The sequence below is a fragment of the Salvelinus fontinalis genome, chromosome 30 (genome assembly GCF_029448725.1).
Source record: "Salvelinus fontinalis isolate EN_2023a chromosome 30, ASM2944872v1, whole genome shotgun sequence".
NCBI lineage: Eukaryota > Metazoa > Chordata > Actinopteri > Salmoniformes > Salmonidae > Salvelinus > Salvelinus fontinalis.
Window position 1 is genome coordinate 39662606 of NC_074694.1, and position 144179 is coordinate 39806784.

Here is a 144179-nt window from a genome sequence, read left to right on the forward strand (position 1 = left end):
CCTTATAATCCCTCCAGCCCCTCCAATGCATCCTTCCTTCCTTCCTTTGCTAGAGGAACTCAATAATTTGATAATGTTGTGTAGGTTTCCACCATATTGCTTTCAGCTGATCCAGTCATGCCAGATCAGTGATCATATTGCAGAAAGATGTGCTTTTAAACAAGCCTGTTCTAAGCGAGTCAATATAGGCTACAGGTTCATTATATAGTCCTTATCTCTGTCATGCAGTAGGTCTATGTGAAATAACTGTTTGTCAACACAGTATTTTGACAACTGGGCAGAAGACAGACTCAAAACAAGTATATTATGCCATTTAAAAAAAAAAACATTGTGTTACTATAGCTATATATTATGTTTTTCTGGAAAAAACATTTTATGATTTATTAAATATCACTTTTATGATTATTAAATAAAACATAGCTTTCCCATGATTTTGGAGCCCCAGTGGACTACTCTCACACACACACACACACACGAGTGGTCTTTCTGGAGCAGCCAAGTGAGAGGTGAGGGTCAGCTATAGCCTATTCATTAAACTGCTTATATTTTCACAATGCTTTTTCATAGGCTACCACCGACAGCTTGTTTGGGGGGTCATCAAAATAGGAACCCTAGGCTTAAGTAGAGATATACAATTGAATAATTCAATTTCAGAATTAAGAGAAGCCTAAATAAAGAAAATAGTGCAGAAGATCAAATCCAAAGCAGTCGTTTGGTTTCTCCCCTTCATTTATTCAAACACTTGATCGCATTAATGATATTCATCTGCTGTTTGATGTCCGCGTGACCCTGATTGGAATAGAATTTGTGGCGCGAAACCCAAAGAGGTTGATAGATTAATGCCATGTTTTGAGTTCCAGAGGTTGCTGTTTTTGAACAACATTTGAGAGATGAAGGTGTGAAAACAAGCAGCGATAAAGATGGAGTACTGCAGTCACATATTCAGGTAGGCTATTATATATTCAATTGAATTTAAGTCCAAAGAAGACTACGATAGGCAATTCCTACACTACACCATAGTAAACTGCTGTCAACTGACTGTGACCTGGTATGGGCCTAGCGCTATCAAGTAGTTAAGCAGACTAATCATTTGACAGGCTACATCATTTGTTTTTACACAAACAGTAGATTTTTATCGTGGCATTCATTAAATTGTTGTACTAAAAATGTCTAGCCAAACTTATAATTAAAACCACTGGATGACCATTATAAATAAACCTGCTCCATAATGTAATGAAAGATTTCTTTCGAGTGCCGTTAAGAATTTGCACCAATGACACAAATGAGCTGTACAGTTTTTTGGTGGCATTTTTTTTTTACTGTGCTTTGGAAATCTGTCAGATGGAGAAAAGAAGATAGCACAAATTTACCAAGCCCCTGTCTGTTCTTTTATAACGAATAGGCTACAGGTTAGTCCTAAATCTCCGGCCTCATTAGACCCTCTGCCTGTAGTCTTCCCAACGGTGTGCAGACTGTTAGAGCACGTCTGTACCTTCATCGTCACGTCCTTTATATTTCACACTCTATGCAAATATAGGCCTATTTTAGGTAGAACAAAAAAAAATATGAAAATGCATAGGCTATGAATGCAACCTAATTGAGGATATAGTCTAGAATAGAAGATTATGCAATATGATAGACAAAATGTCTAATATAATTTAAATATATTATAGCTTGCTTTAAAAGGGCTAAAGAAAAAAAGAAGGAAAGGCTTCAAGCTGTCATAGTGATCAAAATGGTATTCATACTGCTTCATAGCCTACCCGAAGCAAATGTTGATGGGATATAGGCTTATTCAAGTTCATTCTGGAAAGCATGCGCGGTAAACTTTTGGCCCCTATGTCGTGACTTTTCAAAATTGCTACATTGAAACTGGAGAAAATAAGGAAGTGCTCTATTCTCATTTTCAGCGGGAGACCGCCCATATATTTAATCCGTATTTACAAGTAACTCCAGTCTTTCGCTTATTTTGCTATAACAGCACAAAGGCAAACAGGGGCGCTTCACTGTCCCGCGCTCCTCACCAAAACTGCCTTTTCCTCACTCGCTTTTCTAACTGCACACTCGTCCGTCGTCTTCCTCCAGCCTTTTTTTCTCTCCCTATTTATGAAAACGTCACTTCAAGTCCCTCCCTTTTTGAATCTCATTAGTTTCTTGTGTGTTTCTCCCTGTCAATAATCCTGAATCCAGACTCTCTCTATTTCCATCCCTCTCTATCTGTCAATCAGCGCCGCCTTTGAACTGAAAACCACTCCGACCAACTTCAACTCACTCAATCCGAGCGGCTCAGCTCCATCTCCGGCTTCTTTTTCTGCCAAGGTTCCCCTCTTTTTAGTTTGTATAAACCGCCAGTGCTTGGAAAACGCCAATACAGACTCTAAACTTTAACTCGGATTCTAGATCACCAAGATCAAGGGTTTAAAACTTTGTGTTTTTGCCCCCCAAAATTGCTCGGGAAAATGCCGCAGCTCAACGGCGGTGGAGGGGACGATTTGGGTGCGAACGATGAAATGATTTCCTTCAAAGACGAAGGGGAGCAGGAGGAAAAAATTTCGGAGAACTTATCGGCAGAAAGGGATTTAGCAGATGTCAAATCTTCTCTTGTAAATGAATCAGAAACAAATCAAAACAGCTCGTCAGATTCGGAGGTAAGTGAAATAATCGGAATCGATTGGGCATTCGGTAGTTTACAAACATTTACTTATTGTGCGCGAAATGTGCAACCACGGTATATAAAAGTAATGATTTCCCTATGTTTTCCTTTAATGCAACCCCTGTGTTTCGTTGTTTTTCAAGGCGGAAAGACGGCCTCCGCCTAGGTCTGAAACTTTCAGAGACAAAACAAGAGAAAGTTTAGAGGAGGGTGAGTTTCTCCTTGTCTGTCTCTTAGATTTTTACACAATGGCATATGAGCGTACCGAGTGGGTTTCTTCTAGAATCTCAGATGTATAAAAGTTGTCAAGGCACTTATAAAAGTTTTTCTTCTTTCCCCCCGCCATGTTAGCTGCGAAAAGGCAAGATGGAGGGCTGTTCAAGAGCCCACCGTACCCGGGCTATCCATTTATAATGATTCCCGATCTTACAAGCCCGTACCTTCCGAATGGATCACTTTCTCCAACAGCTCGCACAGTAAGTTCATTTATTTACACCGATGTGCGTACATTAATGGACACACGATCCACGTAGCCTTGAACAAACGCGCATTGACACCCAGCTAGGTGTGTTTAGCTGTTAAATGTAGACAGAAGTTTCGCAACTTTTCATGAACTGTACAATGGCATGCATGTCGCTTGCAACAGTGTGCATGCGTGTTTCTCTGTAGCCTACAGTAAGTAGCATTCTAGGAATAGGGATAATCAATTCATTTCCATCGCCTCAAATAAAAAAAAATGGTATGCAAGGTCATGCGCACATGATGAATATTCTATTTTTTGTACACCTGTGATCAAATTATAGTACAAAACATGAACATTAATTTCAATAATAACAGCAGTTTATAGTGGACAATTGAAAATTATTATTATTATGCTGCTTCTTGATTATATTATTATTATTATTGTTATCATTGCTATTGTTATTATTATTATTACTGTATTATTATGCGAGTGTTTGTTAGGCTACCTCTGGCTTTGATTTCATACCGCCCCCTAATATAATGTTGTACTGAGACTTCGCTACGTTGTTTTCACAACCTCACTGAAAACGTTTTTTTCTTTAACGCTTAAAACACATGACCCATTTCAACTTTTTTTTAATCCTAGGGCAGTATAATAACACCAAACACAAGTTTCTATAAATATATCAACATACAGGAAACTCAGAAAAGCATTGAGAAAGGACCTTATAAAAACAAAGCCAATGTGTTAATTCGTTTATTTATGTAATTTGCATTTGTCAAACTGCATTGACATTAGCTGAAAGAGCCATGTCATTGACAGTTACTTTGAATATGCAGACGTTAATATTTTTACCTCAAACATTTAAATACATTTTTGAAATCATTTATTTATAGGCTGGAAATTGTTTGATTTTTACATGTTGTAGCCCATGTATACCACTCCAGCCTGTAATGGGTAAACCATGCTCTTAAAAGCATGTGCCATGTAAAATGTTATTTATAAATAAATTCATGTTATTTATTAGAGGCAATCAGCTCAGCTATAATTATGCATACTTACTCATTTACTCGCCACCTCCTAGTCCCACTGGGCAATAGCAATGCTTAGGCGGGATAATTTTCTAAACCTTTTATTTTATTTATTTATTTTATTTTTTAATGGTTGCAATTACAAGTCATTGCTTTAGGACCTGTCATCTCATTTTACAAGGTTAAGGCAAAGACCAGGCATTAGGAAATATGATCTTACCCCCACATATACCTCTGGGTAATGAAACTGATATTTGTTTCCTCAATTTAGTGCACCACACACACCTTGAAAATGAACACACATGTGATAGACAATGTAATGCACCCTTTTGTGTCTGACACATGTTCACGTTTTAACTATTTTAAGCATGTCTTATAACATGTCTACAAAATAATTGCACATACATGACACTTTATTTACATCTTACCGAATTATCTTGCTATTTGTATACTTTATGATTTGGTGTTTTTATTAAATGTGTGTCTTGTGCATATTTGAGACCGTTTGACATTCTTTACCATTATTACGCAGTAGTGTGTCCCTCATGTTCACAATACTGGTGCATTTGCAGGACTAGTCATCCTTTATTCCCATCAGTGCACACACCCACACTGGGTTTAAGCTGGCTATTTGTTTCAATGGGTTAGTTTCTTTTTGCACATGTTCTCTATAGTGCCAGGTCCAGTGCTTGCACACCTAACATCCACATTAGAATGTGCTTATATACCAAACTGATATGAGCAAAGTCATGGAATGCCCTTGCAGTGTAAGAAGATGCTGCTGTACATGTCTCAAATCTGATATCAGGTCTGTGTACAGTCTACCTCCTTGTGCCCATTAGTTCAGTGGTTGTCAGGGGTAATTCAAACCTGGAAGGTTTTCATAGTAGCCTATTTGATCAGTTTTGTTACACACTGTCATTCTGTCTACTCCACCACCTCCCTGTATGTAAGATAAGATCATCTGCAAAAATAACATTTTAGAAAAACCCAGTGATCCGTGTTTAATTGGTTTACAATACAAGGAGGCGTTGCAAACGTGATCAAATGTATTGCACAATTAAAACTGCACTATAAATGTTCAGTACAGCTTTATTCAAGATCACGTCATACCTTTTTGGCTTATGATGGTTTACCTAGTGCAGTAACCCAACCCTCCTCTCAGGTCGGTTACATTTAGCACCGTTTGTGTCCACCCATTAGTGTTTTTTTTTGTGGCTGTTGTATTCATAAATGTATAGCATCAATAATTCACCTGGGCATTGATTATCTGTCTTCCTCCCTAACTAGTAAGGAAGGCTACAGAATATAACTGGTACTGTGTCTGTGATTAGAAATGGCTAGCTCACTCCATTGTTGTGTGGTTCTTTGATATAGCAGGCTTTGTCGGTTGCTTTTTCTCCCCAATCCAATTTTCTCAGTTGATCAATTTTGGGTCTCATTGGTGCAGACGGTTCAGTGCTATTATTTTGGAATTCATGATTTGGCATGTGTGTGCAATCTTTTTTTGTTGTTTCCATACTTTTAGACATATAATGGCCCATTGTGATATGATTGTGATGTTAGTGATGTTACAGCCTTGCCACTTGATTTCTCTTTTTTTTGTCAACTGGCCATGATCTTGACATTTTGGGCATGCCTTTCTATGCTTCCTGTGATTCCGTTACTGCATGTCTTTTTTTGTGTGTGAGTCTGTGTGTGTGTGTGTTTGAATGTGTGGAGGTTACTATAATCTGTCTGACCTCAGACTGCTATAACGAGTGAGAGTTTGTTTTTTCCAACCACCTAAATCTAAAAAGCTGTACAATTTGGGATAATTTAGCAATTTGACATGACATTATGCCCAGGGTGTTAGGCCTCCTGCCCTCTTCTCCCCCTCTTCCCCTCGTCCCTCCATTCCTTCTTCTCCCTCCTTTCTCAACCTCACACAAAGGCCTGCTGGTTCAGTGGGAACAGGTTGAATTGGTGAAGTGGCCTGGCCAGCTAACTCCGGGTGCCATGCTGTTCCTTGCACCTCTCTCTCTCTCTGCGATTGTGCAGATGCTCATGCTAACATGGGGCTTTCTGAAAAGGCGACGGGTTAACTCCAGTGCTGCTGGCTAACATCACACCTCAACAGGTATGGAGAGAGGAAAGAGAGGGAGCGGGGGCTGGGCGGCCAGCACTCTGGCATAGGGCAGCAGGGCCGTAAATCCGCCGGGTTTATTTACTGCCTCGGATTTATGAATGTTAAGATATTTGACGCCACCCCTGGCCCCATAATTCCTGGGGCCTGCAGACTTTTGGCTGGGGTTTTTGGTTTTGGGTTTCAACGTCTAATTATGAGTAGTTTTAAAAAGAACCAAAAAAGAGAGAGGGAGCGAGAATGCAACACCCAGCATCCCCTGGTCTATTTAGAGTGAAAAAAATACGCTCTCGAAACCCGTGGCGATTCCACAGCAAGCTTGGTAAGAGGCATTGTATGATTGAAACAATAGCCTTTTTCCTATTTTCTTTGTTTCACTTGTATTGTTGCAGCAGTATCTCTTCTATTGCGGTAGACCCACCTATTTAAAAATGAACGGCGCCTGCCTTCACAATTAGTGACTTACACCATTTTTACATTTTTGGGAGGGAATGGTGGATTTGTGGCAAGATTAACATCAGATCAGCAGTGGTATTTGTACATTAGCCCAAATTTAATACATAGTGTAATCCTTTGTGTGTATGTAGATGTACTGGTATGGCCAAAATTGTATAATTGACACATACAGTATATTTTTAAACATCTTAGCAGAATATGCATAACAATAGAATATCATATGGATTATGTGTGTTCTGGTACAGCTCTGAATGGCTTGTCCCTGCGAGGTGAGGAAAGATATCTTAATGCGGATTTAGGGGATAGACCCACACCTTATCAAATTGGCTTTACATGTTAATAGGGCTTAATTGCAATCCGCAGGGGGTTCATGGCACTACGAGTCCACATTTAGTCTTTCCTCGCAAAATGCGCTCCACATTTTTTTAGAAGGCTGTGAAGGACACGCTCTCTTTCTGCCTCACGCCCTCTTTTTCCCTCTATCTTTTCTCTTCTTTCTCACCCCCCTTCCACTTCTTTATTTTTCTCATCCCATGCAAGGAAAATAAAAGGTCCTTATTTTTCTTGAGCTTGATAAACACCCATAAAAAGTGCAATCTGTTTTGGATTTGAGGGAGTAAAGTTGGGAAGTAAAGTTTGGCACCATTAAACTAAAATCGAGGCCTGCTAGACATTAGCGGCGCACTGCACATTCTCCAAGCTTAATTAGTCCGAACTGTAATTGTTCATGGTCTGCCAATAGGAGTAATGCTCAGTAAAAGTGGAGTTGCACTAAATCGGCCCACAGTTTTTAAAACAATAAATCACTTGCATATTTGTGTCGTGATTCAGATGGAGGCTCGACCTCTCCCATCTCGACATGTGGTAAATTGTAAAGTCAATGAATCGCAGATGTAGAGAAAGAGAGAAAGAGAGAGGGGAAGGAGGGAGAGAGAGGGAGAGTACAGTATGGTTTTGTTAGCGCCTAGTGAATGACTGGTAAAGATTTGCGATGTAAATATTTACTGATGTTTTTTTCTTTCACTGGCAGAAGTTAATTGTCTTATGCTGATGATGTTGGCAGGCTAAGCTGTGAAACCATACAAAAATGGCTCTCGGTCAGTTCGTTTGAAGCCACACACAACAAAATCAGTCAGTCCAACATGTTTATGGGTGTGTTTTTAATTAGGTTTTTTAAATACTGTGATGGGAGTAGTTCCCTGGTGGTAGTGAACAGAGTTTGGGTGTAGTTTATGCCCAACTGCACAATCAACCCTGGTTTTGTTTAATTTATTTATCAAACCTATGCAATTTGAGCTTTGTGTAATAGAACTACTAATCTGATGTTCAATTTCAAATGTGTGTTGTGCTGAATGCGCATTTATTTATAAAAATAGGCCTATAACTGAAATATCTAACTTTTATTCCTCAATAGAACTGTGGCTGGGGAGGCACATTGCATAGACTACTGACAAATACACTTTCCCCCATACCGCAACAACTACCCCCCCCCCCCCCCCCCCAACCTTCCAATTCCCTATCACTGGGCCACACTGCTTTATACTATTCTGTCTCAAAAAACAGCATTGGCTTAGCAGCTGTGCACTGGTGCCCCCCTCTTCTCCTTCCCCTCCACTCACCCCCTCTCTCATTTTCTCTCTCTCCCATGCATTTCCATAAAGCTCAACACAAAGATCTCACTGTACATCTGGAATGCAACTTTTGTCATCTGTTAAATATAGTCTTACTGCCGGCCCACAGGGCTTGGGGCTCCCTGAAACATGGAAATCAAATGATATCCTATTTGTGTGTTTGCATTTGCATCTATGTACCATATGTGTGCGGCACAGTATGTGCATGCAGTGTGCACTCACGTTTTATGTTCTACGTACTATGCTCCCTAGATCCGAAGTATGTAAGATGCATGGATGTTCCTTGAATTTCAAGGGGCAGTTCTTAGGATTCTTTGCTCTATTGTCCTTATATCTGTCAAGTGTTCCGATACAAACGCACGTGTTGGGAGTGTTGGTTGCGTTAGCCCTGGACTGCTAGTCGAGATGTCAAGGTTTACCTTGCAGGCAATGACTCCTTAGATGATACTGATAGACAATCTCATCCTTTTATTCTATAATTCTACTGAAGCTCAAAGTTGTTTTCTCTTTCCATCAATTATGGGATCAATATAGTTTAGAGCAGGTGCTAGCAGGGGTTTGTATTCCTTTACAATAGAGCTGTTCTTTTGCACTGCAACCAGTACAAAGATAAGATGTAGCTCTGTAGTATTGATTGCCTGTTTAAGGATAATTAGACCAATGACCTTTTACAGTGAAAAACTGTTTATGTAGCATTTTTTAAATGGATATGTAAGATATTTTACTGTATGTTTTTTAGGTAAATAATTATTGATACTTTTATTTGTTCAATTTAAGACTAGGTATATTTCTTTTTCGTCTGAGTGTGCATATTTCTGTAAGCTCATTCATTCATTATGCCGTGAGTCTCCAGCAGCGAAAGGAGTTTAACAGCGGAGTGGGAGAGAATGTGGGGTTTAAGAAAAGCGGGAAATGCATCCAGCGACGTGTGTGTGTGGTCTGAATAGGGCGCATCATTTCTGTTAATGCCGGGGCAATGAGAGCAGCGACAGTTCCTGGTTCGATCTCTAAACAATTGTGCCCCCAGGCCTCACATTTATCTCCCCCCCCAAAAACAGCAAGACTAAGAGAAGGGGGGGTTGGACGAATTTATTGCCACAGTTGATGTGGACAGGCCATGTGTGTGGTTTTTCCTCTTAATGATTCTAGCCACTTCTCCACCTGTTTCCATGCCTCGTTATCAAAATGTCAGCCCCAAAAGCGTCGTCGAGTGAGAGGATTGTTTGATGGTGGAGGAATTTGGTGGTGCTGGGCTTGTTTGGATTGGAGTGTTTTTGGGGAGGGTCAAAGTGCAGGGAGGCTGACATGCTTTCTGTTGGGAAAGGAGCTGCTCCTCTAACCCTTTTATGATGAGAGATAGAAGTGCTTGAGTTTTCCATTGGGGGGGGGGGGTGTAACGTCATCATAGCTCTTAATGATCATGTTGGACTGTATAATGACTAGCCATGCCAATGTGCAGGGAACACCTGTAGTAGGCCAGGCTTGTATGGATGTGTCAGATTGCTCTAGATTGTTCCACTGTGTGGAAATCTCACTCAGGAGAGCTTGGTGTTTTTGGGAGAAGTAATTATGAATCATCACCTGCAATGTTTGGTGAAAATATGTGAACCACCACCCTTTAGCACTTAATCTTCCCTATACCATCTCACCATTGTTATAAGCTACAGCGAACCTACCTGTCTATTTTTAACTTCAAAGGGAAAATACATGGCATATATTAGGACATTGTCATTACAATATTAAATCCTGCATAAAAAGATACAGCAGTCTGACGAGTGTCCTGTTATGGTGATTATCTGCTGTATTTCAGATATTCACAAATGTCAAGGATTTATGGATTTGTAAGGAGCATAGATAATTTGGTATCCTGTCTGTCTAGTTTGTGATTGCACATTTGGATTCTGGAACTTTCACTTTGTTCAAATAATCTGGACAAAAACCTTTCAGATGCGAGGGACCGTTTTGTAATGTGTCAAACACATCATGGAGAACCATGTCTTTTTTAAATCTTCTAATTCAACTTTTAATTGCAGGAGGATAAGCTCTGCGGAGTGGTTTGTGTGTGTGGGGGAGCGCACTAATGAGGTGATTGTCTGCTTGTTTGCCGTTAAAGGTGCTGTATTTATAACTGCTTGAAAAGGTGAGGGAGCTTTAGAGCCAGAGCAGAAGAAATGTATCTACTAATCTCCAGATTATTGTAGGATTTAGAACAAAATGTTTCAGAGATTACTGTATGTAAAAATGCACAAGGCTAATGAAATGTAAGCCCTTTGCACACACTGTGGAATAGCGAGAGATTTTCCGGGTCTGTGCAACACTGTCCGGAAAAAATAGATTAAGAGAACATTTCCAGTGTCAGCTCTTTAGCTGCCCGTTAGAAATCTATTTACATAAAATAATATTAGCCTACCCCTCTTAAAATAGACAGCTGTCAATTTGTGTACAGTAGATAACATTTCATGAGAATTGCTGGCCACATGGGCACATGCTATGTTGTGTTCTTAGTAGGCAGTAGAGTAGATTGAATACCACATCTGACACTGTTGTGGGATATTGTATGTTGTGGTCTGTGTGTGTGAGTGGGTGGGTGGGGGGGCTGTTCGTATGAAAAGCATAGGTTTAAATGCCCCTAATGCATTCTACTCTCCACTGAGGAATGGTGTCAGCAGTGTTTGGGGTCAATTCCAAAAGTGAAGAAATTGACTCCCAGCACTGAGTGAATTGTCAATTGGCTCCCCAAGGGGTCAAAGTGAATTGAGTGTCTGTTTGGACAACTGGCCTGAGGTGGGATGAGTGGCCGTCGCTGTCAGCCAGAGGGGACTGATGTGGAATGAGGACCAAATCAACTGACAAGCAGAAGAAATGTAGCACTGTTGAAGTAGAAAACAATTGAATTCAGCATCCCAAGGTATGGGTTGAAATAATGACCTGTTGTTCACGGTGTTAGCAAGTCATATAGTACTAAGATAAATATCTACAGGGAAAAGGATGAAAGTAAAAGATGATTTTCTAGATTAGGCCTAGTACAGTATTATAACAGGTTTGATTGACAGTCAATTGAAAGGTTTTATACATAATGATAGAAGACAAATATGAAGATCTTTGAACTTAAGTGATTAATGTAATATTGAAAGTATACTAAGGGGTCTGGATTGTCATCCTGTCATCTTGCGGGGGTGGCAGGTGAAGATCATGTGACTGGCTTCTGTGACGTCTGTCACAGTGCCCTTTAGAACGAGGAGTTTCTTTGCCCCCCCATCTTATTTTTTATCTTCCCATTTACTGCCCCGGTATCTTTATGCGTCGAGCATTCTTCAAATATCAATAAAGATATATTGCTGGCGTTGTCATAACAGGTGACGTTGAGTGGCAAAATTTCAGGATGGAACATTTTCCCAGTGTTAACTCTTGGTCTTCTGGTTAGCTCATCTGCCTTTGCCCAGGTGACTACCCTATAATTTCTGCGAACAAATAAAACCCATTCAGACATTACAATCGAGGAAAAATATAATACACCTTTTATGGCCATGCTAAGTCTTTATTGTCAATTCAGTCCAGATTCTGTCTGTCTGTAAATATTTATTTGTCTTTGGAAGATTACCCTGAGGACTTTGACTAAACACTGAGCCTGTCTCTGGTCCGTCCTGCACTGAGGGCTCAGTGGAGAGCAGCTGCTCTGGTAGGGCCAGGCGGGCGGAGGAATTCTCTGCTGTTTAAACAGTGGGTCGTCTTAGTGCAGGCCTGAAGGACCGGAGGGAAGGAAGTTCCTCTGTGTTTACATAGCTGAATTGTCCTGTGGGCCCCAGAGTGTCTAATGCACTACTGTTCAAACACTACACAAGTGTAGAGATGACCCCCACCCACACCAGTGTTCACAACCATAGCCTCGTCTGTCTCTGTGTGTTTGCATGGTTGCCTACAGGCCTCATTTACTTCCTAGGTACCACAGCCATGGGTTGCTTCAACCTGGAGGTTTGCATGATTGATATTAAATAATTACAAGACTCTATTTATCTCAGCAAACAGGGGAGAGTTGAGAAAGGGTGGGGTTGAGACAGACAGGCAGATAGAAGGGCCCTTTGCTCCACCAAGGCCTTTCCTACTGGGCAGCCAGACATTGACATATGGTTGAGTCATCAAACTAATTGTTGTTTGAATTACCTGTTATGATCCGATGACAAATCTCCCGCCATTGGAGCGGAAAATGTAGCCGGGATTGGCATGATGTTAGCAAGTGTGTAAACTGCGCTTCAACAAGATGGATAAATGCAATTATTGGGCAGACCTGGAGAGGGGAAAATCCATTTAAAGTCTGTAACACTACACAGGGGCCGTGGTTAATTCATTTGGCCAATTTACGGGTGATGTATGAGTGTCGGGGCACATTAGTCATGGAGGGGAGTTGGGCCTGAGTGTCAGTCTGTGTGTGTGTTCAGGGGGAGGTTGCCGTTGAGATTCACTGCTGTAAAGAAACACAGTCTCCTTGGGACCAGATCCCCCCCCTTTTTCCTCCCTACCTCCTTCTCCCTCTGCCTGCCATTTCAGCAGATAATACAAATGGACCCTCAGCAGGGAAATGACAAAAAGATACACCGAGTGCAGAAAAGCGGGATTGCTGTGCAAATGAGGCGGGGAAAGGGGCTGTGGTCCGCTGGGCGGTAGAGTGAGCACCGGCAGCATCTCCATACCAGAGACTGCAGCGCTCAATCAGGTCCAGTCCACTGCCCCAGCACCCAGCCTGGACCCCTTACCCCCCCCCATTACTAGTGGTATACTGCTGGAGTACTTTTCATACAAGCAACAGTGGTGACAAGCTCACTATATAGCGTAAATATATTATGGATAAAGAAGTGCTAGCACTAGTAGTAGTAATAGTAGAATGTTTCAAAGTGGCTACGGTGGTGTCAGTTGTAGGCCTAGCTGTTGTTGGACTACAACTCAATTACACCCCCCCCCCCCCCCCTGACCCAGCTTGACTCTGATACTCTCAGTGAACTCGGGGGAGTTTACAATTAAGTTACAATTACAGCATGGATTCCGATGTTTACTCCAGGCACGCTATCTCCTTCTCACTGTTCTCTTCACGAGCGATTGCCCTTCAAAACCAACTTCTTGTTTTGAATGTAATCATTGATAATTTTGGTCATGAAGTCAGTCTTGTCCAAAAAACAGGGATTTGCGAGATGAAAGGAAAAAATTGTATGTTGCAGAATGAAGGGTACCGTAAGAGTTTTCCTTGGGTTGGGTTTATTTCAATCATGACCACAGCTGGCAGCACCCAAGTAATCATCAATTCGGAGCTCAGCTGCACTTGAACCGATTGTAATGTCCATGGTCAATTTGGTTTGATAATCGATATCCCTATGGGGCTAGTTAGGGACCAGCAGTAAATTACACAATGTACATGGGACATTATTTTTTAAACGATAATAACTCAATATTTCAATGACTAAAAACCCCCAAACCAACTATACACTACTGTTCAAAATGTTGGCGTCACTTAGAAATGTCCTTGTTTTTGAAAGAAAAGCACATTTTTTGTCCATTAGAATAACATCAAATTGATCAGAAATACAGTGTAGACTGGAAACAGCTGATTTTTTTAATGGAATATCTACATAGGCGTACGGAGGCCCATTATCAGCAACCATTACTCCTGTGTTCCAATGGCACGTTGTGTTAGCTAATCCAAGTTTATCATTTTAAAAGTCTAATTGATCATTAGAAAACCCTTTTGCAATTATGTTAGCACAGCTGAAAACTGTTGTCCTGATTAAAGAAGCAATACAACTGGCCCTCTTTAGACTAGTAGAGTATCTGGAGCATCAGCATTTGTGGGTTAGATTACAGGCTCAAAAACAAGGACATTTCTAAGTAACCCCAAACTTTTCAACGGTAGTGTATATTGTATATTGAAAGATTTTAATGAGACAATTAAAAGATGTGCAACATGAACATATTGTCCCATTTACATTGTGTAATTTATAGACAGTCCCTATCTAGCCCCAGAGGTAGGCTATCAAATGTCAAACCAACTTTGCCACAGTCGCATACCATTCGGCTGATGCTAATTGGCGAAATCAGGAAGTTCCAAGGCCAAATCAGGAAGTTCAGCAACCCTTTAAAGAAGCAACAATACTCAACACTCATAGAAATGTTTATTTTTATACAGTGGACCGAACGTCTTTTTGTCTCTCTCACAATCTGTAGCCTATTTAAAGTTGAAAGATTTGGCCTGCGCTGTACACAGTCATTGTCTCCCGGGAGAGAAACCACTCAACAGTTACGCAAGTCGAGCGGTATGCAAAAATGGTGGTTACAGCGGGGCGTGCGAGAGACTGGGGGAAGCGTTGGTTTATAGCTCCAAGCCACAGATTGAATCAGGGGTTTGATATCTGAGAGACATGAGAGGGTATGGCCTCTCTAGCCATGGTATTGAGGCTTTGTAAGTGGTCTTGATCACACTTAAGTGCCTCTTGGTTAAGATGTTGCTGTGTGTGTGCCTACTGTGTGTGTGTGTGCACTGTCAGAGGAGTTGTGGGTTAGTGTTTGTCACCTGACTGCCAGGCAGCGAGCTTCAGGAAACCAGAGTCACTGTGTGAATGCTGGCACTTGTTCGAGACAGGTGTCAGAGCTGCCTGCCATGGCGCCCACCCTGCTACACACACAGCAGCTGGGAGGGCAGGAGTCCATGGCTGTGGTGTAGGGTTAGGAGAAGGTATTGGGTGGAATTCTTCACCCTAATCTCAGCGGGGATTAGTGTTGTTAGCAGGCCACTAGATGCTACTACTGTGGACCAATATTGCATTTCATTATTTTATCCAAGGATGTGGGTTAGTTTGCATTATAGGGCTAGTGATTGGAGCTGTAGACTCCTGTCCTTCCAGCTTGCCAGAGCAAAATCTTCCGTACTCAACATATCTGCTATTCCCCAAACCCTTAGCCCCTGAACCATGGCAGAGTTGGAGATTGCAACAGGAAACTCTTATTGTCAGGGCCATGGAGTGGATGTGCATGAGATCAAACAATCGAATCACACTTTATTAGTCACATGCGCCGAATACGACATGTGTAGACCTTACAGTGAAATGCTTACTTACAAGCCCTTAACCAACAGAAAGGAAAAAATAATAAAAAGTAACACAATAAAATAACAATAACGAGGCTATGTATCTAGGGGGGACCGGTACCGAGTCACTGTGCAGGGGTACAAGTTAGTCGAGGTAATTTGTACATGTAGGTAGGGCTGAAGTCACTATGCATAGATAATTAACAGCGTAGCAGCAGTGTAAAAAACAAATGGGGGGGGGGGGGGGGATGTAAATAGTCCGGTGACCATTTGATTAATTGTTCAGCAGTCTTACGGCTTGGGGGTAGAAGCTGTTAAGGAGCTTTTTGGTCCTAGACTTGGCGCTCCGGTACCGCTTGTCTTGCGGTAGCAGAGAAAATAGTCTATGACTTGGGTGACTGGGGTCTCTGACAACCGCCTAGTATATAGGTCCTGGATGGCAGGAAGCTTGGCCCCAGTGATGTACTGGACCATACGCACTACTTCCTCTCAGCCCTACGTTTGCCTTGGATGCTGTCTGTATTCTCCTCCGCCCACCACCCCCACACCTCCTCATCCTGTAACTTGGCCTGTGGCATCGCTTTGCAGACCCCCACATTTTACGAATCCCTCTGGAAGAATCCCTCAATTTCTCAACATGCCATGTGGTTGGTAACATCCAGCCATCTTCCAGAATCCCCCCTCCTACCCCCTCCTCTCTACTTCCTAGTCGCTCACCACTCTCTTGGGAGAACAACTGCTGGCCGCGCTCTGTAGGCCAACGGAATTCCTCACCCCGACTAAAAAAAAAAACAGCTTGGAAGTTTTCTATATGTGCTGAGGATCGTTTTACAACATAGGACGTGCCACTAGACGCAACTGTTCTCATTTAGTGGGGAGCTGCCAGTCTTATTAGGGTCATTAGAGGGGCAGATATTTTTCACAGCCATTATACTGTATATGGATTCAGACTTGGCCCAGTCTAAATGACTCAACTTGGCGAGTCAGTCTCATATATCCCCCTGAAAGTTCCTGTGCTGATTTAGCCCATGGTGCTCCGTTCTAATCGAGGAGAAGAGGTGGGAGTCGCCATAGTGTTCTTGTTGGGAGGGGAAATGTTCTGTTGCATTGATGTCCTCGTTGTCCCTCCGATGGTTAGGGCAGATTTATAGCCCTCCTCCGGCCTGTTGGGCTGCACTTCCCACTAGCACGAGGCTCCAAATAAATGTCGTAGAACATAACACACCAGGGTGCAACCAATCAGCACAAGATATATACCCAACGACCAAACGAGCAGCCAATCAGCCTGGGGATTTACAACCAGTCAGACCCAAGCATTTATCTCTCAAGTTCAAGTATTTATGAGCATCGGTGCAGCAATATTTGTGCTATTAAGTTCTTGCCTAAACTAACCAGGATGTGTTTTTCTTCATTGGTTTTGGCTTTGGCATTTGTAGTAGTATCAATATCGAATCAATATTGGTCGGCATCAGTGTTGGTTTGAAGCACGTCTGAGTAGCCAACACTTCGAAATGATGGGCTAGAGATTGAGATGCTTGGGGAGCTGTGGTCAGAGATGCTGAGAAAGCCGACCTCTAATTGTTCACAGAAGCCATTGGCAGGAAGAGCGAAGCATCTGCAGGGCGGACACTGAGCGGAGCTCTCTCACTGCTGGGTTTTCAGGAAAGGAGCCGAGTCCCGGGATGTTCCCCAAAGACAAACTGCCGGGCCCAGAGAGAACCCGTAAACCAAACTCTCTTCCCTCTCTCCTTTTAAGAGACAAACACTTTTCCTCACTTTTAAATTGCCCTTGTTATGTGGTTTACCAAACTAGGCTGTTGTGAGCTGACTTGTTTTTCTTCATGAAAAATAAGGGTCTATTTTCACTGGTACTGATTATAGTATTATAGTTTTTTTAAACTAACACTGTCCTGCGCTTGTATTCTCCATTCCTTTTTGATCTCCGTCACAGATGCTTGGCAAGAGGCGCATCTGCTTTCCCCCCCACCCCACACTTGTAGCACAAATCCTGTTTTGTGGTGTTTTTGTGTGCCATAATTTTGCAAATAACATCAGTAATGATTCAATTGGGCATAAAGTAATTGAGAGGCGGCCTGCTTGCCATCTGTCTCGTGAGATTACTGTTTCTGTGTAATTAAAAGTGTGACCTTGAGGCCGTGGTAGGATGGGCCAGTGGGCTGTCAGAACCACAGGTCCACAGGCCCAGGCTGGGTGGCGGATGTGTCCTGTATACACACTAGTGATGCGCGGGTTTACTCATAATCTACAGTCGCTGCAGTTATATCCGCAGTTTTAGGGTCATGAAATATTGTGTGGATGAAGGGCGGGTGGGCGTGCAGGCTGGTTGAACAAAGAGTAAACAATACCTTAAAAAATCCATACATGTATAATTCTGAGGGTTTTCTTTAATTATTTTAGGCAATCCGGCATTAGTGCATAAGCCTAAGCTTTAGGGCCCAACTGTACGAGCGCCAAATGGCCTACACGCCAATCGCCAAATGCTTTTGCGAATGGGCAGAAAAAGTTAATGTCGATCCACCGAGGCAAAAAGGCCAATGTCAGAGTTTAATTCAATAAGAGAAAAACTGTGACATGGAGAGATGAAAATAAAGACAAGGGCCAGAGAAGTAATTTTGGGGAAAAATTTGGTGAAATGATAAAAGAGGATGATAGCAGTGCAGGCTATGTTATGTGTGATGATTTTGAGCCACTACATACAGTCACAAGACGGGGTCTTCAAATAGGCCTATGGCACGTCATGGGAACTGTAGCCTGCTGTTCAGATGGAACAATTTAAAATGTAAAGTTAAATGGAGGCTGAAATCTGGACACTGGCTGTAGGTCTATAACCTCTCACCTAGCCTTAATATTAACTCATGCAGAATTAAGCATTTCTTCCAGTAAAATAATACACCAAATTTAGGCAAAATTTTGACTCGTGATCAGGAGTGGAGAAATATGATTTATTTATTTCAGCATCTTATGCGAATGCGCAGTTAGATACCGTCTGTAGAGGTGCTGTCTTTATCAGCTGATAGTATTTAGTCCACAAAAATATGTATCCAAGCCAAACTAAAATCTTACCAGAAACATGTTTGGTCGGTTTCTCAGCTTTCTATTTCAGCTTTTCTAAGATTTAAAAAAAAAAATATATATATATATTTTTTTGGTTGTTGCATTTTCTCTCTGGTCCCTAAATTTCTTTGCTCCACGAAAGTAGCAGAGATCACAGAGAACTTTACTGTTGTCAACTAGACAGACGCGTTCATTCTATCGATATGATATTATTCTGGTGAACAAGGGTTTATTTAGTCTTCTAGGGCAACATATAATGACATAAAAGAAGCTGCATGTATATAATTATAGACAAGTTGACTAACAAATAGCCTTCCAAAATGTCTGAAATTGTAAGCAGAAAAATATATAAAAAATCCTGCACCTCCTGTCAAAATGACATTCTGCCGTCTCTGACTTGAGCCTACAGCGCATTGTCTATATTTGCGGGTTAGGGTCGGGTGCGGGCCTCAGATTTTCAATTTATCACATATAGTCAGTTGGTTGCGGATGGGTTATTAGCAATTGCGGGCGGGTGCGGGTGAACGAACAGCTGACCCGCGCACCACTAATACACACAAGTACTGGTCCGTGTCAAAGCCACAAAACCTCCTTCAATTTGGAGGGGCGAGAGGAGCCCCACAAAGTCATGGTGATCCCTGTGTGCATCCAGTGTAACCACGAGAGGGCGGAGAGATAAGGGATTTGAGGGGGGCTGAGGTGGGCCAAGGGTGGAGCTGTTTTAACTCTGATTTCACGTCTGGTTTTGTTTTGACTCCTGAGGATCAGTTTCCCTTGGACAGTGTCCAGAGACTACAGAGCCTGCTTTTTTTCACCCCTCCTCTGAAATCCCTGAGTGAAGGGTCCTGTAAGGCCCGGAATTGGATTTGAGATTTTATCTTGTTGCATGTAGTAAACAGGACAAGGAGACAAGGGGTGAACTCTGCGTGTGTGTGTGTATGGTATGCATATTCTTTGCATCCCCATTGTGGTAACACGCCTAGATCAGAAAAGGAACTTAACAACTATATCATGATTACACATACACACACATTCATGTACAAACACAGGATGCATGGCTGAAAAAGACATTAGACGATGTTACCAGTGTGGGCTGGATGGCGTCTTGCAATACTTCCGCTGGGAGCGGTCAGGGGGGAGAGAGAAAAATAAGGCCCAAACAAAAATAACTGTTTTAATTGCTATGGCGCAGCCACAGTGTGGCTGGCAAGGCCCGGGTGAGGTGGCACCAGCCATAGGGGTCCATGACCGAGACTGGGCGAGGCTCCAGGGAAATTACAGGGTGCTCAGGGCAAGAAATAGAGCCGGCGGCCTCCACTGCCTGCTACCCCTTCAGCAGTCTGCCTGCTCCACTTCAGCTATCATCCCGAAGTGCTACTGTTGCCATCTCCTACCACTTTCCACTCACTGTTTCATATTGCTGCTCCAGAGATAATTGGAGAAAGGTACTCCCACATACACAGCGTCTTCCTTCAAGGTATCTTTTCAAAGTTACTTTGTTTCACGTAGTCAGCGTTTCAGTCAATAGACCTGTGTAGCGGTAGGCCTAGACATTCACAATGTGGAAAAAACCCTGCATACTTTCTAGTGTAGCAATATTTGGGCTATGTTTCTCGATTTGAGGTCATCGTTTTTTTTTTTTTTTTTTTCTCATTTCAGTGTTTTGTTGTACTCTGTGCTTATTTATTCTAGCCTCTCAGGCTATCTGTTTCTCTTTCTCTCTGCTCTCTCTTTCTATCTACCTCACTCTCTCCCTCATCCTCTCTCCTCCCTCTCCCCCTCCTATCTCACACAGTATGTGCTCTGATTACCTCTCGAAACTGGCAATAAGTTGATTGCTTTACAGAGATGATGTAAGCCCATGCCCTAGGGTACATCAGGTTGGATTTCTCCTGCTTTATCTTGTAAAGCCTAAATTAACAGCTGGTTTGGTTTGAGTTCTTCTGGATCTGACTAAAGGATTAGGCTTCGTCCTCATGTGAGTCAATCTGGTTTGATTTATTGCAGGTCTATCAAAAAAAATCAATGGGAGTCCTTTTGAAAGTAAATCCTTAATGTCATCATTGGGATTTTTTTTCTCTCACACTCTCTCTTTCTTATTCTCTCCCTCCCCCCTCTGTCCTCGTCTATCCTCCTGTCTATTCTTCCCCCTAACCCGTCGTTGATAAGGAGGGAGCTAGCGATCTGCCCTGTCGATGGTATTCTGTTGTATCACCGGATGGATTTTTCTCTCGCTCATTAGCTATCCATCACGGCGAGGTAGACTGAAGCCGAGCTTTAGCAACACAAGCCCTGATCACACTCCAAACGTGTCACCTTATTTTTTTTATTTTAGTGCATCCACCCATTTATGTATTTTCTCCACAGTTCAGCCATCACTCAGATATGCTCTAGTATGGCTACAGAGCCTGAGCACTAACTTTTGTGTGCTTAATTTCTCTCTTGCTGTATGCACTAATTCAATGACGTAACGTAAGACTTTTTTTTAAAGGTCAATGAAAGCCTGAATGTCTTATACTGTAGATTGGACGTAATGGTTCTGCATGTGAATGAATAGCAACAAAGGCCTTATCCTTCAACTACTCATTTTCAATGGGAAGTGCCCCATCTGTTTTGTGTTTACATACAATACCTTAGCACTTGATGTGAGGGAATAATTTGTAGTTCTATCATAACCTATACATTCAGCCACTCACATTGCCTAGGCCTACTCGTACTCAGACACACACAAAGACATGGAAATGCAAAAAGTCCAGATTGACCTGGCAGCTGTTGCGAAACAAGATCCAGCCATGTTATATATTCCTCCCTCTCCCCTTCTCTCTCTCTCTCTCTCTCTCTCTCTCTCTCTCTCTCTCTCTCTCTCTCTCTCTCTCTCTCTCTCTCTCTCTCTCACTTTCTTTCCAGTCTCACGTTCTCCTATTCCTCCAACAACAGGCTCATTATGTTGTACCTCCAGTCTTTTTTCCCCACTCCCTCTCTCAAGGCCATGACTCTTAAGGAATCTGTAACTTGAAGAATAGGGCTGTGGCGGTGACCCAAGGGTAGATGGACAAACACAACTGACATTGATATTGGCTGGGCATTTATATGTGTGTGTTGGGCGTAAGACTGCTTGTGTGTTTGTTTGTATGCTATGCAGTGTTCTAGTTGGTTCATGGATGGCAGGGATAGTAAGTTCTCAGAGTTCTCCCAATCAAGGGGCGAAAAAATTGATACAGTTACATATCAAATCAGATCAAATCACATTTTATTCGTCACGTGCCAAATACAACCTTACCGTGAAATGCTTACTTACAAGCCCTTAACCAACAGTGCAGTTCAAGAAATAGAGTTAAGAAAATATTTACTAAAGGATCAGGATATTATGTTGGAAGATATATCGTATCATATCATTTTGGCAATATCGCAATATCATTTTTGCGTTAGTTGGTACCTGCACAAAAACGTATTTTTAAATAGGTAGACAATTTGTTTTCAGCACTTTTATTTCCATGACTGATCAAAACGAGTTTTCTCATGGCTCTCTCTTGTCCCTCTGCGGAAGACATATGGTGAGCAAGATGTTTCCAGCATCGAATCGCAACAAAAATTGAGTATCGAATCGTAATACATATAGAATTGTGAGAATCGTGGGTATTGCAATACATATCATATCGGCACCAAAGTATCATGATAATGATGATAATGATATTGTATCATGATGTCCCTGGCGATTCCCAGCCCTGCTTTTCATCCATCCTCAACCATACACCTCCCTGAGGTGTCCTCTGCCTTTCGCCACTCTTTTTCTTTGGTTAGATTTTGTGTGTGTGTGTGTGTGTGTGTGTGTGTGTGTGTGTGTGTGTGTGTGTGTGTGTGTGTGTGTGTGTCTGTGCACGCAAGTGTGTGTGTCTGTGTGCAGCAAAAGCTTGGGGCCGATCGATGTCAAGTTCAGGTGTGTCCTCCTCGCAGACTTGGCTAGCTGGCAGACCAGGGGTGGAGGGGCTGTGGGGGGAGATCGACGGGATACGTGGGAACGAAGGGTTTGCTGTCAGCCAGCTGGACCTCTTAATCCTATAGCCTTGGGGAAAGGGTGTGTGTATGTGTCTAGTAAAGGTTTGACAATTTCAGCACACCTGCTACAGTATTTGGCCCAGCTGAGCCCACATTTTGTGTGTGTGTTTGTCCATGTCCCGTATTGTGTGTGTCTGTGCATTTCATCTCCACTGTGTTTGCTGTAGTCCTCTATTTAACAGCACACTGTATATTTATGTAGAGACGACACAGCCTCACCCCCTTGATGTTCGAAAGGCGATGGGGGTTGGGGGTAGGTACTGCACGGCTGGTTGGGGGATTGGGGGCAGGGTAACAAACACTGCCAGTACCCCCCCCCCAGTATCAAACAAATGCCTATTCTCTGATTCATACACACATTATTTTCACCTCTCATTGTAGCTAAAACAACATAAGAGAAAGCAGCCGATTGCATCATCTCCCGCCGTTCATTAAAAGCGAAAAATACTATTTAGCCACATTCCTTGCAAGCTTGCTCTCTCTTGCTCTCTCACTCACACCACTCTTTGTCTCTCCCTCTCCCCCTTTCTCTGTCCGTCTCCCTCTCTCTTTCTCTCTCTCTCTTTCTCTCTCTCTCTCTCTCTCTCTCTCTCTCTCTCTCTCTCTCTCTCTCTCGCACTCTCTCTCTCTCTCGCACTCTCTCTCCCCTGTCTCTGCCTAGCTTGCCCTCTCTTTTTTTGGCGTAGACTTTTGCATATATCACAGACTGGCAGACTAAGAGCCTGGGACTTCCCCACGCCACACTCCAAGCCTTTGATCCTTTGCTTTGGAGGTAACATCAAAAGGAGAGGCATAGAAAGGCAGCTACTACTGTGAAGTTCAATGTTCAACTTGATGGCTTGGCTGAGGGCTTTTTTTCTCCTCCTCCCGCCGCTGCACTGCTTCTCTCAGCTGACAAAAACACACAGTTTGTAGTCAAGGTTTTTTCGAGTCCATGTTAACCTTTATGGAACCTATCTGGAACACAACAAGAACCAAAAAGCACCTCATGAATCTGTATCTACATCTCTATAGGTTTATATATAGGTTTATTCATAACCCCTCTATTAAGGTGTGCAGTGTAAATGATTGCCGATGCCAGGACCAAGCATTTTCTTCTTAATGCGTGGATGACATGCAGCTCCCAATATTGCAGTGGGTTGCGTCAATGCTGGGCCTCGTTGGCGGATGTGTTCTGAATAGAGGATAATACTCCATATTGTTTGCTACACGCATGTTCAGATGTTTTCATTTGCCTGTTGTTTAAAAAAAAAAAAATTATCTGAGAACTGCCAGAATGTGTTATGGGGAGGAGAACATCAAGCCTTTCAGGTCCCGTGTTGACATGGGCGTGCGAGGCACACTATTGTGTTCACTCACTGGTAAACGACACATAACTGATCTAATGATGAACGCTTAGCTTATTATCAGCATCAGTATCTCAGAAATGATCCCTTCGAGGGAGAAAACAATTTCAGAATTGATCTCATTCTGGATGTGGCCATGTGAAATACCACAAAACTAGTGAGAATATAGGATATATAGGGGCTAAATGATATAATAAAGTGAGACTCTGGCGTTAAGGTAAAATATTTTTTCCTCTCTCTTTTTTTAATCTCTGTCTCATTGCACCAATTAGCAAAGACTTGTGGACTGTTCTCTCTCCTCTCTCTCACACATGCACACACACACTCACACGTGTCATTAGCCCGCCTGCTGTAACGCGGGCGGTTGTGCTGAGCTCTACCTTATCTCCATGTCAATCACAGCGTGTGAACATCAGTGTAAGGATCTCCATCCAGCCTGGCTGTCAGTGTGTGTAACGCCCGCTTTGGCCCCGAGCCGCACCTCCCCAGCTAATAGATGCAAAATGAAACTGATCAATAGATGGCCTCAGCTCGTTATCGACGTATTATCATGGTGTGGGATTTCTGTCCGTTTTTATGGGGCTCGTAGAAGAGGTAAGGGAGTAACAAAGTGTTTTCAGATGTACAGTATATCCACTCATTGGTGACAAAAATAATGTATATTTTATTTTTAAGATGATTTATTTATTTTAAAGTATACAGGGCAGAGGTCACAAACAGCAGTTCTCACACTTACCCCTGTATCTTTCTCCTTTTCCACTACATTTCCCTTGGCTGGGGGAGATAACCCCTAGGAAAACCAAACAGTGACATTTGTAGCAAAGCCAAACGGGGAGTTGGTAAAATACCTGATTAAAGATTCCTCAGTAATTGGCTTTTGTGCCCATGTTTGTGTGTCGGTGGTGAAGGAGAAGGTCTTCAGAGTCAGACAGATCACCCAGTGATTAAGCAAGGCTGTAATTAGTCATGTGTGTGTGTGTGTGTGTGTGTGTGTGTGTGTGTGTGTGTGTGTGTGTGTGTGTGTGTGTGTGTGTGTGTGTGTGTGTGTGTGTGTGTGTGTGTGTGTGTGTGTGTGTGTGTGTGTGTGTGTGTGTGTGTGTACAAGACAGAGAGGGGTGTGTGTGCAAGGGGGGCAGTCATTGGCAGTTGATTTGGAGGTGTGGGGCGGGGGCGCCTGGGTGGGGTACCGAGGGACAGGAGACGGGAAGGAGAAACACCCACGCAGACACAGCCCGGCCCAAGTAGCAGCCTCCCTGACCCTCCCGGGGTCCTATTGTCACGGCAGCGTCCTCCATTTTAATGAGCTCCAATAACCACATCCTTATGACTTATTTATTTATTAAGCCGCGACAGTGAAGAGCTAGTTTCCTACTGCTATATTGTGTGTGTGTGTTTAATGGATGAAAAATAATTATTCCTGTATCACAGTCAGTAAGATCATATGGCCCTCAGGAACAGCAGATTAGTTGATGTGTTTAAACTAAGCGTAATCTGACTCAGTCAATGGCGGTATGAGGATGTTTTCTGTAGGATACTGTATTAGTACAGAGTATTGCAGCTGCTGTAGTGCAAACTGTCTTCACAGTTTTGGAGGTGTAGGGCTCCATGCCTGTGTCCTGAAACCATTCATGTGTCCTGGAACCATTCTGAATTTTGAGCTGGAGCCCTGGTAATGGGTCTCTGGCCTGCACAGGGAATGGGCCTCATGAATATGGAGTCTAAACTGCTCCAAGGTGTGTGTGTGTGTGTGTGTGTGTGTGCGTGTGCAAATGTGTAAAACGCATTTCTGTAGGTTGTGTGTTGAAACGGTGTGTGTATGTGATTCCTTTGTGTTGGTTGAGGGTGTAGATGTGTGATGGTTGTGTACAGTCGTGGCCAAAAGTTTTGAGAATGACAAATATTAATTTTCACAAAGTCTGCTGCCTCAGTTTGTATGATGGCAATTTGCATATACTCCAGAATGTTATGAAGAGTGATCAGATGAATTGCAATTAATTGAAAAGTCCCTCATTGCCTTGCAAATGAACTGAATCCCCCCAAAACATTTCCACTGCATTTCAGCCCTGCCACAAAAGGACCAGCTGACATCATGTCAGGGATTCTCTCATTAACACAGGTGTGAGTGTTGACGAGGACAAGGCTGGAGATCACTCTGTCATGCTGATCGAGTTTGAAAAACAGACTGGAAGCTTCAAAAGGAGGGTGGTGCTTGGAATCATTGTTCTTCCTCTGTCAAACATGGTTACCTGCAAGGAAACACGTGCCATCATTATTGCTTTGTACAAAAAGGGCTTCACAGGCAAGGGTATTGCTGGCAGTAAGATTGCACCTAAATCAACCATTTATCGGATCATCAAGAACTTCAAGGAGAGCGGTTCAATTGTTGTGAAGAAGGCTTCAGGGCGCCCAAGAAAGTCCAGCAAGCGCCAGGACCGTCTCCTAAAGTTGATTCAGCTGCGGGATCGGGGCACCACCAGCTTGCTCAGGAATGGCAGCAGGCAGGTTTGAGTGCATCTGCACGCACAGTGAGGCGAAGACTTTTGGAGGATGGCCTGGTGTCAAGAAGGGCAGCAAATAAGCCACTTCTCTCCAGGAAAAACATCAGGGACAGACTGATATTCTGCAAAAGGTACAGGGATTGGACTGCTGCGGACTGGGGTAAAGTAATTTTCTCTGATGAATCCCCTTTCCGATTGTTTGGGGCATCCGGAAAAAAGCTTTTCCAGGAGAAGACAAGGTGAGCGCTACCATCAGTCCTGTGTCATGCCAACAGTAAAGCATCCTGAGACCATTCTCTGCTAAGGGAGTGGGCTCACTCACAATTTTGCCTAAGAACACAGCCATGAATGAAGAATGGTACCAACACATCCTCCGAGAGCAACTTCTTCCAACCATCCTGGAACAGTTTGGTGACGAACAATGCCTTTTCCAGTATGATGGAGCACCTTGCCATAAGGCAAAAGTGATAACTAAGTGGCTCAGGGAACAAAACATCAATATTTTGGGTCCATGGCCAGGAAACTCCCCAGACCTTAATCCCATTGAGAAATTGTGGTCAATCCTCAAGAGGCGGGTAGACAAACAAAAACCCACAAATTCTGACAAACTCCAAGCATTGATTATTCAAGAATGGGCTGCCATCAGTCAGGATGTGGCCAAGAAGTTAATTGACTGCATGCCAGGGAGAATTGCAGAGGTCTTGAAAAAGAAGGGTCAACACTGCAAATATTGACTTCATGTAATTGTCAATAAAATCCTTTGACACTTATGAAATGCTTGTAATTATACTTCAGTATTCCATTGTAACATCTGCCAAAAATATCTAAAGACATTGAAGCAGCAAACTTTGTGAAAATGTATATTTGTGTCATTCTCAAAACTTTTGGCCACGACTACTGTATGTATGTATGTGAAGGTTGAGTGTTAATGTGTGAGTGTGTACGCATGTTCTCTATCTGAAGGATGTAATTGCTTCACAAGGTGAGAGTATGCTTCTTAAAGGAACCTGCATTCTTCCCTTTATATTTCAATATAATTATTCTCCAACCCGACGGCCATGGAACTATATAGTTACCTAAATAGTTACCTAAATTAACAGGTAACCTTCTTGTTGTGTCAGGGTGATATCCATCCAACATCACAAAGCCAATCATCATCATCATCATCATCATCATCATCATCATCATCATCATCATCATCATCAACCTGCTCAAGGTGGCTGCAAGTAGAGGTTCCAGGGCTCTGTCTCAACCTTCAACTTCTTATTTTATACTTTTAATATTGCCACTTCTCCTAAACAAAGGCAAGCATGTACACACAATGTGCACCTATTACCCAAACCCAATGTGCACCTATTACCCTTTCCTACCACAGAGCGAGCTCCTTGCATAAGGGGCTCAGACACACCTGCTGTGCTAGCTTGCTGAGCTCACGTAGCCGCTAAGTAGGTCAGTATGTACGAGCATCCACCGGGCAGCAGGACTTGGATCTGACCTGAACTTCTCATCTCAGCCCTGATCTCACTTTCTCACTGCCCACACTCACTATGTTGCTCTGGGCTTCTGTAGACTAGTGTTGCAACAATAATAGTACAGTCATCAAGCAGATACTTTCATCCAAGGCGACATACAGTTTACAAATTATGTGTATTTACTATTTGCTGGAATATGTCTGGGAAGAGGCCCAGACATAGACATTGACATTGAGAGATGAGCGGTGGAGAAACGTGAGAAGTAACAGTCAGAGAACTGGAGACAGAAGCTGAGATCGAAGCAGTACCTGAGAGCAGAGCCAGCCAGGAAGTCCTGATGTTAAAGATGCCTGTGCTGTTCATTAGTGTCCTGGGTCTGTCGGAGGAACAGCAGGCCCTGCAGTCCTTAGCCTCCCAGCTGTATTTATAGACAGGCCCAGAGATGCCGTTAATGACATGGAGGCAGAGACAGGGGGAGTCAGAGAAATACAACACTGTTTATTTTCTGTGTCTGTATACTGTAAATCCACCAAGAATTTGGAGTCTGGGGTGATGTCACATCCTTGGAGAAGATGTGAGTGCCCCAGTATGTCTGTGACTGGTCTTTCTTCTTCCAAGTGGGATTGGATTACTCCAGCTCCAACAGCCAATCAGTTTTGTTTCTCATTGGTTCAGATGCTTTTTGTCTTTCAAATGGAGCATTTTACTGCTGTTATTGATTTTTGTTCATTCCTTAGTTTAGTTGAATATGTGTTGCGCAATCTTTAGAAACTTTCCAGCAAATCAGCTGGTGTTTGAATAGCACATTTTGTCCACACCTGTTAAGTAAACAGTGTAGGAGTAAGACTGCACATATCTCATGAACCCGTGTTTGAGACCAGAGTTAACGTCCAGAACAGGACAGATAAGGAAAGGGTTCAGGGACACATTTTTAGAAAACAAAGAAAATAATCTATTCCAAAATAATAATAAAAATCTTGAAGAGTACAATGTCTCAAACTCTTTTGAAACCAGCTTGGCTTTGGCCACGTTGTTTTCAGACAGTTTGTAGAATATGTTTAGAGGATGCAGGAGGCGGGACCGGGGGCCTAAAAAAAACGTCCATATAAAAGTGTCAGGTTGAGTTTATCCTGCGCGAGAAGGGGGGGTGGGGGGGTTGGAGTGGGTCGACGGCCCCGCGCTGTCAGGGCCTTGTGGAATCCCCTAACGGTTCTGGCTTTGGAGTAAATACAGGCCCAGCGGACACCTTTTCCCGCCCCGGGGCACACAAACCCCAGGCCTTCCCACATTCCACTTTTATTTTCCTGCTTGCAAAATGCCTCTGGCTATCAGAGCTGGTGAGACTTTTTTTATTTACTCATAAAATGTGTATTAGAAGAACTAAATCAGTCATGAAGAGCCCTCTCTCGTCGACTAACCTTCTCTCAGTTTTGGTTGGACTTTCTTCCCTCTACTCCCCTCACTTTCTGCCTGCTTATATCGCTCTTCTTCCTTCTCAAATGTGTGGTGTATCCTATAGATTGGGAAAAGGTCTCTCTTTTGACCTGGGGGATTTCAAAGGATCTGGATTGCATTATCCCCCCCAATTACAGAAAATTACTGTTCCCGCCCCAACAATTGGGTGTATGTTTAACCCCTGCACCTGTGGCCTAGACAAAGGAACCCACAAATGTCAAGAAGGAAACACATTCGCCCATAATTTTCAAGTATTATTTGAATGTAGCAGCTGTCCTTAGAAGAACATGAAGTTAACTAAACAATACTCTTTCTCAGACCTTTAGTCTAACTCAACCCCAATAGGACTTGACACTGGGGCACTGGGATAGTGGGATTGACTCTGTTTCAAATGGGTCTTTCACTTGTTTGGGGCACAGCAAACACAAATAAAGCTCTTTTAAATTTGTTGTTTGATTTGGTGTAATCTGCAAGCTGTCATTCTGATCCCGGGCCCCTGCCCCCAGGGTGTCATTGGACATAATGAACAGTTAGCCACAGTGTGTTCCTGTGTGCGAGCATGTGTTCAGTAATGTGTGTGTGTGTGTGTGTGTGTGTGTGTGTGTGTGTGTGTGTGTGTGTGTGTGTGTGTGTGTGTGTGTGTGTGTGTGTGTGTGTGTGTGTGTGTGTGTGTGTGTGTGTGTGTGTGTGTGTGTGTGTGTGGTGAACATCCGTGTCTCTTTGTGCATGCAAGTAGCTTTATCATTATCTTTAACTCTGCATTGTTGGAAAATAACCCGTAAGTAAGCATTTCACTGTTAGTCTAAACCTGTTGTTTACAAAGCATGAACCATTTTTTTTGTGTGTGTGTATGTGTACATGCATGTGTCACTGTGTGAATGCACTTGTGTTGCTCCTTGTAGCCTACATGTCAAAGTGTGTGTTTATGTGTGTGGTACACGCCCACTGCTCCTACTGTATGTCTGGGTGGCGGTGGCTGTGTCATGGCTGCACTATGAGGCAGCAGTCCACACGGCCACAGATGGGCCGGGGATCTGTCGAGGTCTCCAGAGCAAGACCCAGGCCACATATGTTGGCTGTAAATCCGAGCTGCTCGCCCCTCTTTCCCGCTTTCTCTCTCTTCCGTCGATCTCCCCCTAACATTGTTTACGTGGCAGGAATGCCTCTGGATCCCGTTCGGCCTGAGACCGAGATTCACTTCATCCTCTCTCGCAGGCCTGTTGGGAATATTCCCGGGGTTCCGAGCCACTTTGGCACGTTAGGAGCCCTATTTGTCTGATTGGGGAAAAGCCTCTGCTGTTAATCCAAAACAATATGAACAAGCCGGTATGTGCCGAGGCTCGGGTTGCTTGTAATAAACACGTCAGATGGGGTTTCAACAAGAACAGGTTTCACAGCATTGACCACCTCCAGAATTCAGGGTAGCTGACTCACTATACATAGTTTATAGCTAATAAAAGTGCATGAGAATATTTTAATGGATTTGATTTGCTTAGCTTATTTTTCAATAAATACATTTTGGGAGTGCTTTAGTAACATTATGCGTTAGACTAGTGTTAATGACATATGTATCAAACTATTTCATGTTAAAATGTTCTTGTAGTCTATTTGTTATATATTTTAAATAAGAGTCCTCTCATATTCCAAATCAAATATTCAGTACTATCACCCAACTTATGGTGTGGAAATGTGAGGATGATGTGTGAGCACTCACAATGCACTCTTGTCTCCCGCTGTGTCCTTCTGTATAACGGATGGCACTGGGTTAGCCTCAGCTTCTTTGCATTGTGATGAAAGTTAGTGTGTCTGGGTCACATTCAGCAGCTCATACCATGCCAAGCTGAACTTTTGCATCAATCACTCAAATATGGCGAGCAGACAGTCCAGCAGTTGGACCTTGGTAGTGAAATGTGGGGGCTTGGGGCTATTTTTTAAGACCACCCTCTTTCCCTCTATCACTCACTCTCACCCTCTTTCTAACAGTTTGCTTGTCACTATGGGAAATCTCCAGGCGAGAGAGGGAGAGTTCATCCCTCTGTAAGGATTTAGAGGACTCCCTTGTCTTTTACTTCATCAGAGACAATTGAGTCATTCAGCTCCCATTGTGGGGCCCGGCGAGGCGAGGAGGGGCAGAGGGTTAGAGGGGGAGCGAGAGGGAGGGGAGGGGGAAGCCCCTGATGCACAGTGTGTACTCTGGGTGGCTCTTAGGGGCGAGAGATGGCGGGGATGGGGGTAAGGGGAGGAAGAAGAGGTGGGGGGCGAGAGAGTTATCCTGGAACGCCGGAGCAATTTGTCACATTGGAATGGCTCTTGAGTTACCAAGGGGGCCCTAATAGTGGGAGAGTTTTTTTTGGGGTGGGAGGAGGATGAGCCGGGCGGCAGAGAGGGGTCAGGGGTCACGGCCTACTCAAGCCCAGGCGATGCATCCGTCAGTAGGCGTTGGAGGGAAGGAGGAGGGTAAATGGGGAGGAGGTGGAGGTGGGGTTGGAAAGCTTGGCACTCGCCGGGGCTACGTTCTCCTTGGCATGCTTGTAAAACCTACAGGAGGGATTAGCGTGTGAGAACATTTGCAATAGCAGGCTGAAGTGGAGCCGCCTGTTAGGGCATGTGCACTCTTCCTCTCTCCGCTCCAGCACCACACTCTGGAGTGTCACCTTTCACCCACCACCTCAAGACAGAGGCTTAAGGGATGTCCCCTCACTGAAGGCCTCCCTGCGGTTGTGTCTGAATATTTGTGTGCATCTGTGTGCTCAACTTGGACAATCATTTGGCAAGTCTAGTCTATGATAAGACCTTCCCATGACTGGAATCAGAATTCGTAACCTGCCATCCACCAGCCCTTCTTGCACCAGTATAGGCTGTCTTGAGTTACCTCATAGATAACAGTGGTACCATCACTCTCAACACTCCACCCCCCTTCATGGCAATTAATACCCAATATGGGTGGTCTGTAAAAACCACAAGACCACAACACTGGAGCTTTACAAGTCGTGCTTTCCACCCTTCGATGCACAAACAAACGCAAACAAAGACAGTTGCAGTAAAAGCCTTGTGGGGGTCATAAATGAGTGGTTGTGGAGCCAGCCAGAGGACGGGAGTCAATAACTCCCTCCAGCACAAGCCACAGCAATGCACCCCGTGGTCAACTCTCCGCTAATTACCACTGATTTAGCCACGGTCTCGGGAAAGGTCGTGACACACACAGAAGCACACACACAAATACACACGTGCTACATGCTCGCAAACACAAACTCTTGCTGACGTAGTAACAACCACAGACAGGCAGATGCACACAGCAACACAGTGTAGAAGTGTACAGATTTCTTCTAGCACAGGCCCATACTTAGAGGACAGAGACTTGCTCTGATTATGTAGTTGAATAGGCTACAAGAAAGGAGTTGTCGTCATCGGATAGCGGGGCAGTAGGAGGGCTATTGTGATTGTTTTATTTAGAGGATAAGGATAGGAACACAGACAAAGATGTAATGACAACATTCCAATTCTAGCTCTGAACGAGTTCTTTGGCCAGAATCCTAGCCCAGCGGTTGATGTTCCGATTGCATCAGAGGCCAAGATACAAGGCCAACTTGACTTGTCAGAATCTTCCTTTGGGGCCCAGTATGGTATGATGTGGCATACTTTACGGATGCGCCAGCCTTGAATAGAGAGAGCAGTGCCTGTGGTCTCAAGGTTAAGAAACAAGTCCGTATGCATACGTGTATGCATACGTGAATGGATATATATATTTACCCCAAAAATATGGGGGATTGGAAATGATGCAGACAATTACATTGGAAGCAACATTCTTTCCGCAATATTAAGCTGATCCACCCCCCCAAGAAAAAAAAAAAAAAAAGAAACAAGTCCGTAACCCTCTTGTGTTTCTACTAGCCAACTCTAATGACTAGGGCTGTGACAATAACTGTATTGTAATATTTTTTTCCATGGCAAAAGTGAAAACACGAAGCAGACCAAGCTCTTTAGTCCTTTAAAAACCTGTTGTATGTATGTGCTATAAATAAGTAAATAAATGTAACTCTGGATGACACATAATGATGTTTGTTTCCAACATTAGGTCTGTTTTCCTTAAGAAGTTAAATCTGCTTTGTGTTTTGTTTCCTTGCCATGATACTAATGATCGTCCCGGCCCTACTAATGACCCCCTATTTCTTTCACTCTCCTTTTTCTCTTTCCGCTCTTCATGTGGTCTTATTGGCTTGGAGTCTATTTTCCTATCTGACCTTGTTGCTCTCGTTTTCTGTTGCTCTCCCTGTGTATATTTAGTTGTTGTTCATGTTACATGTACATCAACTGTACAGGGTTTTATAGTTCTTTGTGACAGTGTATTTTGCCCTCAATATTTGGACTGTCCGCATTCCCATCAGTGTGTGCATAGCCCCACCTGCAAATTCAGGGAACTCCTGTCACTGTTGGACATATTGTTTGCTTAACTATTTGAATGTACTCTCTTGCAGTAAGCGGTATGGAAAGGTCTTACACAGTGTGCCCTGCCATGATATTTAGTAGTTCTATTTTTCACACTGTACAATAAGTGCCTGTTTCACCCTGTTGACCCCCCAGTAACTTAACTAATGTTGGGGGCCCTCTGTGAGCGCAGGCAGCTGAGGTGACCTCAGTCTGTACCCCCTCCGACTAGGTGGCCTTGACATTCGTAAGGGAGACTATGTCACAGCCGATAGCAGGGTCATCCCCTAGGATCACTGGGTCAGAATGGAGTGGGAGCTTTAGCAATAGCAAAGGGCAGGCACAGCAAATAGATGTCTAGAAGGGAAAGCATTCAGCTGTGGGTTGTGGAATGAGCGGGGGGAAATTATGCTTTGCATTATAATGTTATTGCATTATATGAGTATCCTTGAATCCTTTGAATTTACTTTTTGTCAATATGACCTGTTGACAAGGAAGATATTGGTCACAATACTTAAGATGCTAGGCTTCTTCTTTATGATGGTCTTGCCCCTGTAAAGTTTGTCTTACAGTGGTTTAGACTTTGCTCTCCCTGATGGCTTAGCTCATAATTCAGAGCAACTCCTCCTTCCTTCCTCGTCAGGAAACGAAATATGGTAGACTATGTCGCCAAAGCAATTGGCATATCATCTGATTTAAAGGGCTCTATCCAATTTATGAGAAAATGGTCTATGTCTCGTGTAAGTCTCTCGCTCTTTCTCTCTCCATCTCCTGCTCTCTCGCTCCCTCTCTTTCGCTCCCGCTCTTGCTCTCTCTCCCTACCCCTCTCTCTCTCTCTCTCTCTCTCTCTCTCTCTCTCTCTCTCTCTCTCTCTCTCTCTCTCTCTCTCTCTCTCTCTCTCTCTCTCTCTCTCTCTCGCTCTCGCTCTCTGTGTATGTGTCACTCAGGCCTAATAAAGCCAAGTCAATCATTCACTAGGACAGTCACTAGGTGGATTCAGACCCATAATAGCGGCCAGTGGATCCACAGTGCACCGTTTTTTATGAGGCTGACCAATAAAAGTCATTTAAGTCACCTGGAATCTCAGAGTGGTCACATTTATGGCATCAAATCATTCTAAACCCATAATGCACGTACAGTAGCCTTCTCAGGCATAGAAGCAGTGATTTAGCTTACCTAAGATTTGGAACGGTTCTAATTCTTGAATGGATGCCCTACAACACAACTACTGTATCCCGTTCAAACTGCTAGGACATGTAGTTCTCTTTTTTAATGTTTATGTAACATATCTGTAATAAATGGTTTCAATCTACTGTAGTAGTTTTTTCTGACTAATATGACACCGAAAACATAATGTTATGAGGTAAAATCCACCATGTGTGTCACCCGCTTTGGGAACGCCATCTGCTTGCTTTTGAGTTGGTTTTTACTTTCTAAATTATGTGATCACATTTAGAATGTTGATTCCTTTGTGTTAATGTTTTAGTATTTAACATTCTGCATTGGTAACAGGTATTTCTTTTTTTGTCCATTTTGTTTCTTTCTCACCATACAGTACCTACAGATGAAATGGCCCTTGCTAGATGTTAACCACGGAAGTCTTCAAAGTAGACAAGCACTTAAAGATGCCCGGTCCCCGTCACCAGCACACATTGTTGTAAGTAACCCCCTCTTTATTCCTTTACATTTCTCTACCTCCTTTTGCCCCTTAAACAGAAATACAATCCTTCTCCTGTACCCTGTATTGTATACCTCTGTATACCCTCTTTTTCCAACACAAAATCTGTTGAATGGATGTCAGTGACTAACTGAAATACCTAGAGACCAGGGTTGGGATCAATTCGAATGGAAGGCAGTCAAATCAGTAAGTAAACAAAAATTACAATTCAATAATCGAAAAAACAATTATTTTTTATTTTCAATGACTTCAATAAACTGAAAACATTTCTGAATGTTAAATTCGAATCACTTCCTGAGTTGACTGCCTTATTGAGCCTGAATTGAGCCCAACCCTACTATAAGCATTATATTGACTGTATTGATTGCGTAAAGCCAATTGTAAGGGAAAGCTCACTCTGTGAAAGGGATAAGCTGGCAGCTGTAGTGGAGTTGCCAAAGTGGCAGATGGCCATTGCTCTTTGGACGGCCACGCCGCTCCTGACGCAGTGTGTGTGGCGACACAAGGCCCAACCCAGTGCTTGCTGTACAGTAGAGTTTGCAGATGGATAATTAGCTTAACCTAATAGGAAACCTATGGAGATGACCCACAGCCTCAGAGCAGGAATGTTTACTCTTCTGACTATATGAGCACAGTGAAGGAGGAGCTATAGCCACATTGTTAACTAACCCACACTGTTCACTTTCCAAAGAGCATGACCGCCCTACGCCCGGGCTGGCTACGTGACTGGACAGTGATAGTCTAATAGGGACCATGTCAATATTTAAAAAGCTAGTTCTCTATTATTAACAGATTTGTCCATGTTTGGCCAATGTAAAGGTATAGTGAAGAATATAAAAAGGTGTGGAATAAAAGTTGGTGTTAGTAAGAGGACTAAAAGTGAGCCAGTATTGGCATGGTGGGTAGCATTGTTTCTAGAGTTGTAATTAGGATAGTTGAGATAACGCCAATGTTAAAGTTCATACATGGTCTCCATGCAATAATAGCGGACATACACTTAGTTAAGGCTACACTATAGACCCATTGTGCATATGAGTGTCTGATTGATTTAGACTTAACCACATAGCTGACCCTGTGTTGACCCATGGAGCGAATATGTGTAGTCAACATTTGTTTAGGTCATGAGTTTTACACAAGGATGTGAATAATTAGAGGCTTAAATGATGTTAAGGAACTGTCTCCACATGAGTCACTGTTGGTATTTGATAAGTAGAGATAGTTTTTATGAGCCACAATAAAAAATACTATCATCAATAGTTTCCAGTTCAACAGTAAGAGAAAGTTGGAAAGCCAGCCCTCTTGGTCTTTTGCCTATTTTCGCTAAGTACAGCTTAAAATAGTCTGTTTTTTAAAGCAGAAACCCTGTCAAAAGTTATGCTTATGACAAAGAGATGGCGATGACAGTGCTCTAACGAACACAACAAGCAAACTCAGTAGGACAGGCCGTCCTTATCCTCAGAGCGACGCCAGTGTTATTTTTATACCGTAAAGTTCAGGAGGCCCAACTTGCGTGGTTATTTTAAGAGACACCATTTCCTCTGAAATCATGAAGCTGGTAGGAGGCAGTTAAGCTGCAGGTAAATGCTTCAGTTTTTATTCCTCCATGAGTCATATGGCTTTAAATACTTATCACCTCATATCTTCCATTGCTCCTTCGTACCGAGGGCTTTAGGAGGAGTTTGACATCCAAAACACGGTTACAGTTAAAATGCTTCGTAGTCAGAATGCATTAGCATCTTGTTACTCCAGCAAACGTGTCTATCTTCATTGTTTATTTATTTATTTGTTTGATTAGTAAGATCAGTGGTGTTGCTGCACCTGAATGCACTTGCTGTTAGTGTAAGTGATCAAATTGAATGTGAGATGAAGCTGGTATTGTCTTCTCCCTCCTGCCCTCCTCCATTTATCTCCAACTGAGGGGAGTTTTATTAGAAGTTTCCCTGATTTGCATCGTACCAGTGTTAACAACGGATAGACAGATCAGTTTAGGCGACTCGGGCAATGTCAGAGATAACAACACTTTGGCCCTTCGTATCACAATCAAACCCCACCCCCCAACCAACATGGTCTTTTTCAGTGGTATTCATAGTCGGGGGGCGCAACTCCTAGTGGGGTTGTAGGGAAACTGCAGTGTTGACCCCCCCCCCCCCCCAAACAAATTAAGAGTACAGATTATTTTATGGGACAATATACAATGTTTTTGAGAAAGATACCTTTGAAAATACAATTTTATTGAGCAAATGTTTACTTATTATTTTTATTTGTTGGGGGGGACAAAAAATTAACAATACAGATTATTTTATGGGACAATACAAAAATGTTTTTTGAGAAATATACATTTGAAAAATTACACTTTATTGAGTAAGTGTTTTCAATGGTTTATTTTATAATAGATGAAAATGTAATGAATTTAAGTTTATTTCTTGATGTAAAAATGTATTTTATGGTTGTCATTAGATTTGGGTGGGGTCATGAGAAATTCTTGCAAAAAGAATTGTCCCCAGAAATTCTTGCGTGAAAAAATGGGGTCCCAGGTGTAAAAGTTTCAATGCCACTGGTTTATATGTTCCTTTACATAAGCCCTCCCAAGTAAAGAAAAATATATATTATTATTATTGTTGGACATAAAATACTGTAAAACTACCAGCAAATCAACTCCAAGTGATTTGAATTATGGAAATCTGTTCCAAAGTATTCCCAAGCATAATAGAGATACAGGTAACTGCCAAATACAAAATAAAGGAAACGCCAAAATAAAGTGTCTTAATAGGGCATTGGGACACCTCGAGCCAGAACGACTTCAATGCACCTTGCCATAGATTCGACAAGTGTCTGGAACTCTACTGGAGGGATGCGACTCCATTCTTCCACTGGAAATTCCATAATTTGGTGTTTTGTTGATAGTGGTGGAAAACGCTGTTTCAGGTGCCGCTCCAGAATCTCCCATAAGTGTTAAGATTGAGATCTCTTGACTGAGACGACCATGGCATATGGTTTACATCGTTCTCATGCTCATCAAACCATTCAGTGACCACTCGTGCCCTATGGATGGGGGCATTGTTATCCTATGGGGGCATAGCCATGGTAGCCAAAATAATGGCCAAAATAATAACCTGCCCAGCATTTTTATACATGACCCTAAGCATGATGGGATGTTAATTGCTTAATTAACTCAGGAACCACACCTGTGGAAGCACCTGCTTTCAATATACAGTACTTTGTATCCCTCATTTACTCAAGGGTTTCCATTATTTTGGCAGTTACCTGAATTATGTGATCGTATACAAATGTAAGCAAGGTTTGAAATTAGTATGTTTTAGTCAAATATTATATCTGTTTGGGCTTCTTGCGGTCAATTTTCATTCTACAAATCGACCCGTGGCTGAATCTAGTCGATGATCCCCGCTTTACGTAATCCCCTTATAAAAAAATGTGGCCGTAAACAGTCGTTTCTTTTTGCTTTCAAATGGGAAAAACACCTGGGCACCTTGACCGATCTTTGGCTTGAAATGTGCCATCTGCACCGTAGTGATAAAAACCAGCCGATAGGCACCAGCGATAAGGAGAGAGCGATCCGAAGTTCAAGTGACTTCAACAACTTCAGAAAGTCAGAGAGAGTGAAATAGTAAATAAGACAAAAATATCAAGTTTGAGACATACATTCATACACATGCTAAATTGAGCAATGAGAGATGGAGAAGGACAAAGACTGATGGACAGATAGACAAAGAGATGGAAAAAGACAAATGAGCAGATACACATAGAATCAAACAAAAACATACTGTCTTGTGTAGACTCTATGGATAGGTCAGTTTCTGGGGTAGAAGTAGGTGGAACTCTTGAGGGTCAGCCATGAAGGGAAAGGAGGAAGTGACCTCACAGGGGCTTGTCGTTACGAGGGCGTGCCCCTCTCCTCCATCCCCGCAAAGGGGGCATGCCTGGCCCTTTGATGTGTCTGACCGCCCCGCGGGGCAGCCTCCAAACCGCTGCCGCTGAACTTTTAGACCATTGGCTGAAAGTGATTATTTATTTATGTCTATTGATGTGTATTTTTTTCAGAAAGAAACCCAGGGAGAGACATTTTTGTCTTGTTCTTCACATAGTCAACAGTCTGAGAGAATTTTGTATAGAATAGCCCTCAGTTCGTAGTCGTATGCTACAGTATCTTCATTTGACTCATTTTCATAACACACATAATAAACACAGTCAATTCTCAAAACTAAATGAGTTCACAGTCTTCTATAAAAAAACTGAATGTTATCCTTTCTTGTTAAATTGTTGGTGCACCAAATACAGTAGGCCTACATCGGCTGATGTATTATGCCATTTTCCTAGTAGCTTAGAGGTGCTCGAAATAGGATTTGTTTTGAGCCACGTGACAGATTTTTGATTTGTTACGGGATCTGTTTCGTGTGTGTGTGCCCCCACATCACAGCTGGCAACTGCTGCTACTCAAGCAGGACATAGCTGTGTCCCAGTAGCATAACATGGTGGTGTTCTGGTCATGCCATTTTTTTACACATTCAAGTTGAGAAAAGTACTTTACATTTCAACTCTGTAAGGCAAGAATTGTGTAAGGGAATGTAAGAAAGGGTACGCCACTTGTTGTTGGCTTTAAATAATAATATCTTCTAACTCAGTCATCGGACAACGTAAATGATAGGCTGTCAGGTTTTTTGGGGGGGGGGTGTAAATAAAACACTCCAGGCCACTCTTGAGGTCTAAAACTAGATAGAAAGTATGTAGAAATTATAATGGACCTTTACATTTTCAAATAACTGTCCTTCTTCTGGCCCGCAAATAGCTTTTGATGAACAAATCAGTTCAGAATTTTGAAATCCCAATGTGGCCCTCGAGCCATAGTTTCTGCCCACCCCTGGGTTAAGTGATGAATAACCTAAATTAGAGGCCACTTTAGAGTTACTATTGTGGTGCAAGTCAAACATTTTTGACAATGTTTCTTAAATTGACATGCTGGGAACTGGGGCAGAAATATGCATATGTTTGAGAGCGAGAGAGTGTGCGCACACATACACACACACACAAACAAACACACACAAATACACATACACACACACTCCACACCACACTAGTCCTTTCCTCAGAGTCTGTTCAGGCTGGACAATGTCTCCATTGTTTTCTGGGCTTTCACTGGCAGCAGGGGACTGCTGGAGTGTTAACCATTTCCCAACCAGGCCTCAGTGTAGTGTGTCCCCGTGTGTGTGTGTCAGGAGCAGTGAAGAATGGAACTTGAGGGAGTATAGTGTCCTGTTGTGTGCCTACTCCAAGTGTATGATAATGAGCGTTGAGTAAGTGATGGAATCTGACCATTACATCTATGTGTGGCAAGACCTCCCACCTGAACCAATGAACACTTGGCTTTCACGTTTTAGGCCAATTTGTCTCTCCATAGAAAAGTGCACTAGAACAAGAGCTACAGAATGGGAGTGGGAGTTGGCTTGAAATTAAGTCTCCTTCCCAATTTAAAAAAAAAAAAGAATAGATTTGTTCAGGAAATGCCCACAATGACTTCTCAGTCCCCCACTGTGGCTAAACAGCTTGGCCGGTCATCCTTAGAAAAGACATGGCCAGTGGTCTCTTGTCTACTCCACGTCCATCTTTGTATGTTGAGAAACGTTAAATAAAGACAAGTCTCCTCCCTATGAATTGCAGTCCACCTGGGCTGTACAGACAATAACTCTGTGGGTTGGAAGCCCTGGTGGGAGAGCCTGGCCTCACTGTTAATGAGTGCCCCCAGGGTCACAGACTGGAGACACACTGCCCTCACTGTTTACGAGGGGAGACCTCTCTCCGTCTGTCTCCCCCCCCTCTCTCTCTCTCGCTCTCACTCTCTCTCTCTCTCTCTCTCTCTCTCTCTCTCTTTCTCTCTTGCTCTGTTCCTCTACCTTGCTCAGATAATCATCCTTACTTCAGTCTTCAAGCTTTGGGTAGACTGAGCAAAGTCAGTGGTAGCATTATCACAGAAGAATGCAATGCTGTCTGTTATGGCAGTAGTGCTCTCAACCAGAGCCCCTTCGGCTCTTCTGTTGGTAGGAGACATGGCCTCACCCTTAGACAGGGGGCTTTGTGCCTCTTCTGGCCACCCAACAGGCCTTGGCCCTGTCCATTGTCTCAAACCAGACGTTGCACTGTCATGCTGACATCATGACCATTTTGGGGGCCAAATGTGAGACTAGCTGAGACGTGTGTCAATCATGGGAACTGTGACAAGAGTGGGTAATAGGGGTTTTCTGTTTCACTCAGTGAAACCCAATCTAGACAAAGTCATTGTTTCTCTACAACACTGAATGTCCAGTTGTTTACAGACTTCCCATTGACAGTCAGTGTCTGCTGAGCAGCCAACAAAGGAATGACTGAGCAAGCAACAGTGGAATTTATAGGGATTTATAGAGGAAAAATTCCATCCAGATTCTGACCTGTAATAGTGCGTAGCCTATTTTGTTATACCTTTTCCTTTATTGTTCGATATTTTTTCCTCAGGAATGCACTCTAGGCCTAGCGCACTCCACCATTAGTTGTCATCTGATTGCAGGAAGAAATGTGAATAGCGGCTTTTATACGCACATGAATAGTTGAGAGATCATTTGTCCTTTTTACCTCTGGGTGGTATTTAGCCATTATGTAGGCTAACCCCTGTAAACTTAGGCCACCCTAGGTAATGGGCAGATCTAGACTGTGTTTAGATCTGCTTGTTTAACCACTGTATATACTGTAATCCTGTTGAGAGAAATCTGTCTCCCACAGGGTCAAGCAGTCATAGGGTCAAGCACACAAGACTTATTGACTTTTGTGCAGAGTAGGCTAACCTGTACAGTACAGTAACGTTATGTGTGAGGTTTCAGGACTGTATATGGTGAAAACACTTTGTCATAACTAACTTAGGTGGTTCAGTAGTTTTTGGGGGTCTGTGTGTTTGTGTCTGAATGATTGTGTGTGAGTTTTTTTGTAAAATGATACATGAACTCTTCATCTCCTTCCCTGTTTCTTTTCCCTTTTCCTCTTTTTTCCTCCCTCTTTCTTTCCATGCCCTTCCTCTCCTGATTTTAGAGTAATGTTTAACATGATTTGGCTGTTAGCTGCACACCTACCTAATGCACAGGAATACATCTCCCCATGTTCACCCTAGTGCAAGCTGCATTTACTTAAGAGCCAAAGAAGGAGATGTCTTTGAACCAGCAGCGAGAACAGCTGAGAAACTCCATTGTATAACAGTATAACAGCCATGTAACCAACCCAAAGCCAACCCATGTTCTCATATTCTCTGTGTAATGTGTGTGTATACGGATAGGCATGGCACCCTGGAGAAAGCTGAGGTAGCCATAAGGAAAGGAAATAGAAGGTTAAATAAATGAATAGCTTAGCTAGTGAAAAGAAGCATTAGGCCTATTTCTTTTGGGAAGTGAAAACACACTGCTTTACATTCATGTTCCTGGTAGGCTAGGATGATGTGTGTGTGAGCTGATATAATTGTGTGACTCGGGAACGTCCGTCTTTGCCTTTCAGGGGCCCTTCTGCTTGGAATTCCCCGGACAGTCAGATCTGAGCCTTCACCAATTTCAGTTGGTGAGAACTTTGAATTCCAAGTATCTTGTTAGCTGGTTGATGATGCCAAAATAACAACTGACAAATTATGATGATGTTGATAAAAATACAAATAAAGTAATAATAACAACCATAATGCTAATGATAGCCTAATCATGCTATGTTGTTGTGTTTGCTACTGATTCAGTGCTGCTACTGCTGTGTTGTTGACTTGCTTTGTTGCTCTGAAATGGCAGCTGGTGCAGATATGTCTTGGATACTTTTGACAGCCTTAACCTACTGACCTTTGAGCCATGGTTTTCACACTACATATGTACTCATGTCTTGTGCAACACATACATTCCAAGTTCTCTGACAATCCTGATTTCCCGAGATGCTTTTAAAAGACTGTGAACTGTGTTCTGTAGGTAATTGGCTTGTAACCCACTAGTGTTGTGATACTTGGTGTAGCCCAGCTCAGGTTGCTGACTGTGCTTTGTCTCTGGTGTAGCTAACATCAGATGGTTTAGAATGTTTTTTCTTAAGGTAGCATTACGGTCTCCATCGATAGGGATTATGCCCTTTGGCTTTACAACAGTGCCTAAGTGTCTGTTGATTTAACTTTCTGCTGTTTGAACATGGTATATAATGATGCTTTCAGGTCCATAAAGGTTTCTGTCAAACAGTATAGGTTAAATCTATTTGAATTCAATCACTTTTGACAGCATCCTATTTGATTGAAACAAAACTTTGCTTACATTTTGCCCATGGAAGAAGTGGTCTGAAAGGGACTTTTTGGACCTGAATGCCAAAACATTTAGGAGATAAAGGTGTTCCAAGTTGACCCATTTCGCATACCCCAACTCAGTCGTTTATCTTTTCCAGTGATGAAGACATGGATGTCTCATGGTATGGCCATGAGACATCCATGTCTTCATCATTGTAAAAGATAAATGGTTGAGTTTGATATAATTTAAAAGCTTGCAAACAGGGTTGTCAAACTATTTAACAATGTCTTGAAAAAAAAACGTTTTAAAAAATATATATATATATAATACTTTTTTTTTACCCTTTAATGTTGATTATCTAAAAATGCATAAACGAGAAGAAAAAAATCATTTTCACAAACAGTACCAGTCAAAAGTATGGACACACCTACTCATTCAAGTTTTTTTTCTTTCTTAAATTTGTACTATTTTCTACATTGTAGAATAATAACATATATGCATTCATGTAGTAACCAAAAAAGTGTTAAACAAAACAATATATATATTTTTGATTCCTCAAAGTAGCCACCCTTTAAAAATAATTTTCACATACAGTACCAGTCAAAAGTATGGACACACCTACTCATTCAAGTTTTTTTTTTTTTTTTTTTTTGTACTATTTTCTACATTGTAGAATAATAACATATATGCATTTATGTAGTAACCAAAAAAGTGTTAAACAAAACAATATATTTTTTGGGGATTCCTCAAAGTAGCCACCCTTTGACTTGATGACAGCTTTGCACACTCTTGGCATTCTCTCAACTAGCTTCATGAGGTAGTCACCTGGAATGCAATTAAATGAACAGGTATCCTTGTTAAAAGTTAATTTGTCGAATTTATTTCCTTCTTAATGCATTTGTCACAACACAATTGATTGGCTCAAGGTAGGGGTGGTATACAGAAGAAAGCCCTATTTGGTTAAAGACCAAGTCCATATTATGGCAAGAACAGCTCAAATAAGCAAAGAGAAACGAGAGTCCATCATTACTTTAAGACATGAAAATCATTCAATACGGAAAATGTCAAGAACTTTAAAAGTTTCTTCAATTGCAGTCGCAAAAATCATCAAGCGCAATGATGAAACTGTCTCTCATGAGGACCGCCACAGGAAAGGAAGACCCAGAGTTACCTCTGCTGCAGAGGATAAGTTCATTACAGTTAACTGCACCTCAGATTGCAGCCCAAATAAATGCTTCACAGAGTTCAAGTAACAGACACTTCTCAACATTAACTGTTCAGAGGAGACTGCGTGAGTCAGGCCTTCATCGTCGACTTGCTGCAAAGAAACTGAAGGACACCAATCAGAAGAAGAGACTTGCTTGGGCCAAGAAACACGAGCAATTGACATTAGACCAATGGAAATCTGTCCTTCGGTTTGATGAGTCCAAATTTTAGATTTTTGGTTCTAACCGCTGTGTCTTTGTGAGACGCAGAGTAGGTGAACGGATTATCTCTGCATGTGTGGTTCCCACTGTGAAGCATGGAGGAGGGGGTGTGTCGGTGTGGGGGTGTTTTGCTGGTGACACTGTCTGTGATTTATTTAGAATTCAAGGCACACTTAACCAGCATGGCTAAAACAGCATTCTGCAGCGATACGCCATCCCATCTGGTTTGCGCTTAGTGGGACTATCATTTGTTTTTCAACAGGACAATGACCCAACACACCTCCAGGCTGTGTAAGAGCTGTTTGACCAAGAAGGAGAGTGATGGAGTGCTGCATCAGATTACCTGGCTTCCACAATCACACACGACCTCAACCCAATTGAGATGGTTTGGGATGAGTTGGACCGCAGAGTGAAGTAAAAGCAGCCAACAAGTGTTCAGCATATGTGGGAGCTCCTTTGATGTCTTCATAGTAAAATAAAGAAAACCCTTGAATGAGTAGGTGTGTCCAAACGTTTGACTGGTACTGTATGTCAGGGGTCGGCAACAGGCGCCAAAACCGGCCCGCAAGCGAGACAAACATCACCAGGAATTCAGCTAAAAATGAATTTTATTTAGGAAATCTGTTCACCAAGTAGTCCCACAAATTTTAAAAGAGACATGTGATTGTGTCTCAATGTAATGAAAGTACAAAATTATCAAATCCAATCTGTTTTTGGGCTTGATTGTGGTCAATTTGCAGTGTACAAAAAATCTGCCTATCCCTGGCATGTTGTAGCTTAGAACCTACTTTACATAATTGGTTGAGACACAAAATGCTCTTGAATACAGGGTGGGTGTCATTTCAAACTCAGAACTAGAATTCATAGAATGTACTTATCCCTTCAGACCACTGCAATTTAGCTGGTACACCATTTCCATTTCCATTTAATTGACAATTTAGCTTCTAATTGCTATCACAAAGATGGCCGCCGGTCTACCCACCATCGAATGTTAACTTTAATGGTCATGTCTATTCTATGATCAATATTTAAATGATTTCAATAGGTTTCCTATGGAGGATTGACAGTATAATTTAAACAACAGATATTCCTGTTTAAGTCAACATTGTGGCTGAATCCAACCATCTTTGTGGTAACGTTTGAAATTTGACATTTCAGTTTTATTCCCATTTTAGTATATTTTTCAGCCAAAACATGACACCTACCCTGCATCCAAGAGCATGTTGTGTCTCAACCGATGGCGGTACATCACAAAAACCTCAGATAATGTAAAATAGGGTCTAAGCTACAACATGTGAATATGAAAAAAATTGGCATCTACACATTTTTAGATAATTGACAAAAAAAGTAAAAAAATAAATAAATAAAAATGTTATAAAAGATGAATTATGAAGTGTTTTGACAACTTTGTTTGTAAGCTTTAAATTATATCAATAATTATCAATAAATATCAATATATTTTCCAGTGATGGACATTGTCTCATGGTATGCAAAATAGGTCAACTTTGAGCACCTTTGTCTTGGCACTCAGGTCCAAAACATCCCTTTCTGAGCACTTCTTCGATGGGCAAACATGTATTGATGGTTTGGTTCAAATCAAAAAGAGTGCTGTGAAAAAGTGATTTAATTCAAATGGATAATGTATTTGTTGATCTGAATCTCCATCAGTTCTGAGGTTCTTGGTAAACATTTGTCACACATTATGAGATGTGAATCGTTTTCCAGTCTTTTGCTGGAGGACTGTACTCTGTATAAATACAAATTTGTTTTTGTGTTTGAATTACCATCCAGGATAGAGAATCTTTCTGTTCTATTTTAATCTACAGTTCTCTTGAAGAGGATTCTCTATATTATCGGCATCTGTGGTTGAATATGAGCCAGCAAGAAGTCAACTAGAAAATGCAGTGTGTGTGTGCGTGTGTGCGTGCGTGTGTGCGTGCGTGTGTGCGTGCGTGTGTGCGTGCGTGCGTGTGTGTGTGTGTGTGTGTGTGGTCTAAGTGAGTGACTGTGTGTGTCTGCCTATGTATTTATGTTAGTGGGAGGGGGGGGGGGTCGATGTTGAAGACAAGGGACTCGGACGAGACAAGGCTGTCTAGCTTTTCTGAATTGTTCTGCTGTTGTCAGAAGGTGCTTAGAGCCATCCAAGGACCATGTATGATTTGTTTCGCATTTTTATTTTACTACCCAGTGTCTCATTTAACTATGGTGTCCTCCTTGACGGACCCAAACAGTCAGGGTTTGAATGGATGGGGACATAATGGTTAGCCTTGGTCTGCAAGGCTGCTGCCAGATCAGTGGGTGTTAGGCTAGATTATAGCTCATGGTTGCATGGTTAGCCTGATGAAGGGATTGACAGGAACGGCGGGACATGGGTTGTCATTGAGGATCCAAGAAGAAAACACGTTTTTGTATCCTTTGAATGGACCCCTGAACTCTTGAGTTGCCTGCTTGAATTGCTCCGGTTTATCAATTGCTTGTTGATTTTCCATGCTCCATCAAGACCGTTTTGGTAATAAAGTCGTTGCACTTGGAAAAAACACTTTCGGAAACAACAACCTTAAATGTCAAGTGGAGAGAGATTTTCCTCCTTCTAGTTTTCCCTCCCTCCCTTCTCTAAAAAGTGTCTGCTAGAACCTGTTTGACTAGGTAGTGCAGGAGCTCTGTTGGGTGTGTCTATGTCTGTGTTTCTGTGTGAGTGCGTCTTAAATATGTGTTTGTCTGCATATTCTTTAGTGTTCCTGTCTCTCTAAGGTGTGTGTGTATGTTTGTGTGCTAGATAAGCAGTCCCAGACAGGTCAAGTAAGGTTGTCAAGCACAGTTGTGCGTGTGTGTGTTTTTGGTTTTACTATCCTTGTGGGGACAAATTTGGACAAGTGGGGACATTTTGCGGGTCCCCACAAGGAATAAGGCTATTTTAGGCTTAGGGGTTACGTTTAGGGTTAGGGCTCAGTCACACCAATAGTGTTTGCTGGCCAAGAGTACTTAGCACCCCTGAACGTAATTTGCGAACCGAGTGCACACTGATTTTACATGTAGAATCGAGTAAAACATTTAGTTAGTCAGACGTCTACAGCGGGTGGTCCCTAAAGCAGCGCACTGAACGATAGGCAGGCGAATCCTAGACCCACAACCGGTGCAATGTGTGCGAGCCTTTAGGGTTAAGGTTAGGGAAAATATGATTTTGAATGGGAATCAATTGTTTGGTCCCCATAAGGATAGTAAAACAAGTGTGTGTGTGTGTGTGTGTGTGGGGGGGGGGGGGGGGGGCGTGCGTGCATGCGTGCACTTGAGAGGCTAAATACAAAAGGAAAGACAGTGATGGTGGCACTGATCTTTTTAAAATAGCAGCTTAGTTTTGCAGTTGGATGCAAAAATGTCTCATCAAAATGTGACCCTAAATCATGGTACAATGTGCAGACAAAGTTAATTTGTCATATTGGTCTTTAAGAACCTTAAAAAATATCCCACCTCATCCCACTACTTATTTTCCAAATAATGATAATTGACTATAATTTCTATATCCCCCTGCTTGACCAATCCTCTCTCCCTCCTCCTCTGCCCAAGTCCCACATCTGATTCTGTGGCTGGGCTGTGAGCGTGTACTGTATTAGTACTTGAGGCCGTTTCACAGGGAAATTTGTTTTGACAGAACTCCAGGTGTCTCATTGTTGGAACTGCTATGGTTCAACAGATTTACCAATTAGTATTGGGCTGAGGGCATGGTTGGGGTGGGAAGGGGGGACCGGGAGCAGAGGGAAGGGTAAGTATGGAAGAATTGAAATTTGGGAGGTGGGATGGGATGTTCCGGGTTGGGTAGAGTGATGGACTGAGATGGGGGAGGAGGAGGAAGAAGAAAGGGGGGTCTTTTGGAGGGTCTTGTGGCTGGAGAGAGAGAGGGACGCTGAGCAAGTCGATACGTGACCTCCTTTTCCCAGCGGAGGAATGGAATGACTGGTTTCAGCTGAGTGACAAAGAGGAGAAGAAATAGGATGGGTTGTGTGAAGGAGGCAAATGAGGAGGAGGAGGAAAAGGAGGCTTAGGCTTTAACTTAACAAGTGGCCTATAGTCCAGCCTGATACCGCCAACAAAGGATGGCTTTTTTTCTTCTTTTGCTCTGTCAGTTAGTTTTTGTCAATGTTACTGCAAAATTGAGATGATTGGATTTACGCTAACACAAGTGGGCCTCAGTACACAATGTATTGACTCAGCAGATCACAATCTTTGGAGAGTGTTTTTACACACATCTGTTCCCGAACCAATGATTAGTTTTTATAGAAATCCTTGCTTCCTCCTCTGTTCTCACTTTCTTACTAGGCTGAATTGTGTGGGATTATAGACAGAGGTGTAACTTTCTGAAACTCTTTGTTTTTTCCTTCAGAACAGCCTGCACCTTTTCCAGGAAGTTTTTACATGAACTTTGAAGAGTAGGGTGAAGTGATTTAGAGAATATCCCTAGAGTCGCCTCTAGAATTTAGAGCACTGTTTGGCTCCAGAGTACAGTATGTGTTTGTGTGTCCATCATGACTCTGGTGTTAGCGCTCTATGAAATCACTGCGGGCGCTTACTTGGTCAGAAAGTTAAAGGAAAAAACGTAAATAGAGCCTAAAGTGATGAACCCTCTAGAAATAAGGTCGTAAAGATTTCTCATTGTGTACGTTGACATGCACGCTAATAATTCTATATTAAACTGATTATGGCAGTGGGCAGATTATGCAAAAGTCACGTGAACACCTTACTCTATTTGTCTTAATTGGCGTAAGGTCAAAATCTAAGTAAGCATATTCCAATTAAAACATCTGGTTTTCTGAGCAGTCTTTCATACTATTAGGACATGTAAACACCTTAATCGATGTCCAGCGGTGTATTTGATCTGTGCATATGCAGATGTGTCCATATAAACATGATTATTAGGGCAATTGTTATTTTTGCAAAGCATACAAACGTTTTAATCGATTATATCAATCTGACTATCCACAATAATCGCTTTATTGTGTGCATGTAACCGCACTCATTGAAGGGATAGTTCACCCAAATTACAAAATCACATATTGGTTTCCTTACCCTGTAAGCAATCAATGGACAAGGTGTGACTGCAATCCATGTTTTGGTTTAGCTTCCCTGGCACTGTTTCCATATTAGCATTTGTGTCACAAATCCCATTCGAGTCATGGGACCGATATTAGCATATTTCGTTCATCATATCCAAGTCATCCGAAAGTATCTAAAATTGATTGTGAAGCTCAACAAAGTCACTTATAGATGATTTGAACATGATGCATGAAGAACGCTGATATTGGTCAGATGACTTGCCAGGGAAATGTGTCACAAATTCTAAAACCTTAGCATTTGGAAACCGTGCCAAGGAAACTAAACCAAAGCATGGATTGCTGTCACACCTTGTCCATATACTGCTTACAGGCCAAGGAAACCAATATGCTGAACTATCCCTTTAAGGACTATTTATTGCTGTATCTGGCTGAAAGATATCAAATCAAATTTATTTGTCACATACACATGGTTAGCAGATGTGAATGCGAGTGTAACGAAATGCTTGTGCTTCTAGTTCCGACAATGCAGTAATATCCAACGAGTAATCCGTAGGTTAGGGTCAAATGGCAGTGGAGCCCCTGGCTGCACAACTCTAACATTCTACTGCAAAGCCCATCACATAGGCCTACGTATATAGTGCTACAGCATGCTCAGCATGCTCTCGCCTGCTAATTCACTGTTTGGACTGACACAGCGGCCCTTGTGTTGGAGCACCCATCCCCTGGCTGGTTGTTTGCCTGACTGCGGTGGCCACACTTTGGGGTGAGAGATTTTTGGGTGGATTTTGGAGAGGGGTAGGGCGCACTGGGGGTGTACAGAGAGGCGATGAACCCCACATCCCCAAAGAGCAATTTATCGCTACAGTTGAATGCACTGTGGCAGTTAAAGTTTAACACCTCTTTCTCTCTCTCTCTTTCTCTCTCTGCATATGTGTGTGTGTGTGTGTGTGTGTGTGTGTGTGTGTGTGTGTGTGTGTGTGTGTGTGTGTGTGTGTGTGTGTGTGTGTGTGTGTGTGTGTGTGTGTGTGTGTGTGTGTGTGTGTGTGTGTGTGTGTGTGTGTGTGTGTGTGTGTGTGTGTGTGTGTGTGTTGGCCGGTGGAATGCTGACTGTTTCCAGGGAGCCCTTAAGCTGCCCTGAATTAGGTTTAGTTTCCCTGCTCGTACGGCAGGAGAGCGGGTCGGGGGGATTAGTTAAGAACACTCGGTATCTAATTCCTGAATAGTTTTGCATTGTCCTCCTCCTTCTCTTTCCTCAAACCTCTTTTATATTGTTTTCACGTGTGTCAGCTCAACCTGAGCGAGACTAACCCCCAATTTATTTTATTTTGTTCTTCTCAGCGGTTTCAGTGAAGACATCTCTGAACTTTCTTTATTTGTTTGGCTGTGTTTTTTATGTTTTCTTCCACAGTCAGTGTAGTCAATGATGACTGAGTACCGGGCTCTTCTTTTGTCTCGTCTGAATCCTCAAAAAAAGCGATGAAATTTGACTTGAGACAATTTTTCTTCCAAGTCAGTTTCTCTCTTAGGTGTTTTTTTTAATAGTTGTGAAAATTTGGAACAGCTCACACCGAGGCAGGTGATTTGTATTTGCATGCACGTGCATACCTCTGCAGGTGTGCACATGCTTTTTTATTTAGTTGTTTTTCCAGCCCTCTAAAAAACAATCTCTGATTAAATGGCTTATTAACATACCATTTAAATCAACCAAGGTGAAGGAGAAACATGTTTAATTTTACGTCATAATTGCCATACATGCCTGGGAAACATTGCCCAATTTCATTGAAATATGGGCACGTTGTTATGAAAAATCTGTGAGATAATATAGTTAGTGGATACACTATTATGTCTGGTGATGGATCAACAGATCTGTCATGTGCACCAGGCACTGGCCAGACTGTCAATAAAAGCACAAAAGCACAAGAGTTGCAACTTGGGAAATGGAACAAAATAATGAACCCACTACCAAAGTCTGCAAAGTCCTCAGCATTGGGATAGCTGTCAAAAAGCAAAAAAAAGCAGCTTACTTTTCATACATTATTAACATGATCTAAATGCATTATTTGTGCATTTATTCATTCATTTGTCTTGTTAACATCCTTTCTGAGCAAAATAAACAGCACAGATGTAGAGTGGCTGTGTGACAGTTATGTGTGTGTGTGTGTGTGTGTGTGTGTGTGTGTGTGTGTGTGTGCGTGTGCGTGTGCGTGTGCGTGCGTGCGTGTGAGATTTGAATAAAAATCTGAGGCATAATGATCGGAGTGAGACAGGAGTGGTTTTGCGGACACACGACAGGCTCTTCTTTACAGGCTCATTAAGGGACAGTGAGGCGATGATGTCGAATCTGCACAAGTTTTACGGGCCTGCCTTCTTCTTTGAACACTGTCGCTCTGTTATCTGTTACATGCTCTGTTCCTCCGTAACAAGACGTCCCCTCCTCTACCTCCTCCTCTTCATGCTTATTTAGTTTGTGCTCGGCAGAAACCGAGAAGATGCGGCTTGTCCGTAGCATTCGGCAGCTTTTGTTGTGTTTTCCTCGACTTTGTTGGAAAGCCTAGCGTTTGGGCTTTTTCCCCTCACACGTCATGGTGAACGGAGATTTTAATTGGAACTTTTGGCACTGTCTCCATCTTGCGTTGAAATGGCAGACAAGTGACTGGCTGTTGGTGTGGCCGGCGGGCGAGCTGATTGGTGTGTAGCGAGGCATGGATAAATCAACTGGCAGCCTGAATAGCTCAGTTGATTCTCACTGGTATTCATTGAGACCATAGCCGGTTTGTGTTTTTTTTAAAATGGGATTCTGTCTTTAGAGAAGAGTCTAAAATAACAGACAAAATAAAGAACGCTTCTTAGTTTTATGAAGCATGACTCTTTCTTTTGTTTTGTTTTGTAGTGCAATGTACTCAACTGGTATCCAATTTATGTTTGCAATTAAATGCAAAAGTATGCATTGGCAATTTTTTTTGCTCTATCACTATGATACAGTTTGTTTATAAACTGCTAAAAGGGCAGACTCCGAATAAATAATAAGAGACCCTTTTGACATGCTAGACAAGGCGGCTGCTAAAACGCTGGTTTAGCTCTTTTTTGCTACTGCTCCTTGCTGTAGCTAATGCGGACCACATGCTCCGTTGCATCTGCATTAGCACACATGTTTAAACTACAGATGACCCTGCACCGTACAGAGCCTGTCCTACTATACATATAGTACAATACGCTAAAGGCGAAGGAGTTGACAGGGGAGTATCGCCGTATATAGGGGGCTTGAAGAACAGGCTCAGATTGAAGTCATTGTAATCCTCCTTAAAATTATGTGGGTTTGTGTCTGGCTGTGTGTGAGACTGCTTCTGCCGGTGTGAGGGAGGTGTGTGTGTGTGCAAGTGTGTGTGGGCTGTCTATCTGGGCTAGTAGTCAGTGCTGTGTAATTACCTGGAAGTTTGCCACTGAGCCCCACTGGAGCAGAGAGGAGTAAAGCTGTGTCTTATGCAACGTGGGGTCACTTACACTAATGCCCGTCTGAGCTTGAGTAACTAGCAGTAAGACCGATAACTCCTGTTTTGTACCAGTTGAAGAAAGGGAGATAATGACAGAGAAGTAACGGAGAGAAAATTGGGATGGATAGAAGGTTGGAAAAGACGCTAGGAAATATGTGTCAAATTCCTCCATCACTTGTACCACGGCCGGTGGTGATCCGTTAGCCGCCATGCCAACGGCTCGCTTGTCTCCTCTATTGTGGCCCACCTTCTTCTGAGGGAACGTGCTTGATGCCCACGAGCTCTCCTGCATCTGCACAAGCCTGTGTGCTGTGCATGCATGCGCGCCGTGGTGTGGGCCTGCCTCTCTTGCTGTTTTAATTGTTATATCTCCTCACCCTTGATATGAGCAAAAAGGGAGGCCTCGGCAACGCCTGGGACTTCAAAGGCTACCTCCCCCAGTCTTACAAGTTGCCCGTCTCTTTGGAGGAGTAGGCTCCTGAGAGTGAGGGGGTTTGAGAGGCGGCACCGAGTCCCGGCTGGAATGAGTTTGATGGGCTAATTGTAGCCCCCAGTGGACACAGATGCACATCACAGAGAGAACTGGCAGAGTGGGGAGCACTGGATAAGAGTCTACAGCTCTGCTAATCATGGGAATGAATGGAGACGGCAGACACCCACCATCTCTCTTTCTCTCTCTCGCTCTCGAGTCTCTACCTTACCCATAGTTCTGCCCATGCTGTCTTTTTTCTCTGTTTCCCTGGCTCTCTATCTTGCTTCATGATGGGGGAAAATAAATGAACGCTGCAAAGACTCCCTCCGTTCCTCTCTTTCTCCCTCTGCTGTCAATCTTTCTCTCCCTGTCTCCATATCTTATCATCTCCAGCTCCCTGCACTCATCATTTGTTGAATAGTTGTGCTCTTCTTTTATGCTTTTCCATGTGTCTGCAGTTTTGAACCATCCAGCGTGTGAATGTATTCACCTTTGTCTACCATTAAACTCCATAGGGATAGGCAGCGTAGGTCACATGCTGGCACATTCTGATGATCTCCTATCAGCGTGTAATTACGCTACTTGCCGTTGGTCACTACGTTTAATGAGCCCACTGTCCGCATGGAATCTGGATATGAACTCTACACGGCGCAGAACAAAGGAATTCCCAGACAGACGCACATCTCTGTCTACTATAACTACTACCCCTACTACCAAACACCACCACTGTAGCGGTGATCAAAAAAGAATCTCCTCAGCTGTGAACTGTTCTTTCTTCCCCCCCCCCCCAATCTGCATCAAACAGAAATCAATAGATGAAACTTTGAAGCGCATGTATCAGTTTTTCTCCTCCTTTCTTCCCCCTTCCTCTCTGGCGGTTTAGTACACTACACCACTTGAGTAAAGCACAGTTAAAAGGAAGAATGGCACTGAAGATGACACCGTCAAGGAAGCGCCTAGTGTTGGGAAGGGCCCCGGCTGGGAAAAATCAATGGAAGGGAACACTTCCACACACGGAAACAGCACACAGGGAGTGAGAAAGGATATTTTCTTTTTTCCCCCTGAAAATTATGGACTTTTTTTACCCAGAGAGAGAGGAGAGTAGTAAAAACAACTTCAGGATATCAAAATCAGTTATTTGGTGAGGTTGAGTTGTGCGGTTAAGGTTTGTTTTATCCAACTGTGAAGGAAGCGTGTGTAGCTAGCTGTCTTTAAGGTCTCTTTTTGTTGGGCCACAGAAAATCTACTCATGGCATGTCCAGGGCACTCAGTGGGCATGGATTCCATAGAGGAGGCAGGGGATTGGGTTGTGGATACACAACAGTAAATGCCTAAGAATGCCATAAACAGTATAGTACAGACTTTAATTTGATATCAAGCAGGAATATTAAGTTGTGCTGTCAGGTGAAGGTCATTGTGACTGTTACGCACGCCTCTATAAAGAGGGAACGCAACTCCCTGCTGCAACTCAACTCCCCGTGAAGCGAAAGAGGTATGGACTGTAGGTGCGAGTAAGGATGACAAGTCAGAATTCACCATTTACTAGGATTTATTTCCTTAAACGGTATATGGGGAAAAGGGGCTGGACGGAACCAAAACAAAGAAAGTAAATATCAAAGCTCCCCCTCTCCTATCTAACCTGCCTACCCACTTAAATTACCTAACTTAGCACCACCTGGTGCCCTAACCAAAATACAGGGGGTGGTCCGCCCAGATCTTACCTAGTGTGCCTAGACATTGAATATACTATGGGTATATGTATGCCCGCAGGCCTCTTGCCAAAGCACTTCCTAAGTGCCTTCCCCTTCCCCCCTGGGAACAAATGATACAGAACAACAAACAATTTCAATAATCAAAAGAGTGTGTCCTATAACATATAACAGACATAACCAATCAGCTCCCTCAGCAACAACTTACATAGTACATACCAAATATCTTTGAGAAACAACCAACACTTTATCACTATCAAATTCTCCAGAAAAAATCTCTCTAATAATTTCTCATGATCTCTTTTTCTCCTGAACAGAACACTGGCTTTATATCTTCAGGTGGCAATGGTGATTAGAGTCAGTTGCTTCTTGACGAGGGGGCGGGGTCAGCTCTCCAATCATCAATTAGCCTGGGGTCGACCAATCAGCTGGTTGGGGAGGCTTCCAGGAAGCCATCTCCTGAAACACACACACTCAAATACAACACAGAAACTGGGGAACGTAACAGTGACTGACACAGTTGGCAACACTGTGGTGCACTATCAGAATACTATACCCCAACACTGGGAAGGATGCCTACTGAAGGGGCTGGTAGGGAAGCATGCTCACTTTCCAGTTTTTGTTGTTGGGCTTCCTGTTTTGAAAGCCATTAAGAGCAAATTTCCTCACAGCAAGAGGCGAGATTAAAAGCCCTCGTCTTTTGAAACATGTCCAAGCGCAAAACGTGACGAAGACGGAACGATAGCGATCTGTAAACATCCCTGAGGAGGGGTCGGACGAAAACGTGGAAAATGTTTTTGATCCGATGAAAGCTGCGCCAGTGTTTTGTTCCATCACAGCTGTAGTATTTAGCTATTTAAACACAAGTATCCCAGGGCATGGTCACATAACTCCTGTATGGACCCCCTCCCAAATTGGTTTGTGACATCTGCATTTCAGGCGTTTTTGCTCTCAGATTTCAGATTTCAGCATTTATAGACTACTACTTTTATCATATATTGATCAATTTGATAAATCATCTGTCGTAAAAATACAGTTTAATTATTCAATTTCAAGTTATTTATAGTTTGATAACTCAGCATTACAGTATAGCTTAGCCTGGCGCACAGTACTGCCTGACTGCTAGTCCGACCTATCTCACCTCAAGGATAGAGCAGCTGTTTACAGTACTAATCTCTCTCAATGTGCCAAAGGGGGTCTTACCCTGATGATGTAATCACCAGAGCATCTGAGGTCAGCTCACCTGTTGACCCCGGGCTGGTTAAAGACGAGTCTTGACTGACAGCGAATATCTTTGAACCTGGTGAACATGAACCTTTTTTGTTATTCCACACCTCCACTGTTTACATTGGCAGCCGAGTTGTCTAGTCGTCTTTCAGTTGTCTGTTTTTTTTTTCCTGACGTCTACTGGTATTTGCCCTTCTCCTCGGAGTAATGGCTCTATTCTCCTCAGCCAGCCTGGCTGTGTGCAGTGCAGCAGTTTGGTGCTGTTGTAGCTCCCCCTGCTCCCCTCGCTGCCCCCAAGCCTGGCCAGCTTTTGCCTCTTAATAAAACCGACAGGCTCTAATTGGACTTAATTGCACCCTTCGGGTGTCGTGAAATGGAGTGTTACTAAACAAACTGCAGGATCTGCAGGCAGGCCAGCACTGAAGTCTATGGGAGTGTATCAGGGAATACAGCAGTGGAGGCTGCTAAGGGGAGGACGGCTCATAATAATGTCTGGAATGGAGTATAATGGCTGGAATGGACTGAATGGAATGGTATCAAACACATGAAAACCACCTGTTAGATACCATTCCATTCACTCCATTCCAGTCATTGTTATGAGTCATCCTCCTCTCAGCAGCCTGCACTGGAATACAGTACATAGGCCTAGGCCTACATGTGTGTGTGTGTGTGTGTGTGTGTGTGTGTGTGTGTGTGTGTGTGTGTGTGTGTGTGTGGACGTGTTTAACTATTCTTGTGGGGACCAGAAGTCCCTACAAGAATAGTAAACAAACAAAAAGTTGACCAGCTGGGGACATTTTGTTAGTCCCCACAAGGTCAAATGCTATTTCTAGGGGGTTTAGGGTTAAGGTTAGAATTAGTGTTAGGGTTAGAATTAAGTTAAATATTAAGGTTAGGAGCTAGGGTTAGTTGTAGGGTCAGGGTTAGGATAAAGTTTAGGTTTTTGGGTTAGGGTTAGGGTAAGAGTACGGGTTAGGATTAGGGTTAGGTTTAGGGTTAGGGAAAATAGGACTAAATTGTATGTCCCCACAAGGTTAGCTGTACAAGTGTGTGTGTGTGTGTGTGTGTGTGTGTGTGTGTGTGTGTGTGTGTGTGTGTGTGTGTGTGTGTGTGTGTGTGTGTGTGTTTTGAATGGGACTGAATTGTATGTCCCCACAAGGTTAGCTGTACAAGACTGTGTGTGTGTGTGTGTGTGTGTGTGTGTGTGTGTGTGTGTGTGTGTGTGTGTGTGTGTGTGTGTGTGTGTGTGTGTGTGTGTGTGTGTGTGTGTGTGTTGCTGTGAGTATATGAGTGCCTGCATGGGTTTCGTTGATGTCCTAGTGTGTATTTGCATGATTGTCAGAGTTGTCTGAGGGTGATTTAATAGTGGGAGTGTATGGATGCAAGGTGTGTCTGAGTGCGTATGTGAGTGTGAGCAATAGGTTGTGTGTGTGTGCTGTATTTGTGTGAATGCTGAGTTTGGAGGCTGTAGCAACACATTCCTCCCTCACAACAAGCCAACAAAACAAGAGAGCACAAGCCTGATAATGTCCCACATTCAGCCAGGCAGCATCACCTGAATGTGAACCTCTGGGTCCTCTTCACTGTTAAATAGAGTTTGACAGTAAAACCGAGTGTCTGTGTCTTTTGTGGAAGTGCCTACAACTCCAGGTGTCAAAATGCCTTTTAAATCCCTGCTAATAGAAAAAACTAAACAAACCTCCCACAGTAGGCCCCACGTCTCCGGGTAAAAACATGAAGCACCGCCGCCTGGTGTGGCAGCCATTTTGAGCTACTCAAGCCGGTGGCACCGGATACTGGTTAATGGATAGGGGCTTGTTGTATGCCTAGGCTCCCGCCCAGGACGGTGAGACGGCGGTGGGCATTCTCCACAGTGGCGTTTCTGGGGTCACTGAACACAATTGATTGAGAGCTCTGGATTCAATTCAATCATTGAAATGGCAAGGCCAGGCTTGTGTGTGTGGCACCGCTGACCCCGAAACCTGCAGCCAGAAAGGAGATAATCACATTGAGCTGAGCGCAGGGCTGCCTGGCTGCTATAGCCACACGTCAGCTGGGCTCGCTCTTCTGGGCATTTGTTTCTCTTCACCTCCTTCTCAGTTGTTTATTCTCTTTTATCCCACATTGTAGGCCGAATGGGTTGTTGATTTTCAGATGCCCATGTGTAGTAAGAGATATGCCTACTGCGGGTCATTAAACAAGTATGTAGGACCTTAATTATGTTCACATTAATTATTATTTTAAAGATTTTACAAACAAGCGTCGCTTCGTGTGGAGCTGTTGGCCTTGTACAGTGTGCGCGCATGTGCCTGTTTGAGTGCGACACACTGTTTAGAGAGGCTTTCGGGCCGGCTGGTCGTGAGTTGTGTAATGATGCAGTGGGTATGACAGAGCCCATAAAGTCTAACATAGCCTCATGACAGAGACCTTCTGCTGCACTGGGATGACTAGGAGACTGTTCTCCGCCACTCCACAAAGAAACAGAGCACATAATTAAGATATACAGCCAGGCTGGGGCTGAATATATAGACTGAAAATATAGAGTACCACCAGACTAGTCTCCCTCAATCAGAACCTGTGGTTAGTGTTGGACTGCTTCGAACACGAGACGTGTGTCTGCTGTCTGAGCAGCATGTTATAAAAGGGTGCCGAGCAGAACCATAGCCTCTCTGTGTGTTGGGGTCACTGGCAGCCAAGTGGTGTGCGAATGCTAAAATATATGTGTGCTTTTTATGTACGTGTTTCCAGTATGCATCCTGCTCTCTGACCCAAAAGCATTCGCTCTGTCCCATCTCTCCACACCCCTCGGTAATGTGTAGGTCCACTGTTAGAAGGCAATAGTGTGTGTCTGAGAGGATGCATTTTATACGCGCAGATTCACCTCATGTAGTTCCTAATAGCAAGTGACTGGAACAGTCTTTTAGGGGGGATTAGCTGGTCGTGTGTGTGTGTGTGTGTGTGGGGGGGGGGGGGGGGGGGGGGGCTCTGTGTGTGTGGAAAGGTGTGAGATGTTTTTTTTTTTTATTAAACATAATTATAAACAGTAGCTACCATATTCTAGGACAAATACTAAATCGACCAATCATATTGGTGACTCTTGCCATTTTCTGACCACCACACTTATGCACCTACGCATTACACTGGATCATGTTTATTTGCCTATCTGAAAGTACACCATGGGCTATCTATGAAGAACACATGACGGTGTCAGGAATCATGGGAAGGCAGGGTAAGACCAACCAGCATAAACGAAGAAGCAGACACGGTCAGATCAACACAGCCGTTTTTTCAACTCTGTGGGAAATAGAAATTAGGCTCAAGTGTTTGTAATTAAATAAGTTGTGGAAACTCCAAGAAATTGCTTAATTTCAAATTGAGACACATGACTCTGGGATCTTAGCGAACCAATTAACCCTAGTGCAGCTCATTAAAACGCTGCTTTCATGGCAAGGAGCAGCAACTTATCTGCTAACACGGGACATGAAAGCGCACATTTGTAAATCCCAAACACTAAAAGTAATTGGAAAGGTAGATACAAAAGGTAGTAATCAAGTGACACGGCCCAACTTTAATGGACTGGAAATAGAGTGATTATAAATAGTCACGACTCTACAATTGATCACTAGTTTTGGTCTCAAATAAGCACAGTCTGTGAAGAGCGTTTAACTAAAATAAGCAATGTTTGTTAAAAAAACACCAGGAATATATAGACCTAGATCTAGGAACACTTAAAAAACGAGAGTCAGGGTTAGTGCTTTGTGTATATTATTGGTTATCCTGACCTGGAGGCCATCTATTATAGTCTCGAAAAGGAAAAATATTACCACCGTCTCTTGCCCATGTCATCTCCCATTCATAATGCATCCTTATTTACAAAGCATTTGACATGATGGGAGTGTACTGTTTAAGGTACAGTATCACCAATTGCGCCACACAAAAGAAAGCTGAATTGCTTGCTTGTAAAATGCATGGAATTGAATGATTTTAACAGAATGCTATGGTCCTCTATTATTGCAACATGTTTTAATAATTCCTTAGGCTAATAAAATATGTTAGTATAAAAAGACAGCATTATTTACATTTGGGTTACTGACAATGCCTTGCACTGGCGAAGGACAGTTATTATTTTTTACCTTGTAATTGCTCTTTTAAACTGTCAATTTACAGATAATGGGAAAAATATGATGGAGATCTCTTCAAACAATAGTTTGACTTGATAGTGGTTGATAGTCATGTTTTGTGAAGAATAACCCATATGAATTCTCCCTTACAATTGATGCCGTGGGAGATGTGCGGGTGGCCCTGATTGAAGCACTGTCTGCTAGCATAGCAAACGCCATGCCGTGGTCGCCCAATTTGTCTGTTTTTCTACCTCATTGAAAGTCAATTTGTGTCACGTCACAAGAACATTACTGTCAGTCATTACTTGACTTGAATATAGTAATTGTGTGTGCTTGGACCTGCTCCTTCACCTAAAACAGTTTTACAAATCATTTACTATGGGTCCTTTTGTAAGTTTTTTATTAAAACAATCTAATGGGTTAATGGTATTTAGAGGCGCCACTCAGCTTTGTCCATGCAGAGGTCTTTATCTCACTCTGTGTGTGTGTGTGTGTGTGTGTGTGTGTGTGTGTGTGTGTGTGTGTGTGTGTGTGTGTGTGTGTGTGTGTGTGTGTGTGTGTGTGTGTGTGTGTGTGTGTGTGTGTGTGTGTGTGTGTGTGTGTGTGTGTGTGTGTGTGTGTGTGTTTGTGTGTGTGTGGTTGTGGTTGTGCGCGTCATCAAGCCTTACACACAGCCGCACAAACAATCTCTGTCATCTGCATCAAAATAATTACAAGGAGATAAACAGAACAATTTGACCATTTTCACAGTGATCTAATCTGCAACAGGCCTGTGAAAGCACATGGGAAAGATGATCAAATCCCTGCTTAATGGAAATGATCACATCTGTATGTTCAGCATTCATCTAGCAGAGGTATTACAAATGCACCTCTACTCATTTCATTCTGCATTTAGCCAGCTTGTTTGTTTTAGCCATATTTACAATGTTGTGCATAGAAATTCAGGTAGATGTGTCACCATACATTTACAGTTGTGTTCTTCCGTAACGGTACACCTCGAATGGATCTAACCTCATTAAAGGCCTTCTTTTTGAGGTGCGGACAGATAGTGGACTCTGATGGACTAGGGGAAGTGTATTGGTTACAGCCCTTTTGCTCTACGCCACCCGTCTCTCCTTGGCTAGAAGGCAAATAGCATCCGAAATCTGATTAGCCCCATTATAAAGAGTGATATTTTCATCCCGATGGTTCTCGGCACTGTCAGAGCACTCCACGGCTTCAGTGCCGGGAAAAGCCTGCTCTTTTGACAGATAGTAGATATCCCCACCGTCGCTTGTTTGGACATCCCTGTCTTTTGTGACGTGGAAGAAAGACGGGCAAGAAAATAAAAAGCAACTAAATAATGTCAAAAGATCAGAAATCAATGGGCCGGAGGAACATGATCCGCGCATCTCTGTATGTGATCGGCCCTCTCCCCCATAGCATTACGAGTGTCTTTCCTCAGCCACTAAAGTTGCTTTTGTTCACCCCCTCGGAGATGTAACTCAAGCATGAGGAAGCCGTCTGACGATGTTTGGATATCAGCAAAAAATAGCCTTTTACTTAGTTTATTGGGTTACATGTTCATCAATGTTGCGAAAGGGGAAAGGTTGAGCAAAGAAATGTTTTTTTAATATGCAGGTTCATATTTCGACACACTTTGTGATGTAAAAAGCAGGAAATTATCAATTGAAATGAGTTGATGTATGATATTTAATATGGTAATTATTTTTTTATAGCATTTCAAGTATCCAGGATCCAGTAATGGGAAGGAAACATTGCATTTAAAAGCAAGGTTAAACTATGAGGGGGTGTGATACCATGCCACATACATTGCAAGACTACTTCTCAGTACAGTGGATTTTGGATATTGAAGTCTTCACTTATTTAGACTTTAATTTAAGATAGGATTAGGGTAAAAACCAACTCAATAAAACTCAATAAACATATTTTTCCCTCAGATTTGCCTTGTGATATGATATCTGGTGTATTTAATCACTATTTTAAAATAAAAGTAGGTGTTAAATCATCATACAGTCGGTCTATATTTTTTATTTGACAATAGGTCGGTTAAAGGGTTATTTTTAGTCTCCATCCATCATAGGAAAATGCTACATTTCTTTAAAATTGTTATTTTCCGGGTTGGATTTGGCATTATAGGGTTTCAAGTTCTGTGGAGGAAGTTGTGAGCTGTTATAATGAGAGAGGGAAAATGCGGCACCACTATGCTTTGTGTTGCCCGCTGAGGCCGGGAGATAGACACAGGATTAAAAAAACACACAAAAAACAATTTCTGGACATTTCTAGAAGATACGTTTAATTTCTTTGCTATTTGGAGGTCTTCTTTGAAAATGCAATTGTAATGAACACATTCAGAAACCGGAGAATAGATTTACCCTCAGCTTCAAATAAGTCTGTTATCGGACTCTGTCATTCGCTCCTTCCCATTTTCCAGCTGCTAATTGATGTTTTTGATGTTGCCGAGAAAATTGAAGAAAATGTCATGTGTGAACCAGTGCGGAAGTTAATAAGATTGACTTCGTTGACTGAATTCACAATGAGCGAAGGAGAGGCGTGTAATGGGGACCACTGCGAATTCGCCCGTCCGTCTTTGGGGGGGATAAAATCGACAAACTGCGTACTATAGACCCAAAGTGGTCGATATGGAGAGATAGAGCATTTGGGATGGTTCTCCCCCCCCCCCCCCTAATCTGGATCTTGTTTTTTTTTTTTTGGGGGGGGGGGGGGGGGGGGTTGTTTACCCACTTTGCTCTATAGAGTTGATGATTCGTGCGCATAAGCAGCTGTTTATCCAGAGGGCTCCTGCCCCGGACCAGGCCCAACAATTCTGTGGAATCGTCTCCCAGGGCTGCCTCCCCCCTGCTCCAAACAATACTCATTCTTAATGCTGTTTTGAGTCTGAAAAGCCACAGAGCTTTAAAAAGGTTAGATTAAGATATGGTTAAAAGATGCACCGATATCAGTTAGGGTCATTGCATATGCTTGGGCGATGTGTAACAGAGCTCAAACCCAAATCCCCTTGAATAAAAGGATAGAAGCACCACCATGGTAGCTCCATCTTGAGCCATTTATTGAGCGTTGGCTGAAAGCCTAGTGCAGTCCATTGTTCTAAAATTCTCTCTGCATATATCGTTGTTTTATTCTTTCTCTTTATGTTCCGAATTTTATTTTCACTCCATTTTATTTCTTTAAAAGTATTTATTTTTCGATTGGAATTACGGTGAGGTGTAATGGGGTTCTGAGTTTTTAATTAGGGTGCGGATTAGCCGAGTTTGGTTCAGCGCCTCTGATTATTTCACCCGGCCTTTAGGGGACTGAGCTAAAACCCTAATACGGTCAGTACCCCCAAGCAGTCCTCTTTTTGAAGACACCGAACAAAAAAAGTGGCCTCCGCTAGCGTTCGGCCCTCCGAGGATCATGGGTAAGGGACATTATTCTCGGAATAGCCAATTAATTCCACTGGCAATGATCGGTTTGCGCTTCTTCCCCCCACCTCTCCACCCTCAACTCGCCATTTGAAATGCTAACACAATGAAATATTTTTCTATTGGTCCGTGTCCCTCGGCTAAGCCACTGCCGCGGGCAGAGAATTTAATCGACTGATGAGACCAGAGGCAGGCCCGATAAAAAGGTTACCTGTACGTGACATACACTCCAAGTAGCTAGCGCTACCTTGAACTCGAAAGTTCTGTAACTTTTATTTGACTTTTTATCGTTAGTGAGGCCACACTTGTGTTGCAGTGGAGGCTAGAAATTAAGCAAGGCTTCTAGTTACTGTTGCCGCATTACTGAAAAACGGAGCAACGTGACTAATTCTTTATTGAGCGATTTCCTTTGTTTGATTGCGTCGTTTCTACCAGAACCGTTTTAAATTATACAAAAATGTTTTAAAATTGGCTAGATTTTCAGTAAATGAGCTTTAATCAAATAAGATGCTTTATAGTATCTAATTTTTTTGCATACTTAATGCAGCTTATCATAGCCTCTTGATTGAGACAATCATTTATAGCTCAATGAAATGGGTACTTCTGATTTGTTATGAAAGTGGAATAAAAAATTGCTTCTTAGCAGAAACTCATCTTCTATTTATTGTATTTTAATTTCACTCCTATTAACAATACATGTTGAACAGCTGAGAGGTTTAAATTGATTTAATGTATTATTATTATTATCAAATGGAAATAGAAATTAAAACAATATTATAAATATTCATGTTTGCAGTCATTGCACTGACACAAGCTTTGTCTGGCTGGACTAGGTGAGAATAAAACAGTACAGGTGCACCTGTCACATTTGAACACTTCAGGGATGGGTAAGGTAGGAAGGAAGAGAGGGGAGGAGGAATTGAGGCCCTTCTCAAATTGTTAGTAAAAGATATACTGGCACGGAATAGGTATATATGGTTGCTGCAATACCCCCCAACCCAATCTCAAATCCACACACACACACACACACACACACACACACACACACACACACACACACACACACACACACACACACACACACACACACACTTTGCTGTCTAGGAGGACTGAGGCAGGTGGCTCCCCATGGCTGCGGCTTCATGACAACATGCCATTAGAAATAGCAGGCCTGTTGATCAATCCTGCCGACATGACAGCTCCGCCGCGAGGCCTGGCTCTTTGAGTGCCGGCTCTGCGGCAGCTCCCTCTCCCGTTTCTCCCCACTAATTGGTGAAAGTTCTCTTATATATGCTCGTGGCACAGGGCTCTTTTTTCCCCTCCTCCTCCTGCTCCTCTTCTTCTTTTTCTCCCTCTCCTTCTTCTTTTGCTTTTTCTCTCCTGCCTCTCATGCCTCTCCTTCCCCTATCCACCCCCCAAACATATTTTTTTTTACTTTAACATTGTCACAATGGAAATGATAACTTTGAGCTATATATTGCAAGTGGGTTAAGAAAAGGATGCGTGTGCCGCAGGCGTTGTTCGTTCTGCATTTACTGCGGGTGTTGCGCAGCTCCGATTTGACATTGACTCTTGGCAATATACATCAATGCGAGATAGGAAGCATAAAAACATTGTCAGGTGATCTTACTTGCAAGGAGAATGCGGTCATGAACGTTCTAGCAATATTAATTGCACTTTTATATTGTCAATTCACTTGATACTGTTTGAAATAGAAAATCTAACTCCAATGTTTTGTCATTCAATGTCATAATGTCATCAAAATTGAAACCAATGTAATTATTGCCTCTTAACAACAGCTGCGTAGCAGCATAAGTATTTGAATTTATTCAATTAATTGTATAATCCCTCTCTTTTCTTTTATCAAACAGAATTTAGTTGAGCAGTAAAAAATGTCAAAACAATTGTCAGGAAATTTCTCTCTGTTGCCTGCTGACTGTCACGGTAGCGTGGCGGCTGCGTTTTAATCTGACGCCGTCTCTCCCATCAGTCTTTAACACCACCCACTTTAGAATCTTCTCTGAACTAAATAAATGAGTGCGAGAGGGGAGAGATAAACACACATGAAATGTTTAACTGTCTCACATTTGTCATCTGTTTACACCTCTTAATTAAACAGACACAGCTTAGCCCTGGCACACCAAGCGCAACCACACACACACTTATACACACACACCTTTTGAGCACTGGAGCCTAAGCGCAAACACTGTCCGGTCCTTCATTTAGCCATTCATATTTACTTTACTCGGCCCTTGTGGGTTAGTGGAGGAGTGGAGGCAAAACCAGTGGGGTTTTTTAAAACCATTTTCCAGACATTCTAATAGTGGAATGGAGAGAGACAGCAGATAGAGCTTCTAGTGAGTGAGTTAGACACTGCTTTTTGTGTTATGTTATTTAAAGTAGGCTCTATAGAGGGTTTGCCCGGAAAATATGGTGTTCCGTGGGCATGTCTGGATTTGTTTATATCTCAAAATGTAATTGTGATTTAGCATGAACTTAAAACATTAACTACTACCTCCACCCAGTGGCACAAAAGGAGAAAATAAAATCCCAGGTATGATTGGCATTCTGCAGTTTCTAATATGGGTGTGAAGATTTTCTTTGGGGGGGGGGGAGAGAGGGACTCCTGGTCAGACATGGAGGAGAGCCACACAATAGCAATGCTATATCTAGCACTCTGCATTGTTCCTCTTATCCTTACAATATTAAATACTGTAAATTCGGTCGGGAGACTCCCCTCCTTATCAGCAGTGAATTTTAATGGTGACATCTTTAGAACCGGCAGTGTAGCTGACGTGAATGTGTATTTTTTGATGCATCGTAGCATGCAGTCAAACAGTGTGTGTGTGTGTTGGTGTGAATCAGACAGGAGATCTGCACCACTGTAAAAGCTACTGTATTCTCCATGTTAATCATTCCCTTGAATATGTGCAATTAACAGTGTGTGGTTGTACAGTAGTGCTGTGCCAGTTCTCCAGGCTGCCAGAGAGAGATGGAGAGAAAGAGAGAGCCGGTACTGAAGCCCGGGCCTCGGGTGAGTGGGAGAGTAGAAGAGAGAGGAGACGAATTGGGGGTTCCTCAGAAGCCCCTCTCCAGATCCGAGGCAAGGGGGGATCAAAGTGGCTTGTTTTATGTGGCTCGCGCGAGACTTTGAAGTCCCCGAGTCACCTACAGCACTCACTTCATCAAGTTCACTAGTGTCTTAATAGCAGATCAATAAGTTTCAAAGTCGGAGAGTTAATTTGATACTAGTGCTGATGTGATCACGCTGGGCCACAGAGCTGCCTGCTCTCCTCTCCTTTCCTCTTTCCTTCTACTCACCTAGATTGGACCTGTTATAGACTCTCAACATGCATTAAGACATGGAGGGGTTTTCTACTTGCTGTTTACTCTTAAAGGCAGGCTCCAGTGAACACCTAATTAATTAGGCTGTGTGTCTGTGTTCATGCAATTGCAATGTGTTATTGTATGCTAAAATTATAATTATAATTGCTATTACTATTACTATTATTATTATTATTATTATTATGAATGTATGCTCAAGTAGACCTATAGACCAGCATTTGTCAATCTCAAATTGCCAAAAGCATTGTGAGGAACACACAATTGTATTTGTAATATTAACCATATCTTCATTTAATATTGCTAAATTGGTTATATTTTACAACTCAATTACAACCCAAGGTAAATTAAAACTCTAAATATAGCATTTGGTATTTTGGTATAGCAGTTTTTATTGACCATGATCATACATTTTTAAAGCTTACAATATCAAAATAAGATATTTTAAACTCATTGTGAGGTCAAATATAATAAAGCTCTTATAAAAATTAAAGGTATATACTGCAAAGTTATCTAAAAAATAAAAACACCCGAAAACAATCACACCGATGCCTGCGGCTTTTTGAGGCGCCGTAAAATGTTGATATTGAGCGGTCCTATGCTGCTTTCTTCAGTTCAATAGAAGACACTACCATCTGTATTTTGGGGTGGTAGTGCCGCTGGGCTGTTGGAGTCGGATCAGCACCTTGAGAACAAAAGCCCAATTTTTTATGTTCATCTAAGGGTTGCTAATGGTATTAGGGGTCCTGCAGGGTGGTCGACAGGGGCCCGACACCCCAAGGTGTGCCCATAGCTTGACCCCCGACCTGCACCAATTCACAGGGCCGGTGGCATTAATGCCCCACATCTGTCATTTTTCGTACACCCCCTTGGCGCCTTTTTACTATATTTCAAAGTGAAAAGATAGAAAGAAATTCCAAACGTGCCCTAAAAAAAGGTTCCTGACGGATAACGGGAAAGGAAAAGCAGGGAAAGCGGCGAAAGCACCTCAAAGAATGGTGAAAAGAACCGGTATCGCACTGTAGAGTTCACTTTCTGTTTGTTCAAAATCTTAAGCCTCAAGCGTGAGAAGACAAAAAAACAACAACTGTGTGTGATCTGTGCATTTTTCGCTCTTCAAAAACATGCAAAAGCAATTACAATGGATATTGGATTAATAGTAGGACTGAACTAAATGGCATGTTACCTGATTGCTAATTTCTCAGTGAGTCAGGTGCAGGTAAGAATGCTGTTGATTAAGGCACTGTATTTAAAAATATATATATGTTATTACGACTTGGATTTATTCTGGCCAGTCTCGATTAGAAAATATGTGATTCTTCAGACATTTCAGATTGTTGGGAAAAGATTCCTTAGTTTGAACTGTAATGGTGTAAGTGGGTTGTTCTGATGGTGTAGGGAAAGGGTTTCCCGGTTTTAGTTGAAATGGTGATAGCGGGTGGTAGTGGAAGGCTGCCTGTGTGGTCCACGGTGATCGGCACTGTGTCGGGCTCCACGTAGAGCGCTGGAGGTCCAGGTTTTTGATTAACGTTTCATGTCAAATTTGTGCAGGATTTATTTACTATTCCGTGTTTATATCTCTCATTCCTCTTCATTCCAACTCATGTTAGAAAGCCCAGAGGAAAAAGTATTCCAGAAGGAGGGAGAAATGTTAATTATAATTCAGATTCTATCAAAAAAATTATAATAGTACTTGAATCATAATTTTTGACTGCTGTCACAGAAAATATTTGTAATTTGTGGTTTCAGTTCTTTCAGTAAAAACGGTTAATATTGTGAGTCAGAATATTTCTAACGTCCTTTTTTTCTGACGTTCCTCCAGCTCACGCACAATGAAATCTTGCTTCATTAAAAGTGTATTAATCTTGTCTCTTGTCTCCAGGGAGGCACCTTAAGATGATGTTTTGTTTTTTTCTTTAAATTGTTGGAGAGAAAAAATCTCCCAGATTTGGTCCCTGTCAGTCAGAAATAATTGTGTGCTTAATCTTGTCCCTGATGGATGACTTGGAGTTCAGCAATGGGCCAGCTCCAATGACAAATACAATATTAATATTCATTAACTGCTTTGACAATGCTAATTTTGATGCAGTAGTAAAGGGCCTTCCAAAGTTAGCGGCCAAAGCATCAGAGCTGCGCAAGGTGGCAAGATAATTTGTGCTGGTTTACTGAGCTGAAGGCTTTTAAAGTCTTAAGGAAGGAAAAAAAGCTAGGTACCACAAACAAAATAAAAGAGAAACGGAAAAAGTTCACACGCATTGGAAACCAGGACTGCAGAAGTAATACGATCAAGAGACGGCTACAAAAATTTGACACCTCCGATGCCTCATCGCTGAGCAAATATATATATATTTTTTAATAAAAGTTGCAACCAAAAAAAAAGAGTAACATGGTAAGTCAGCACATTCTTGATTTTGTTTAATCTTTTTGATCTTTTAAATTATCGCCATTTGAAGATCAATAGTAATTTTTTTCTGCTATGGTTAAAAGGCTCACAGCGGTGGTATGGTGGATGGTCGGATCACGGCTTTAAGAGTGGGCTTCCTCTCTTCAAGCCACCAGTTGTCCGGGCTTAATTTCCTATTGCAAGTTCGCTAGGAACCACACCGGCTTCTTTCAATTTATTAATATTTTTGTTATTGTTAACTGCTGTTGTTGGCTTGTCTTCTGGCTTTGTTTGACTTTGGAGTCGGGGCTGATTTTTCTTTTCTGTTGTCTTTAGAGATTACAGGGAGACAGTGGAGGTTGCAAAGCTTTAACAGTGCGGCTGACTCTTTTGTTAATAAATGTCTGGTTGGTCTTTTTGGTATCGTATTTTACGGGGTCCCTTCATCAAAATCTGTGGCTACCGGCAGGCAGGACCAGGGGGCAATTTGGCCATAACACCACACACTCGCTGCCCGATCGGATTACTTTCTTTGGCTTTTTAAAAACATTTATTTTTGCCCTGCGTTGTGTTTTTTGATTTTGCGTTTTATTTCCTCCTACTCCTAGTGAATGGAGCGTAGCTAGCGTTGAGGATTAATGACATGACGAGGGACACCCCACTGCTTGAGTTTAGCCAAGTTAGGGAAATTCCTATAGAAGACTCGAGTACCTTTATGTCTACCAAGCCGCGGAAGGATAGCCTCTCTCTCCCTCTCCCTCACTTCTTTCTCTCAATTCTTTTTGTTGTTCTTTCAACTTATCAAAGAAAGAGAGATGGACACAAAGGAGCTTATTAGGGGGGATATGAAGATGGGCGAGGGGGAGAGAGAGGGACTCCTGGTCAGACATGGAGGAGAGCAACGCTGCCTGAGAGTGTATGTGTGAATGAATGAGGGGGCTGAGTGTGAACAGCCCAGTTTGGCCGCTCGCTCGCTCGCTCTCCTCTGTCGGACATGGATGGGCTTGCCATCGCTGGCTGGTGCTCCACCGGTCCTTTTCCCTCTTCTTTGGGCTGGTGTGTTATCGACTCAGCCGATCAGGCGTTTGGTTTGCGAGAGGCTGCCGTAGATGAGGTGCTGCCCCCCAGTGGATTAGTGGATGACATGGTGATGGGCGTCTTGTTGAAGTCTGTGCGCTACCATGAGCGCCAGCATGCTTGTTTTAACCAGGAACCGAGCAGCATCCCAAATACAGCTCTTTTAAATGGTAAGACTTCAACATCATTTATTACCTCCTGTGCTTTATTGTTCAACTAATGTAAGTTGGCTTGTCTGGCTGTAAATATTATTTTTTATTGGAGTTTGTTGACATTATTGTATGTCTTACATTTGGCAATTTCTAATAGTTTAGTTGCTAAGTGACAGGTTGAAAGGCAGTGTTTGATTGCTTTGTCTGACAGTCTGACATGGTCAACTTTAATTTAAAATTATATTTATTATTTTGTAATAATATATTGAACATAAATCATATCAATTATGATTAAGGTAATGAAAATAGTGAAGTGCATTGTACTATTATTAACTAAATATCAGGTATTTTTTATTCAGTTTCTTCTAATGTATTATTATTTTTTATACATTTTAATTGTTGTTATTCTCAAATAATTTTGAAATATGTATTTTTTAATAGAATTTTAAATCATGAAACTCAATTTGTATTATCTGTAAATATTATATTAAATCAATTATCATGGTATGTTATCACAAAACAATATGCCTAGATTAGGGGCATCTCTTTGAGTGTATGCCAATCATTTTCATTTTGTGTCCAGTCTTGTATTCCTCAAAGTTAAGTCCAAATGAGCAGGATTTGTAACGGTCGCCATCCATTGTTGTCCATTCCGGTTTCCTCTCTTTCGTTTCTTTTCTTGCACACTTGTTGGTCTAGTGTGTACACCGGAGACAGTGGAGCGGGATAGAGGGTCTTTTATTTCACTCTTTTTTCAGAGGAGTCGTCTCTCCTGTTGGTCGCACTGTTGCCATTGTGGCCGGCTGATTGGGAGCTGTCCATCATTTGCGGGCGAACTGGCAGTTTACTTAAGAAAGTGCACGTGGGACAAAGGAGGTCGCGGGAGTGTGGCGGCCGAGCTGAATGGAGGGAGGGAAGGCAATTAGCCGCCACGTTGTTGGGGCTCTTTTACTTGTCAAGCCGGAGCCTCATTGCTTTTGTGGGAGCCATGTAAAGGACATTCCCAGGGCTTTGTTTTGGCATTAAGGGCCTCTGGCGAACGCCAGAGAAGAGCAGGGCAAAAAGAAGAAGATTTAAATAAAATATTGGGGGAAAAGGCATGCGTTAGGTTTTTGTTGCTTCCGTTGTTGTCATTTTCCTACATCTTATTGTTGCTCAGATATTAAAATATGCTGCTCCGCCTTTTCAGTTGCCCCTTTTTTTAATGTATTTTTTTTTTATTTAACTAGGCAAGTCAGTTAATAACAAATTCTTATTTACTATGACGGCCTACCGGGGATCAGTGGGTTAACTGCCTTGTTCAGGGGCAGAACGACAGATGTTTACCTTGTCAGCTCGGGGATTCGATCCAGCAACCTTTCGGTTACTGGCCCAACGCTCTAACCACTAGGCTACCTGCCACCCCTTTATTGCAAATATATTTTTGATTTTTGTGTTTGGAATATACCATCGGTCAACTCTACCTACTTTTTTGTTACTAAATCATATTGAAATGATAGATTTATTAAAAACCACAATTGTATATTTCCTTTACATTCAAAATATCAAATTAAACCTTGTTGGAGCAAGTTCTTGTGCAACTAGTTAATCACCCTACTTGTTAATTGGTGAAAGGCACATGTCCTGCATTTGCTTGCCCTGCTCTAAGGCCCTGGAAGTGGTAAGAGCCTGGAAAGCGCTAGGGACAGGAGCATGGTTGTGGGGCCCGAATATTCAGAGGAAATGATCTCAAGATAATAATGTTTCAGAGGCGGAGGACAGAGAGAGCAGTAGGGGGTATGGAGGCTTTAGGCCTTGCGTAGTTGATCTTCTCACACAGAGAGGTCAGGAGGATTTAACAGTGGAATCCTCCACCCTCCCATCTTCAATATTATTGGACAGAAAAAAAACAGAAAAGGAAAAACAGAAAGAAGATCCCACGTAGATGTCACGTCCATGTCAAAATGAAGACAAATACATTTCTTTCTCGTATCCTCCTTCCCCCCTGGAAAGTTGGGTTGGAGAGGGGACTGTCAGTATCACATGGATAAGTGACTGTTCGCTACACTTTGCTAAGCCTGCCCTCCCTTTGTGGATGTTGTGTCTTGTTCTTTTTTCTCCCCCTCTCTCTTTGTCTCTTTCCTTCCTCACTTTACCTTGTTGTAGCCAAAGCTTTTCAAGCTGCCAGTTCGACTCTGGGCATCCTGGAGGGACTGCAGAGCCCACACACACATACACACTCATATACAAGTGTGCAATCTGGGAGTTTTGTAATAACAATACTTTTTGTTGTCTATATTGTTGTGTATTTTTTTCTTGTTTGTTGCTTGTGGGAAGACTTCTCTGCACTGAGAAGCAGCACTTTATTTTATTATTCTCGGTTCGTGTTTTCGCTTTCATTTCTTGTGACCGGCACAAACTTTCCTGAGAGAGGAAGCTGCGAGGAGCTGCTGAGAGTGGTGGAGGAAGCTGGGGGATCCTCATGCTGTTTTGGGGGAGGTAGAGGGCAGGCTAGGCCCCAGACCCTGAGCCACATCTGTGGATCCTCAGACATAAATGTCTGTGGATCCTCCAATCATAAAATCCGGGGAACAATGGGCCACTCGTGTCGCAATGAGGATGCCTCGGTTTGAGGGACACACACATGCCCGCACACTCTTCAGCACTTTGGGAGAAGAAGTGAGGACTAAGAAAAGACAAAGAAGAAGAAGTGGAGGAGGGAAAAGAGTGTGAAGAAGAAAGGGAAGGCCAGTGGTTTTGAACGCTGTAGTGAGGGAGGAGAAGTGGGGGGCAGGTGAATAGTAAGCGGGGGGTCATGTACCCGAGTGAGGGCGTTTTAGCGGGGCCGGAGGAGAGGGGAGCCAAAGGAGGAGTCCTTTCCCCCGGGCTCCCCCTCCTCCAGCAGATCGGCTGCTGGCATCTGAATCTCAGTGGCTGGGTGAGTAAACCACACTCCCCTACCGCCTTTCTCTGTCTCTCTTCATCTCCCTTTCTCTCAATTCCTGTTCTCCATCACTTTTTGATTATGTTACCGTTCAACTTTGAGGTTCAGATGATGGTTGTTGTGATTAAGGGGGACCCAGATGGGTATTCCCTCTCCTGTAAGTGCAGGCTGGTGGTCATCTGCTTTAAAGCTTTTTCCTTTCAAATATTTCTTTTTGCTTCTATTTTTTTTTTAGGTGGCTGTGTATGTTTATGTGCGGGGAGGGGAGGGGGTGTTCTTGATCTTGGCGTGTGTTTGAGAGGCGTGTGTGGGGATATGCTAATGAGCAGTGTACATTTACAGAAACAGGCCAAAGACAGAAAGCAGCATTTGCCATTTTGTTTTAAATTGCTATTCAAATCTATAAACAGTTATTTACTAATGAATTAAAATGAAAATAGTTAGTTCAGTATTACTTTGTATTATTTATCAAAAGATCATACCTTATTATCCAACTGAATAGTAATTCCTAGACAAAGCAATATTTGATCATGCTCGCGTTTAACCATGAAATGGAAAATATAATTGAAATAACCCACAAATTAACATATTCCTCTCTTAATTTTGCCGTCTAATTCAAAATTATAATTGCCTCCTCTTTCAACTGAAAATGTAAAACGCTGATTGCATTTCAAAAGCTGATGACAGAACTAGTGTAGCTCCTGCACTGTAGTATCACTGCTTCTAGACACCACTTCAACTCGGGTAGGAAAGCTCAAGAGATGATTACATTCTAATGGGGAAGTGTAAACACATATAGCACATTGCTCTTGTATAAAACTCAATATGAAATACATTTTAGACAATTATTTATTAAAATCACATTGACAAAGTTATATGGAAGATATATATTGCAAAATGTAAATTTGACAAATGACAGACTTCAATATGTATGAATGAATGAAGCGAGATGGAGAATGAGAGCAAAGGCTTTGGCCCAGATACATTTTTTGTTAGGTCCTGTGATCAGCAGCAAGCATGTCACAGAAGCAAAGTGAATAGATTAACTTTTAAATATACTGACTCGGTCTCTAGAGTAAGATGCCCTTGGAGTGGGCTGATTTTTTTCTCCCTGTCTGGAATAGCAATACTGATCGCCCAGCACTTTCCTAAATTCTTTCATTTTTTCCCAACACAGCATTGAGATATTACTGAGATAGTATTTTAGTGCAAACACAACATTGAGGGTTAGTTCCACGTCTAAATATGGGAAATATTTATGTATTTAATGCTGCAGAAATGGTCCAGTTTTAACTCAAATATGGTGAAGTTAGTGTGTATTTTTATTCTGACACTGTATACTCTTAGGAAAAAAAGGTGCTATCTAGAACCTAAAAGGGTTCTTCGGTTGTCCCCATAGGAGAACCCTTTGAAGAATCCTTTTTAGTTCCAGGTAGAACCCGTTTGGGATCCACCTGAAACCAAAAGGTCCTACCTAGAACCAAAAAGGGTTCTCCTATGGGTACAGCCAAATAACCCTTTTGGAATACTTTTTTCTAAGAGTGTATATACAGTATGTTCATAGAAGATTACGCTTTAAGATATTGTATGTGTTTCTCTGCTCGTTTGACCCCAAGGTGATGCATTAATGAAAATATAGCATCGTTACTAGGATTTGATGTGTAGCCTGCGATCTGTATCTTTGTGAATGTTCACTTTGATCTCCATCACTGCTACAGTGAGAGGGAAAAATGTAGTTACTGGCAACAGAGATGTGATATGGGTGTCGCTTGGAGACGATAATATTTTGCCTTGGAGCGGGCACTCTTAACGCCTTAGAGGTAAACTTGAATGTTTTATGAAAATAAATCCTATCACGCCAATAAGACTTATTGTGATAGTGGACAATAATTTTGATTTTGCCATGTGTTTTGTTTTTGCACTTATCAGATAATGTAAAAGTCTACACACACAAACACGCTCCAATCATTCCCTCCCTCCCTCTCTCTCTTTCTCTCCCTCCCTCCCACTCCTCTTGCACAGTGTGTGTTTTCTGCATGGTGTCTCTGTGTGTGTGCTTGGATGCAGGCGACTGGCACGTTTTGGGAGGGGATCAATGCCCTGGCAGCTTTTTATGCTTGCTCTGGAATTTGTGGGTCTGCAAGGACCCCTATCCATCACTACGCTGTCAGCTCCCCACCTCTTTCCCTACCCCTCCCCGGTCCCCCTGCCCCCCTCACTCAACCCCACTACAGCTCATTAGAGCCTGCAAGGCGTTGTGACAACTCATCATATCATGAGATAAAGCATGGAGAGACGTGCAGGGCCCCCCAGGGGCTACAAGGTTGCCACCTTCACATTTTGTCTTGAAATTGCCCTGCAAGGTGCCACCAGGCGGAAATGCAAGGCCAACAGCTTTTCCATGTCCTGCTTTTCTCTCTCTCTCTCTGTCCTCCTCCTCTTTGTTTCTGTCTCTCACAGGGTATCCTCTTGTAACTGTCATTACCACATGCCTGTGGTGAAGCAGCTCAAAAAGTGATTTGACAAGTTTGATTTGTTTCGTAGACTAAATGATAAGCAATATTGTAAAAACCAAGTTATTTACTCAAATGTACCATTGGAACGTGAAATACCACTTGATAAAGGTCACACTTTATTTTCAGATCCAAAACCATGGTCAGTTGAACCATAAAGAAAGAAGATACCTAACCAACTCGGACAAGTTGTGTCCGCCCTACATCAGCCCCATTGCATGAGTGGCTGATGGGAATGCCTAGGGGTCAGGGGTCGGACAATGATGCTGAGTGAGTGTGACATGGCCTGGCCTCTCCGTGGCAACCAAAGGGCCTGCACACAAACACACAGGCCCTCGCTCCATCCACACAGCCCAGACACTAGTGAGATCACCACCAGGGGTCAAGACCCTGATACTGCGACTGTCACTCGCACCAAGGGGATTCAGCGTACGCACGCATACACTCGCGTGAACATGTACGCTCTCACAGACACACTCTCTCGAGGAAAAACAGTTGTCTTTCTTGGCAGTGTGAGTCTTTTTATGTATATTTATTTATAAAGTACGCTACAGTGTGTGTTTGTGTGTGCAAAGGTGTATGCACATGCCCTGGTACTACAGATCTTCTGTAAAGGGTTTAGCCATTCAGCAGTTGGAATTTCTGCGGGACGCTTTCTTTGAAATGGTTAATCAAGGTCAAGGAACAGTACTGTATACAAATTCAAACAATTGTGTGTTGATTGTGTACCCGTTTCAGCGAGCGAGCGTGTGTGTGTATCCACTTTCTTGAACAGCTCTCTCGTGATTAGTCTCCTGGTATATTTCTGTCTATAGTAATATTGAAAGTGGTGGGAGTGATGGCAACAGGGCCAGGAAGTCAGCTTTGCTCCTTCCTTTGTAGAGAAACAGAAAATACTCCCACGTAGTTCCTTTGTGTAGCATGTGTGCTTTGTATAATGCTCCACTTGTTTGAGGAGCTGTGGTGTGATTCCGTCAGCGCCTGTTGTCCGAGGGTGTTAAAAGCAGGTGCTGCACCGAGGCCTAGTTTCATTTTAATGGGGGGAAAAAGCAGGTGCTGCACCGAGGCTTCATTTTAATGGACTGTGTGTGTGTGTGTGTGTGTGTGTGTGTGTGTGTGTGTGTGTGTGTGTGTGTGTGTGTGTGTGTGTGTGTGTGTGTGTGTGTGTGTGTGTGTGTGTGTGTGTGTGTGTGTGCACGCAGTGTGTGTGTGTGTGTGTGTGTGCACGCAGTGTGTGTGTGTGTGTGTTTGTGTGTGTGTGCACGCAGTGTAGGCTATATCTTATTTTTTGGGGGGGTTGGGACAAAACTGTATTGTTGATATGGTGTGAACCTAGTCTGTGTTTTCTGCAAAGGCCTGAACTTCAGGTGTGATAGGGCTCATATCAGTAAAACAAAAAATCATCCCGCCTCTCTCCATGGCTGTTCCACTTAAGCTCTGTGCGTGTGTTACAGTCCATATGTGCTCTGCACTGTAGGTGTTGGAATCTGGTATGACTCACCTGTTCTCTCTGTGAAAGTGCAAAAGCTTAACTCATGGGCTTGTCAGTGACGTCTGGACTCTAGGGCATGTAGAGGTGTGTGTGTGTGGGTCAACTTGACTGCACAGAATGTTTCACTCTCACACCCCTCTCGCTGCATGTGAGCATAGAATTGAGGCATTCTCCAGAGTTGTTTTAAAATAACTGCACTGAAACATCATTACAAATACTTCAGAATGCATTTATTCTTTCGTCTTGATACAGACTAACCTTCTCTGTAAGGCAGCAAACCTCCATTGCTGATGAATGTTTCTCTCTATGGGTGACATTACACCTCCCTCTTTCCTCCCCCTTCATGAAGTGGTTCTAATCCTCCCCTCAGTCACACAGAGAGAGGCTGGCCGCTACAGTAGCCAAACAGCAGTATTGTCCGCATGGCCCAGAAGCCATATAAACTGGAGCACTTGCGTTGTCTATTATTTGCCTGGCTCTGCTCGGGGCTTCTGAAATGGAGGCCTGTTAGCCCCATGTAAATCCCCCTCTCTCTCTCTCTCTCTCTCTATCTCTCTCTCTTTCACTCACTCACTCACCCACTCACTCACTCACTCACTCACTCACACACACACACAGCTTCGCTCTCTCTCCCCCTTTCGCTGTCTGTCCTTCTCTCTCTGTCATCTCTTGCTGTCTCTCGGTCTTAATGCAGACTTGGTGGATGGGCATTTTAAACAGTCTCTCAATGGAGACAAAATAACTCATTTAAATGGCCTCTAAAGCCTTTCAGCAGAGGGAGAATTGACAACATTCTTTCACATCATTACTGAAGGGGGTAGAGGAGAGAAGGCCGTTTGGGCTACCTCGTCAGCTGTGTTTGGCAGCTGTCATCTCCCCATCTTTTTTTATCCCTCTGTTCAATATTTTTAGATTAGATATGGGGACTGTGGGGAAGAAACATGTTGATTTGTGTCTTGTATTCATTTTAACGAGTCGTGTACCACAACCAACCCCCCTCCCCCCCTTCTTCTCTCACTCTCTTTCCTCCCTCTCTCCTCTCGCTCTCCAGTCTTTTGAGCTCAGGGCTGTGAATGAGTCCCCAGAGTCTCTCCATGTTTCCCAGTAGTTCTACTGGGTTCATTAATCTTTCATTGGGATCATGCAGTGTGGAATGCCACCCCCCCCCCCTCTCCCTCTCTCGCCTGGCGCTACCCTTCCCCCCCCTCTCCTCTCTACCCCTCTCACAGCTCCACTGGAAGGGAACTTTACCCACTCCAGCCTGGTACAGTTCAGTTCAGACCAATTCAGTTACACAGAAATGTATCTCATAAATTGCTCACAGTTGTTTCAGCCTATGGAGATGATCGATTTTCAGCATTAAGCTCTGCACACGTGTCTTGCCTAGGGTCCTCAGCTTTGCATTTGTATAGTTAAATGAGCATAGAGTCCATACATTATCCCTCTCTCCCGCTCCCACTTTAATGCATTTCAAAGTCTATTGGAAAATTGCCACAGCCAGGTTTTGGGTTGGTGCCTCGCCATGGTTAGGGCTGCTAATGAGTGTGTTTGGACTGCAAGAGTGCAAATTGAACTTGTGAAGGGAACATTACCCACACCCCCATTGCTCCTACTCCCTCCCTCTCTCTACACACACACAGACACACACCAGCTAGCTCACTCTCCTTTTCCCCAGCACACATCAGCCATGTTACCACAAGCCTGATTAGTGATGCCTCTTTGACTGCCGAGGGACAGAATATGAGTTGAAGAGCAAGACCAGCTCACCGCCAGTGGTTTAAACCAGAACACTAATCTGGTTACTGTGTGTGTGTGTGTGTGTGTGTGTGTGTGTGTGTGTGTGTGTGTGTGTGTGTGTGTGTGTGTGTGTGTGTGTGTGTGTGTGTGTGTGTGTGTGTGTGTGTGTGTGTGTGTGTGTGTGTGTGTGTGTGTGTGTGTGTGTGTGTGTGTGCGCCTGGAGTATAGGGCTGAGCTCTGGTTAACATGGCCCATGGCGGAGCACCCCTCAGCTTAACTGTAATCTTTGGGTAATTGAAAAAGGGGCCTGGGCCACTTAGGAGCACAAAGAGCAGATTACATAGCTAAAACTAATTTGGCAAAAATGTAGAAATGGATTTTCTCCCCTCTTTTATTACAATGCCCCCCTATCCTCTTTACCTCCCCTCCTGCTCTACCCCCCTCCAAAACCAGACCCTGGGGGGACAGAGAGGGGAGGGGTAGAGGGGTGTATAGCAGAGGGAGGAGAGGGAATCAGTAGGGTGAAGCACTAAGTGAGGGGTTGGATGGTAGAGGATTGCTGACTGTTGTTATAATGGGTGTGGATTTTACACATTTGGTGGTTTGCACATGATCGATCTACCCCCAGTAAGAGGCCTCCTTGTCATGCAGCCCCAGTCCAAAACTAAAATGACAGCCCTGTGTCTGAGATAGCATTACTGAGTCGCGGAGTGTTGCCGCAAAAGTGTTCTTAATTACCAAGCACACTATTTTCACTCTGCTCTGGCGGTTTGGCGCTCCGAGGGGGTTGATCATTTGATGGCTCTCAATTTTCTAGAGCTTTCTGAGCCATGTTGTAACTCTACTGCAGGCGCCTGCCATCTCTACCCCTAACCCAAATATTAATACACTCTTCTTTTGTTTTATTTTCTCCCCCTCTCCCCTCCTTCTCTCGCTCCCTCTCTTTATAGTCTAATAAAGTCCCAGTGGTACAGCACCCTCACCATGTGCACCCGCTCACGCCTCTGATCACCTACAGCAATGAGCACTTCACACCGGGCAACCCCCCTCCGCACCTACAGGGAGACGTGGACCCCAAAACAGGTAAGACAGAGAACATACACTACACTACACTACACTACACTACATTGATGCCCCGTTGGGGAATGGTAAAAATGGTTGGGAAATGGTTAACACTCCAGCCACTGTTCCAAAGACACACAGTCCTCAAATCCAAATAGTGATATTCCAGCGACTAACATACAATAGCCACGAGATCTTCTCCCAAGGTCAACAAAAGATTTTAAAAAATATATGTTTCTTTTGAATTCCTCAACAGAACACAGAAGAATTCTTATTGTTGTCCACATACGAAGGCTACCACTGCTGTCTATGCAACCACCACACACACACACACACACACACACACACACACACACACACACACACACACACACACACACACACACACACACACACACACACACACACACACACACACACACACACACACACGACTGGCTGATCAAATGTAGTTTTATTTATGGAAGATATAGCCCTTACAAAGCACAGCATTGCAGGGCCTGCTTTCTCTGACCAGGTGTGAGGTATTTCAGGGCAGACAACAGTCAGGGCTACTCAGACAGAAAGCTTATCTCTCCTTATGGCTGTGCTATTGTGTCTCTGGTCCTGCAGAAGTAAGCCTGTTGATTTGGCTCTGGCAGGGAGGGGAGGGTCACTATTTCCTCTCTCCTCTGACACTACAGGAGGAGGTGGGTGTGTGTGTAACTTCACATGCCTGAATGCTCCTCTCCCACACACAAACACACACAACACACACACACACACACACACACCATAGCATGTGCCCCATCCGTCTGACTGAATTTAAATGTAGCAATCAATCAATCAAGTTTATTTTATATAGCCCTTCGTACATCAGCTAATATCTCGAAGTGCTGTACAGAAACCCAGCCTAAAACCCCAAACAGCAAGCAATGCCGGTGTAGAAGCACGGTGGCTAGGAAAAACTCGAATTAGAGAGAGCCAATATTTTCAAAATGTTCATAAATGACAAGCATGGTCAAATAATAATCAGGAATAAAAGTCAATTGGCTTTTCATAGCCGATCATTAAGAGTTGAAAGCAGCAGGTCTGGGACAGGTAGGGGTTCCATAACCGCAGGCAGAGCAGTTGAAACTGGAACAGCAGCAAGGCCAGGTGGACTGGGGACAGCAAGGAGTCATCATGCCCGGTTTACCGTGACGTGTGGTCCTAGGGCTCAGGTTCTCAGGGAGAGAGAAAGAAAGAGAGAACAAGAGAATTAGAGAGAGCATACTTAAATTCACACAGGACACTGGATAAGACAGGAGAACTACTCCAGGTATAACCAACTGACCCTAGACCCCCGACACATAAACTACTGCAGCATAAATACTGGAGGCTGTCCTTCATGTTAAATGTCCACCAGCAATAAACATTTGACCTAGTAGGTCAACTCACTTTCAATATGTTGTACATAATATTGAGTTAGTGTTGAATAGCTTTGAAGGGTCTCTGGTTGTTTTGTTAGTGTTTTGAGGTAATAATGGTCTCTTATTATGATTTTCCTCTCAAAAGGGTGATAATGACCCAGCTGCTGTTTAATGTGCCAGTTAATGGTCTGCTTAATTGAGCTTAGTGTTTAATTAATTAACAAGCTATATTAAGACTTCAGCACTGGATGGCAATGGAGAGCAATGTTAGGAACTCTTTCCTCTGAGGAGTGCGTCAGTCAGTGCCATTATGTCTATAGAACTAGGGCATACAACATTTTTGTTGTACCCTCCTCAGCTACAAATGTGTAATTTTTTATTTTATTTATTTAACGAGGCAAGTCAGTTAAGAACAAATTCTTCTTTACAATGACGGCTTACCCTGACCAAACCCTTACCCGGATGACGCTGTGCCAATTGTGCGCCACCCTATGGGACTCCCAAGCACGGCCGGTTGTGTTAAAAATGTTAAAGCCTGAAAATGAACCAGGGTCTGTAGTGACACCTCTAGCACTTGGATGCAATGCCTTAGACCGCTGCGCCACTCAGGAACACTTAACGATCTATAACTTTTTAGAAAAATTGTTCTCAATTAGTTCGTCATCAGTTTTGAGAGACAAACCCCAGTGAGGGTGTGTCTACTTCTTGGATGCACAAAATGTTCCTTAGGCACCTGTCACTGAACAATGTCTATGGAAACCTTCCCATGGGGCCAATTTTCAAATACCTGGCTTGGCCCTGTGGCTTTGGGTATGACACACACCAGCAACACACCGGCTGTGGACAGATTCATGGGGCCAGGGTTAGTTCTACAGTACTCTTCATCTGGGTCCACTGTGGCCATATTGGCATCAGCCAAACAAAAACTGCTCCACAGCTGCACTGATATGCAGGCCAGGCAGGACCACTCTAAAATAATGCACCAGAGCAAATAAATGTCCCTCCGCTGTGCTGTCTGCCAGTGGAACTCAAACACTTCCGTTTTAACGCTCAACACCAGAAAAATGGAAAAGCCATCATTTCCTCGCCTTCGCCATTCTTCCTTTTTTTATGACAGATCTTTGGAGGCCTAATGTTTTGGGTGGCCTGTCTGCATGTTTTATTTGCCTGTCAACTGCCACAGTAAGTGATTGCGACATTGGCAAATGTGTGATTGTTTCGCAGTGCCCTCTGTAGGACATCTCTGTCACTGTGAATCAGATGGGAAAACTACATCATTTCTGTCTCTGTTAAAAATGTTAGGAGGAATAGGATGAACTAATTCTGGTTAAAAGAAGCTGGAAACCAAGGGTCCCTATTTACAAGACCTACTTTACAATGTCATAAGCATGTCATAGATGTTATCGAAAGTCATAAATCAAATCACATTTTATTTGTCACGTACACATATTTAGCAGATGTTATTACGGGTGTAGCGAAATGCTTGTAAGAGCCTATGTCTGATAAAGACAGCTAGGCAAATACAACACTGTAGTGTCACCCAGTATATTAGCTATGAAACAAGCTGGCCATTAATAACTTGCAGAGACTGTTTATAACATCCCTTCATTCATGCTTATGACAGTAAGAGAACTTGTTGGGTTGATATGAAGTCAAACCCTGTTTATCCCCCCCCCCCCCCCCTCTTTCTCTCAACACGTTATGACACCGTACCGCCAGACTCAAACAGCTTTGATCAGGACGTGTGATTTAGCACTGTGTACATGTGAGCGCAACCGCTCTTCCTCCTCCTCCTCCTCCTCCTCTCCACCCACCCAGTGTCCTGTGATGTTGACTCTGTTCATTATGAAACTCACAAAGGAGGAATTTAACACTGACTGATGTTTCGGGGTCCATCCCTCTCGTCCTCTTTATTTGTCCCTCTACCCTTGCTCTCTCTACCCTTTCTCTCTTTCTCTCCAGGAATTCCAAGGCCTCCACAGCACCCAGACATATCTCCCTATTACCCTCTATCGCCTGGCTCTGTAGGGCAGCTCCCCCATCCGCTAGGCTGGTTAGTACCACAGTAAGCAACATTTTATTATCCTCTTTCTCCACTGTCATTAAGCATGGTTTTTATTGCTCCACGCATGTGCTGGCTACAATGTTTATAACTATGTCTAGATGTAGATCTATTTAGTGGTTTGGATCATTAAGTATATCGTTACGGTATAAATTCAGCATCCCTAATGTAGATGATGTAATTTAGCAATAAGGCCCGAGGAGGTGTGGTATATGGCCAATATACCACGGCTAACAGCTGTTCTTATTCACAACGCAACGCCGAGTGCCTGGATACAGACCTTAGCCGTGGTATATTGGCCATACATCACAAACCCCTGAGGTGCCTTATTGCTATTATAAACTGGTTACCAACGTAATTACAGTATTAAAAAAAATCAGCCAATCAGTATTCAGGGATAGAACCACCCAGTTTATAATGTCAAATGGCTCTTCGTCAGAGGCAATGTCTTCTGGTTTTGTTGAGTTTTCTAAGAGCTTGATTTCTGTATTTTCCTGACTAGTAACATCATAAGCAGAGTACATAGGGAAAGCTCGGTATCCACTTATCTCAAACTGGGCCCTCTCAGTTTTGATCAAGCACTGATTTGACTCCTGGCTGACCACTGTCTCCAGTTTATACATTCTGGCAATGGACCAACTACTGGGCCTCAGAAGCACACTGTGGTTTCGTAACCCCCCTTTGCTCCAGCCCCAACTTGCTTCTTTGTGGCAAATGCATTTTTGCATTTCTCTGTATTGTCCAATTAGATTAATGAACCGTGATTGCCCGTATTTTACCCACAATTCCACACGGGGGCTCTCCCCTGGTAACTCTTGTCAACACTTGTTAATATGACAAAAGGCTACAAATTAAGCTCTGTTAATTTAATGTTTTCTCACCGCAATGTAAATACCGGAAGAGGCCCCGAGCGCAGCCACGGCACCCTTTGATTTGCTGCACTTTATTTTGGTATAAATTTACATTCATTATTGTTTGTCTTTGGATGTGTAGACCTCAATTAGCGTGATGGCTCCATTAAAGAGTCCCGCGCTTCGTCTTTAATTATCACAACAAAACACCTAGTTCCAGCTCGGGGAGGAAGGGGCTCCCTCTCCGTCGACACCGAGCGAAGGGTTATGAAATTTAATTAGCCATTCCTATCAAATTTGTGGTATTCAAATTGTTCGGAGTTTGCCTCTGCTTTGATCCGCACTCTGCAATCCCCTAGATTTTAGTCCTGATCAAATGAGAATAAAGAGACCTGCGATCGGGGAGAGGGGGAGAGGGCTTTACCTCCTCTCCTTCCATCAACCCTGTTTCTTTACCTCCCTCTCTTCCCTTTGTTCTTTTTCCTTCTCCTAGGCAAGGTCAACCTGTTTACCCAATCACGACAGGGGGTTTTAGACACCCCTACCCGACTGCACTCACTGTCAATGCATCCATGCAAAGGTGAGTTGAGCCTTGGGAGATAAACAGGCACACACACACACACCCACACACACACAGGAGGAGGCCATGACGCGGGTGCACACACAGTCTGCATAAACTTCTCCCTTAAGGAAAGTGCACACTCTCGTCTACGTGCTCAAAAGGCCAATCCTCCAGTGTCCCCCACTATGTGTTGAAATATTGATTATATTTATCACTTTCTAATGAGGCCCCTGAAGAACATTTACCCTAGCTGCATGTCAGCCACATCTGTAATGGACGGGGCATGTCCTAGTTTTTAACCAGCAGACACATTGATAAATGAACATATAGACACTTAAAAGGAGGGAATGATGTAGACTGGGGCTTGACACTTGGCTAATGCTTTGTTGGGTCCATTAGGGTCCAGCTCAAGAGGAGAGCTCTGGACTCAAGTGGACCCAGGGGGGCACATATGTTTGTTGTTGTTGTATTATGTGTTTTTAACTGGGCATGGCTCCCCCGGGGGCTGTGCTATAATTCTCTGCATTGTGTGGGAAGAGGGAAGAGTTAACTGTGGATGACAAGTACCCCATGATTTGTAGGTTCAGAGTCTTTTCGAAAAACGACAATAACAAAAACAAACAATTCCATATGGCCGCCCCTCCCTTTTCCCCTGTCCCTCTCCCTGAGCCCAGAGCAGTATTCACAGGCATTTCATTGCAGGCAGCTGGAGAGTTTGGAACGGGGATGGTTTATAGTTTTTGGGGGGGGGGGGGGGGGGGGCAGAGGCCTAGGGAGTATGGGGAACAGGCCAAACTTCAGTTTAATTACGTGCTGATTGGAAAAGCAGCTCCTGAGAGTCGACTGTTCAGACCTCTGTGACGTTGATGGATAAGTTGAGCCAGGGAGGAAAGGAGAGAGAATGCAAAAGAAGGGAAGAAGAGAGCGGGAGGCCTCGAATGGGGTATGGAAAGGTTAATGTTGTGAAATAGTACCTCACACCCTCAGAACTTTGACATTGAACACGTGTGCACTCGGGTTCCTTATCCCCACCCTCTCTCTCTCTCTCCCTCACACACACACATACACGCACACACACTCTGACATGGCCTCTTGGTACACTCCTTTTAATTAAAGGCAGAAAAGCAGATTGACTTCACACTTTCTGTTAAAAAGAAAGGCTAGGTGAGCCAATAGCTCTTCGTTTGTCCTTTTTCTTGGTTAGCCTTATGTTGAAACTATATACCTTCACGTGTATTCTTCATTAATACACATTACCTACATACTTAGGTTGATAGTTTCTATCATTGTTGGCCACCCCTTGATCCAAACTTCCTTGTGGCTTTAGGAACAGACCCAACCATCTTCACAGTTCACTGTAGCACAGCCTTGTTTTCCATATGTGGGTGTCATCTGTGTAGCAGGGTTAAGATGGTGCTAATTTCTCCTCTCTATCCCTATTGGGTCCCTCTTCCACTCCTAGCAACCCCCCTGAAGCAGACCTTGCCCCCCCCTCTCCCAATCCTAGCCCTGGTTGCCCTGCTCTCAGGTACAGGCAGGGTGCATCTGGTGTCTGGTAGAGCACAGGCAGCCAGACTAACCAGGACCTGGCAGCATCTAGTGGACCTGTGTTTTAAGTGACAGCTAATTCACCCCTAATGACGGCCTCTACATTGTGATCATCTTATTTCCAGCAAGGCTAATTGAATCTACTGGATGGGGGATTGGCTGGGCTGTGGGGCTGGGGAGAGCTAATGCGTTCTGATGAGCCCTAATTGAATTAGCATAGCTGAATAGGTGGAGGTCTCCATCTCTCTGGAGAAAGGGGCTTTAGCATGTTCTTGTTATAACTTCCACTGGGGAATTGACAAAAAAATAAAAGACGTCCGATTGGGTTGTCAACGGCGTAGAGAAATGGCACAGAGTGGGAAGGTTTGGATAATCGTGTATATGACAGGGTTTCGGGAGCAAAAAAAGTTTTTTTGTTGAGAATTGTCTCTTGGCTTTAAAAGGGCTTTTCGTGCTTAAATATGGCACAAGACATCCAGTAGTTATAAAGTCCAGTCCGTGTCAAATAACTACATTGAGATGTCCTGATCCTGTATTTTACTGGCTAGCCAGATCTTAACAAGAGAACTAGTGCTTCAGTACTAGCCCCTAGTGCCACATACCGGCCCAATTAGGATGCAGAGAGCAAGTCTGGCTCTCGTACCTTGCACCCACACAATGAGCACCTTACACCTAGGTCCTGTTAAAAAATTACATTCTCTGGAAGGGGAAAAAAAGGCAGGCAAGCGAGAGCTGAGTCAGTCGAACGGAGCAAATGAGAGACATTATTTTGATAATGGGATTGGAACCGTACAGGTCCATTATCTCTGGCGGGCCCTGTATGTGACAGGTGGGGAGAAGTGTAAACCCCTCGCCCCCCTGCCCAACGCCTGCACTTTGATATGTTCCCCCCTCATCGCTCTCTCTCCCTTCCTCCCTCGCTACCCCTCTTTTTTCCTGCGGAAGGGAAAGCGCGCCGGCCGAGTTCGTTATCCTGTACATTAACCAGGCACAGGGGTACTTCCTCACATTGGCAATTAAATGGCACTGGCTGACACTGGGCCTGCGTTGCAGCCAATGACCCACCCCCCATTCTTGCCTTTCAGATTGAGACATAGGAGCCTGGGGGTTGGCTAAATTGGTCCAAGGCGCTGTTCTGTTCTGTGCTGATGAGGCAAGATGATGATGCCCCCGCACATCAAAGGGATGGCCGTCATGTTTAAACCATAACCTGGGCCGCGTGGTGGCAGCTGGGGCGAGGGAGGGGGAGTGTGGATGTGGTAAGGGGACAGGGAGCAGGAGGAGGAGGAGTGTAGAGAAGGAAGAAGATTTTTTTTTTTTAAATGGATGATGGAACAGAGGAAACTTAACAAGAGCACCAAGAGAGAGAGAAAGAGAGTGAGAAGGAAGGAAAAAGATAGAGAAAGAGGAAGAGAGAGAGTAGAGGAAGTGTGGCGGGCTAATGATGAGTGATCCGCAGCCACTGCCACGGTCGCCTCAGCAGATGACATGGCGCAAACACAAACGTGTCAATGATGAAGGGAAGAGAGAAGAGCAATGGAGGAGAGGAGAGAGCAAGAGAGAGGGAGGAGGGAGGGAACACTCCCCAGAGATCGCCTGCAACAGAAACGAGTTGTTCCTGGCGAGTTTATGCTCATCATTATATTCTGGCTCCGAGCCATGCAGCCAGACATAGCCAGATAATGAGCTGTTTAAAAAAATATATATAATATTCCTCCTTTTTTGCCCTTCTTCATCCTCCACTCCTTTTCTATGATTTGTGAACGGTCATGCATAGCTGAGATATATACTGTGCACACACAGACACAGACACACTCATACAAATAATCTCGCACACACACACATTTACTCTCTCTCTCTCTCTCACACACACACACACACACACACACACACACACACACACACGCACACACACACACACACACACACACACTGCTCAATAGATGCGGGTTATTGCCCTCAATCACTGTAGCTGTGGGAGATGATGAAATGATTCTAGCAGTATTATGAAGATGTAGAGGGGGGAGATAAAGAATGATAACACCATTAATAATTGTGATCTAGCATGAGGACAGATAGAATAGGCCTAACACAGTGATGCACAGAAAAAGGTGCCTTGCCAATGGTTAAAGATAAAGTGGTGCACTGGGACTGGGATTTGACATCAGCTCACACAACGGATTGGCACAAGACTCCATAGACCTGTAGTTTGTCACATTGTAAAGTGGGGCAAGACATCCTGGGACCTGTATTTGTCATCCACAGTCCGGAGAGAGGGGTGGCAGCACTAAACACTGAATTCACCTTGGAGAAAAGGGAAGCCAAGTCACTATTTTGTTTATAGAAGCAAGTGAGGATTTTATAGAATCCATTACAAGGACACGTGTAGTTGAAGTGGACCATTTTGGCTTGTCAAAGATAAACCTTCAGTGCAATGGCTGCCCTGTCTTTCTATTTAACACTTTTCCCATTCTCTCTTTTTAAAATGAATATACTATATGAAATATGACTCTGTGATGTGTAGCGTGTGTTTGCTGTGTAACAGTTTCGGTGTGATTGTGAGATCTAAATTTTGTGATACTTATGGGCCGAATCCTTTCTTGATATACGTGTGCGAAACTCAAGCTTTTGTGTTAAGTCATGCATTGGACGTCAATGAGAGATTTGCGTGAAAATCGGACTTTCATGCTCGAACCTCAAGGTAGGATTCGGCCCTGTATATATGCACATCTGTATTAATGTCGAGTGAGCATATTCTGTCTCTGTTTTTTGTCTAATATGTGTCCATCTTCCATTTCACACGTGTCCACTCTGACGATTTACACAGTTTTCTGTCCTCCAGGTTCCCACACCACATGGTCCCCCCTCACCACAGTTTGCACCAGACCGGCATCCCCCACCCTGCCATCGTCACGCCCAACGTCAAGCAGGAGTCCTCCCACAGCGACATAGGCCTCAACAGCTCGTGAGTACACACACCTGGTTGTTTTCACCATTTTAAACTAAATAGCAGTGTAGTCAAAATTGGCACTGGTATTGTTGTTCTAAATTCTACCATTACAATAATCTGTTTAATACCAATTCTGGGTATTTGCCAACCATACAGTACTATACTGTACACACTCCACAGGAAACACCAGGACTCGAAAAAGGAGGATGAGAAGAAGAAGCAGCCTCACATAAAGAAGCCGCTGAACGCCTTCATGCTCTACATGAAGGAGATGAGGGCCAAGGTGGTGGCCGAGTGCACGTTGAAAGAGAGCGCCGCCATCAACCAGATCCTGGGACGAAGGGTGAGAGAGAGACAACACCACTATACAGAGGCTCACTCACTATACAGATACAGCTTGGTAACTCCCTGTACAAGGGACTATGAATGCGGGAAGATATCTATCCACACTATGTGGTTTAGTTGACTATAGGCCTACTACTCGGTCTGGGAGACAAAGGCAACCTGTCTTATTTTGTCTCTACCTCTCACGGCTCTTTGCTGAACACGGTCATATTTACTGTTGACAATTATAGTCTTCTCGCCTTGCACTCACCTCTTTGTATTATGTCCTGTCCTTCTCTCTTCCCCTCCCTCTCTTTTTTATGTGTGTCTGTCTGTAGTGGCACGCCCTAACACGAGAGGAGCAGGCGAAATACTACGAGCTGGCCCGGAAAGAGCGACAGCTTCACATGCAGCTCTACCCCGGCTGGTCAGCACGAGATAACTATGTAAGTTTTTAAGTTTTCAACATGTACATCCTGTACTTCTCCCCTCACAAGGACATGTGCCTGGGATGAGTGCTCTTACTGTTCTGTCTGAGCTGAGAGCTCACCTCGCTAGCAATGCCTGCTGTCTGTTTCCCTAAACACCTTAGTCGATGGAATCTCCAATATACTTTACAGTAGACATGTTGGGCTATTTAAACAGGGTCTAAAAGCCCTGAAATGCTGATGCTGAAGGAAGTTTCTCTCCCAGCGTTGGTGTGTCCAGCAGTACAGATTGACCAGTGAAACTCTGACTCCTCTCAGCCTGCCCAAAGCATTGTGCACAAATCTGACTCCCTCACTACAAACCAACAAAGCCTCTATATAAAATGCAGCCGAATAAAAGAAGGGGGGAAAAGTACAAAAAGTGAGAAGGGAAAATTCTGTTATGGCCTGCAGTGGCAGTTAAAACCAGCGGGCAGAGAAAGAAAGAGCGAGAGAATTAATGAATAAATAAACAGAAATATGGGCCCCGTTTTTATTTCATGTCTCGGGTCTTCTGCAATATAATAACTAAGGTTCCTGTCTATTTCTCTTCTTTTGGCGGGTAACCAACAGGGCAAAAAGAAGAAGAGAAAAAGGGATAAGCAGCCAGGAGAGGGCAATGGTAAGTGAGCGCCAATTACCTCCTATTAGAGGAGCCCCATCATGTGTCAGGACTGTGTGACATCTCACAAGATAAAAGTCTAGCCCGTTTTTTTTCTTTTTGTGTTGTTGTGCCTGGCTCGTTTTTTTGTACATAGTTATGCTACCCAATGCAATATTTAAATGGTAGAGTTGCTTGTTCGCCCCCTCCTTCCATTCCCCATCCCCTCCCCTAGCCTTCCCCAGCTAATAACATTGAATATGCATGACCCCCCCTCCACCAGCCTCTTCCCTCCTCCTCACCCCCGCCAACATCACCCCTCTCCACATTGCCCCCCAGCATTTATGATACTGTGATGTGTGTTTTGAGAATGTGAAATTTAAGCATTGTGAGAGCCATTAACTTTGCCAGTGTTGTGTGTGTCTGTGTGTTATAATGCCTGTGCCCTGCAGATAGACTGTGCTTGTGTGTGTCTGTGTGTGTGTGTGTGCGCCTGTGTGGGTGCATGTGTGTGTGTGTGTAACTTGGGCTGCCCCTGCTTGTCTGCATGCATGCACACAAACAAACAAAAATCACCCACGTCTTGAAATTAAGGAGGTTTGCTAATTCTATTATTTCTTCATTTTATATTCTTATTATTCATATTCTTCTGATAATCCATATTGTGAGTTGAGAAGGAGAAATGCGGCATATTAAACTGTATTTTACGCTCGTTTACGTGACAGATCCCCTCTTGAAGGCCTCTCTATCTGTTCTTTTTTTCAGAACACAGAGAATATTTTCCAAACCCTTGCCTTTCACTCCCTCCGATTACAGGTGCTAATGTCATTTTGAGTCTTAAATTACTAACTTGTTTTTTTTTTTTTCTCTTTTTGGTTTATCATGTATTTATTTATCTATGTATGTGTATTCTATTCTATTTAAAAGTAATTTTACTAAGCTAAATACAATATTTTGAAGGATGTTATTGATTTTGTTTGCTGCTTTATTTCTTAAAATGTTGCTTATGTTTATTTATTTGTCCATTTTATTATACTAGCAAAAGTATGTTTCATTTGATATACTTACTCATTTATTTAATGATGCTTCTATGTTAAAGTAATTCATTCCAGAACAATCTTCCCCATCTGGCCAAATCAATATGTAGTATATATTTCTAGCAGTGACTGTAAAAGTTACAGAATCTTAATGTTGAGTTATGACCCAGAGATTTGATGTTAGTCAGGGTAAACCTCCTTAATCTATTTGCTTCAGTAGCTGCACCTGTTCCTTTCCCTGGGCCAGCATGAGTTGGGCCTATTCCCCTTCTATGCTGTCTCTGCTCAAACTAAGGCCTGGATTCAAACAACTCACCACAGGATTCCTCCTTTGACCCAAGTGTAAACGTTCCTCTACATTTGATTATTAAGCCGTTATGGCTGCGTTTACACAGGTAGCCTAATTCTGATATTTCTTTTCCACTAATTGGTCTTTTGACCACATCAGATTTTTTCACATTTTCAGAGCTGATCTGATTGGTCAAAAGACGAAGGGGGGGAATCTGAATTGGGCTGCCTGTGTAGAGCCTATGGTAGAGTTCTAGAAGATTACACAACAAATTGTTTGTTGACAGGTCAAGGTAAAGGAAAACTTTGTGTCAGGTGTTTGAATTCAGGTCTAAGTAGAAGTGCCCTTGCTGCATTCAATAGGGTTCAACCCTTTAATGCTTTCCCTGGCAGGGACTAACCCAAACCTTCCCTTATTTTAACAGTCTGATACTGCTGCCTCTTCCTACCTACCACCTATACCCTCTCCTTTTCAAATATGCTGATAAAAAGATAACTATGAATGGCACTTAGCAGAAATGAAATCAGGTCTGCATTGTTTCCCCCATTGTGTTCTCCACCTTAAACAAATACGTATTATCTTTTTATTAGCTTTTTTAAACTTAATCCTTGCACATTTATGCATTTGTTTACTTTTTGCTTGTGGTTTGATTTGACTAATGTCTGAAACACTAACCGTGTCTTCTGACAGTCATTTTCTATAAAGGCATACTGCACAATTACTTGCATCTTTTTAATTAGGGGGGGAAATAAGCTAAATATGCCACGATTTCGAGACTCGAAGCCTCACTGGTTTACGATTTTTCTCCTTTATTTTTCTCCTCTTTCTCTTCCCCCCTTTTTGGTTTTTCTTCCTCCTCTGCTGGCTTCCCTCCTTGTTGTGGCATCAGACCTGAGCGCTCCTAAGAAGTGTCGAGCGCGCTTTGGGCTTGATCAGCAGAATAACTGGTGTGGCCCGTGCAGGTGTGTATGGTGTGTGTGGCATGAACGCCGGGGCCAGGTGACGGCTGTTCTCTGAGCTGGGACTTCCTCCTTCCCTCCCCGACTCCCTCTCTCCTTCCTTCGCCAGGCTTTCGCCACCTCCCAATTCTTCCTCCAACCCAGCCCTGCCAGTTTGGCCTGCCTCTATCCACTAGTTTTATTGGTGTTTGGGAACAGGGTTAACAGGGTATGCGTCAATGTGTGTGCGTGTGTTTGTCTGAGTGGTGTTTGTATATAACTCTAGATTCTCAACATATAGATGTGGGGTTGGGCGGGTCCAATAGGGGGTATTCTCTTTAGGAATTAGCCACAATGAGGGGCAGGACTCATCAGATGGTAGACTGGGTCTGAGAGGAGTTGGAGATGTGATGGCCTGTTCTGTGTGGAGGAAGTCCCAGTGTTGACAGCCCAAACCTAAGCCCTGCCTACATGTGTTGTCTGTCCAATGACGTGTCCATTTTCTGTGTTTTTGTATTGTTTGTGTGTCTACCTCTTTGGCTAACAGATGCAAATACCCCAAAGAAGTGTCGTGCCTTGTTCGGGCTTGACCAGCTGAGTTTATGGTGCAAACCATGCAGGTATACCCCTGTAGTATCTATGGGAGGACAACCGTATAGACAACCACTTCCTTCTCTTACGTCTTCTCAAGACATCCCTCGAAAATATATGTATTATGTTTTCTTCAATGTATTAATTGATGGCCTTCTTTTATCTGATCCTTTTCCTGATTGTGGAATTTCTTGCTGTAGCTTCTCTAAGCAAGTCATTTTACTTATTTTCTTTGAAAACTAGAAGCCCAGTGGCAGAAAATGGATTTACTAGCATTGTTATTTGTACACTACCTCGGCGATAACAATAACATTGTAAAGTAAGGTCCCGGTTGCAACATTGTAAACAATCAAATTTAGGAGACCTTTGGGTATTTTTTTAAAAGACATTTATGGTTTCTGATACCATTCTTGTGCCAAGTTGAAAGGTTGAAATCCATTTTCTATCCAGGCTGTATGTAAGTGCCTGACATCCTAACTGTCTTAAGTGTCTGTCTGAATTGGCCCTCTTGATAACCTTGTCATGCTAAGACTTGGCCCTGCTTCTCAGAGGGCACCAGAGTGACTTTCTTCTATGCCCTCTTCCTCCTCCTCCTCTTCTTCTTCCTCCAAACTCCTCTCTGATAACCCGTACTTAGTCCCTACATGTTGTCTTTCTGTTCTGACACAAGCAGTCTTTGAATTGGGAATATTTTCATGGTAGGTATTTGTTTCTGCTAAGTAATACCCCTCTCTGTGTCTGGCTTGCACTGTATCCCCACCTCTACCCTGACCATTGTATCATGCCGTTTGGTACTGTGTATCACTGGTCAACCCAAGGCATGTGACCTATCAACGCATTTCATTTTTCTTATTTTGTTTTCAATATTGATCTGGAGTTATTACTCCGGAAAGATTTCTGCCATTTTGTCATTGCCTCAAAGAAAACAGGATATTGAGTGATCTTACCGAGTCACTTTTCCCCTCACATTTTATGAGCGGTTATAAACATTGAATTCATATGGCATTCAATTGAAGTCAACATCCAATTAAAGTAATCCACAAAGCCGTTCATACAGCTGAACTCTTAGAAATGCTCCACACTCAGTTTCAACAGTAACAAGTACTTTCACTGTAGATTTCATTGAAGGCGTACACAGTTGATCACATTGAGAAAGGGATGATATTCTCACAGTATTTCCTGATCTAGTCCATGAACGTAACAGATAAATGATGAGCGAGGCAGCGACGGGGTGCCAGAGGGCCAGGCTTGGGAATAGCCAGGGATAATTCCTGCTTCGTTTAAGGAGCCGAGAGGTTAACAGACCTCACTGGGATCCATTTCCTGAAAGATGCATCTGGCGTAATTCCCCTGGAGACGGAGAAATCAATATGTTACACAGGCACATACTATCAATCGATATGTCTGTTAAAAAATGGATATTAGCTCATTTGTAGCGGTTTGACAGGCAGTTATCAGTTTAGCCTTGACAGAGGAAGAGACACAGCCTAGCACTGGCAGAATAATAGCATTTTACGATGGTAGCTAACAGTCAATACCACACAATACTCATACAGGGTCTTTGACAGCCAAGCAGACAACTCAACCCCAACTCCCTTTCCTTGCTTTTCAGTTGACATTTCCCTGTGGTTTACTCTTTCTTGTGTGTCCATGTTGTGTGCCTGTCCTCTTTGTGTAATTGTTCAGTCACAGAAGTGCTTGCGTTTTTTGTTCAGCATGCTATCAATGTAAGGTATATGTGGCTGTCCAAATGTCTGCTTTTCTTTCCCCATTCTCCCTTTCTCTTCATTCCTCTGTTTTATCAGTTCTCACTGATCGATCTCCCTCTCTTTTTTTCCATCTCTTTCTCTCTCACACACTGTTTGTACAGGCAGGGTATGACTTGATTGAACAGAGATGCTGACATTTCTCAAAGGCTAGCTGAACCAAAGCATAATTTCTTTCAGTCACTTCTGCCCTTCTCCTTCCCTCCCTCCACACCTACGAATTATGTTATTTCTCCTTGCTCATTGTCCCTGTGAGCTAGCAACACAGTCTGAACCACAGTGTATTTGCCCTTCAGGCAAGCACAGTCCTTGTGATAAGGAGTTGTTGTAGAGGTCAGGGTAAGACGAGGTGGGCAGAGGCTCCCCCTCCCTCCCTCCCTTCCTCCACCCCAATTGAACATAGCACACACACACATACACATGCTGCAGGCACGCCAGACAGGGGAGGGTCCAAACCCGAGCAGAAATGCAAACATGATGCCGTTACCCTTCATACTCACACATATGTCTTAGGGGCAGGTGCAGCGTAGTGTGGATCCCCCCTGAACTCCAAACTCTCCCCTCTAAGGAAAGGAGAGAGAGAAAGAAAGGTCAGGATAGTGGAGGGAAGAGAGGAGAGAGGGAGGACTAGTATTTCAGAAGAGCAGGGTGATCCCTGGCGGTAGCTCTTCACCAGGACAAGCTCTTTGTTTCAGTCAAGATCAGAAGTCTGTGAGGAAACGTTTGAGAAAAAAGAAGAAACCCGCACACTGCTCTTGATAGTATCACTGCTCTTTAATAAGCTTTACCTATCGGCCTTAAGGCCTTCGTCAGAGCTTTTGTAAGATTAAAATACTTTTTAAAATAGAAGAAAGAAAAAGGAGCTGTTATAGATTTGCCATGAAAACCATTCTTCATCCTTCTTTATTCTTCATACATTTCTCATCCATCATTTTCATCATCCTGCTGCCTCTCCTATTTCATTATCCCGTCTGTCTGTTTGGTGTACTGTGTTGTACTGTATATGTCCTGGGAATCTGAGAAGGCCACTTGTAGCCTTAGTCCTCAGCCAGGCTGTAGTGGTGGCAACCACTTAAATGCACCAGAAAACAACAATCATTTAAGGACCAGAAATAGGTTTTAGATTGAATCTTTAAGACACTGATGGTATGCATTATGCAAATTAAACAAGATGGTGCATTTAAGTTGACTGCTAAGGCTCAGCTATTGCCCAGCAGATTGCTGTCAGTTCTGGTATGTCATGCTAAAAAGCGTCTTTCTCTGTCCCCCATCTCCAGGAGAAAAAAAAAGTGCATTCGCTACATCCAAGGTGAAGGCAGCTGTGCCAGTCCTCCCTCTTCGGACGGAAGCTTACTAGACTCCCCCCCATCCTCCCCCTCCTCGGTGGCCCCCTCCCCCTCCTCGAAAGAGTCCAAACCTCAGACTGAACAAATGCAACCTCTCTCACTGACTATGAAACCGGCCCACCAGCCTCTCCACCACCCGCACCTCCTGGCTGGGCATCCTCCTCCGCCATCTTTGGTTCTGCTGGAAAACTCTGCTGCTGCAGCGGGTAAAATGCCTGGCGCAGCCCACAACGGAGCCCATGACCACGGCAATGTCTCGTCCTCGCGGCAACCGGGCTCCTCAGGCGCCTCCCTGGCCAGGCCCTCGGCAGCATCGCTGTGTCATTCCCACTCGCTACACCCCAACTCCACGGCCCCTCAGCCTCTGTCGCTCGTGACCAAGTCTATAGAGTAGCCTCCCTCCTTATTCACTCCTGTCCTTCCTTCCTATTTTTCTAGCTCTGCACACCTCTATTCGGGCCCTCTTTCTTTTCTATCTTTTTGTCTATTTCTGTGCCATAAGGCTTTGAAAATTAGTTATTGTTTTATCAAAGTTCATTGGTCAATATTTGACCCATCATTATCAAAAAAATATATATAATTATTATAATGAATGAATAATACAAAGAGCTGTAGAGTATAGCTTTGGGAATCTGCCAACATTTTCTTAACTTTTTTTTAAATTATTTTTTATTTTGTAGTGTTAAACAGTGCAACAGAAAATTGTTATGTAGTTCCACTTAAACATGTTTAAATGACAGATATAAAAAGGTAGGTTAGATGATTATTCAATGAGCCCTTTTCTTGAAAGAGTTGGTTCTCCTTCATTATTTGTATTAAATACGAGCTTGCGAACCAATCATTTGACACCCGTACAAACCCTGGAGGGCATGAGGATCGTGGAGACACCTCTCTTACTGAGGAACAACTTTAATTGTGATGTTACTTGTTCTTCTTTAAATGTACAGAAATATTGGTGTGTGTGGGGGGGGGTATTGTTTTAATGTGCATTGTTCCATTACGTTGTCTTTTTTGTTGTTGTTTACCTTTGGGGGTGGAGTCAGGTGGGGTGGTTGGACTTGGAGGGGAGACAGGGGGAGGGCTATTGGGGTGGGTGGGGGGGTTGCGGTATTCAATACAAAATGTCACAACGCTAGGACCAGTAGTATTTATTGCTTTAGAGATTGCTTGTTGTATCTTGTATGTTGTCCCTTTTTAAATATTTTCTTTTCTTAATACATTGTATAAATATTTTTTCTTAACGTAAGCAACTTATATATAAAATGATCCATTTTTACAAGGAGGTTTTAAAGGTAAATCTTTTTGTTGTTGTTGACAACCTGGATTCCACCCAATGTACTGTGTAGATTTCACGAACAGAGGTATGCACAACTTCATTTCAAGAAATGCGTCTATAAGCCATTTTACAAAAGAAGAAAAGAAACTTGAAACAACAAGGGACAGTGGGTACCGTGTCTTCAGTAGTTTGGGAAAGTGTCAAAGCCCTTCTTTTTTATTGCACAGTCTCATCTCTACCAGACTGTAGATTTGTGTACAGATTTTCCGTGCCAAATTTTGTGATAATTTTCTCTCCCCCCCTCTAACCACGCTGTAGGGTTTTTCTGTTGTTGATTGTTTTTTGTTTTTTAAAACCATACTTTGCTGTGACGTTACATAGATTGCTATGTATGTAGTATAAATGTTGCTATAACAAATGTGTTTGGTAGCAGATTGTCAAATATTACAATTTAAACTGATTAAAAAGACGGACATCATACTGTATAAACCCACAAGGGCCAAATTATGTATATTAGGAGGTTCATAAAAAACTATGAAATAACTACAAAAAAATACACAAACTGCCACTTTTAAGTACACAGCTACATATAGGTAGATAGAAAAAATAGGCATGTTGATGTTGCAAGAGGCTGTAAAAAAAGCTACAAGAGAATCATCCACTCGGTACCATTGTAGTTGACATGACGCGACTGTAACCTGTCGATTTCTTCTCTGGTTTATTAAGATGCTAATGATGAATAGTTTGAATGTTTCCTTAACGGCTGTGATGTTCCTGTTCTATTTTATGCTCTTATCTTTTGTTTAATTTTTTGTTTTTTTCCCTGTTATTTTAAATGGTTCCAAAACCATGTTTTTGTAATGAATAAATGTTTATGCTGTACAGTCTCTGTAGCATGCAGTTCTGTATTAATAAAAGCGACTTAGTATGTGCAGATAAATCTGTGTCTAACTTTTGTGATAGAATATGTGAGTGCAGCAACAAAATGAGAGATCGCAGTAGTGTAAAGGCATAGCCGCGGGAATTAGGGGTGCTGAGGGTGCAGCAGCACCCCCTAAAAAATCGTAATAAAAAAATTATTCATCAAATATAAAGAAATTGACTAAAAAAAAATTGTGCACTGGGCCTTTACTAGTATTAGCGGACCAATATAGACGTCTGTAGCGTGGGCCATTTTTTATTGTTTTCCATGTCCGTTATGGCAAAAAAGGTAGTATAATTAAGTACAGTATCTTGCAGGATTCAATAGTTGGAATTGTAAGCGTTGTTGCCCTGTCCCTTTCTCTGCGATGGTCATTTTAATGGAATCCAGAAAAAACAAAACCCTGTTCTCAAACATTTACATCAAAAGGTGCAAAGTTATGGGCAAACACACAAAACATCCATATCAAATTAAATATTTTTCTTGATCAAATAACATGGAAAACAACCACTTTTTGTGCAATATTAATTTACCATCCTTACAAACTACTTAATGTCAAAGTACATTAGTGTATTGTACATAGGCTGGTCATCTAGGTTTGTACCTGTAGACTTTCCATCACAATGAAAGGTACTTTGAGACATCAAGTGGTTTGTGATGATGTAGCTCAGTTGGTAAAGCATGGCGCTTGCAATGCTAGGGTTGTGGGTTTGATAACCACATGGTGACCAGTACGAAAAAATATGAAAATGTATGCACTCACTACTGTAAGTTGCTCTGTATAAGAGCGTCTACTAAAATAGAAAAGGAATGAATAGACCATTTCAGTTTTCACATTGAAATAAGTTGCATTTGCAAAGTATTTCAAGAAACTGGAAAACATACAGTCCCAGTCAAAGACAAACCTACTCATTCAATGCCAACGTGTGCTAGTCCTATATTAACGGACCAATATAGATGTCGTCAGCACGGGCAACATTTTTGTCTGTATCCCCCCATCGGCAAAAAAGTCCCCAAACTACACCGAATAAAAAATATAAACTCAACATGTAGGGTTGGTTGCATGTTTCATTAACTAAAAAATCACAGACGTTTTCCATTAAAACAAAAAGTTAATTTCTCTCAAATGTTGTGCACAAATTTGTTTACATCCCCGTTAGTGAGCATTTCTTCTTTTCCAAGATATCCATTCACCTGACAGGTGTGGCATATCAAGAAGCTGATTAAACAGCATGATCATTACACAGGTGCACCTTGCGCTGGGGACAATAAAAGGCCACTCTAAAATGTGCAGTTGTGTCACAACACAACAGATGTCTCAAGTTTTGAGGGAGCATGCAATTGGCATGCTGACTGCAGGAATGTCTACCAGAGCTTTTGCCAGAGAATTGAATTTTCATTTCTCTACCATAATCTGCCTCCAACGTCGTTTTAGAGAATTTAAAAAAAAAAATCTTTAAAAAACAAGGACATTTCAAAGTGACCCCAAACTTATGAACAGTAGTGTGTATATAAACTCAGCAAAAAAAGAAACGTCCTCTCACTGTCAACTGCGTTAATTTTCAGCAAACTTAACTTGTGTAAATAATTGTATGAACATAACAAGATTCAACAAGTGAGACAGAAACTGAACAGGTTCCACATACATGTGACTAACAGAAATGGAATAATGTGTCCCTGAACAAAGGGGGAGTCAAAATCAAAAGTAACAGTCAGTATCTGGTGTGGCCACCAGCTGCATTAAGTACTGCAGTGCATCTCCTCCTCATGGACTGCACCAGATTTGCCAGTTCTTGCTGTGAGATGTTACCCCACTCTTCCACCAAGGCACCTGCAAGTTCCCAGACATTTCTGGAGGGAATGGCCCTATCCCTCACCCTCCGATCCAACAAGTCCCAGACGTGCTCAATGGGATTGAGATCCGGGCTCTTCACTGGCCATGGCAGAACACTGACATTCCTGTCTTACAGGGAATGTCAGGATGAGCCTGCAGGAAGGGTACCACATGAGGGAGGAGGATGTTTTCCCTGTAACACACAGCGTTGAGATTTCCTGTAATAACAACAAGCTCAGTCCGGTGTTGCAGTCACACACCCTGCCCCAGACCATGACAGAACCTCCATCTTCAAATCGATCCCGCTCCAGAGTACAGGCCTCGGTGTAACGCTCATTCCTTCAACGATAAACGCAAATCCGACCATCACCCCTGGTGAGACAAAAGCGTGACTCGTCAGTGAAGAGCACTTTTTGCCAGTCCTGTCTGGTCCAGCGACAGTGGGTTTGTGCCCATAGGTGACGTTGTTGCCGGGGATGTCTGGTGAGGACCAGCCTTACAACAGGCCTACAAGCCCTCAGTCCAGCCTCTCTCAGCCTATTGCGGACAGTCTGAGCACTGATGGAGGGGTTGTGTGTTCCTGGTGTAACACAGGCAGTTGTTGTTGCCATCCTGTACCTGTCCTGCAGGTGTGATGTTCGGATGTACCAATCCTGTGCAGGTGTTGTTACACGTGGTCTGCCACTGCGAGGACGATCAGCTGTCCGTCCTGTCTCCCTGTAGCTCTGTCTTAGGCGTCTCACAGTACGGACATTGCAATTTATTGCCTTTGCCACATCTGCAGTCCTCATGCCTCCTTGCAGTATGCCTAAGGCACGTTCACGGAGATGAGCAGGGACCATGGGCATCTTTCTTTTGGTGTTTTTCAGTCAGTAGAAAGGCCTCTTTAGTGTCCTAAGTTTTCATAACTCTGACCTTAATTGCCTACCGTCTGTAAGCTGTTGGTGTCTTAAAGACCGTTCCATTGGTGCAAGTTCATTAATTGTTTATGATTCATTGAACAAGCATGGGAAACAGTGTTTAAACCCTTTACAATGAAGATCTGTGAAGTTATTTGGATTTTTACGAATTATCTTTGAAAGACAAGGTCGTGAAAAAGGATACACAGTACCTGTCGAAAGTTTGAACACACCTACTCATTCTATGGTTTTTCTTTATTTTTACTATTTTCTTCATTGTAGAATAATAGTGAAGACATCAAACTATGAAATAGCACATATGGAATCATGCAGTAACCAAAAAAGTGTAAAACAAATCAAAATATATTTGAGATTTTAGATTCTTCAAAGTTGCCACCCTTTGCCTTCATGACAGCTTTGCACCCTCTTGGCATTCTCTCAACCAGCATTTCAATTAACGGGTGTGCCTTGTTAAAAGTTAATTGGTGGAATTTCTTTTCTTCTTAATGCACTTGAGCCAATCAGTTGTGTTGTGACATGTTTGGGGTGGTATACAGACGATAGCTGTATTTGGTAAAAGACCAAGTCCATATTATGGCAGGAACAGCTGAAATAAGCAAAGAGAAATGACAGCCCATCATATATATTTATAATGCTTTTAAGAATATATCAGTGAGGAAATGTTTTTAAAGACACAATTAAATACATCAAGACATCTTAAAGAGATACAGATGGATTGTGAATTGAATGAAACCACCTAAAATGTCACAATGCCTGCCTTCCCTTACCATGACACCTTGGGTCAAGGGCGATAACTCCTTGAGCTCAGTTTGATTTAAGAACATTTTCACCGGAGACAGTATTCTCTCCTCCAAGTCTCGGGAAGTGGCTTTATTCAGTGATAGCTAAAAAGACGTGTACAAAGCCAAGTTTGAACTGTTTCTCTGATGGTCCATTTTTTATGTGTACTTATTTGTTAGGTACCCATACACAACAATATCCCAAACCATGTACCAGTAATAATTATACATCACACCATGTCAGGAAGAGCAGTGTATATTGTTATGTTTCTCTTGTTTATTTCTTTAGCCTGAAGTACATTTTCATTCAACACTTCCTCTATACCTTCCACTTCCTTTCAGTATCAAAACCACGTGTAACACTTAGTCATGTGTAGGCCTACAGTCTCCCAAGTGGTGCAGCAGTCTGAGTCACTGTTTCTCAGTGCTAGAGGCGTCACTACAGACGCTGGTTCGATCCCAGGCTGGATCACAACCGGCTGTGATCGGGAGTCCCATAGGGCGGTGGACAATTGGCCCAGCGTCGTCCGAGTTAGGGGAGGGTTTGGCCGGGGTAGGCCGTCATTGTAAATAGGAATTTGTTCTTAACTGGAATTAAGTTAACTGACTTGCCTAGTTAAATAAAGGTTAAATTAAAATGAATATATCATAGTACTGTATTCCCAATTCATTGAATCTCTGGCTCTATATACACTTTATTTGGACAGTGAACCTAAAAAAAATATTTGGCTCTATACTCTATTTTTTGTCACAGTTTTTTTTTTTTTTACATTTGTACAAATTAATTAAAAAATAAAAGCTGAAATATCTTGAGTCAATAAGTATTCAACCCCTTTTATTATGGCAAGCCTAAATAAGTTCAGGAGTAAAAATGTGTTTAACAAGTTGCCTGGACTCTGTGTGCAATATAGTGTTTAACAGGATTTTTGAATGACTACCTCATCTCTGTACCCCACACAATTATCCGTCAGGTCCCTCAGTCGAGCAGTGAATTTCAAACACTGATTCAACCACAGAGACCAGGAAGGTTTTCCAATGCCTCACAAAGGAGGGCATCAATTGGTAGATGGGTAAAAAAAGCAGACATTGACTATCTCTTTGAGCATGGTGAAGTTATTAATTACACTTTGGATGGTGTATCAATACACCCAGTCACTACAAAGATACAGGCGTCTTTCCCAGTGGCGTTTTTAACATGTATATCTTGGTGGGGCAAATGTCACTTTTTTAATCCATGCCAGCACAACACTTAACAATACATGAATTGTACTGTAACGGTGACAAATGGTGCCCACAAACTGTTAGAGCCCACATAAAGCTGTCCAAACAGCAGAGCTTTCTTTTCAGCACCATGAAGTGAATCCTTACCACCGCTACACTTGGTTATCAGCGGAGCCTTGTCTCGCATTCAGCCTTATTTATTGCCTTTTTAAAAAACATAGCTGATTTGGTTGACTTGCTTAAACAAATATGGTTTCTACTGATAATTGAGATGTACAAACTATGGCCTAAGGGAAGGATGAGTGGATAAGAGGCAATCCGTAATTTTGATTAAGACATTAAGGACTTGTCAATATAACTATTTGTTCAGAACTTTTGAAATGTACAGCGACAGAATTCAGAACATGGGTCGTTCTTACAGTATTCTCCCTGTACACCAAGTCAGAACCGTAGGATAAATAAAGGGGCCATATAAGCAGACAATGAAAGCTCTTACAATATTTGATGATGACATTAAAACAAAATGATAATCTTCTGTCCTAGCAACTTTTTACAATCAGAAGATGAATTGGACTTGGCCAAGTGGGGCAACCGGGTGCGTTTTGGGTTGGTCATGGTGGTGGAATGTGGTTGAAGAATAGTATAGACTACATGTGCACCACCAAGTCAGAACAGTAGGCTAAGTTATGAGGGGGAAAGGGACCAAATTATTAGGGTGAGGCACATGGGCTACTAACGGCTCACTACACAATATACATTTAGTATTACTTTCTTAGCTACAGTATACATATCTCTCTGGCATATTACATCATTCATGCAGCAGCATACAAGACATTGTTGGACAGGAAGGTGGTATGACGTTCCTTCTTGTGGGCAAATTTTGTTATTTAAGTATGTCGTTCTCTGGATTTATGGTTAGACACTGATTCCTTCCAAACCACTCATTGTTGAATTTGATTTTTCCAACGTGTTGTGTAATGTTTATGCCCAATGGGCAATGAGCACCGATAAGTTTTATCTATGAGTTCTCTTCATATTATTATTCCAAGATGGCATAGCAGTCAGACGTCTTTGTCCTCATGTTGTCATGTCCCGTGTATATATATATTTACATCTTTCTTCGCATATCTTTTATATATTTTTCTTTTCCAATAACTCAACTTCAAAACACTTTCCTGCAACCTGCCTCACCAATTTAAAAAAAAATAATATTTACCTCATTTCTGAAATCCACAATAGAAGCTAGCCAGAAGCTAACCAGAAGTTGGCCAGAAGCTACCCAGAAGCTAGCCAGAAGCTACCCAGAAGCTAATCAGAAGCTAGCCAGAAACTAGCCAGTTTACTGGCTAACGTTAGTATTCAGCTAACCACGGTTTGTGGTCATCAGCTATCCTTTAGCTCAAAAAGCTATCGCCAGTTTTGTACAACGCGACTCAGACCAGAACATACCGGACCTATTTTTTCTCTCCATATCCCTGGATTTCAACCGCAAGCTCTGGACATTTACACCTGGATCTCACAGCTAGCTAGCTGCTATCCGTGTGATTATTGGCTTACGTCAATCCCGGAGCAAACATCAATTATTCCCGGAGCTAGCCAGCTGAAGAGTTCCATCAGTCACTCCTGGGCTACAATCACCTATCCGGACCCGTTTTACTGCCGATGCGAAGCCCCACCGGGCCTTCACGACTGGACTACCGAAGTTATCTGCCCGAGGGAGTTATCCAACTGGCCCCTCCATCGCGACATTACCTGAACGCCCAGGTATCGGACAATTTTTCTTGGGTCACTATAACTATATCTATTTTCAACTGGATTGATCCACTCTACCACACGGAACCCCACTAATTTATCGTCGGAAACGCACAAGGTGGCTAAAAACAGACCTCCATCCTATGCTAGCTTGCTACCGATGGTCCGGCTAGCTGTCTGAATCGCCGTTACCCCAACCAACCTCACTACTCACTGGACCCTTATGATCACTCGACTAAGCATGCCTGTCCTTAATGTCAATATGCCTTGTCCATTGCTGTTCTGGTTAGTGTTTATTGGCTTATTTCACTGCAGAGCCTCTAGCCCTGCTCATTATACCTTATCCAACCTTTCAGTTCCACCACCCACACATTTTTTATTTTTATTTTATTTATTTCACCTTTATTTAACCAGGTAGGCTAGTTGAGAACAAGTTCTCATTTGCAACTGCGACCTGGCCAAGATAAAGCATAGCAGTGTGAACAGACAACAACACAGAGTTACACATGGAGTAAACAATAAACAAGTCAATAACATGGTAGAAAAAAAGAGAATCTATATACAATGTGTGCAAAAGGCATGAGGTAGGCAATAAATCGAATAATTACAATTTAGCAGATTAACACTGGAGTGATAAATCATCAGATGATCATGTGCAAGAAGAGATACTGGTGTGCAAAAGAGCAGAAAAGTAAATAAATAAAAGCAGTATGGGGGGTGAGGTAGGTAAATTGGGTGGGTAGTTTACAGATGGACTATGTACAGCTGCAGCGATCGGTTAGCTGCTCGGATAGCAGATTTTTAAAGTTGTTGAGGGAGATAAAAGTCTCCAACTTCAGAGATTTTTGCAATTCGTTCCAGTCGCAGGCAGCAGAGAACTGGAAGGAAAGGTGTCCAAATGAGGTTTTGGCTTTAGGGATGATCAGTGAGATACAGCTGCTGGAGCGCGTGCCACGGGTGGGTGTAGCCATAGTGACCAGTGAACTGAGATAAGGCGGCACTTTACCTAGCATAGCCTTATACCTAGCATAGCCTTGTAGATGACCTGGAGCATGCAATGACATCACCTGGTTTCAATGATGTTTCTAAAGACAATATCTCTCTCATCATCACTCAATACCTAGGTTTACCTCCACTGTATTCACATCCTACCATACCTTTGTCTGTACATTATACCTTGAAGCTATTTTATCGCCCCCAGAAACCTCCTTTTACTCTCTGTTCCGGACGTTCTAGACGACCAATTCTCATAGCTTTTAGCCGTACCCTTATCCTACTCCTCCTCTGTTCCTCTGGTGATGTAGAGGTGAATCCAGGCCCTGCAGTGCCTAGCTCCACTCCTATTCCCCAGGCGCTCTCTTTTGATGACTTCTGTAACCGTAATAGCCTTGGTTTCATGCATGTTAACATTAGAAGCCTCCTCCCTAAGTTTGTTTTATTCACTGCTTTAGCACACTCTGCCAACCCGGATGTTCTAGCCGTGTCTGAATCCTGGCTTAGGAAGACCACCAAAAATTCTGAAATCTCCATTCCTAACTACAACATTTTCAGACAAGATAGAACGGCCAAATGGGGCGGTGTTGCAATCTACTGCAAAGATAGCCTGCAGAGTTCTGTCCTACTATCCAGGTCTGTACCCAAGCAATTTGAACTTCTACTTTTAAAAATCCACCTCTCTAAAAACAAGTCTCTCACTGTTGCTATAGACCACCCTCTGCCCCCAGCTGTGCTCTAAACACGATATGTGAACTGATTGCCACCCATCTATCTTCAGAGCTCGTGCTGCTAGGTGACCTAAACTGGAACATGCTTAACACCCAAGCCATTCTACAATCTAAGCTTGATGCCCTCAATCTCACACAAATGATCAATGAACCTTCCAGGTACCACCCCAAAGCCGTAAACACGGGCAGCCTCATAGATATCATCCTAACCAACTTGCCCTCTAAATACACCTCTGCTGTTTTCAACCAAGATCTCAGCGATCACTGCCTCATTGCCTGCATCCGTAATGGGTCAGCGGTCAAACGACCTCCACTCATCACTGTCAAACGCTCCCTGAAACACTTCAGCGAGCAGGCCTTTCTAATCGACCTGGCCGAGGTATCCTGTAAGGATATTGATCTCATCCTGTTAGTAGAGGATGCCTGGTTATTTTTTTTAAAATGCCTTCCTCACCATCTTAAATAAGCATGCCCCATTCAATAAATGTAGAACCAGGAACAGATATAGCCCTTGGTTCTCTCCAGACCTGACTGCCCTTAACCAACACAAAAACATCCTATGGCGTTCTGCATGAGCATTGAACACCCCCTGTGATATGCAACTTTTCAGGGAAGCTAGAAACCAATATACACAGGCAATTAGAAAAGCCAAGGCTAGCTTTTCAAGCAGAAATTTGCTTCCTGCAACACAAACTCAAAAAAGTTCTGGGACACTGTAAAGTCCATGGAGAATAAGAACACCTCCCAGCTGCCCACTGCACTGAAGATAGGAAACACTGTCACCACCGATAAATCCACTATAATTGAGAATTTCAATAAGCATTTTTCTACGGCTGGCCATGATTTCTACCTGGCTAACCCTACCCCGGTCAACAGCACTGCACCCCCCACAGCAACTCGCCCAAGCCTTCCCCATTTCTCCTTCTCCCAAATCCAGTCAGCTGATGTTCTGAAAGAGTTGCAAAATCTGGACCCCTACAAATCAGCCGGGCTAGACAATCTGGACCCTTTCTTTCTAAAATTATCTGCCGAAATTGTTGCAACCCCTATTACTAGCCTGTTCAACCTCTCTTTCGTGTCGTCTGAGATTCCCCAAGATTGGAATGCAGCTGCGGTCATCCTTCTCTTCAAAGGGGGGGACACTCTTGACCCAAACTGCTACAGACCTATATCTATCCTACCCTGCTTTTCTAAGGTCTTCGAAAGCCAAGTCAACAAACAGATTACCGACCATTTCGAATCCCACCATAACCTTCTCCGCTATGTAATCTGGTTTCAGAGCTGGTCATGGGTGCACCTCAGCCACGCTCAAGGTCCTAAATGATATCCTAATCGCAGTCGATAAGAAACAATACTGTGCAGCCGTATTCATTGACCTGGCCAAGGCTTTCGACTGTCAATCACCACATCCTCATCAGCAGACTCGATAGCCTTGGTTTCTCAAATGATTTCCTCGCCTGGTTCACCAACTGCTTCTCTGATAGAGTTCAGTGTGTCAAATCGGAGGGCCTGTTGTCCGGGCCTCTGGCAGTCTCTATGGGCGTGTCACAGGGTTCAATTATTGGACCGACTCTCTTCTCTGTATACATCAATGATGTCGCTCTTGCTGCTGGTGAGTCTCTGACCCACCTCTACGCAGACGACACCATTCTGTATAATTCTGGCCCTTCTTTGGACACCGTGTTAACAACCCTCCAGACGAGCTTCAATGCCATACAACTCTACTTCCGTGGTCTCCAATTGCTCTTAAATACAAGTAAAACTAAATGCATGCTCTTCAACCGATCGCTGCCTGCACCTGCCCGCCCGTCCAACATCACTACTCTGGACGGTTCTGACTTAGTATATGTGGACAACTACAAATACCTAGGTGTCTGGTTAGACTGTAAACTCTCCTTCCAGACTCACATCAAACATCTCCAATCCAAAGTTAAATCTAGAATTGGCTTCCTATTTCACAACAAAGCATCCTTCACTCATGCTGCCAAACATACCCTAGTAAAACTGACCATCCTACCGATCCTCAACTTCGACGATGTCATTTACAAAATAGCCTCCAATACCCTACTCAATAAATTGGATGCAGTCTATCACAGTGCCTTCCGTTTTGTCACCAAAGCCCCATATACTACCCACCACTGCGACCTGTACGCTCTCGTTGGCTGGCCCTCGCTTCATACTCGTCGCCAAACCCACTGGCTCCAGGTCATCTACAAGACCCTGCTAGGTAAAGTCCCCCCTTATCTCAGCTCGCTGGTCACCATAGCAGCACCCACCTGTAGCACGCGCTCCAGCAGGTATATCTCTCTGGTCACCCCCAAAACCAATTCTTCCTTTGGCCGCCTCTCCTTCTAGTTCTCTGCTGCTAATGACTGGAATGAACTACAAAAATCTCTGAAACTGGAAACACTTATCTCCCTCACTAGCTTTAAGCACCAGCTGTCAGAGCAGCTCACAGATTACTGCACCTGTACATAGCCCATCTATAATTTAGCCCAAACAACTACCTCTCCCCCTACTGTATTTATTTATTTATTTTGCTCCTTTCCACCCCATTATTTCTATCTCTACTTTGCACATTCTTCCACTGCAAATCTACCATTCCAGTGTTTTACTTGCTATATTGTATTTACCTCGCCACCATGGCCTTTTGCCTTTACCTCCCTTATCTCACCTCATTTGCTCACATTGTTTATAGACTTATTTTCTACAGTATTATTGACTGTATGTTTGTTTTACTACATGTGTAACTCTGTGTTGTTGTATGTGTCGAACTGCTTTGCTTTATCTTGGCCAGGTCGCAATTGTAAATGAGAACTTGTTCTCAACTTGCCTACCTGGTTAAATAAAGGTGAAATAAAATAAATAACAAATAAAATGACAAGGACGGAAAAGGATTTGCCAGATTTGTCGACGTGATTCAATATTTTTTTATTTCATGCATATTAGAATAAGGCTGTAATGTAACAAAATGTGGAGGAAGTTAAGGGGTCTGAATACTTTCCGAATGCACTGTATAAGTGAATTTGTCCAAATACTTATGACACCTTCAAATGTGGGGACTAGATACATGAAGTGCTTTAAATTTCTAAACGATAAAAAAGATAACGAATGAAAATACCCTCAAATATAAGGTGACATTCTGTACTGTCGCCTGATATGAAACACTTGATCTTAAATCCAAAATGCTGGAGTATAGAGCCAAATTAACTTTTAGCTTCACTGTCCAAATACGTATGTAGGGGAGTGTATCTTATCAGTAAGTAAAGGCTCAAAGGAGTGTGGTCTGTTTTCCGGTTAACAAAGCCCCTTCATCCATGGCCACTTAACATAGTCCCTGTCCTTCTGTCATTGCAATAAACATTCCTATTTCAAGGCTGCATGGGATGGAGGGCGGCGGCGGGGAAGGGGTTAAGTGAAAGAACCTAGTGAGTTGTGTGTATGTTGTCAGTCTGTCTGTCCCTTGAAATGATTTACAATGTCCTGAATTAGCTAGCCATTATACTAGTGTATCTTTACACACACACACACACACACACACACACACACACACACACACACTGAGTGTACAAAACATTTGGAACATTAGCAACATTCGCAGATGGATGCACTGCTGCCATGAAGGGATGCACCTGATTGGCAATGATGGCCCAACGTGTGCCATGAGAACACAAGCCTCCGTGACACGCGGCACAATGGGTACATGTACTCCTCGTCCTCCCATCACCGTGAAACAGTATGAACCGGGATTCATCAGACCAGGCTATGTTTTTCCTGTTCTCCAGTGTCCAGTGTTTTCATTCCTTAGCTCACTGTTTCTTGTTTTTAGCTGAAAGAAGTGGAACTCTCTGTAAGGTTGTCTGCTGCCAGAGTTGTGCGTTATTTGATGGTCTTTGGGCACGAATGTTGTACCGGACTGTCAGTTGACTATCTATAGCCCTGTTGCTCTGCCGAATTTGTGTCAGCCTCCTTTGTCATCTTTCATTAATAACCCATTTTCGACCACTGGCCTGCCGTCGGCTGGATGTCCTTTGGGTGGTGGACCATTCTTGATACACACGGGAAACTGTTGAGCTTGAGAAACCCAGCAGTGTTGCAGTTCTTGACACGCTCAAACCAGTCCGCCTGGCACCTACTACCATACCCTGTTCAAAGGCACTTAAATCTTTTTTTTCCCCATTCACCCTTTGAATGGCACACACACAATCCATGTCTCCATTGTCTCAAGGCTTTAAAATCCTTCTTTAAACTGTCTCCTCGCCTTCACTGATTGAAGTGGATTTAACCGGTAACATCGATAAGGGATCATAGCTTTCACCTGGATTTACCTGGTCAGTCCATGTCATGGAAAGAGCAGGTGATCCTAATTTTTTGTACACTCAGTGTATATTATTCACATTCCGTTCAGCATTTCTCTTGACTGAAACTCACTCTTGACCTTGAGGGGACCATTGATTCGACCTTTGACTTCATTCGTATTATTTTATCCAACTCCTTTCAGTGCTATTTCATCGGTATTTTGCCTTATTTGAAGTATTGCAGTTCTTGGTATTGGTATTGTAAACAAACTGCGTTTTATTTTCATGCTTTTGTCCTGCTTTGGTATATGAATATCTGTCTAACTTCAGTGGATCAAGGTGATTACAGTTGTGTTCAAATATGCCGGCATCCTTGCACGTTTTAAAATACATTAAAGGGAAAAAATGTGTGCGTTCACATATGTATTTGTTTTATTTATATATATATATATATAAATATATATAATATAATAATATATATATATTTTTTAAACTGAAATTAAAATGGTTCACTTCAAAGTCAAATAGCCTGGACTAAATGAATTATCAAATACATTTTGGTTTTGCCTGTGGTAAGTTTCAGGTGCCTACATAGTAGTTAACTACAAACAACAACAGGACAGAAGTATGTTTTTTGTTGAAATGCGTTACTTAATCTGTGTAGATGTTTACTTAGATTTACAGGATAAAAAAGCTTGGTGTACCCGAGTAAAGAAAATGGTGTCTTTTAAAGTAAGCTGGTGTGGAGGGAATTGGCTGACAATGTAGGGTAGGTCCAGGCTGCAGGCAAATATACAAATAGCGTAGAGCCTGCTTAAATCTAACTAAAATATATCACCTGACCTACAGGTACTGAGAAATGTATTGTTGTCTGTCCTGAGTTACTAAAACGAGCTGAATAGGGTCTTGTGTGACCCATATTCAAGTGGGACGGCGAAGCTCGTAGTCGTGCGTGTTTCTATGGCTGCAAAGTGAGAAATGGATCACACTTCACATATAACCACAGATTGTCTCAAATATTGATATTCATGCTAACTAATAGGACCCCCTGACAATGCAGAATATTTTCCCCCCAAAAAAGTGGTTGTTTGTCATTAACTGTTGTGGCATATTGTGACATTGCTACAACCGTTAATGAATTCCAAAGTTACTGTAGAACCGAGGTTGACTGACTCTTGGAAGAGACAGTGGTGTGTTTCTGTGACCGTTGTAAAGAGAAAGTGAACTTTCTCACCTAGTCTGCGCCCACTTAGCCTTCCTGGTGGACAGGTGGCTGAAGTGACACCTTAGTCCATATCAATGACAACTGGATCATGAAGAGGGAACAGAAATGAGGAAGATGAGAAACAAAGGGGAAGGAAAAGGCAGATGGTACAGTATGATCATGGCTGCATCCTACTTTGTGTGTGTGTGTGTGTGTGTGTGTGTGTGTGTGTGTGTGTGTGTGTGTGTGTGTGTGTGTGTGTGTGTGTGTGTGTGTGTGTGTGTGTGTGTGTGTGTGTGTGTGTGTGTGTGTGAGCGAGCGAGTGAGCGAGCGAGCGAGCGAGAGAGAGAGAAAGAAAGAAAGAAAGAGGGAGAGAGTGAATATGAATCTCAAGAGGATGGAAGAGAGAGAGGACGAGACAAGGTAGAAATCCCATGGAGACGCTGTGTAGCTTTCTAATGATTTGAGCAATGTCTTCGCTGGTAGCCCAAGAGTCCTAGACGACTTGACTTTGATTGGAGACAACTGCTGTGCCATTGAGGAATCGTGTGACAGCTGTAGAACTCTTCACTAGTAGAGTGTGTGCGGTGTGTATGGTGGGGTGAGGACTTTAGAATGTACAAACATTAGAAGTGCCTGTCCCATCTTAATTCCATATATTTAATCAAATCAATAATAATTTCTGGAGATTTTAATATGTGAAATTCTTTCACTACTTTTCTTTTGCTTGGCCTGTACCTTTGCGCTCACATACTGTCTGTTGCCACCTTTGTACATTTTTATTTTTTATAATTCACTATTTATTCTTCTTCAAAAAAAATAAAATCATTTGATTTACAACTGCACAGTACCACACTTTTTTCCCTCTCACTTTGAAGTAAAAAAAAAAAAAACTAAAATATTTATAATTCAGAAGAATTTAAATTTATTTGGTTGGAGGCAGGTTTACTGTGTAATTGATCTGACCTGTGGTAAATTGCAGGTGCTTACAAGGTCAAAATAGTGTTTTGAAAAGTGCAAGGGTGACAAAACATTTGAGAGCAACTGTAATTGAAGAGCATCATAGGAACGAACAGTTATTTAAATTGGAAGGTTAGTGGAGTGTTTTGTTTTCTCTTATGTTAGATTGGGCACGAATTTAATCTGTTCTCAATCATGTATCCACACTGTTCCGGTTCTTGTTACTGTGATGTGGGGAGGTGTCTGTATGTTTTCTGAAGATTTTTCCCTCAAAAACATACTTCTATTCAGACAGGAGAAATCATTCTATGGTATTTTGTAAGGAGGCAACAGTCTTACAACTTTGGGAAACACGAGGCACACAAAAGATGAATATGGTAGAAGGTTTTTACATTTTGAAAAACTCTTTTTCAATCTAGAAAATACTGACCGCCCAATACAATAGGAGATTTGGAACAATATAGTACACAATGCTTGCACATAGTATCCTACAGTCTGTCATTTACAAGGACACGTTAATACGCACAACAATAAAGTGTTATTTGATAAGTATTCAACTGACAAACAGACACACAAACACGCACGCACACACCTGCACGCACAACAGATACACAAACAGAATGTGTACGCTTGCGCTTGTGCGTCGTATTGGTGCCTGTGTGTGTGCGCATGCGACTGTGTATGTGTGTGCGTGTCACCTTCCTCTCCCTGCCACAGTCCCCTAATGATGGCGGTGTGTAGCCTATAGTGAGCTAACTACCCTCACAGTGGAGCGAGCCCCCAGGCTAGTGCCACATCTCTCCGTCAAGGCCTTCCTTCATCCTGTGTTACACCGGCCCACTCAAAAGACAGGAACACATACACACTCTCAATGACAAATAATTCATAGCTGCCTGAAAGTTTGACACACTACCTCATTAAGCAGGTGTTGGAACTCTGTGACATTCTGAGACAGTATAATACAGTCCTTGGCTCAGTGGTTTTGAATGGCCGTCTCGCAAAAAAAAAAAAAAAAAATGTGATATGTCACCTTCAGAATTCTCAGGGTAAATCCAACTTGAACGAATAAATAAATCGTGCATCTCTATCAAAGGTCCAGATATAACACCTCGAATCACTCCCAAATGTTTTTCTTCCATTTTTTGGGGGATACGTTACATACATTCGTTTGCACGTTTCGTTTACACTTTACCAATGACCACTCTTTGATTTGTACTAAATGTGTTAAGTAGTCTAAGGCCACAATGACAAATGTATGAGGCTGGGGTCAATGGAGGTTATTATAATCACATGACACCATCACTTCTAGCGATGTCCTGCAGATGTGGATGATGCAATGATGACACGGTGAACCATTATGTCATATCAGGTGTTGCAAACTATAATCACCTCAGCCATTTACCACAAAAAATAAGTGCCACGTGTCCTAGAACACAATGTAGACTGGAATGAATAGAGATAGCTTCTTGTTAATGTAAGTTGTAGTCTAGACACATCTCAGACAAACCTGCACAGATAAATCCTGAACAACCCCCTGCTCAAATACATAGAGATTTATTTGGTTGTAACGAAGACGCTGTCGCCCAATCCAAACGTACATGTTGAGTTGGACGCGTTGATTTCCCCCTTAGCCACACGGTCGAGTGCACAGCTTCAGTCGTACAGGCGAAAACTAGTCTCTTTGATTTCATCTGCAAAATTGAAGACGAGTGAGGCGGGGGGGGGGTATTGGGGGTTACGTGGATCTGAGTGCCTTTCCAACACTTCCCCGAATGCGAACACATTCAGGGCCGTCTGATTGGGCCAGAAACTGTTGGGTGGTGCCAGAGCCATGTGTGTAAAGCAGCGTTTTGAAAGTTCGTCATTGGCTTTGATGCTCTGATTGTTTCGAGACGATCCAGTCACTGATTGCTTTGTTTTGTACAACGCCTCTTGTGCCCCTCACCACCACAAACGACTTCAATGATGGAAGTCTCAGACGAAAGTGTGAGAGCAGCAGAAGAATTTAGTGTGAGTCGTCAGGCTAATCTCAAGCATACTAAATTTCGGAAATGTCACATATTATAAAACGTTCTATTTTCACATACCCAAATGGCCTACTATTGAGGACGCAAGTACGGGTATCTGGACACAGCCAGTCTGCCCCCCCCCCCCCCCCCCCCCACACACACACAAAGATAGTAGGGGAGACAGAGGAACACATTCCAATGTGATATAATAGTGTCCAGATGTATTGAGCCAGTATTGCTCCTCATCATCTGATCTGTGAGCTTGAGAAACCTCAGACATGGCTCCTCTCCTATCTGTCACAACTGCTCAGGGAACTAAGCAACAAAAGTTCCCCATTTAGGGATTGCGGGTAGACATTTCGAAGGGGTTTCCACTGCCAGAGTTCTTTTAATCTTAGACGATACTGGTGGAGTTCTCTACCCCCACCAACCCCCTTACTCTGTCATACAGGAGGTTGTACTATTCCACCGACTTTGACCTATCTGTTGTTATAACAAATGAATGTCACTGTCACCTCGGAACATCTGTTCTGGCTTTAACATGCACCGTACAGTACATTGTACAATAGAGCAAGGGCCTGAGAAGATTACAAAGCAAGATTTAGACAAAGTTTAAAAAAAATCATATATGCTGAAAGGAGACGATTAAAAATCTAATATTTTCCTAATCAAACAGGGAAATAATGATGACAGACATCAAAAGTTGTTTGATTCTGGTGTTACTCAGGGAGTTTGTTTATATCTGGGCTGGTTTCATAGTATTGGTTCACATCAAAACCAATACTTCACATAAGTGTCATTAAACAAGCAGAGGCAGTATTACACAATTTTTGCTGTTATTACACAGGTATTACCCTGTTATTCCGTCATCTACCGATATCAGTCATATTACTAGTTCCACTTTCACTCCGCTCAGGTCACTTTAACCAAGAGCCATATCTTTTATTCTTAACCATAATCTGATAAGTATTATCATTACTTACAAACCACACTTTTTTTTTCTTCACTTTGTTGCTCTCCTCTTTAGTTTAGAGCGGTAGATTTGCTGTAACTTCACTGAGGCGTAGCATGAATCTATGATGGCAACAGAAAGTATACCAGAGAGGAGATAATTAGAGAGAGTCAGTGTTCACGCTACGGTGAGTGTTGGAGCAGACAAGAGAGCCATTTTAAAGGAGATTAGTGCTGACATTTCCCGTGTCTCTTTGTGCGAGCGATCACACCGACACCACCGTGTGTGGGGGGGAGGGGGGGCCCTTTGTCACTTGTACGACTCAAAGTGGGAGAGGGAACAAGAGCTGCGATGACACCCAACCACTTGAAACAGATCAAAACCCGAATTAATAAGCCAGGATGCTCAAATGAACAATGCAGCTTCTTGTTCAACTCTACTTCCTGACTTCCTCCGGTGCCTCTGCATTACACAATCTAAACAGACGCATTCATATCTATATCATGCGTAGAATAAATCTAATGCAATTAGTGTCCTCTGAATAAGGATGTAGCTGAGTGAAAACAAAAAAGCAATTTACGACATTTCCTGTCAACAACACCCCAGTAAGTCAGTTGTAAGTAATACAAAATATCACCACCCAAAATATTATGCTTCAATATGAGAGCTATCGCTACAGAGAACCGTTTCCATTCACGGAAAAGACACACAGAGACGAGAAAGCGCTATCTACAGAGGAGGGCCTGGGGTTAACAATGCGAGAGCGCCTTACAACCGTAATCCAGCGCTATTGTCAAACTGTAGAGTGCTGTTGTAAATTAATTTGGGCTGTTCAACAGTCAATAACATATTCCCTGGGGGCCTGCGGTTTTCCACTGCGCTCCTCAGTCATGTTAAAGCCCGCACTCCCCCACCGCTACTCAGCTAGTGACGGACTAAGCGTTATTGACTACTTACAGAGTTTAAGGTCCGTCCCCCCCCCCCCCCCCCCGCCCCCGGCTATTCCTCCTCCTGCTTTATCTGTGTCCGCGGTGTTGTGATTGTGCGGTGGATGGGACCGTGTTTAAATTAGAAAGGATGGAAAGGACGGCTTGACAACCTTACAGTCTGACAGTGACATTACAGGGATAGGAGAAGGGAGCATCTTGTTTGCTGATAGGAAAATAACAGTCTGTTGGATAAAAATCGACCTTCCCTTTCAAATCATTCACATGTACTGTAGGACTGACGCTTGCTTAGTACTGGCTTGTAACGGGTTTAAAAGAAGACACTGTTGCAATATAGTGATGACTTAATGTTATATCTAGGGTCATGTTCATCAGTACCTGAGTTAGGAGGGAGAAATATAATGGTATGCCATTCTTTGCTGTTTCTATGATTGTAGATAGACACTGAGGCTGGCCATTTTTGTGCTTCATAGAATCACAAGAACAACGGTTATGGGCAACTCGACGGTAACAGAATGGTGCTGAGACTCAGCTTTTTCACTTTAAACCACGGATTGCAAAGTTAAACAAACCATACAACTGTATATGGACTACCTCTAATAATTTCTATTGAACATTTATCAACAACAAAAAGTAGTCCAAGAACAGTGCAGATATAAAGTTTGGTAATAGATGGATGGTAAAATCTCCTGTTTTTTTACGTGTCAATGTTTTCCCCAAAACTCTGTTAAATATCTACTCTGAGCTAAGATTTCAAAAGATGTCTGCAGAATGAATGGGGTATCAGCAATGACACCGTATGACACCTTGAGATTGAAAAAAAATCTGTTTTTGGTTATTGAACTACAGTAAGTGAAGTGGATTAACAACTGGTAACAGAGTGGAGGTAAAAGAATGACATCAAGGGTCCCTGATCTGTAGCATACAGAAATGCATAATTATGAATGTCATTCTTTTCATGGTGATGTATCCTGAATCGGTACACAAAGGTAGAAAAATGAAATATCCTCTTAATTTTTTGGATATTATTTTTCATATTGGTTACTATTCTAATAAGTACAGTACAATACAGTAAATGATACTGTACTCCACTCGAGTATGCTCTACTGTACTTGTCACGTTCCTGACCTTATTTCCTTTGTTTAGTCTCTGTTTAGTTGGTCAGGACGTGAGCTGGGTGGACATTCTATGTTTTGTGTTTCTATGTTGGGTTTGTTGTTTGGCCTAATATGGTTCTCAATCAGTTTGTCATTGTCTCTGATTGGGAACCATATTAAGGTAGCCTGTTTTCACTGTTTGTTTGTGGGTGATTGTTCCTGTTGGTGCGTTCATGGGTTCTATGTTCTCTAGTTCAGGACTGTAGCTTCGTTGGTTTTCGTTTGTTTATTGTTTTGTTCGTATTGAAGAAGTATTCTAATAAATATGGATACATACCACGCTGCGCTTTGGTCCTTCCCTCCTTCTACCGACGAAAGCCGTTACAGTACCGTACTAAACTCTTCTCTACTGTACAGAACAGTACTGACCTATACTCAACTCTACTTTTCTTTACTGTGCTCTAAGTAAATAAATAAATAACACAAAATATTAAGGAAATATATATACTGTATATTTTATATATCAAGTATATATTTTATATTTTTTCACTGCAGCCGCCAACCACAGGAAGACTCTGCTCTCAATGAGTGCAGACAACCTGCTGCTGCCTGCTGCCGCTCTGCTAATCATCAGATAGGGGAAGAAGAGGAGGTAGGGGGCCCACGTGGGTAACTGGGGGGGGGGGGGGTGGGGGGCCCACGTGGGTAACTTGATTGAGTAACTGATTAAAATAAACTGCATAATAAATAAATGCAACTGGTCAATTGTGTGAGTCAGGGACTGGACCTAAAAGGCAAAAAAATATACATATTTAAGTACACCAGCGAGCACAATTTAGCCACAGAGGATAAATCGTTTAGAAAAAAGAAGTTTGGATTAAGTTTTATCACAAGAACATACAGGTACAGTATCTGCCAAAATGAAGGAAACAGCAACATAAAGTGTCAAGGGTGTTGCCCCACCGTGAGCTGCCAGGACACTTTCAATGCGCCTTGGCATAGATTCTACAAGTGGACCTAAACCATGCCAGGAAAATGCACCCTACACATTAACATATACTTGGTATCCCTTGTTTACCCAAGTGTTTCCTTTATTTTGGCAGTTACTGGTATGCCTACAGTCGGGAAATCCGCAGTTTGGGCAGCATGCGCACAAATATAGTCTACAGCTTGTTGCATTGTGGCCATAGACATACAGTATATATACTGAACAAAAATATAAACACAACATGCAACAATTTCAACGGTTTTAGTGAGTTACAGTTCATATAAGGAAATCAGTCAATTGAAATAAATGCATTAGGCCATAATCTATGGATTTCACATGACTGGGCAGGGGTGCAGCCATGGGTGGGCCTGGGAGGGCATAGGCTCACTCACTTGTGAGATTAGCCCACCCACTGGGGAGCCAGGCCTAACCAATCAGAATGAGTTCTTCCCCCCAAAAGGGCTTTATTACAGACAGAAATACTCCTCAGTTTCATCAGCTGTCCGGATGGCTGGTGTCAGACAATCCTGCAGGTGAAGAAGCCGGTTGTGGAGGTCCTGGGCTGGTGTGGTTATACGTGGTCTGCGGTTGTGAGGCTGGTTGGACGTACTGCCAAATTCTCTAAAACGGAGTTGGACGTGGCATATGGTAGAGAAATGGACATTAAATTATCTGGCAACAGCTCTGGCCTTTTTATTGTCCCCAGCACAAGGTGCACCTGTGTAATGATCATGCTGTTTAATTAGCTTATTGATATGTATTCAATACCTGTATGTTAATTCATGTAAGACTACACAAGACTCATCACACCACACCATATGCTCGCTACTATACTCTAACTACTATACCCTGTATAGAATAAATGTTCTGCTCTAAGTGGCACTGTTACACAGTAAGCCACCGCTACCATTATCATCCATTACAAATCAGTCTCAGCAAAATCCAGTTTACAGCGTGATTGTACTTCCACTTGAAAAATACATTCCATATCCCCCCAGGGTCACCAACAAACACACAGTCGCTTCCTTGTGACAGAGTGAGGCAACAGCCAGCAATAGCCACAAAATTCCCTTGAAGCAACTAAATTGCTCAGTTTTTCACTGGCAATTATTTTCCAAAGTAAAAACAAAACTGTTTCCCCGATGGCGCTCCCCTAACAATATTGTTAACTCTCATAGCAGATTACAGAGTTAATTGCCTGGATCATTATAGAATTAGTCAGATTTATGTGGATAAAGTATATGGGGCATAAATCAACATTTGTTTATGTAGTGTAGCCTTGGAAACGAAACATGCATACATTGTGTTGCTCAACTGTATTCTCTTAGAGGAGAGACCACATATGCATGACGGAGAATTTTGCTTTGTACCACTTTCACACAACCAAGGCTACTGGTCTGAGAGTGCAGAGAGTGAGGGGTTTACTGCATATCTAAGATGATATGTGTGGTATTGTTGGTATCAGTCAGGGGAATTCATTCTGTGACTTTGTTCCTGGATTTCAATACACTACCAAACCTGTTTGAGTGTGTGTGTGTGTGTGTGTGTGTGTGTGTGTGTGTGTGTGTGTGTGTGTGTGTGTGTGTGTGTGTGTGTGTGTGTGTGTGTGTGTGTGTGTGTGTGTGTGTGTGTGTGTGTGTGTGTGCGTACATGCGTGTGTGCGCGCGCGCCTGCCTATGTACAGTTTCTGTGTGTCATGACACTTCATTACTTTGGTGTCAATCTGTTTTATGGAGGTTTTAAATGAGTGGAATCAGGCCTCTGGGTGTTTTTGTCCCCCTAACCACACAAAGTGAAACAGAGTTTCACTACTGAGTTTCACTATGGGAAAGGCCCCATCCAGAGACTATGGGTTGCAGCATTAAGCTAGTTCAAGTATGACACACAGTGCTGATGTAATAGAGGTTGCACAGTAATGATTTCAAGGTGCTAATCTGGTGTTTATTAAGATGTGAGGTGAAGGCCTCAACGTGGTGGAGGAAACAGATGATTGGCCCTTTAACAACAATCAATTCCTAACTTCCCCTTGTCCTGCTCTCTCCCGGTGCATCATCTGAGGTGTGTGTGTGTGTGTGTGTGTGTGTATCTCTGTGTGTAAGTGTGTGAGCCAGGTTTTACTCAGGAGGTCTCTTTGGCGACCCCTGACCGCTCTTTCTCGGAGGACACTGAGCTAAGAATGAAGCAGCATATCAAAGAGTGGAAGGGCATGGGGAGGGCAGTGGGTTTCTGGCAAAATCATCTCAATAAATAAATATCACAAGACACCGCCAGTGGGCAAAGCTTTGAAGTGGGGGGGGTTGAGCCCCATTCTCTCTGTGGAAGTCCCTCTCGCCTCTCCTCCTGTGTCTTAACTTAACCATAAATCTCCACCGCTCGCACCAACAAAATACGGGAAACGCTGTGTACCCCAACCCGTTCGAGTGGCGCCAATACCTTTCCGAAGCATTTTGTTCTCCGTGCAGGAGACTTGATCGTTTCCACTATCAACATATGCTCCTGGTGGTGGTAAAGAGTCACATCAACACAGAAAACACTTTCTTGTATTTGAGATGATACGTTGAAGACAAACAAGAAGGCTCATTTATTGAGCGTTGGCATCTCTAAATTGTGCACTTGTAGCTACAAATAGCTAGTAGCTACAAATAGCTAGTAGCTACAAATCTTTCCTTTTAGCAGCTTGAAAGCGTTTGACTTCTGGCTTTGTCCACCTCTGTTCCTGGTCCCACCAAGATCACCCACACACACACACACACATGCAGAGAGAGACACATAGACACACACACACAAGTAAGTCCTAAACAAATATAAGATGGCGCCGACCGAGATGGCCGCCTCGCTTCGCGTTCCTTGGAAAATATGCAGTATTTTGTTTTTTTATGTGTTATTTCTTACATCGGTACCCCAGATAATCTTAGGTTTCATTACATACAGTCGGGAGGAACTACTGAATATACGATTAACGTCAACTCCCCATCGTTATAACCAGGAAATGACTTTCCCGAAACGGATCCAGTGTTTTGCCTTCCACCCAATACAATGGATCTGATCCCAGCCGGGGACCCTATGCGACGCCGTAAAAGGGGCAAACGTAGCGGTCTCTTGGTCAGGCTTCGGAGACGGGCACATCGCGCTCCACTCCCTAGCATACTACTCGCCAATGTCCAGTCTCTTGACAATAAGGTTGATGAAATCCGAGCACGGGTAGCATTCCAGAGAGACATCAGGGATTGCAACGTGCTCTGCTTCACGGAAACATGGCTAACTCAAGAGACGCTAACGGAGTCGGTGCAGCCAGCTGGTTTCTTCATGCATCGCGCCGACAGAAACAAACATCTTTCTGGTAAGAAGAGGGGCGGGGGGGTATGCCTTATGATTAACGAGACGTGGTGTGATCATCATAACAACACACAGGAACTCAAGTCATTCTGTTCACCTGATCTAGAACTCCTCACAATCAAATGTCGACCGCATTATCTACCAAGGGAATTCTCTTCGATCATAATCACAGCCGTATATATTCCCCCCCAAGCAGACACATCGATGGCCCTGAACGAACTTTATCTGACTCTTTGTAAACTGGAAACCACACACCCTGAGGCTGCATTCATCGTAGCTGGGGATTTTAACAAGGCTAATCTAAAAACAAAACTCCCTAAATTCTATCAGCACATCGATTGCTGGAAATACCCTAGATCATTGTTATACTAATTTCCGCGACGCATATAAGGCCCTCCCCAGCCCCCCTTTCGGAAAAGCTGACCACGACTCCATTTTGTTGATTCCAGCCGACAAACAGAAACTAAAACAACAAGCTCCCGCGCTCAGGTCTGTTCAACGCTGGTCCGACCAATCTGATTCCACGCTTCAAGACTGCTTCGATCACGCGGATTGGAATATGTTCCGCATTGCGTTCAACAACAATATTGACGAATATGCTGATTCGGTGAGCGAGTTCATTAGGAAGTGCATTGACGATGTCGTACCCACAGCAACGATTAAAACATTCCCAAACCAGAAACCGTGGATTGACGGCAGCATTCGCGTGAAACTGAAAGCGCGAACCACTGCTTTTAACCAGGGCAAGGTGACCGGAAGCATGACCGAATACAAACAGTGTAGCTATTCTCTCCGCAAGGCAATCAAACAGGCTAAGTCCCAGTACAGAGACAAAATCGAGTCGCAATTCAACAGCTCAGACACAAGAGGTATGTGGCAGGGTCTACAGTCAATCACGGATTACAAAAAGAAAACCAGCCCCGTCGCGGACCAGGATGTCTTGCTCCCAGACAGGCTAAACAACTTTTTTGCCCGCTTTGAGGACAATACAGTGCCACTGACACGGCCCCCTACCAAAACCTGCGGGCTCTCCTTCACTGCAGCCGAGGTGAGTAAAACATTTAAACGTGTTAACCCTCGCAAGGCTGCAGGCCCAGACGGCATTCCCAGCCGCGTCCTCAGAGCATGCGCAGACCAGCTGGCTGGTGTGTTTACGGACATATTCAATCAATCCTTATCCCAGTCTGCTGTTCCCACATGCTTCAAGAGGGCCACCATTGTTCCTGTTCCCAAGAAAGCTAAGGTAACTGAGCTAAACGACTACCGCCCCGTAGCACTCACTTCCGTCATCATGAAGTGCTTTGAGAGACTAGTCAAGGACCATATCACCTCCACCCTACCGGACACCCTAGACCCACTCCAATTTGCTTACCGACCCAATAGGTCCACAGACGACGCAATCGCAACCACACTGCACACTGCCCTAACCCATCTGGACAAGAGGAATACCCATGTGAGAATGCTGTTCATTGATTACAGCTCAGCATTTAACACCATAGTACCCTCCAAACTCGTCATCAAGCTCGAGACCCTGGGTCTCGACCCCGCCCTGTGCAACTGGGTCCTGGACTTCCTGACGGGCCGCCCCCAGGTGGTGAGGGTAGGTAACAACATCTCCACCCCGCTGATCCTCAACACTGGGGCCCCACAAGGGTGCGTTCTGAGCCCTCTCCTGTACTCCCTGTTCACCCACGACTGCGTGGCCATGCACGCCTCCAACTCAATCATCAAGTTTGCGGATGACACTACAGTGGTAGGCTTGATTACCAACAACGACGAGACGGCCTACAGGGAGGAGGTGAGGGCCCTCGGAGTGTGGTGTCAGGAAAATAACCTCACACTCAACATCAACAAAACAAAGGAGATGATTGTGGACTTCAGGAAACAGCAGAGGGAGCACCCCCCTATCCACATCGACGGGTCAGTAGTGGAGAAGGTGGAAAGTTTTAAGTTCCTCGGTGTACACATCACGGACAAACTGAATTGGTCCACCCACACAGACAGCGTCGTGAAGAAGGCGCAGCAGCGCCTCTTCAACCTCAGGAGGCTGAAGAAATTCGGCTTGTCACCAAAAGCACTCACAAACTTCTACAGATGCACAATCGAGAGCATCCTGTCGGGCTGTATCACCGCCTGGTACGGCAACTGCTCCGCCCACAACCGTAAGGCTCTCCAGAGGGTAGTGAGGTCTGCAGAACGCATCACCGGGGGCAAACTACCTGCCCTCCAGGACACCTACACCACCCGATGTCACAGGAAGGCCATAAAGATCATCAAGGACAACAACCACCCAAGCCACTGCCTGTTCACCCCGCTATCATCCAGAAGGCGAGGTCAGTACAGGTGCATCAAAGCAGGGACCGAGAGACTGAAAAACAGCTTCTATCTCAAGGCCATCAGACTGTTAAACAGCCACCACTAACATTTAGCGGCCGCTGCCAACATACTGACTCAACTCCAGCCACTTTAAAAATGGGAATTGATGGAAATTATGTAAAAATGTACCACTAGCCACTTTAAACTATGCCACTTAATATAATGTTTACATACCCTACATTACCCATCTCATATGTATATACTATACTCTATACCATCTACTGCATCTTGCCATCTTTATGTAATACATGTACCACTAGCCACTTTAAACTATTCTACTTTATGTTTGCATACCCTACAGTACTCATCTCATATGTATATACCGTACTCTATACCATCTACTGCATCTTGCCTATGCCGTTCTGTACCACCACTCATTCATATATCTTTATGTACATATTCTTTATCCCTTTACACTTGTGTGTGTATAAGGTAGTAGTTGTGGAATTGTTAGGTTAGATTACTTGTTGGTTATTACTGCATTGTCGGAACTAGAAGCACAAGCATTTCGCTACACTCGCATTAACATCTGCTAACCATGTGTATGTGACTAATAAAATTTGATTTGATTTGATTTGAACAAAGACAATGGCTGTGCGCTGATCATATCACCCAGGCCAGGCCCACCCAGCACCTGAGCTAATCATCACCAAAGTGCTGACACGACACAAACAGATGAGCTCGCTATATGATAATATCCCCACATCTCACCCCAGTCGACCCCAACTGCCGTGCCCATGTGTGACTAATCATCTGAGAAGGGCTGGGGGAGAGCAGTGTCATAGGTCCTTCTGGTTCCCGTTACGTAACACCATGACTTTATTAGGTCTGTGACGGTCTCAGTGTACCGACCTTTCTGCAGAAACCACAAGACGCAGAGTGAAGGCTTTTAAATCATGTCTAGCCTGGCAACAATTTATGTATACTGTATTACAATGACTGTGGTCAGGGTAGGCAGGGTAGGCACTAGGCAGTGCTTAACCTGTGATAATCATATTAAAATAGCTGTTATGAAAAGCCAAATACAAAGTAAAATGATATATATATTTTCCATTATTTTCGATATATTTTTTTGCAATGATTCTGGTGTTTTTTGTGCTCAAAATCCCCAAATTTGCTAAAACTACATCAAAAGTTGAGGAGTCGCCAGGGTTTGCATCGTCAATCTGTGCCTACGTCAATCTGTGCCTAGCTAGCTAGCAACATGGACACAATGCACCACGAGGATAGACAAATGTCTTAATTTACAAGTAAAGGTAGGCTTAAATGCATTTTTACTTTGCAATTTGCGCGTCAATGTTGGATGAACATGAGAATAACTGGTTTGTTACAAATGTGTAATGGTATGTATGTAACCTTTTGTCGGGACTTTTGACTTGCGCTGTCATCATTATCGGTAACATACATTTTTAACTCTACATAGCCTTTGTAACAATATCAAGTTTGGGTATCAACTCTCGCAATTGATTGCAGCAGAGCTAGTTACAACAGAGGTATCACTGATCATCTGTGTCGAGAAGATCATCCCCGAATTTTGGTCACAACCAAGCGCCACTGAAGAAGACATTATGTGTCTGTTATTTGGAATAACTTGTTGCTTTCTAGCTACTAATTTAACAGTTTAACAAGATAATGCATTAGCTAGCTTAACTTTTTACTGCAGTGGGCTAAATCAGGGTCACACAGAGTGATTCTTGGTCGTCTTAAACAAACCTACTTTGAAAGAGAAGTATACACCTCACACACACGGTTATGGTCTTAACAACAGAAGACACCTGTACCATGTCAGATATAGAGTTGAAATGTATTCAATGAGGAGTTTGCGTCCCAATATTACACGTCATATACATCACAGAAGACATAAATATAAAACAAAACTGTTTTACACAGCAACACCGGATTTTCGTTGAGTGTTTTTAAATCATATTTATTAATTATGAAAATTATGAAAATTCCACCCATGAGGCCAAAGAGGGTGCTTTTGGTCATTGGCTGCAGGAAAAGGCCACAATGGGTTTGTGATCAGATCGAGTGTGATCAGATCGAGTGTGATCAGATCGAGTGTGATCAGATCGAGTGTGATCAGATCGAGTGTGCTAGCAAGCTCAACAGCTAGCTTGTCTGTTTGACTGTAATCTCATGCACCAGCGAAGTTAGTTTAGTTAAGATAGTTACAAATATCTCCATTCTTTGGACTTTAGTGCCACCTATCAGTTGTAACTGTGGATGGCTACATCGGTCTATGGCTGTGTGGTTGAGCTGTGTGATATTATGTTAGATTATATGAAATAGGCATCCATCAGAGGCTGTTGCTTGTATATCTTATCTGTGTGATTCTACAGTAGCGGTGTGAATTGCTGTCCCCCCCCCCCCCCCCCCCCCCCAAAAAAAAGGCAATAACAAACATATTTTAAAAATGAATATAGTACAAAGTCATTGTTTATACACCTATTTCTATTAAGAGGTGGCTGTCTCAAACCTCGACTCCTAAACTTCATTTTTGAAATTAAAAGGATTTTTTTTTCTCTGAAAAATGCTGTGCCCACTTTTGATGTCACTGCCGAAACACAAAATATTGTACAATGAATATGCCGTATGCCACAGCTAGGCTTGGGCGGTATACGGTATATACCGTATACTGGGGTATTTGGAAATTGACACGGGGTGTTTTTTCATACTGTCAACACTGTTGAAACTACAGCGCCTTCAGGAAAGTATTCAGACCCCTTGACTTTTTCCACGTTCTGTTACGTTACAGCCTTATTCTAAAATGGATTAAATAACATTTAAAAATCCTCAGCAATCTAAACACAATACCGCATAATGACGAAGCAAAATTCTTTTTGTTTCATGTTTGAAAATGTATTAAAAATAAAAAATCTATTTATTTATTAGGTGCATCCTGTTTCCATTGATCATCCTTGAGATATTTATACAACTTGATTGGAGACAACCTGTGGTAAATTCCATTGATTGGAACTTTTTTGGAAAGGCACAGACCTGTCTATATAAGGTCCCACAGTTGACAGTGCATGTCAGCGCAAAAACCAAGCCATGAGGTCGAAGGCATTGTCTGTAGAGCTCCGAGACAGGATTGTGTCGAGGCACGGATCTGGGGAAGGGTACCCCAAAATGTCTGCAGCATTGAAGGTCCCCAAGAACACAGTGGCCTCCATCATTCTTCAATGGAAGAAGTTTGGAACCACCAAGACTCTTCATAGGGCTGGCCGCCAGGCCAAACTGAGCAATCGGGGGAGAAGGGCCTTGGTCAGGAAGGCGTCCAAGAACCCAATGGTCACTCTGACAGAGCTCTAGAGTTCATCTGTGGAGATAGGAGAACCTTCCAGGAGGACAACCATCTCTACCATAAAGGCCTGCTTGGTGGAGTGCTGCAGAGTGGCCAGGCACATGACAGGCCACTTGGAGTTTGCCAAAAGGCACCTAAAGGACTCTCAGACTATGAGAAACAAGATTCTCTGGTCTGATGAAACCAAGATTGAACTCTTTGGCCTATATGCCAAGTGTCACGTCTGGAGGAGCAAAGTACAGGCAGATGCTTGATGAAAACCTGCTCCAGAGCGCTCAGGAGATTGGAGTGGGGCGAAGGTTCACCTTCCTAAAGGACAATGACCCTAAGCGAATAGCCCAGGCAACGCACGGGACAAGTTTCTGAATGTCCTTGAGTGGCCCAGCCAGAGCCCAGACTTGAACCCAATCAAACATATCTGGAGAGACCTGAAAATAGCTGTGCAGCGACCCTCCCCATCCAACCTGTCAGAGCTTGAGAGGATCTGCAGAGAAGAATGGGAGAAACTCCCCAAATACAGGTGTGCCAAGCTTGTAGCGTCATACCCAAGAAGACTCGAGACTGTAATCTCTACCAAAAGTCCTTCAACAAAGGAGGGTCTGAATACTTATGTAAATGTGATATTTTAGTTTTTTTGCAAAAAAATCTACAAACCTGTTTTTGCTTTGTCATTATGGGGTATTGTGTGAATATTGATTAGGGAAAGGTCAAAGGGTCTGAATACTTTCCGAATGCACATATACTACTCACTCACTTTGTTTTTATTGCATATTATAAATATTTACCTGAATTCTTTAACACCACTACATTTGTCTCCACATTAAACATAGTGTCAAAGTTGCAGTAAAGGAAGAACCATGAACAGTAGCGATCCTTTAGATGAACCTTCTACTACAGATACATTTTAGAAGATTTTTTTACGTACCAAATTAACAAAATAATGATTTTCTTTTTTTTTTACCTGATTTTCAAAAACTTTAAATTTAATTTAGATAATTATATTTTCTATTGGTCTCTGTAAAATGTTCAACGTTGAAACTTGTTGACTGAATTACTTACGCATATAATTCATGATGTTGTTAAATGTTTAAATTATCACTTTACCTGTCTTTATTTTGACAAAATAACAGGCATTTCGGTGTCAAGTGTCAAACATAGAGATACAGTCATAAAGGACTCCAGATGGAAATAACTCATTTTAGTATAGACATTGCCATTGAGTGCTTCCACCATTTAAAAGCAATCAACTGGGTGGGGATTCCTATGGGCTGGGAGTGATCAGCCAATGATCAGAGAGCATTGTCTTCCTCTAATTGGGTTGCCTATGGTTTGTAAAACAAAGACTAAGGCAATATCCAGGAGCCAAGGCCAAGATCTATACCAGCATCCTCCAATGTGCACTACTTCTGTAGAATGACCCATCTACATCAGTGTTTACACGTGGAGAAAATGTTTTCGCCATTTCAGTTAATAGCATACAGTATGTCACTCTGGTTGTTGGAGCTATCTGTTGTTATCGGTTAAGTATTCATCCCCTTTGTTATTGCAAGCCTAAATAAGTTCAGGAGTAAATATGTGCTTAACAAGTCACATAATAAGTTGCATGGACTCACTCTGTATGCAGTAATAGTGTTTAACATGACCTTTGAATGACTACCTCATCTCTGTACCCCACACATACAATGATATGTAAGGTCCCTCAGAGGTTTTCCAATACCTCACAAAGGGCACCTATTGGTAGTAAAATAAAGAAAAAGGAGACATTGAATATCCCTTTGAGCATGGTGAAGTTATTAATTACACTTAGGGTGGTTTATCTATACACACAGTCACTACAACGATACAAGCATCCTTCCTAACTCAGTTGCTGGAGAGGTAAGAACTCGGCTCATTTCACCATGAGGCCAAAGGTGACTTTAAGACAGTTACCATGTTTAATGGCTGTGATAGGAGAAAATTGAGGATGGATCAACAACATTGTAGTTCCTCCTCAATACTAACCTAATTGACAGAGTGAAAAGAAGGAAGCCTATACAGAATAAAAATATTCAAAATCTTGAATCCTGTTTGCAACACTGCACTAAAGTAAAACTGCAAAAAATGTGGTAAAGAAATTAACTTTATTTCCTGAATACAAAGCCTTATGTTTAGCGGCAAATCCAACACAACACATCACTGAACACCACTCTTCATATTTTCAAGCACGGGGGTGGCTGTATAATGTTATGGGTATGCTTGTCATCGGCAAGGACCAGGACGGGATTTTTTTTAGGATAAAAAGAAACATAGTAGAGCTAAGCACAGGCAAAATCCTAGAGGAAAACCAGGTTCAGTCTGCTTTCCAACAGACACTGGAAGACATGTTCACCTTTCAGCAAACAATAACTCAAGCTTACCAAGACCACGTTGAATGTTCCTGAGTGGCCTACTTACAGTTTTGACTTAAAATCGTCTTGAAAATCTATGGCAAGACTTGAAAATGGCTGTCTAGCAGCGATCAAAAGCCAACTTAACAGAGCTTGAAGAATTTTCAAAAGAATATTGTACAATTGTATGTTGTACAATCCAGGTATGCAAAGCTCTTAGAGACTTACCCAAAAAGACTCACATCTGTAATCGCTTCCCGAGGTGATTCTAACATGTATTGACTGAGGGGTGTGAATACTTATGTAAATGAGATATTTCTGTATTTCATTTTCAATACATTTGCAAAAAATACAAAAAACATCTTTTCACTTTGTCAATATGGGATATTGTGTGTAGATTTAATCCATTTAGAATACTTTCTGAAGACACTGTATATTATGCATAGCTGCACTTGCAAATGTTATATTGTACAGGATGATGTAAGATTAAACTTTGTCACATCTATGATTCAGACATAGCATCCCCTTCTTATCTAGTTTTAAAATACCGTTTATTGCATGATTTTCTGTATTTAACTCACTTTTTTTTTCTCTCACAAAGTAATTTTTTACAATTACATTTCAGACACATTTGACATTTCCAGGCTATGTGAGTTGTTCTGTATTGTAGCTCTGTGGTAACTGGAGGACATTTCAGATCATTCTCATTAAAATGCGTTATTTACATTTACATTTAAGTCCTTTAGCAGACGCTCTTATCCAGAGCGACTTGTTATAAAATGCATTGTATCATTTCAGCCAGCAGTTTTGAAAGTAACGCTCAAAACTCGTGCACAATTGTGTACAACGTCATGCATTTCATATGATATGTTACATCCTGCAAAAAAATATACAGTATATGTTACGAATTCCAATTTGTACAATATGTTACGAATTTGTAAGTGCTTAAGATCGCATTCTATCTCTTTAATGAGAGCTAATAAGCTGCCTCGTATCCTAAAACAAACCTCTGCAGGGGTTAAAAGCTGCAATATGTCACTTTTTGGAAATGTGACTTATAGATCTGTCGATCCCGTTGAATGCAAATCTAAAAAGCAGTAGATCTGTTATTTCATTCCCAAGTTACAATTGTGGGTTTTTTACTTCCGGTTTTGTACACCAGCTTCTAACAGGTGAAAATAAAATATTTTTGGTTATTGAAAATATATTTCACAGCGGTTTAGATGGTACAATGATTCCCTACACTATACATTGCTTGTTTTGTCAGATAAACTGAAATTATGCAAACTATTAGAATTTTAACAACCAGGAAATGGCACAGCAATTTTCTCACCTTTAAAAAAATTATATATATATATAAATCCATGCATGCTGATAAAATGGCCTTTTTGGTAGTTGCTAATTCTGAGAAAGTGGGGGTGGCCGACCAATGGGACTCGAGTCGGAATAGTCCACAGAGGATTGGAAACGGGGGAGGTTGGAAAAGGGGTGTTACTCACTACACCACAAACCATCATTTCAGCCACAGGGGACGCCTCGCTCATCTTTTTTGTGTGACAGATCTCCAAGATAATGCATTGTCAAATAATTATTAATATGGCAATATGACTCGACGGACGCACTCTCAATATTTAGATTTTCTCTGCCCCATAAACCCACACAGCACTGCCCATCAATCAACTCGTCTCCCCCCTCATCTGTCAACCCATCTGAAAATAAGGTGGCGCTTGGATGGCTTCCGCAAATAAGCCGGAGGGAGAATGAGGTCTTGCAAACCAGTTACATGTGTTAGGGGCTGTCATTTTGATTGAGGAATATTGTATGCATACCTCTTGCCTCAAAGTATGGGACAGCTTTTTCTCTCCCCTTTAAAGGGCCAATGCAACCGTTTTTATCTCAATATCAAATCATTTCTGGGTAACAATTAAGTAGCTTACTATGATTTTTTTTCAATTAATATGGTCAAAGATAAACAAAAATAGCTTGAGCAATATCCCAAGCAAGAATCTAGCTAGGACTCTCTGGGAGTGGTCTGAGCGAGGATGGGAAAACTGAAAATGTGCTGTTATTGGCAGAAAGGTTTGGAACTCTTTCTTATTGGTCTATTGCCTAATTTACCACATGGTGATGTCACCACGGAAGGCCAAAACTCCATCCCTGTCACGCCCTGACCTTAGAGATCCTTTTTATGTCTCTATTTTGGTTTGGTTAGGGCATGAGTTGGGGTGGGCATTCTATGTTTTTGTTCTATGTTTTCTATTTCTATGTGTTTGGCCGGGTGTGGTTCTCAATCAGAGGCAGCTGTCTATCGTTGTCTCTGATTGAGAACCATACTTAGGTAGCCTTTTCCCACCTGTGTTTTGTGGGTAGTTGTTTTCTGTTTTTGTGTCTGCACCAGACAGAACTGTTTCGCTTTCGTTCTCCTGTTTGTTGTTTTTGTCGATTTCGTTTTTTTGGATTAAATCATGAACACTTTAAACGCTGCCCCTTGGTCCACTCTTCCTTCAGCCCACGAGAACCGTTATAGAACTTCCCACCACCAAAGGACCAAGCAGCGTAACCAGGAGGAGCAGGGATCCTGGGCCCGGGAGAAGAAAGAATGGAGGACATCGTGGACATGGGAGGAGGTGATGGACCCTGCCATGGAAACAGGCTGAAGTAGCGAGGGAGGAACAACTTCGCTACCAGGAGTCACGGCAATGAAGCAGACACGAGAGGCAGCCCCCGGGGGGACACGGGGAGTGTGGCAGAGTCAGGATTCAGACCTGAGCCAACTCCCCGTGCTTACCGTAGGGAGCCGAGGATGGAACCAGAGCCAGTCGGGCTGAAATTGGAGGTGAGCGAAGGGAGCGAAGCAGAGACAGTGAAGGAGTTGATGGGGAGATTGGAGGAGAGAGTAATGAGAGAGTTGCTGTGTTGGTGCATGAGGCACGACATCCGCCCGACGGAGCGTGTCCTCGATTTGATGTCACCTGAGTCAGCTCTCCATACTCGTCCTGAGGTGCGTGCTAGCCGTCTGGTGAAGACTGTGCCAGCCCCACGCACCAGGCCTACTGTGCGCCTCCCCAGCCCTGCACGTCTTGTGCCAGCTTGGCGCTCCAGACCTCCAGTGCGCCTCCACAGCCCGGTGAGTCCTGCGCCGGCTCTAGGCAGGGTTTCCCCAGTTCGCCAGGAGGACCCAGTGCAGCCTGTTCCAGCTCCTCGAACGTGCTGGGCTAGAGTGGGCATTCAGCCTGGAAGAGTGGTGCCAAGGCTACGCAACAGATCTCCAGTGTTCCCCCACAGCCCGGTCTATCCTGTGCCTCCTCCACGGACCAAGCCTCCAGTAGGTCTCCACAGCCTGGTGAGTCCGGAGCTGCCAGAGTCGACCTCCTGTCCGGAGCTGCCAGAGTCGACCTCCTGTCCGGAGCTGCCAGAGTCGACCTCCTGTCCGGAGCTGCCAGAGTCGCCCTCCTGTCCGGAGCTGCCAGAGTCGCCCAGAGTTGCCCTCCTGTCCGGAGCTGCCAGAGTCGCCCTCCTGTCCGGAGCTGCCAGAGTCGCCCTCCTGTCCGGAGCTGCCAGAGTCGCCCTCCTGTCCGGAGCTGCCAGAGTCGCCCTCCTGTCCGGAGCTGCCAGAGTCGCCCTCCTGTCCGGAGCTGCCAGAGTCGCCCTCCTGTCCGGAGCTGCCAGAGTCGCCCTCCTGTCCGGAGCTGCCAGAGGCACCACCTAAGTGGGCCAAGCTTAATGTGGAGCGGGGTCCACGTCCCGCACCAGAGCCGCCACCGCGGATAGATGCCCACCCGGACCCTCCCCTATAGGTTTAGGTTTTGCGGCCGGAGTCCGCACCTTTGGGGGGGGGTGGGGTACTGTCAGTCCCTGACCATAGAGATCCTTTTTATGTCTCTATTTTGGTTTGCTCAGGGCGTGAGTTGGGGTGGGCATTCTATGTTTTTGTTCTATGTTTTCTATTTCTGTGTTTGGCCGGGTGTGGTTCTCAATCAGAGGCAGCTGTCTATCGTTGTCTCTGATTGAGAACCATACTTAGGTAGCCTTTTCCCACCTGTGTTTTGTGGGTAGTTTTCTGTTTTTGTGTTGCTGCACCAGACAGAACTATTTCTCTTTTGTTCTCCTGTTTGTTGTTTTTGTTCGATTTTTATTTTTATTTTATTTTATTAAATCATGAACACTTTAAACGCTGCACCTTGGTCCACTCTTCCTTCAGCCCACGAGAACCGTTACAATCCCACCAAAAAAGACTGACATTTCAGCCAGTCTTTTCCAACAGCTCTTCCTGCTCTTTAATCCTTAAAAGTAGATTGAAGCACCTTAATTAACGTGATGCAACACGGCTTAGACGTTTAAGGGGGTTAAAAAGTGCATTGTCATAATTTTCACAATTTCACAGTATTGTTCCAACGTCATAGTGTGGAAATATACACTAAGAATACAAAACATTAGGAACACCTGCTCTTTCCGTGACAGAGTGACCAGGTGAACGTAGGTGAAAGCTATGATCCCTTATTGATGTCACTTTTTAAATCCACTTCCATCAGTGTAGATGAAGGGGAGGAGACAGGTTAAAGAAGGATTTTTAAGCCTTGAGACAATTGAGACATGGATTGTGTATGTGTGCCATTCAGAGGGTGAATGCGCAAGACAAAATATTTAAGTGCCTTTGAACGGGATATGGTAGTAGGTGCCAGGCGCACTGGTTTGAACGTGTCAAGAACGGCAACGCTGCCGGGTTTTTCACGCTCAACAGTTTCCCGTGTGTGTCAAGAATGGTCCACCACCCAAAGGACATCCAGCTAACTTAACATAACTGTGGGAAGCATTGGAGTCAACATGGGCCAACATCCCTGTGGAACACTTTCGACACCCCAACGAATTGAGGCTGTTCTGAGGGCATCTCAATATTTTAGGAAGGTGTTCCTAATGTTTGATATACTCAGTGTATATAAAACACAGGGAAACCCAGTTTTTGACTGCACTAGGCATTTAACTAGAACTCTTATTCAGAGTGACTCGCAATTTCTATAGCATACTGATACCACGGCATATATTTCTATCAAGAAGTGAGATGCATTTAGGAAGTTTTTGTGATTTTATTTTATTTTCTCAGGTTCGAAGGCATCTCCTACATTTGTAGTGTGTGTCCTTGTAAAAAATATCTGTGTGAAGAAAAGTTTGAGAACCTCTGCTACTTGAGAGAAATTTCCAAATAAATGTCTAGGGACGTCAACCACCACTTATAAGCACTTTGTTTATCTGTGCCTCTGTATTAAATCAGCTCTCTTAGTAAAAGCTATAAACTATACCACAAACTAAAATCAATCCAAAACAGAGTAGATTACCAATTTAACAGACACCCCAAGTCTTGTGTCTAACAGTGAATGTAAGCAAACTAACGGCCTGCCACTGTTTGTCTGTCACGGCCAGCGCCCACCCAGATAAGGATGGATAGTGCGGACCGCGGCTGATAGCCAGAGATGGGCAGAAGAGAGCCCTGTCGTGTGGTCTTCCTCATGCATTTAATTCAAAGGAGACGGGTGCACACAAAAACAAACTCCAACTGATCAATTGTAAGCAAAAAAAGAGGGAGGGAGGGAAGAGCGCCCGGGTCTGTTTGTCATACGTGATAAGCACATTGGCCAAATGATGTCATCCATCAGAATGGACACTGCAATTTGCCCGCTTTTTCCTCATCAATCATACTTGAGGGTTTGTATGGAGGGGAGGGGTGTGTGTGTGTGAGAGGGAACGGGAGAGAGACAGAGATGGACGGAGAGACACCAGCAATCCCCAGACTTCTGAACATTAGGGTGGCCTCAGCAACAAAGTGCAGCAATGCGCTCAGCTAGAAAGGAGGCCTGTATACCTTGGGCTTATGGGTCAGTTTGGTACCCAGTAGCCTCACTTACAAGGCCTATAGCTCTCTGAAGGACGCTATGTACTCTACTATACATACCATCTGTACTGCTACTGACAAAACAAACCCCCACTCTCTCCCTCATCAGTCCTGACCTTTACATTGCTGTGATAATGTGGGAAACAGGGGGAAAGTAAATCAGGTCAGGACTGGAGAAGCTCTCCCTCACCTCATTATTAACCCTCCCCTCCCCTCCTCCACCAGCCTCACCCACCCAGCAGCAACATGTGCTTCTCATTGTGGGGCTCATTCACTGCGAGCTTCTTCCAATCCCCAACTGTTTTAGAACAGGGAGATGCAGAGTTTGATTTACTGAACTCAGATATTGGCCCCCAGTGATTTGGATGCAGAGAACTACGACTCAGCATTGGTACTATAGATTAATGAGTGTTTGGGTACATATTTGGAATATTTGTGTTTTTTTTGTTGAATGATTTATAAAAAATATTTTTTGTTGTTGTCATTTAGCAGACACGTATCCAGAATGACTTGCCATTAGCGCATTCGTCTTAAGATAGCTCGTTGAGACATATCGCAGTTGTAGAAAGTACATTTTCCCCTGGATAAAGGAGCTATCAGCAGACTCGGTGCAGTCAGTGCCACTATGTTTACATAGAAAAAAAACTGTTTGCAAAGTATACATAATCTTCCACATTAGCATGTGGTTTTTCCAGGTCGTACTGTCAAATGGAATGTGTTCTTGACTAAAGAACGACTAATAATTGACTTTTTATTACTGTATAGAGCAACTAAGTACAGGCTATACTCGTTTTATAGTCTGAGTGTGCTGTGCATTTGTCTGTTTGCATAGTGGTTGATGTAAAACAATTCATACTTGTCTAGGCTGAGTGGGTCTGCATAGACATAAGTATGATTTGCCTGCATATTTTATCAGGATTTCAGGGGGTTGTGGGTTGACAAACAACTCACTTGTCTTTTCCAAAGATGTCCCACAGCATTTCCACGTCAATCATCTTTTATACAAAAAATACACACAAATGTAATGTATTGTTAAAGGACAGTCATGAAGAGCTGCTTTTAAGTGTACTACTTTTCTCATATAATGCCTCTTTTGACAGTATTTGAGGGGCTAAATTTGGACACATTACAGTTAGATTTGGATAAATGTACTCGTTTTTTTTTTCTACCGGTGAGCTTGCCTGATTTTCACACAGAGTGTATTTGACATTTATGAAGAATAAAAACGTCAGAACGAGATAGCAGAAGTGAAGGGAGTCAAACAGGATGGGAGGATTAGAGAGTGTGATAAGGGAAGCACGCGAAACACAAAAAGAAGAGCGAAATAAAGGGTGAAGGGAGTAATGAGAGGCACGCACACACACACACACACACACACGCACGCACGCACACGCTGTCATTCAACCTCAGTGCTGGCATCCATTCGGGCTGGGAACGGTTCTGAGACAGGTTCTGTGTGCCATTTCCACAGTAATACCCCATTGGGTCTGCGTTAAATCTCCCATCTGCTTCCCTGCTCATAATCTAGCTCCGGGGCAACCACCTTCCCCCAACATGACTCACACACAGAAACACAGTGAAATCTTTGTGCTGATGACGCAGTTTTAGACTTGTGTGAAGCCCACACACACTGTGCTTTTTATCTTTACCTTCCTTTTTTCGACAGATCGAGAAGAGGGAAGTGAAGCGCCGTCCTCTGGAGAGAGAGGCCTTAAACTTCCTCTGTGTGTGATGATCGCTCCTCTCCCAGGAGGTTAAATCAGTGGTACAGTACAACTCTGAATATAAGCAACCAACTTAGCTCCAGCATGCTGCACGGCTGTAGGTTCGGGGCAAATGTAGCTTTTTTCCCCCACAGGCAATTACACGATATCGGCAAGGACTTGGACTTGTGAAAGTAGTTAACAAGCAAAATCTGCCCCGATTTTTTCAATGGAAGGAAATAACGTATAATAATTTACTTTGAATATATGTCAATGTGATATCCATCCTTTCTAAGTATTTCTAATTGTGAGTCAGTGTTTCAAAATACAGATCCTTCCCAAAGGTCAAAGGATCGTCAACAGTGAAAAAGAGGCATTAAAACAGCAAGAGAAGAAAGAAGAGGCACATAGACACACTTCTCTCCTGTCAAAGAGCCGACGCGGTCATGAAACCCTGCTGAGCTCTCTGCCACAGCCTCCCAGTGGCACAAAAAGAGTCAATTGAGCTGTCTGCTCCGGGAGGTCAGAGGTCAAACTCATCCTGTCAAGATGACACAGGCGGCGAGCAGCGGGGTGTGGTCAGGGGGCGAGACCTGTTGATTCACCATGGTTTGATGGAGTGTGACGCTCGGGAGCACGGCTCCATTGAGCTATGAGGGAAATCAGCGGCGACACGAGGAGACTCGGGGGTGGCCGCGTAATTCTGTCACCAGCTGACAACCTGACAGATAGTGGAAGTAGGTAAGAGACAATAGAGCAAGGTGGCGGGAGGATGAGAGAGTGAATAGCTGAGAGGCGTGTGGCCAAAAAGAGTCTTGCTCTATCCAATGATTCAAGACGCAGAGAATGTTTGTGATTTCCTACCGTTGTGTGTTTATACGCGTGTTTGTGGAATTATGAGTTTTTCTGAGGACTTCTTGGGCTTGAGAATTATATCTGGATACCTTCATGGAAGCTTTCATGATAGATCAATATAAAATGTTTTACATATAGGTCTATATTGTTCCATCCTAATCCTCGTAATGACAGTGTATCACATACAGTTGAAGTCGGACGTTTACATACACCTTAGCCAAATACATTTTAACTCAGTTTTTCACAATTCCTGACATTTAATTGGAGTAAAAATGCTCTGTCTTAGGTCAGTTAGGATCACCACTTCATTTTAAGAATGTGAAATGTCAGAATAATAGTAGAGAACGATTTATTTCAGCTTTTATTTCTTTCATCACATTCCCAGTGGGTCAGAAGTTTACATACACTCAATTAGTATTTGATAGCGTTGCCTTTAAATTGTTTAACTTGGGTCAAACATTTCGGGTAGCCTTCCACAAGCTTCCCACAATAAGTTGGGTGAATTTTGGCCCATTCTTCCTGACAGAGCTGTTGTAACTGAGTCAGGTTTGTAGGCCTCCTTGCTCGCACACGCTTTTTCAGTTCTGGCCAGTCCAATACCTTCACTTTGTTGTCCTTAAGGCATTTTGCCACAACTTTGGAAGTATGCTTGGGGTCATTGTCCATTTGGAAGACCCATTTGCGACCAAGCTTTAATCTTCCTGACTGATATCTTGAGATGTTGCTTCAATATAGCCACATAATTTTCATACCTCATGATGCCATCTATTTTGTAAAGTGCACCAGTTCCTCCTGCAGCAAAGCACCCCCACAACATGATGCTGAAACCCCCGTGCTTCACGGTTGGGATGGTGTTCTTCGGCTTGCAGGCCTCCACCTTTTTCCTCCGAACATAACGGTGGTCATTATGGCCAAACAGGTCTATTTTTGTTTCACCAGACCAGAGGACATCTTTGTCCCCATGTGCAGCTGCAAACTGTAGTCTTTCTTTTTTATGGCGGTTTTGGAACAGTGGCTTCTTCCTTGCTGAGCGGCATTTCAGGTTATGTCGATATAGGACTCGTTTTACTGTGAATATAGATACTTTTGTACCTGTTTCTTCCGGCATCTTCACAAGGTCCTTTGCTGTTGTTCTGGGATTGATTTGCACTTCTCGCACCAAAGTACGTTCATCTCTAGGAGACTGAACGTGTCTCCTTCCTGAGCGGTATGACGGCTGCGGGGTACAATGGTGTTTATACTTGCGTACCCTAGGATGAACCAGACTTGTGGAGGCCTACAATTTTTTTTCTGAGGTCTTGGCTGATTTATTTTGATTTTCCCATGATGTCAAGCAAAGAGGCACTGAGTTTGAAGGTAGGCCATGAAATACATCCACAGGTACACCTCCAATTGACTTAAATGATGTCAATTAGCCTATCAGAAACTTCTAAAGCCATGCCATCATTTTCTGGAATTTTCCAAGCTGTTTAAAGGCACAGTTAACTTAGTGTATATAAACTTCTGAACCACTGGAATTGTGATACAGTATATAAGTGAAATAATCGGTCTGTAAACAATTGTTGGAAAAATGACTTGTGTCATGCACAAAGTAGATGGCCTAACCGACTTTCCAAAGTTTAACAAGAAATTTGTAGAGTGGTTGAAAAACGAGTTTTAAGGACTCCAACCTAAGTGTGTGTAAACTTCCGACTTCAACTGTAGCTATGGATCATCAATTTTAAATTCTGATTGTACATATTATCCAATTCCAAATCATAAATAGTAAATACTAGTTGTAGGTACAGGCACAGATAAAAGCACAGAACCATCACAGCTAAGCAATACATTTATGAAGATAAATGACCTTACACTGTTTTCATGTATTTTCTTTCTATATCCATACAAACCTCACCCAAGCCCATTTTCATGGCCAACAAACATGGTGTGTGTGTGTGTGTGTGTGTGTCTGCCTCCTCTCCCTAGTTACTTTATGCTTATCTTCGCGTTTACTTATTCATAACTTCGTTTTGGGCGCTCTTTTTGCCTCTTCATATTTGTCAATATGGGCTTGACCTCAACGGGCGAACCCTCCTCTCTGATGTTGAACCGGCAATAGCCTTGAAAACAGACCTTTAAATTAAATGTGGGAGAACACAGATTGTTGTATAATTCATCTGGCCCCCTGCAGAGAATCCTCTGTGCCGTCGTGTTACTGTCTAGATTAGAATTTCCATTTGTTTCCCGTGTGTTTTTATGATACACAATGTGGATCCTGCCAGGGCCTAGTAAATTACCTCTTGAAACATTCATTTGCCTTAACCAAGAAGAGAGGAGGGAGAAGGGAAAAAAACGATTGATTTGATATACGATGAATACGGCTTTTTACCATGCACATATTTTTAGCCCTCTTCTCTATATATTCTCATCAGTCGGAAAATCAACAACAAAATTGAGAGAGAGGGCAATAGGGGGACAAACCTACAGAGAGTGACTAAGAGAATGTATGCGTGTGCAGAAGTACAACAACAACAAAAAAAAAAGAGAGGGAGAGGAAGGGAACGAATTGGAGGGAGGAAGAGGGAAAGGGAGAGAGAGAGAGAGAGATGAGCTCTTGGAATGATGCGCCTCGTAGGCCTCGCTCGTGCCTCCCGAAATATCCAGTGCTGGAAATGTGAAAACCAGGCGCGCGACGGACGCCATTCCCCAGAGAGGCTCCGCTGGTATCATTAGCGAGGGAAACGGCGGGCTCAAGTGGTGTACAAACTTCAGCAAAACGTCAAGAGAGAGACACACAGCAGCTCCCCCCCCCCCCCCCCCCTTTCCCTGCTCTCCATCTCTTTTCTTCTTCTTGGTGTGTTCCGATGCGGCGCACTCTCAACCAAATTAATGTTTCTGAAAATAAAAGCCAGGACAACTTTTAACCAGTGGAAAAAGGAGAGAGAAGAAAGGGAAAGTGGGAAGGAGAGAGCGATTGGGTTTAGTTTGTGTCGTTGCTGTGAAGAATAGTCCCTCTCTTCCTGCTCCTTTTGAGGTCTGTGGTTTCGTCGACTACACGTCTCTGACTCAACTCCACCTTATGGATAGGCCTAATAATGAAAGCAAAACAGATTGGCCAACTCATCATCAGGACAACTCACGAAAATGAGGGAAATGTGTACGGCAACAGTTGTAGCTGGTATTTACACACAGTTTGTCTAATAAGCAAAATCCTGATCGACCTTCATCTATGGAGTATGGATTGATTGCATAATGATGTATAAAACATTACTCTCTCTCTCTCATTTCAACTTTAACACAATACAATTATACTATCTCATAACACTGAAAGTTTAGACATTCTACACTACGTGACCAAAATTATGAAGACACCTGCTCGTCGAACATGGGGGCGATTTGGTCTGGCTCGAGGTTGGCGTCCCAATTCATCCCAAATGTGTTTGATGGGGTTGAGGTCAGG

General features: G+C 43.0%; 1 protein-coding gene across 21 annotated transcripts; it reads left to right on the plus strand.

The window, feature by feature from the left end:
* The first annotated feature begins 1979 nt into the window (after window positions 1–1979).
* Window positions 1980–100243, plus strand: LOC129829202 (transcription factor 7-like 2). 21 transcript variants are annotated; one of them, XM_055890841.1, is made up of 16 exons: window positions 1982–2648; window positions 2797–2863; window positions 3005–3129; window positions 35311–35412; window positions 42958–43017; window positions 81193–81325; window positions 84658–84760; window positions 86102–86188; window positions 90546–90683; window positions 90825–91011; window positions 91331–91438; window positions 92018–92081; window positions 92826–92876; window positions 94276–94348; window positions 95589–95613; window positions 97959–98047. In XM_055890841.1, exons 1-15 carry the CDS (start codon window positions 2460–2462, stop codon window positions 95593–95595), a joined length of 1494 nt encoding a protein of 497 aa, XP_055746816.1. In that variant the 5' UTR covers window positions 1982–2459; the 3' UTR covers window positions 95596–95613; window positions 97959–98047. The 21 variants fall into 21 exon arrangements, with proteins under 21 accessions (XP_055746799.1, XP_055746801.1, XP_055746798.1 ...); XM_055890824.1 differs by lacking the exons at window positions 94276–94348; window positions 95589–95613 and adding an exon at window positions 94872–94944 and having other exon boundaries at window positions 1980–2648; window positions 97959–100243; XM_055890826.1 differs by lacking the exon at window positions 95589–95613 and having other exon boundaries at window positions 1980–2648; window positions 90561–90683; window positions 97959–100243.
* Window positions 100244–144179: the final 43936 nt, after the last annotated feature.

Excerpts from the sequence above, each read along its gene's own strand:
- LOC129829202 (XM_055890824.1), top strand. The coding sequence starts at position 2,460 with ATGCCGCAGCTCAACGGCGGTGGAGGGGACGATTTGGGTGCGAACGAT. Across the intron at positions 2,649-2,796 it reads ACAGCTCGTCAGATTCGGAG|GCGGAAAGACGGCCTCCGCC; the intron begins GTAAGTGAAATA and ends TTGTTTTTCAAG. Across the intron at positions 43,018-81,192 it reads GCCTTCACCAATTTCAGTTG|TCTAATAAAGTCCCAGTGGT; the intron begins GTGAGAACTTTG and ends CTCTCTTTATAG.